The sequence below is a fragment of the Besnoitia besnoiti genome, chromosome VI (genome assembly GCF_002563875.1).
Source record: "Besnoitia besnoiti strain Bb-Ger1 chromosome VI, whole genome shotgun sequence".
Taxonomy (NCBI): Eukaryota; Apicomplexa; class Conoidasida; order Eucoccidiorida; family Sarcocystidae; genus Besnoitia; species Besnoitia besnoiti.
This window is the reverse complement of record NC_042361.1, coordinates 578405-716100: the sequence shown is the minus strand read 5'-3', so window position 1 is coordinate 716100 and position 137696 is coordinate 578405. Positions and strand designations below refer to the sequence as shown.

The following is a 137696-nucleotide window of genomic DNA, read 5'->3' as shown; positions in this document are numbered from 1 at the left end:
TCCTCTCCCTTCTTCACTCGTTGCGCGTGCTGCGTCTCGCCCGCCGGCGTGTCGCCTTCTGCGCCGTCGGAGTTCGCGGCGGCGGCCGCTTCGCGCGTGGCGACCCTGCCTCGCCCCAGCCCCTCCGCAAGACTCTCGAAGGCGCGCTGGCCCGCTCTGAAGACCTGGAAGAGTTCGCTGTGCTGTCTCCGGGCCGCAGCGGCCTCCGCCCCGAGCGCCCGAAACGCGGTCGGCTCTTCTCGCCGCGAGGCCCGCCGCGTCTCTGCCGCGAACGCCCGCAGCAGCAGCGTCTCCTTCTCGCATGCCAGCGCCTCCGCCGCCGCTTCCGCGCCACCAGGCGAGCGCGAGGACGGAGACGCAGCGCCGGCGGAGGCCCGTGAGGGCCTGGAGGCGAACGCCGTCGCCACCGAGAGCAGGGCAGACGAGGCAGGCGGCGTGGTAGACGCGTCGTGCGGCAGCGCGGATGCGAAGACGCCCTCTCCCAGAGTGGAGGAGAGCGAGAAGGACAGCGGATCAAGCGCGAGCGGGCACAAGGACGCCACCGACGCGCTGGGATCCAACGGGAATGCCTCCTCGACGCCGCCTACGCACACACAACGAAAACCCACAACCACGCATGCCTAGCTGGGCACGTATTTGCTGACTACGTCTTACACGGATTCTCCACGCGCAGAAGGACGGAAAAGGTGTCAGCGGCCGGCGCAGTCGCTGCTGCATCCCGCGCCAATTGGTGCACAGCGAAGCAGAGAGGGAAAAGTATCTTCTAATTCACATCTACGTGTTCAGGTGGAGACAGATGAACCTAGATATATGCATGCAGACGTCGGGAACGCCGGCCAGACAGCGGCGGGGCATAGGGACGCCATAACTCGGCAGCCAAGGGTAATCACGGAGCGAGAGTTGAGAGAAATTGGAATGTAAAAGTGCCCTCCATGTGAAGCTCGCCTTCGCACCTCGAAAGGGTTCTGCCTGGAGGAGCGGGACGAACCGCAAAGGAAAATCTTCGCCGCTCGGCCGGCAGCCTAGGGCGGCGCCGCCTTGCGTCAAAGTGCAGCCGCTCGCCATCGTCGCTGCAGCAGGGCAGAGCGCGAAAAACGGCGAGAACTCGGGGCGCTCCTCAGCACCCGCGGTTGGGGCGGGGTCGGCCCCGGCCCGCCCCCACGAGCGAAGCGAAGCGAGGGATACTGAAGGCGGTCGCGACGCAGCCGCAGACGCCGCGGAAGGTGAAGCAGCAGCCTCAGACGGCTGCGGCGGACTGCCGGCGCCGCGAGGCCTGGTCGCCGCTTCGCTTGCTTCGCTTGCCCCGCGAGACGCGCTAATGGACGCATACGGGCTCGACAAGGCGGCTAGCGGGGTAAATACATCGGCGGAAGGACGCGAAGGCGAAGCGCCCTCGCCGTCTCGCCCGCGCGTGCATCCATCCTGGAGGGGCCGCGCCCGAGTGGCGTACTGTGTCGCCTGCGGCGCTGGAGGCTGAGGAAGGTCGTAAGAGGAAAACAGGGGGGCGGCCGAGGTGTACGCCAAATCGCCGCCTTTCTCGGGGTCAAAGAGTGCGGTAGGAGAGGGGTATGTGGGAGCAAGCGAAGAAAGGGACGCAGAGACGCCGGAAGACTGCGTCGGTGCCCCCGGCGCATCGTCCATGTTGGTGAAGAAACAAGGTTGAGAAGGAGACGCGCCTGGTGTCATGCTGCTGATGGGTGCGAAGAAGGAATTCGGGGGAGAAGAAAAGGACGCAGGTGCCGCGAGAGACCGACAAGACAGCAGGAAATCCAGGTCCGCAGCGGCAGCGGAGCTGGACGCTACGGCAGCGGAGCTGGACGCTACGGCAGCGGAGCTGGACGCTACGGCATCGTCGCGGAAGAAGCCGGCACAGAACACAACCGAAAGGGGAAGGAGAAAAAAGCATGCAGAGAATGAGAGAAAAGTCTGTCCGCTAGCGTCAAGTCGTGTTTGGTTCCCTTGAGCGGACTAACGGAAGGACGGTCGGGAATGCTCGTCGCCAGCGGCGGCATGCAAAGTGGACTCCCGATGCGCAGGAACGAGAAAAACGCAGAAAGTTCGCGATCCCGCACTGCACAGGAAACATCTCCCGTGTCGTTCTCACGCGAAAACAGGCGCTGGGTCGTTTATCCTCTCCGCTGGAGCACAGAAGCGTTCGCTTTCCGCGTCGAGCAACGGAGCTTGCAGTCCGTGGTGTGGCTGTGGCCCTTTTGGCTCCGCGTCTCGCTCTGTCGACGAGGACGCGATAATATCCTACACTTTCCAAGAGCGAGCAGTGAGAAAGAAGGCAACAGAGAACAGCTGAAACAGTAGTGGAAGAGGGGAGAAGCAAATTCCAAGCGGAAACCGAAAAGAATTGAATACTCGCAGACGCTCGCGTAAAAAAGCCCGCGCGCGTTGCCTGCTGCATGCGCACGCAGGCGCAGTGTACACACAGCGGAAAAGTTGACGCTCGCCGATGTCTTTCTGCCAACGTCGAAAAACACCTCAGTTTTCTCCCCGCAACAAACCTGAGTTCATCGAGTTTTTGAGGCATGTTTTACAGCTTGTCTTGCCGCTTTCCTCACCCCAGAAGGTTGACACTGATGGCGTTTGCTTCATGCAGTCTGCCATCGCGCCGCACACCGAGTGTTTCAAGGCGGTGACTCGCGCCTCGCCCCGGCTTGCCCCTCTCACTCGGCTTCGCGGCGAGCCGTCGCTGGTCGTTGGTGTGCAAAGGCAAGCACAAACAATTAACTCCTGGCCTGCATGTCCATGTCTCTTTGTCTGTCTGTATACGGCCTAACTCGGCTGTGCACTCCACGCTTCCCCCTTTTCCGTCATGCGAACGCGTACGGTTGGCGTCAGTGCTTCGCGGGGGCCCGCCGAGCAGACCGGAAAGCCCAAACAGCCCCACCGGCGCGCCGAGGCGTGAAAGGTGTGAGGCGCTTACCGTCGCGGCAAAACTCTGCAATTCAGAAACCAAGAGGGTGATGAACACGCAAGGAGCAGAAGCAACAGAACAAACCCTTGAAACAGACGCTGAGTCGCCCGCTTGCGCTGGGTTGCTCCCGGAGGCGCGAAGCGCGTTCGGCTCTGCGTCTGGGATCTGCTCCAGTGATAGCAGCTGCGGTGAGTTCACATCTTTATAATTCCTCTCTCAGGGCACGATATGCCAACAGATAGCTGAAGATAGATCCCCTGGTGCCTCTACAAAGAACACACTAATCGTTGATGCAGTTCAAGCCACGCTGCGGTCGCAGCAGCCATCTCGCCTCACTTCTCACTGGCATCGCCTCTGCCGGACTGCGCTACACGGTGATTTACCAGACCAGAGATTCTTATCGTGATAGCAGTGTGAAGTCTGCAGAATACAATTGGGTCACCACACATCCCCATCATCTGGCTCAGGGGGCCCCAGGGGGCTCGTGCTAAGCCGTTGGTGGAAGAAAGGAGAGCTCGGGCTCGGCTATTCTCAAGCTATTGAAGGCCTCCATTTACCGGGTCGTAGTTTCGCAACTTTCATGGCCACGGCGTTAAGAGCATATATCTGACCCCCTTAAGCTCCCGTCGTTCGTTTCCAAAGCGTCATAGAAGCCGTAGCATCCTGCGTCGTGCCCAGCGCACACGGACACGCACAAGTGGATGAGTATTAAGGGCCTGTGTGTATCGATCTGCCAATATATTTGTATGGAGACATGCTCGAATCCCCAGCTAGTTATCTTCACATGTCTTCACCGCTGAGTGGTGAGAGTGAGTCTTTCCGTTCACGGTCATATGCATTTTGCGTCGCGGGTTCAAGAGAAACGCTTTCATATTTGAACTCTCGTCGCTACCCAGTTGCCTGGCGCGGCTGGTTCCGTATCCGAGGCCGCCGCCCGCAGGCCCCCCTCCCTGCAGCGAGCAGGCGAGTGCCCTGGGCGTTCGCAAGACGACTGCCGATAGAATAATTCGAAACGGAAAACTGTTGAAACGAGGTCTCTTTTCTTGCGACAAAACATTTTTCGATGTCCGGGCCAACGACGTGCTTTGCTCTCGCTGAAGGAGGTAAAAAGTGGTTCCGAGGGGCTGCGTAGAAGGACGGCAAAGTACCGCAGGGAGTGGCCTGATGTCCGAGCCTCAGTGGCGCTTCTTTTTCCCAGCCTCTTGATAGCGATTTTTTCACATATCACCTCGGGTTGTGTAAAGACGAAGTCCCGTCCATGTTCAGGAGAGCAAACCCACGAGTTTTAGGGCTATTATGTTTTCGGAGGCCAGTTCGCATGCACTTACCGAACTAGGTGTACACGAATACTTATACCATTTATGCAGATTACTGCATATATCACATACGCATACATATACCCAGATCGGCCAGCAGGGGTCAGCGTGAACGTGAGACCAGAAGGGCTGCACACCGGTAATCCATTTCGCGGTGTGGTTCATATTCACTTCTTGTAAGGGAAGAGCTCGTTCTGTACCATGGCAGAATTCGTCTCCACGTCTTCGCAAGGCTGGTGTGTTACCTACCGAGGAACTCTCGCGCGACCCCCAGTGCTCGTTTGCGTGCTGAATGCAGTGGGACTCTGCATGCATGCATGTCTCCTGTTTTTTGCCCAGCTGCTCAAGTTGGGGAGCTTTTATTTTGCGTAGGCCTGTCACCATCATTGCAAGTGTCTCTGTGGCCAAATTAGTACACTAGAGGTCCTCTAAGATGCCTCCGGTGTCATTTATCGTTTGTTTCCTCCGCTGACTATCCCGGCGTTTCGCTAGCTCAGCATCGCGCGCAAAAACGCACTGGCAGCGAGTTGTAGTTACACTTGAATCGTTCTCCGTTTTTCTGTTCTTTAGTTCCTTTCATTGTCGGAGGTTTGGGGGGGCCTTTAGCTCACTGTTCAGTTGATGTGCGACGATGGGAGCCTCCGCCTCGTGGCAAGCTCCGAGCGTTCCTCTTCTCTGCTCCTCTTCGTTGTTTGTCTGAGGCCGAGTTCTCGTCGTGAATCGAAGTTACTGCCCGTTGGTTTGGCTGCCATTCCTGAGCGCTGTCATTAGGCGTCCTCCACGGAGGCAACGCATTCGCATTCAACACTGTTCGGCCTCTCACCTGACATCTCCGCATGCAGTCTGCATAGGCGAGGAAAATCTCTGCCGTTGCGGCGTTACCGGCGCGCAAAAAACGCAGAGTCCGCGTATCCTGCGTCGCGCATACCGTGAAGTGCCGATTTCCAACGGGGAAAGGCCTAATTTCAGTCTTCTCAGCGTGTGGCTGCCTGGATTTCTCTGTTCGAGCCCGGCCATTGACTGCATCTTGAACATTGTGTGCCGTCAGATATATATATATATATATATATGTTCTGTATTAACACTGCATTCATTTACTTTATGTTATCTCGCTCGCACGGTCTCTCGCTGGAGCACAGTTTCCACTCGGCTACCCTGTTTTCGGCTCTCCCTTCGAGCAGGTGATGTGTGCGGAAGAGTCGGCGTTACTGGGCACGGCTTTCGTTTTTCGCAGTCTTGAGCTGCCTCCCCTCGATGCACTGCAGCCTCTCCCCGTCATTCTCCTCTTTTCAATTTGCACTCCTCTCTCCGCGTCGTTGTCTCCTCCGTCGATAGAAGGCAAGCTTTCGTCTTTCTCCTCCCTTTTTGCTGCGTGACCGCCCGTCGCTCTCTCGGTCCGGCGCGGTCTGTTCAGCCCTGCAACTTTGGGCTTGTCTGCCGTAATCTCTGCATGTTTTTTTCCCTTTCGACCCGGTTGCGCTGTTCTCTTCTGTCCTTCTTTTTCCTTACTTCTCGTCGCCCCTGTTCCCACTCCGCGTCTTACCCCCCTCCCGCGCGTCGACTCCCTGAGGCCTCCGCGGCTGCAGTTCTCGCTGTCTTCTCTTTTTTTTGGCGTTGCCTACATGGCGCCCACGTTGCCGTCGACCGGCCTCGCGTCCCTCCCGCCGACAGTCGACTACGAGGCGCGGCGCGCGGGCTTCAAGAAGACGCCTTTCTTCTCCGACCGGCCCCAAACCGAGCACGAGTGGCGCGAGGGGCTGCTGCATGCGCAGCGAAGCAGCTGGCGCGTCGAGCGCCTGGAGGCCCTCCGCGCCCAGTCCCTCCGCGAGCTCTGCAGACTTACAGAGGACAGCGACGAGGGGCCTGCGGCGCCGCCGGAGGAGGCGCACGAGGAGGCACATGACGCCGCGCAGCCGGACTACAGCGCGCGAGGCGAGAGCGAGGCCGCTCTCGATGCGGGCGCGGGCTCTCGGAGCGACTCCAGATGCGCCAGCGCGGACGCCGAAGAGGCGCTGCGGGCCGCCGGGCTGCCCGCGGGCTTCGCTGGACGCGACGGGGGGCGCGAACGGAAAGGGACGGGCGCGTGGTGGCGAAATAAAACGCGCCGAAATCGAGTGGATCGCCGCGCAGCTTCTCAGCAAGTCCCCGACGACGTGGCCGTCGAGGCGAGCATGGACGCCGAGGCGTCGCCTTCTGCCGGCCGCCTGCACCACCCAGAGGAGGAGGAAGAAGACGTGGAGGGCGACGCGCAGGCGGAGATGGAGAGCTTCGCGGCAGGACCCGACGCGGCGCAGCGGCGGGGTGGGGGCTCGCGAGGCGGGTGGAACCGCCGCCGCCGAGGCAAGCCGCACGCCGGCAGGCGTGCGGTCTCTTCCTTCGCCGGCATGCTCGCCATTCCGACGCCCATCGTCATTCCGCAGCTCGCGCAGAGCGACGCAGGACTTGCCCTGGAGGCCGAAGCGGACCACGGGGCAGGCGCCGCGACCGCAGACGCGCCGCACGCAGAACGCCCCAGTGTCCTCCTCCCGGGATTCGCCTCTGCTGCAGGTAAGTGAACGAAGCACGCCATCAGCCCAGTCGTACATTCTACGTATAGAAATATATGTACGCGTATGTATGCATATTTGCACAGGTGCGCATGTATACGGTCGTCTGGCTGGGGAGGGAGGCTTGAAGCGGCCTCGCGCGTGGCGCGCGGATTGTGGAACACAGACTCACCTGCTGGGTGTGACGATGCATGATGCGCCATCTGCGCACCTTTCTCACGAAAAGCTCCTGTCTGGAGTGGCTGACAGCCGCTCGCCTCGCGCTGCGGCCGCGGACGCTTCTTCTCTCTGCAGGGGACTTTTCACGTAGACCGTCGCCAGCGCCGTGGCGCGCGCGTGGCTCGGTACATGCGTCTACAGATCTACGCACAAGTGTATATAGAGTGTCTATATGTGCATGTATATATTTCTACATATATATATGTGAATCCGTGTGTGTGTGTAAGGTTTGCATCTACGGCCTTTGGTTTCCAGATGCATGTGTAGGTCGCGTCCCGGAGAGCGGCTTGTTGCATGCGGCAGATCTCATCACCGGAGTCCTGTTCAGTATTCGAGGAACTATAGTGTTTTTCCTTGTTCGATTATTATTCGATTTGAATTGCGTGTGGGTGCGTGTGCGGCCTTGCGCGTGTGTGTCTCAGAGGACTGGTTCGTTTACCTGCGTCCGGAGGGCCGGCGGTGTCTGCTGGTGATGAACGAGGGCATGGGGGCGGTCGTGGACAAGCGCGGCGTCGTGCGGGCACTTCTGCACCCGCAGCCGTTCCACGCGCGCTTCGAGGAAGAGCAGCGCCGCGCGGTCGACGCCTGGCACCGGGAGCGCGCAGCGGAGGGCATGTGGGTCGACGCCGCAGAGGGCGCAAACGCGGCGACGGCCTGCGTGCCCCCCGCGCCAGGGGAGGGGGCGGAGAAGAAGGAGAGGGAGAAGAAGGGGCTGGAGGCGGGAGGGATCTCCGCGAACTCTCTCTTTCGGCAGCCGGCGTGGGCGGCGTGTCCGCGCTGTCTCTCCAGCTGGCTGACCTCCGGCTGGGGCAGCTGCGCGCGCGGCTTCACGGCGCTCGAGTGCGTGTGGGCGAACAGCCACGATCTCCGCTGGCATGACGTGCTCTCCGCTGCTGAGGAGGCGAAGAGCGTTCAGGAGAAGAAGATCTTGGAGGTGTTTTTGGAGCGCCAGCAGCGCGAACGCGAGCATGGCGGCTCCACGGCCTGCGCCTGCTGCTGCTTCTCGCTGCTGTTCGTGACCGACGTACTATGGTGGAACGACTGCATGCTGGGTCAGGCGCAAACGGCCTGTCGGCAGTTCTTCCTGCGAAGCAGGTCAGCCCACACGCTTTGTCTCCCCCGACACAGAAACGCAGCGGACACCCCCGTGGGAGGTCCATGCGGAGAAGTGCTGAAAAACACGGGAAATCCAAGAAAAAGAAAGGGGGGGACGAGTGGGGAGGGGGGGGGCGCCGAAGGGACGCTTCGGCAGAGACACGGAAAGGCGAACTGCGGAGCATAGAGAGAGACAACAGAGGAGAACCGCGTCTGCTGGAGCCCGGATGCTGGCGTGGGTGCACGACGGCCGCCGCGGCACACATGCAGTGAACGCCGGTTTTGTGATTCTGTGGTCTGCCTTGTTCTAGGTTCGAGGAAATGGATGGCGGCGCCTCGCTCGCGCCGCTCCAGCTGCTCCCCTTCGAGGACTGCTCTGTCTCCACGCTGCAAAGTCTCTACTACCAGTCAGTCTAGGCGCCCTCAACGCCGAGCCCGTTAGGCATCGCGCCTCGGCTCACATGCGCAGACTCTGTGGACGCCGTCTCGCGCGTCTGCTCTTTATTTGCGTATTATCTCGTGTGTGCATGCGTTTACATGTATCGAACTATGAAAATAATTCGATAGAAAGAAAGAAAAAGATAGACAGGGGTACATAGACAGGCAATCAGGGGTCGACAGCGCACGTGTGTCTGGTACCTCGCTTGAATACATATATATACATATATATATATATGCATGAGAGGGTTCTGGCTGGGAGCGGAGTCGTACAGGCGGGCGCGTGGTGGTGGCAGCGCGAGTGTTTTTTGGTTATGGCGATCTTTTCATGTTTCACTGCATCTGAATCTAAAAGTAAAGGCGCCTTGCGGGCTGCCGGCAGACACGGCGATGTATTTTTCGATTCTGCGTCGCAGTCCACCCATGCGTGTGCATGCTTCGGAATATTTTTGTATCGCAGCGGGCCCCGCAGCGTTTCTTTGTCATCTGTGTCTCTTCGTCTTCAGGCAGCTGCAGCCGTGGCCTTCGGACTCTCTCATTTTTCTCCATCGCGAAGCGCCTTATGTCGAGGCGCTCAGCGACTTCTGCCTCTCTTGGCGTGACGCGCATTTGTCGTAAGATACTCTGAATGTATAAGAATAAGGAAGTTATAAAGATACCTGTGTATTAGCATGTAAGGCACGCACGTCTTCAGCGATTGAGTGGTTCAGAGAAGATGACGCAGTTCGACACGATCTCTTGTTTGCCTTGCCACGGAAAACAGAGGCAAAGAGCTGTGTGTAAGTTTATGTTTATACATATATCTACATATAGATCTATACTTATTAATATTTTTTATCTATATTCCCACTGTAGAGAGAGATATATATGTGCATATGCCGTGTGGCGGCCAGGGATATGTCCCTATCTAGGTGCGTGTGGTAGGAGGGACGCGTAGAAAGGAGCACAGAGGCATCGATAATAGATGGATAGATAGATTTATGTTTTCCTTGGGTGCATGGGGTGCTTGGCTGTGCAGGCGCTTCCATCTCGATGAGCGTCTGGGGCCTGGTGGGCAGATAAAGAGTGGAGACGCAGAAAAGCAAGTCATTTGTCTGCGCGTCACGAAAGACTTCCAGCTGGCCACCGAAGGTGCGCCTCTGTCCGCCTTCGAGTCTCCCGCGCTTTAAGCGGTCATATTATGTATCTTCAAGTTCGTTCGTGTCTCCACTTATACGCAGAAATATGTATTTGTCTCTGCATGCAATGGCATAGAGAGTTCACACGTGTAAGGAGAGGTGTGGTAGACATAGTTCTTCGGATGTGTCGTCTTCCATGCCCTTGGGGCGATAACAGTCTCGAGGCATTTAGGAGGAGCTCGATGCGTGGGTTCAGTTGGGAGCCATGCCTGCGTCTTCGTTCGCTTTCATGTTTTTTGTGGAGGGATTTAGAGGGTTTACCTGCTGCACGATCCGAATCAGGCGGATACATGTGTGTATAGCGACTTGCATGTATCTATCTATACATCTGCAAATACAGATATGTATATATATGCTTATGGGCTCGTACTGTTTTTTTTCATTGGTTTCTTTGCCAGGTTTCTTTCAGCACAGTTGAGTGTTTCGTTCGTAAAACGGTGTCTATCGGTGTTGCTCGTCGGCGTTTTTCAGATGGAATCGTACTGTCGTCGCCTGAAGACGAGGCGCGGGTTCGCGAGCTCGGCCTGAGGCCGCGAGAGATCGTCAGGTAAATCGAACGTCGAGAAAGGGTGTCTCTCGGCTCTTCTTCTGCAGGAACCAGTTTAAAGCACGCATTCCTCCAGCTTCAGGCTTATACAACCCTCGAGGATTACACAAACATGTGTATCGTTCGCTGTGGTTCCGCTACACGCATGAGGCCGTGAGCTACAGCGTGTAGAGGGTTGTGTTGCTTGTTCATGTTTTTCTCGGCCTTGTGTGGGTTTTTTGTCTTTCTTCTTTTTCTTCTCTTCTCATCTCTCTCTGTGCATGATCGACGCCTTCTTCATGCACCAATTTGTATTTTCTGTCTTTTGAGTTCAGCGCCGGTCTGGCTTCGTTTCGTTCTCGTCGCTGCCTCGCTCGCAGTCGCCCGCTGTCGCAGTCTTCGTGCGGCCTTGCACTTTTCGCCGGGGTGTCTGTCGGGCGCGGGTGTCTCTTGGGCGCGGCGGTGCTCCCTTCTATTTGTCACACCTTCCACTTTATCTTGACTGTCGCGTCTGCCCTCGCGCGTGTTTTTCGTTCTCAGGTGCTCGGTGGACGGCGTCACCTGCGAGGGCGAGACGCGGGCGGTAGAGGGCCTCTGCGTGGTGCGGCGTGTGCGGCTGCATGTGCGACGGCAGGCAGACGCCTTCACGAGAGTGCTAGACCAGTTTTTGAAGCGCCAACTCGCGGGACGCACTCAAGCCCACGCCGGCAGCGGAGAGCCCTTCGCAGCCCTTCTCGTGCTTCTTTTCGGGGCCTCCTGCCAGCCCCGGTACTCTGCCAGAGCGTGGTGAACAGCAGCCGCGAGGGGGGGGGGGTGTAGGAAGGTTGGAAGAAAGGGGCGAGCCCGACGATATCTGGCATTCCAAGGCGACATCGCGGTCACGAGCACGTGTCTCGCGGAAAGGTGTGGAGCAACCCCGGGCAGCGGTTGGAGGTTTAAATGTTTTGATAAAAGGATAAAGAGTTTCAAATAGCTGGGGTGGAGTCGCCGCGCGTCCAGGAAGTCGGCGCGTGGAGGCTGGCGCGGCAGAAGCAGATGCTGACGCCGAAGTGTGTTTTTTTGGCGACTCACCGACTCGTGCGTGTGCGGCTCATGAGCGTTTGAGTTCGTCTTTGTGTAACAACGCAACGCGGCGCGACGAGTCTCTTCTGCGGCCTCAACCATGTCTTCCATCTCTCTTTAATCTAACATATACGTATATATACATATATACATATATGTGGATATGTGTTTCTTGTCCAGAATCGGCATGTGGGCACGTATACATACGAATATTAATATCTATTTGTTTTTTCCGCATGTTGTGGCAAGGTGTTCATCGTGAGCCCATGCGTGTTCGCCGCCCAGCGGGAAGCTGGGTGACTTCGAGCGGTGCCGCTGGACGAAGATCGAAGCGCCGTTTTTACTCAGACTCTCACGCGCTCCGCTCCGAGACCACGCAGCACATGGTTGTTTGAGATCAAGTTACAATTATTTTCCATTGTATAGAAATGGACAAAGATAGACTTACAAAGAATACGGAAACTCGTTGTGGAGTCCCAGCGCCTCGAGGCAAGCCGCCTGCAAATCGAGGCAGCGAGGGAAATTCACAAAATCAACAGAAGGAGAGAACTACATGAGTCCGCCATACTTTCAACCGGCATCGGCACTTTCACACCACGATCGATTCTAGGCGATATTCCGCCTGTTTTAGGCGATGTTTGGCCTTCTCCTCGCCGGTTCCCGGCGGTAGCGCTTCATTAAAGCTCGCCCCCGGCCATGACAGAAAGAGGGCCTCTCCTATGAACGGTTTTTAGCGATTCGGTAGCGAGCGGCGCCGCGTCAGCACCACACAACCCGAGCGAGGCGCTTCGCCCTCACTCAGCAGCGAGTGCGCGAGTGTAAAGAAAGCGAGTCCTTCCTATGGCGGATGCAGAAACAAGACTACGGGGAGGAAGGAAAGGCTTGAACCAACACGCAAATAGAGCAGCGAAGCGCGTCTGGCGTTTCGATTGGGCAGGCAAAGGAGAACAAAGGGCCTCTGCATGCGGTCTTTCGCTTTCTGGTGTACATCTGCCGCTCCGGCGACCTCTGTCTCCCCGCTTTTTTGTACTTTCGTTCCTAGCAAGCCTCGCCTTTCTACGGACTTCTGAAGTCCCTTCTCGCAGTCATTCTGTCCCTGGTCAGACCGGCCGGGCACAGCGAGAAAAAGGCTCTTTTCTCGCGTGTTTCAGGCGTCCCCTCGCGGTTTCGCAAGTTTCGAGGCGTTCTTGCCGCTCTCGGGTTTCTCGAATGTCTTGCGTGCTACGCGTTCTTCTTGTCTCCACTCTCCGCGGCCTGCGCGCTCCGAGACGGCGAGTCCTTCTCTCGATGGAGTAGAAAGACGACCACGAAGAGAACCAGAGCTAAAAGGGCAAGAGCGAGAGAAAGCAAGGGCAGGAAGGGAAGAAAAAAAATGCCAGGCAAGAGACGAAGGGAAGCAGGGTAGAGACGGCACACGCCACCAAACAACAGCCACGCTCAAATCACGTGGAAAGGCGATCTGTGTGCGAAATAAAATTCGACGCCTCTTGGAAATGCTTTCTTCCGAAGCGAATTTGCTCTCTCTTCCAGGTGCTCCCTTCCCGTGGCGCTTGCATGCTCCCCCGCCGCCACGAGAGAGAATTTGCAGGCGGCACGTATGAACAGGTCACAGGTTTGAACCCCGTTATCACTTCTTATTTGCCGCATGTGAGGATAGTTGGGGGACGCGGGAGACTCGTATCAAGTAAACTGAGATATGAATGAGATACTGTTTTTATCCAGAGCTGCGTATTAATTATGATGAAAGCTAACCTATGAGAGTGAGGAGCGAAGTCGCGTAGTAGGGCAGGGCACAGGGCAGGAACCGCGGGAAGTCGTTGCTTTTGAAGTTCCGTAGAGGCGCGAGCGACTCTACAAGAAAACAGCGACCGCCCACAAAGCCCCAGGCAATCCATCAGACATACGGAGCGAGAGCTCGCGGACTTAGGCACAAATCCATCCATATATATGCATATATATGCATATGTAGAAAGATATATTTATATATATATATATATATATGCTCATGTATATATATGTGTATATATGTGTGTAGGGACATATCAAGGAGACACATTACGGTGGACAGCCAAAAAGGAAATATGTAAAATCAAACTGCATTAGATGCAGAGACGATATAGAAACGGCTGCAGTAGATTCTTAGTGTTGTATTTGAAACTGATAGGTGTCGACAGCGAGAGAGAACAGAGACTGACCAGCAGGCAGAGTCGCGTCTCGCGCCTCAGACAGCAACCGGGCAAGCGCGAGCCTGCTCCCCCTTTCCGATCCGCGACTTCCCGCCCTCTGGCGTCCACAGGAATGAAGAAATAGGGACGGCTGTGGCGATGGAGCATGCGACCGGGAAGAAGCTATTCGAACGTGAACTGGCACCGATAGACGCGCATGGATTGAAGGGTAAGGGGTTTAGTCTTAAAGAGAGACGTCCGCACACGCATTACAGCATAGGCCCTTCGAATATCATGCATCCTCATCGCCAGAAAAGAATTTGAGAGCCGCACTACGCAGATGCATGCGGGTATCTGCATGTAGAGCCGCGTGACAAATCGAAAAAACAACTCACCGACGTGCAGGACGGTGTAGCCCAGGCGCCTGTAGTGCAGCACGAACTTGAACACGCCATAACGGTCCGGGGCCTGACACATAAGACGCAGACAAAGAAAAATGCAAAGAGAAGCAAAAGGTGCATGGCCGCGAAAGAGCCGCTCGAGAGACGGCCTCACGCCGCGTCTCTCGGCTAACGGAGTACAAGAAGGGCATGGGAAGGCCCGGAACAAAACGGAAAATCAGCGTGTGGGAGAGAGCGAAGGAAAGGAAAGAGAAAAACTGAAGGGCTTACTTGGAAAATGTGCGAGAAGGTCGGGGACTGGGGAGATGCAGGGGGCTCGAGGAACGAACGAAGGAAAGGCTGGAGCATGACGAATTCAACTTGCACATCGGTAGCGTAGAAGGGCTGCCAGAAGTCTGCACAAGACAGTTAAACTTGTAACAAAAAACGACGTCAAAATGGAACGCCACGCGCGCAGGCGGATCCCACTCCTCTTGCACTCTCACAACTCCGGAAGAAGCGCCGCTGTGAAAACAGTGAACTGTCCCTACTGCCGATAGTCGCGTGGGCGACCCACGTTTACATCCAGTAAATAATTTAATAAGTAAACAAATGGAGAAAAGTGTAAATATAAAAGTAGAAATAAAATTTCAAAAATCAAAAACCTACATTCACAAAGAAATAAATAAAAAACTATCAACCTATCAATGCATAAATCAATAAATAGAGGAGGGAAAAAACGATACGGTACGGCAAAGGGGAAGGCTCACCGTCGACTAGTTGATGGATATCGACAGCAAACGCGATCTCGTCCTTCATGCGGTACATATGGGGCGAGACTGTTTCTCCAGGCTGTGGGAAGGGACAGAGGAATAAAACGCACAGACGAAGGAGATGCGAGTCTGGTCACCTGTCATCTTTTTCGCCTCGCGGATACTGCTGCTGGGGGTCTGCTTGAATGCTCCGTTGGCAGAAACCACAGGCAGCGAGACAGGCTCTCCGCCCGGTCGAATTCCTTTCACTCAGGCCCGCAGACGCCTATTGCATGCAGATACATGGAAATAGAGACAGGTATATATATATATATATATAGGTAGATAGATATAACTAGGTAGATAGCTATACGTAGATAGATATAGGTAGATAGATATAGGTAAATAGATATAGGTAGATGAATAGATATAGATAGATAGATATAGGTAAATAGATATAGGTAGATGAACAGATATAGATAGATAGATATAGATAGATATAGAGCGATAGATAGATCGATAGATAGATCGATATATAGATAGATAGATTGATTGATTGATGGCCCGCCACGCAGACGCATGAAGAGATTATCTTTTTGTATGATTGGTTGAGGCAACGTAAGCAAGGCGTGTATGGCGCCGCGATCAACACTATAAGTATTTCTAGATGGAACTGTACCTTGAAGTGCTTGAGGTTCGACCAGCGGAGAACGCCTCGCCGGTTGAAGGTCCACAGCAGAAGATCCTCGCAGACGCGGAGATTGGCGAATCTCCTCTTCTGAGAAAAAGCGATTCACGAATACAGATCAGCGCCCTAAAAACCTTGGACTCTAGAAGGGCTCGGGTCTCAGAACTCAAATCTGATTCCCAGGCGTCACACGCAAGCATTTCGTCTTGGCTTCGTCGTTTTTCCGTCCGCCTCCAGAGGTCCTTGGGGTGCTCCTGGCGCCCCTGTTCCTCGCAGTGTGGCTTCCTTTGCGTCAGTTTTCCTCTCGTTTTCTACCCGAAAGGACGTCGCTTGCGCGCGTCTGTCTGCCTCCCGCTGGCGCCTTGTCCTCTCTCTTTCCCTCGCTGAGTCGGTCTTTAAATCGTCTCACCTGTGCTCCCCTTTTTTCCTCTTGGTCGGCGACGCGCAGGAGTTCGTCCGCGCAGAACTCCCCGCTGCTCAGGAGGACAGCGCGCCCGCCCGTCGGGGACTGGCGCGCCGAGGCCAGGGCGAGGTCCTCGCCATGTGGTGTCTCCTCGCCGCGCGTCTCCTCGCCCTCTCGCGACACCTTCGAGGCTCCAGGGGCGACGAACGCGGTCGCGGGCGCGCGCAGAACGGCGAAAAACTGATCAAAAATGCGCTCTTTGGCCTCAGCGGGCAACCCGCGCGCAGGCGACGGTGCGGCCGCAGGCAGGTAGTGTGCGCCGCCACGGTACAGGAGAAACTCGTCTGCACACGGAGGCAAAAAACAAACGCGAAAGCGACGTCAGCGGGCGAAGGGCAGAACGCGCGGCGCGGCAGCCGCGTCGCGAGCTCGCCCAGGCGCCACCAGGGCGGAAACAAATGGCAAAAAGTACGAAGGAAAACGGCGGGACTCACTCGCACCGTCGAACCCAAAGAGACGCGAAATCTCCTGAAGCTGAGAGGCAGACTGATCACAAGATGCGTTTCCTCGTCTGTGCATGTCAAGCTTTCAAACGGGCCACGCGACCCACCGGGGCGCGCGTAGGTGCGAGAGGCGCGCTTGTGGTCGCATGCGGAGTGAATTTCAGAGCAAGTCGCAGCGAGAGCGGAGCGAGGCGCACCTGTGCGTCGCCACTGAAGCCGGTTTTCTCGCCCAGTCGCGAGGCGACGGCTCAACAACGAGACGCCCGCGAGCCCCTAACCGCGACCTCCGCCCCCCGCCCTCCTCCCTAGCGTTGTGCGCCTTGAGACCAGGCACTCTCTCCTGCCTTGCTCTGCGCGGCCTCACCTGCCTCCAGCGGCTCGACGACGTGGGGATGGCCGTCGAGAAGCTCGCGGGTCACGAAGAGCTCTCCATCGACTTCGGCTTCTTCGTCGTCTTCGGGCTCGCCCTGCGCGTCCGCCGCCGCGGACTGCGGCCGGCGCACGGCCTCGAAGTAGTCCGCGACGACGCTGCCACCCCGCGCGGGTCCCTCCGCCTCTGGCGCCTGAGGCTCTCCGGCGAAGAGCGACGCCGCGAAGCTGCGCGCGGAGGCGTGCGCCGAGGGCCCGACAGCCAAAAAGAGATTCCGCGCTCGCAGCGCAGGAGGGCAAGTCTCGCTCGCGGCGAGCCCAGACGCCGCCGACGGCGAGGCCGCGGCCCGCGAGCTGGCTGCTTCCGCGGCCTCGAGGTCGTGCTCCACGGAGGTGAAGAAGACTCGAAGCGCCGCCGCCAGCTCCTGACTCAGACCTGAGGCAAAAACGAGACAATGGTCGCCGCGAGGCGCTGCAGCCTGGTTTGCCGCGGCTCGCGGACAGAAGGCTCACCTCTTCCCACGTGGACATAGGTTCAGAGAGAGCCATCAGGATAGAGAGAGTATAAAGGTAGAGATAGATACAGCGATAGAGATACACACAGAATAGAGATTGAAATAGATACAGAGATAGCGATATAGATTGGTACACAAACAGACGTAGAGACCCGTGCAGAGATAGAGATAGAGATATATACGGAGATAAGCAGAGATAGCTCTAGAGGCAGGCACAGCTGCAGGCAGCGCTAAAGAGATGGAGCTGTACAGATATGCAGCAAGCAACGCAACGCGGATAGAGAGGGGCGCCATTCGTGGGTCTCTCGAGGCCCCAATCACCCGCGTCTCTCCCCTTCGACTTCGACGCTTCTCGCGCGGCTCTCTTGCGGCCAGGCGGCGGCTACAGCCTGGCTCTTACGGCGCTGGGCAGTTGCGAGAAGAAGGACGTGAGTGTACAGAGGCTCCCCGTGCTGCGCAAAGAGGAGCGAGGCCTTCTGGTCGCCGCGCAGAGGGAACGAGAGCAGCGAGACCTCGAAGTTCTCTGAGAAAGCGGCAGCAGACGACACGCGAAACGCAGTTCACCCGTCAAGCAGGCGCGTCGCTCGCCAGCCTAAAATGGAGATGCTCTACCTCTACGCAAGAAAGGCTTAGGGCTTCGGGTGCGCAGACGCCGACTCGGACTCAGAAATTGAACGCGACCGAAGAGCGAACAAGACACTTGGAGACGAGACCTCGAAAAGGAAAGACGCGAAGGAGAGAGAGAGTCTGAACACAGCGGAAGCGGTGCGGCACGCGAGGCCACAACATGAAAAATGGGAGCCAGCGTGGAAAACGCGAAACAAAAAAGCCTACAGCTCGCGCGAGAGTGGAGGATGAATCAGCAGAGTGAAAATGCCAAGGTCAGCCATGCGCACCGGCTGCTCGCCATCCCTGAAGATCCGGCAACACGGGAGTGAGCGAGGCCGCGCGCGTTTTCTTCGTCTTCCTGGCCTACCTCGCAAGCGCTGGAAGAGACGAGAAAACTTCTGTTTTGCCTGAGGGTCATCGTGGAGCACGAGAAGCCTCTTGAAGACCTTGCCGCACGCAACCGCGACTGGGCCTGTGGGGCTCGGGCGTAGAGGCGAGGCCGAGGGGACCGGCAGGACAGCGGCTTGGGCGCGAAGGAACGGAGACGCCATCGGGGGCGCCTCGCGCCTCGCGCCTCTCCGCAGGGCATCGCGCTCAGAATCGCGCCGCGAGCCAGGGACGAAGAAGGCCAGCAGAGCGAGAGAGAAAACGAGGAGAAAACGCGCGGAGCTTCGCGGAGAAGAGTTGGTCGGGAGGCGACTGCGGGTCTGCTGCGCTGCAGACGCGGGTGTAACGGAAACCGAAGGCGAAAAGACTTCGGAGTCGGCAGGCGACGGAACGGAAGCGGCGGCGCTGCCGAACGAGCGAAGAACGGGGACGCGGCCCCCATGAAACTGCCCCATGGCAAGCACGCTGCGGAACGGGAGAGAGAAAGAAAGCGGGAACGAGGCAGCGAAGGCGAGAGACGCTACACCGCTCCCAGGTGTGAGGGGCAGGAGACCTCTAGGGGAGGAGGAGAGTGGGGCCGCAGGGGCGGCCAGGGGGCCGGCTCGAAAGGGCGAACGAGACGGAGACGACGCGGTCGCGCCGAGCGACAAGCTTTTCAGTCCCCGAAGTTCGGGTGAAACGCCGCGGAGCCCAAGCAGGACGGCAGAGAAGGGCGAAGCGATTGAGTAGACCCGAAATGCGGGGGCGCGAGCGCGAGTCAATGGAGAAGTGCGGACGACGCACAGGTGTTTCACGAGGGGACTGTCTCCTCCGGACCGCCCCGCTGAGCAGACGCGCAGGAGAGAAGGGGGAGAAGCCAAGCAGGAGGGGGCGAACAGAAAAGGAGGACAAAGAGGAGACGATGAATGACGCGGAGCTGCTCCTCATCTCAATTGGGAGTCCAGGGCGCACACTGCGTCGAACGGATACAGAAAGACCTGCTGCTCGCCTCCCGGCCCCTGCCACACGCAAAAGGCCCTCCATATATAGAGGAGCTAGAATCGAGAGAAGCAGGTAAAAGACAATCAGGAGTGAGAATAGCACACGCGGAGGAAAGGGAGAAAAAGAATTCGCACGCCACGACAAGGCGAAAAGTCGCGCACATGCAGACGCGGGTCACTTGCAGACTTGTGACGCAGCGGGCGGGAATGCGCCGGTGCCCGTGTCAAAAAGTACTTCTTACCTGTCTGCCGCCGGTCGAGAACGAAAAAGCTAGTTCCGCGGAGGAGTCTATCGGTATCAGCTGGTCACTTATGACGCTGTTGCAGGCGGGCGCGCCAGTGTACCGAGGGGCTCTGTCGTGTGCGTTTTCCACGGATGTCTTTGGAATGAAGTTGAGAGGACAGACGAGGAAACCTAAAAGACTGCCTACCGTAGGAGGGTCTCGAGCTATAAGGCGGTTAGGCTCAACGAGCGAGAAACCCGCTCAGCTAAACCGATGCATCTTGAGCGAAGTAGTTTCCGACGATGGGGCGAGCGTCTGCCATCGGCATAGGCGCATGTGTTAACGTAGAAGGATATAGAGCAATATGGATATCGTCGCACCCCGCCTTCGTGACGAGAACTTTGAATCCACGGGTTCGGCGCAAAAGCAGCAGGCACGAGGAGACAGAGACAACGCAGGACTCGTGTTTGTCGATGTGCCAATGCCTAAGTCCAACACCGAAACAACTGGTTCCCGCAAAGCAGCAGTACGAGCAAGGACTATCGACACTTAAAGAGACACCGATGCGTACGAAAGAGCAAGGAATACGGAAACTCGCTCGCACTTCAGCTGTAGGTCGTGGGCGATGATTCTGCTTGGGTAGTTTCCACCCGGGGTGCCGTCTTGGGGTGTTCTCTACCGTCGCGGCGTCTCTTGATGGATTTCCGCTTCTCGTTGGCCATCTGAAACACAGAGTTCAGTTCCTTCTCCACCTCGAGAAAACGCTGGCGTCTCTAGCGCGTGGGAAGGGAGCAGGCGCGTGAGCGGGTCGGCGTCTAGGGATGAGAGCTCGGACTGGAGCAGGCAATCGCAATCGCCAAAGTCAACGCTGTAGTTTTTTTCAGTGGCCCATGGATCAAAATGGAGCCTGCCGCACAAGATTCCAAACTATACAACTTCGAGGTGCCATGCGTCCACCGAGGCGTGATACACCAGGGGCTGCACCGGGTTTTCCACCACCTCAGGCCCTTTGTATCTCCGCGTCCCGAGGTAAGGTCCCGTGGTCCCAGCTGTACGCGAGAATCCGAAGTCTCCCAGAAGCACACTGCCGCTGGACATTACGAACAGGCTTCTCGCTGTCAGGTTTCTGTGGACGATATGGCCCTCCTGGAAGGAAACGGCCACGCGGACGAATTCAGCGGTGAGCTCCAGCAGCACCATACGGCAGATTGTGCGCTCTCGGATTTTGCGGGCTCTGTGCAAGGGCCTGAAGGAGGCGCTGGAGGTCAGCTACAGCCAGCGGAAACAGAAAAAAATTGTTGAGCACCCAGCGCGTTGCCAGTCCTTCGCCTGTTTCCATCCATGCGGGGAGATTTGGCAACTTCGACAACAAAAAGGCAGCCACCACCGTGTAGCGCTCCTGCACTGCAGCCGGCGACTCAGCTTCAAACTCGCCGCCCAAAGGAGCGCCTTCCCTTAGAACCTCTTTGACAATTTCAGGTGAAGGAAGTTCGTCCAACATGAAAACCTTGAGGGCGAACTGGTTCCCAGTGTCGGTGTCACGTACTAGATAGAGGGGACCAGATCCGCCTAAGCCCAGGCACCGTTGTCTCTCCAAGGACACTTGGCACCCTGGCTCGGGGGAAGTAAGCATCAGCACTTCGCCGTCGGGCCAGTGGGTTTTCGACTAGGCCGCCTCGAAAACCTCTTGCATCGGAGGGTCTTGAGGCTGCAGGCTGTCCCATAACGCGGTCATCAGAAGTCTGGGAAAGAATCCGTCGCGGTGGCTGATGCCGGCAGGCGGCCCGGTCGCGACGGCCTCAGCGTTTTGAAGGACCTCACAGAGTTTCGACGCCTCTTGGCCCAGAGCAGCTCGCGGCCTCCGTCGTAGTCGCCTCCACCAGTCCCAGAAGCGGGTTTCCCACGTACTCCAGAGAGCAGGAACGACCACGCGAAAATCTCCTCGTGGCGCCGAAGCATTCAGCGAGCCGATGATGTAACGGCGCCCCCCTTGGCCTCTCCGGAGGCGACTATTCCACAGGAGTGGATGGAGGGCCTCTGGGTCCGACTCGCCGTCCGCTAAGTCCGCTGAGCAAATGCTGGATGCCGGAGGTGCCCCGATTTCCCCTTGCGCGAGGCTATTCGCCTTCGGTCGCATCATCCTCGAGCAAGGAAACCGCGTGCAGGTCTGCCCGCCCAACCTACCCGGCGGACGAATCGCCCCCGGAGCTGCGTGGAGAGACGCACTTGCCCAGGACTTTCAGGAACGGTTCAGATTGGAAGTCAGCGCGTGTGTGAGGGGTGGACTGTAAACGCAACGCACTTGAACGGCGCACATCCTCTCAAACCACCACGGGCAGACACACAGCAGCTAGCTGTAGAGAAGACACCAGCCTCATTGCATTGGTCCTGCCGCGTATGCGCCTGTCGGCGGTGGCGAACTGAAACAGCGCTAAGGCAAACGAGACAAAGGTGCAGGTTTTTTCGCGAACTGCAGTCAGCACTCAATTGGTCCGTTCCGCTGCGGCGAATCACGCCACTTCGTCTCAGTTTCCGCACCGATCAGCACCCCAGGGGCGTTACGCCGTCCATCCTTCTGGGCCGTCCACGGCCGCGTCCCCCGGGACGCCCTTTCAAGATCCGCGTTACCCAACTCTGGCTCACGCGTTCCACATGCGCAGGCCGAAGGCGGTGAGTCGCCCAAGCTGCCGCGCGCGGTTACACTCTTGTCCCACGCACAGCACGAGCAGCCGCGACACAGGAGAAGAAGACGCTCAAGTCTTGCCATCTAGCGGCGAGCGACGGTGCTGCGGCTGTACACCGACGCGCGAATGCCGGCCGGAGCACGGAGTTGGGGTGAGTCATTCTGGATTTGTGCTGCGATATTCGTGCGATGCGCAATGGAAAGCACTTGACCGGCGTCGTTTTCGAGGTCCTCACTCTGCTGCGAACAGGGGCTGGAGGAAGCCGGGCGCTGCACTCTCGCCAGCCGCGTTTGCGGTGTGATGAGGGCGCCGATTGGCTGAGAGCACGTGCGCATGGAGGCGCCTCTGTCTTTGTTCAGCGCCGCTGAAATATCGATGTATAGGTCTGTGGCGCATGCATAGTGTATGGAGCGTGTGTGTAAGGACGGTCCGCGATGAGCGTGGCATGCATTATTCCCCAGGCATTTCGCCATCACTCTTGTGGTGAGGAAACGGCGACTTCCACGTGCTCGCGGTACCTGAGTTCTGAGCGTTTCTGTCGGCTGGGAACTGGTTTTGCCTCGCGGCAGGGGGAATTCGCCGCAGCAAAGAAAAGAAATTAAAATCCAGACTGGGTACCCTCTCGCTATGATGCCCAAGCCTCCGCACACGACACCCATGCAACTACACGATGGACGCGAGCCGTCTGCCGATAGTCCTCTCATTATCTTCTATTCAACAAACAAAACAAGAGATGCGTACCACTCGGTGGCGCCACGTGCCGAGCACCCGCCGCGACTCTTCTCTGGTGTTGCCGAGCAGCGTTTTTCCCATCTCCGTGCTTCCTTCTGCCTGCCTGCGTCTCTGCTCGCCTGCGGGGCTTCTCGTCCCTCTGTCTCCGGCCCTCTCTCCCATCGCAAGTCGTCCCACGCTCTCGAAGTTCCTCGCCGAGTGTGCCAGGTGGCGCACCTTGGGGCGCTCCAGCTACAGTGGAGATGAGAGGACAAGGCACGGATCTGAGCCGGGAGCGGTACACGGGGGCATGGAAGACGGAAAGAGCACGTCCTCCGCCCACCACAATGCATGGACTTTCCGTCAAGCACGAAGAAACACGCATATGCTGCACAGCAGACAGCAGAGGGAGGGACGCGGGAAGAATGTGAAGAAAACTGGAGAACGTGACACAAACGCGGAGCTCCTCGCTACCACTCGTCCTCTTTCTGACTCTCTACGTAGCGACACTGCCTTGCTCCCTGGATGTCTTGGCGGGCAGAGCACCCGCTCTGCGCGTCTCGGCCTAACAAGAAAAAAACGAGGAAAACCTCAGCGGACGAAGAATGCATTCCTGCTGCCGATGATGCAGCTAAACCTCCATTAAACACCCTCACGACCTGACTTCCACGACCCACGCAGGCGCTCGTGGGCGTGGGTGGAACCCTTTGAGAAGATACAACACACTGAGACAGCCGCAGAGTAAGGGAGACACAGGCGCCACGTTGCTGCCTCAGTCTCTCACATTGGCGTGGCCTGTCTCCTCGTTCGAAAGAAAGAACCAGCAGCGACACGAGAAAGCACGCGCTGTGCACCTGACGCGTGAAACGGAGAGACACCCCCAGCAACACGCGAAAACGCGTCGCGACGCAGGGCCAGTGCATCGCCATCCGTCAAGCCCCCTCGTCTCTATGTCACTGCAGTCTCTGTCTCTGCATGGAGACTCCCATGTGCTGCTGCTGCAGCCTTTCGCGTTCATTGTCTGGAGGCGCGAAGGGCGTTGCAAACGAGGCGGGGCTCGCGCCTTGGGTTCCGGCGCCCCCAGCCACGCCTGCGAGTGCGTCGAGGGCGCCTCCACTCTGCGGCATCGCATGGATGGCCTGCTGCACACCGGCAGCCATGTTTTGCTGCAGGAACTGCTGTCTCTGCTGCAGCAGCGCCTGCTGGTGCAGTGCGAACGGTGAGAACGCAGACCCGTCAGGGCTGGCGCCCAAGGCCCGAGCTTCCTCCTCGCCCACCCCACCCATCGCCGCACCGGCGGCTCCGTCCCCGGGAGCCGACGGCCCGGCCGACGGCGCCAGGAGGCCCGCCGGGGCCTTCGCGTTCGCGGCGTTCAGCATGCCTACGGCAGGCGTCGACGGCGACAGACCTCCCGGCCCCGCAGTCCCCAACAAGACTGGAGACGCCACCTGGGCGCCCTCGGCCCCTGCGGCGCCGCCGGGTGCTTCGGGAGCGGCGTGCATGCCCGCAGCCGCCGAGGTGGAGCCGAACGACGAAGGCATGCCCAAGTGCGGACTCTGCGGATACCGACCGCCCTGCATCACGTTCGACCCAAAGGGGGCGGCGCCCGCCGCCGCCGGCGCCATTTGCGGCTGCTGGACAGCCGCCCCCATCGAAGCCGGCGCCTGCGACGCAGGGCCGACGTTCGGCGTCTGCTGCTGCTGGTAGAAGAACGACGGCGCCGGCCCGCTGGCTGAGGCTGCCCCGGGAGCCGTCTGTGGCGGCATCGACGACATCTGGACAGCGAGCTGGTGCTGCTGGTCTTGGATTTTCCTCTGCTCTAAATAGAGCTGCTGAATCTGCAGCTGGAGTTGCTGAACTTGCAGGTTGCGCAGCTGCTGCATCTGCTCCATGTGCTTCTGCGCCTCGGGCGTCCCCTGTCGCCCGCCTGGCCCCGCGCCGCCCTCGCCCTCGCCGGCCTCGCCAGGAGCCGCGGCGCCGTCTGCGCAATCCAGCGGACGCGCCAAGAGTTGCTGAAGCTGCTGGTGCACGTGCTGCAGCTGCTGCTGGTTGTGCAGCCGCTGATTCTGCAGGTGCATCTGCAGGTTCTGCATTTTGAGCAAGTCTGGGAAGTTCATCTGCATGCGCTGCTGCTGCTGGTTGAGCAGTTGCTGCTGTTGCCGCAGAAGGAGCTGCTGCTGGTGAAAGGCTTGCTGCGGGTCGACGCCCACGCCGCCGCTGTCTCCGTCCCGCCTTCGATCCGCCTCATGGCCCCCGACGGCGGCGCCCGGCGCCTGTCCCTCGCCGCCCCAGCCCAGGGGCCCGCCCCCTGCGCGGACGGCGAGGCGACGCCTGGTAGGCCTCCCGACATGGTCGCGTGCGGCGCAGTCGGAGGCAACGAAGCGGTCGCGGCGTTTCCGGCGAAAAAGCCGGGCTGCTGAAGCGCGCCCTGGGCAGGCATGCTCCCCGGATGCTGATTTTGTCCCAGCATATGCGCGTGCGGCGGTCGGTGCTGCTGCGCCATGAGGGGCACGTTAGGAAGCCCCGCGGGCGATGCCGCGGGCTGCGAGAGCGACACTGAGGGCATGAAGAGATTCACGCGCCCCTGCTGGGCCTGCTGCATGCCGGGAAAGGCAGGCGAAGCCGGAGGCGCGACCCCGCCCGAAAACGCTACTGCCGCCCCGCCGGAGAAAGACTGCAGGTGTGCGTGGCTTCCCACGGCCCCTGCTCCCCGCTGCGCCGCGGTCTGCTGCGCCGAGAACGGCGGAGCCGCGCCGGGTGCAGACTGCATCATGGAGGACGGAAGAGGCGCGAGCGAGGACGCGGCCGACGCCTCGGACTTGCCGGGCGAACTCGCCGTTGCCAGGCGAATTTCGTTTTTCTCCAAGAGACTCGCCGCCGTGGAAGCTGTCGTCACGAGGCCCGGCGGCACGTACTCCCGCGCCGCCGCGATCTGCGCGGCGATCTGCTTCGCAGAAGATTTCTCGGTCACTTCTTTCTTCTCCGGGGCGACGGCCGATGCCGGTGAGACCTCCTCCTTCTCGGCCTTCGACATGTCTTCTCCTCCAGAGGGTGCCGCGCCGGAGTCGCCTGCCTCTTTCGCCGCCAGCGCGGCCGTCGCCTCTGCTGGGGTTGCTGCCTTCACTTCCGCCTTGGGCTTCTCCTCGCCCTCCCCCGGCTGCTCGGCCGCGCGCCGACCAGCCCAGCAGAGCGTGTGGAAGAAAGCCAGCACCTGCGAGAGAAGAGAGGAGGGCGACACGGACAGCCGGTGGAATGCCGCAGCCGAGTGGAGTCGCGACGCGCGGCGAAGAGACGCGAGAACGCGTGGAAACCGCACGCACGCGAAGCCCCGGGGCGATGCTAGAGTGAACACCTTGACGGTCAAAAGCTGACACGGTTGGAACGTCTCCGCAGCGGCTCTGGTCCCCATTACGCTCTGGATATATCGAGCTGGTGAAGAGTATCTTGTCGGAGAAAGTGTGTCCGTCTCCATTAAATGATTATGTTCTCGTGAATTAGTATTACGAATTTAAACCAAATGAAAGTCACTTACATCTGCAGCAGTTAGCACAGACTGTCCGAGCGCAGGCAGCGGTCCTCCTGCGGGGAAGCCTCCCTTCTTTTTCTTGAGGCCTTTCGGAGCAAGAGCTTGGGTGCACGCGGACGCGGCCTTCTTCGCGCCGTCCGCCTCCAACTTCCTCTTCTCTTCGTCTTTCTTGGGGTCGCCCTCTCCGTCAACGCTCGTTGCACTCTTGTCGCCAGCCGCGCCTGACTGGTCCTTTTTCTCCGCGTCGGCGCTCTTCTCTTCATCCTTGACCTTCACTTGTTCCTTGCCGTCTTTTCCGCGCGCCGCGGCCTCGTCCGCGCACTCCTTCCTCGCTTCCTCGGACTCTTCTTTCTCTGCAGCTTCGCGGAGGTCCTCGAGGAGTTCGACGTCGTCGCTGATGTTTTTCAGCAGGTGATCTTGGACTGCGAAGCGAATCGACTCGCCGTTCTGCAGATTCCCTCCGCCGCGCTGCCTCTCCGCCGCCGCCGGCCGCTCGGCCTCGCGCTTCTCACGCTCCTCCTCGCCCCCCGCTCCCGCCCGCTCGACGTCGGGCGCGGTCGCTTCTTCGCTTCCGCTGGCGGCGCCCGCCGCCTGCGCGGCGTCGCCCTCTGTCTCCTCGTCTCCGGCGGGCGGCTTCTGCGCCGCGACGGCGACCGGGTAGGTCATGAGCGCGAGATGGAGCGCGGCGTAGACGGCGTTGCCCGCCATGAGCTGCGAGGCGCCCAAGTGCTGGCCGCCTTTGACGCCCCAGAGAGGGGGCAGGGCGTAGGCTGCGCCCTTCTTTGCGCCGCTCTTCGCCTTCTTGTCGCCCGACGATGACGCGCCCGTCCCCTCGGAGTTCTTCTCGTGGCTCGACAGCACGAGATACGGCGAGAGGGCGTGCTGCAGGGAGGAGGTTGAAATCAAAAGAGGACAGTGGGGCAGGATCGGCGCCGCAGTCCCTCCGCCGCTGCCGCCCGCCGCCGCTGCGCCCGCGGCCAGAGCCGCAGCCGCAGCCGCCGCGGCCGCCGGCGTCCCTCCGCCCGAGGAGGCTGCGGCCGACGCCGCTGAGGCGAGAGACGCCGAGAGCGAGTAGGGCGGATGAGCAGATGAAGACGAGGAGACGGCGAACGGCGACGGCGCGGGTGCCGGCAAAAAAGGGAAGCCCGCTGGAGACGCGGCGAGCGGCGCGCCGCCGCCAGTCCCCGCGGCCTGGAAGAATGGCGGCGACGGCGACGCGGCGAACGCGGCCGGCGCTGGCGAAGAGGAGAAAGACGGGTGCGGAGTGCTGTGCGAAGAGCCCGACGCAGAAGAGGAAGACGACGAGGCGGGGTACAGAGAGGAAGAAAAGGGCGACAAAAACAAAGAATTCGAGGGCGGTGCCGGAGACGACGCGGAAGCGTCCAGCGCGGGGAAACTCTCCATCGACGACGAACTGCAGGCTTCCAGCTGTTGCTGAGGAAAAACGCACGAAATCACGCACGCAGAAACCGTGAAAAAAAAGGAAAAGCAAACGATATACACCGAAGCAACACGCGCACACTACAGAGAAAACAGCGGAAAACACGATGCCCAACGGCCACTCGAAAAGAAAGATGGTGAGAAGCAAACACGAGGGCCGAAGAGAAAAAAAGCAGACGGAAGAGTTCCGAGGAGTAGACGCGGAAACAGGGACGTCCAAGACGAGCTCACGACGACAAGACCTCCCCAGCGCACGAGAGAGCGAACGGGAAAGATGAGAAGATCTGTGAGGAAAATACCGCCAGCATGATACCGACAAGTGCCTCACCATTTCGATGCGTTGCGTTCGCGCCTGCAGGCGAGTGCCTCGCTCTCGTGGGCCGCGCAGACGATTCTTCATCATGATACGATACTGCAAACAAGAAAACAAACATTCCGCGCGGGCACGTGAGTCATGAGCCACACCTCAAGAGTTTTCAACGGCTCACGCATGCAGGGAAGCCGAGATATACATACGTCGCCCAAGCGGGTTTGCTGAGGCTTGGAAATGGACGAATATATATATATATATATAAACTCGGGATCTCTCAGTGCAGATGAACGACAATGCTACCTGAAAAGCATGCAGATATCAATGCATGGTGAATGCGTACTCGGCGAAAAAGTGCGGGTTCAGGTTCTCAAGCCCCATCCTGGCCGTGAACCTATTGGCTTGCTGCCTATAGAAGCTGGCTGCATGCATTAGCATCTCGTGGCACGGGTCCAGCCCTGCATGTGGGAGTCATGGGCCGCCAGACACAAATGTGAGTATACACATAAACATGTGTAGAGATGAATATGGATATGTACAGAAGGAAGTGTGTTTACTTAGCGAGCAGGAATGCTTTAAGGTGAGGCTCTCTGCGTACTTCTATCGTGGTCGGCTCGCCGCCCAGCCCCTCCGCCGCAGCGTTGAAGGCATCGTGGAAGGGAGGCGAGGCGTCTGATGAACCTGCGCCCGGGGCCCCGGGGGCCGTCGAGACCGCCAGTCCCGCCCCGGAGGTATCCAGGCCCGCAGCTGTCGCCGCCTCTGAAGAAAAATCGCAAGTAAGCCCACGCACTCGAATGCAACTATCTTATATAGTAGATCAGCTACTATGGTATATCTTACTACCGGATTGGTTCTATGCTTATACGAAATCAACAGGTATAATGACTACAGCTTCCACGCAAACTTGGCTCTCATTCCCTCCCAACACACAAAACTTGCTTGTCTTGTCCACATATGCCGATATATATATATATATATACATACAGGTAGATAGGCAAAAACACATATAGACAGATAATATAGGTAATGTTTTTTATATATACATGTAGATCCAGATAGATGCATGTAGGTGCACGCGGGGATGCAGACAAGCGAGTTCGGGAGACATACGTCGATGCCTGCAGAAGAGAAGAGTAGCTGTTAAAGGCGAAGGACGTCGAAAGCGTGCAAAGGAATCTCCGCTTCTTCAGACGTCCCTCCGGATGCATCAGACGCCGCGTTTGCGCAGAAGTGAGTGCACAACAGCCCTGCGCGGACGAGACACGGCCGCGGGGATGACGGCCGGGAGGAAACTTTAGAAACGGAAAAAGGCTTACGCATACGCAGCTGCAGAGCTTGCTGCCGCTGTTGCTGCTGGCGCTCCTGTTGCTCGCGCAGCAACTGCGTCGCGGCAGCTACGCGGATTTCTTGCGCCTGCTGCAAAAGAAGGCCGATGAGCTCAGTGTCCAGCGTCAGTTGACTCTGCGAAAAAAAGTAACACGTGCAAGTTCACTAAAAATGCACCAGGCGCCCCCTCCTCACTTCATTGCAAGCTCCGCCTACACATACAAATACATGTATACATATATATATATATATATATTCTGTATGGGGAAAATGTGAGCATGTGCAGTCTTGCATTCGTGTGTGTGTCGCGGTCTCGCGGTGGAGCTCTGCCACGCCCTTCAGTGGGGCTGTCTAAAAAAAAACGATGGGGTGGATGAAACACTACGCAAGAGGCGCACCCGCAGGCCTTCAATCACTTCCTGCAGCTGCTGCTCGGTGGACGCGAGGAGCTCGTACGTTCCCTCGCGTTGGTCTTCCTGAAGAAATTTTTTGGAAAAAAAAAAAACCAAATATGTCACAGGGGAATCAGAGACGTCCGCAGAAACGATGGCGAAAAAGAAGCCCCAGACCGCGTCTTCTACCCGCTTAGCGCGGACGCACGCCGACGCGATGGAGGCCGGCGCGTCTTCCTGATATGAGAAAAAAGAGTTAACGGCAAAAAATTCCGATGCACCTTGCCGCATGCGCATGTCAAAGCACCACTCTGTCAGCGGCCATCGCGTGCCCCCCCCCCCTCCCCGCACGTGCGTTACCTTGTAGAATCGGAACCCCGTCAACTGAGGCTCGCGGACGAACCAGAAGACGTAGCCCTCTGCGTCGACGTAGAAGCTCCCATCCCGCAGCTCCTCGAGCTTCTCGTTGCGCAGCCCCTCTGCATCGTGACGCAAAAAGAAAGGGCAGACAGATGCAGATGAAGTTACACAAAAATGCAATCTGGTTGGAGACGGCAGGCGAAGAAGGGAGGGATCTTGCCGGGGGGCGGAGACGCGGTCGCACGACCTCGCCCAAAACGGACACGCCTCAACCGGCCCCGCCGTCTCGGCAGAGGCACGCGCACGTCGACACATGCCCCTCCCCCCCAATCACGCGGTTGCTTGTGCGTTTTGAGAGCAGTAAGAAGGAAGGAGCGCGGTTGCCAAAGAGTTCACTAGCTACGCAGAGAGGGAGACGCGCAGGTCTCAACGTTCACGTCGATTCGCATTCTTATCGTCCACAGCAATCTGTCAAGATTCAGCGAGTTCTCAGACCCTCGTTCGCAGGAGGCGCGGTGAACGCGCGCCTTCTGGCATGCTAGCAAGCCAAAACTTTTTCTAAATAACGAACGGGTCACCTACCGACGAAGTGCTGAATCGCCGTGGACTCGCCAGCCGCGCGGTTAACGAAGAGACGCATGACTCGAAGCCGCTGAGAACAAAGCGGACGGCGCGAGGGCGCAGGAGCGCGTATTTCGAAGAGAGGCGCCGCGACGCCGAGAAACGGGAGACAAAAGCAGGACGGGAGCACGAGTCAAGAGAAAAAAGAAGCTAGCACTGAGAGTCACCCGCCGGCGCTATAGACCATGGACAGCAGGCAGGGACGAGAAGCCCACCGGCGCCGCGCAAGGGCGACAGAGTCGCGGAAGCCCGAAGCGTACCTGGTAGGGGCGGACTTCCTCCCATGTGCGGACAGTGAAGGGGTTGATATCGAGAGGAAAGAGCGCGTTGAAATCAGTTCCATCTCGCTCGTCCAGCATCTTACAGAGGAACCTCACCAAGTTGTTGCCTGCAGGCCCGCCGAAACAAAGACAGCTTTGATGTGCATCGAACGGCCTCCCGCCAAGACGCAGGACGGAAACCCGCCTTGAAGACCAAAAAAAGTCTTCGTTCCCGGCTTGCGCGCTCAAAAACTGCGACAAGCCAAGCAGCGCCCTCAGCAACTCTTATGCAACATCGAACCACCGAGAAGAGGCGCGATCGCATGTCCATAAACCTCCCACGCGTCGCCATCCCCTCGACCTTGCACACGTAGATAGATAAGATACATATAAAAGTCCAGCTGCCCCTACTTTCGTTCCCTTCTGCAGGCGAGTTTGTGAGGGTCGCTGCGAAGCCTTGTTTTTGTTACCTGGAGTGTATCGTCGCCCAAACAGAGCAGAGATGCGAGAGAAAAACCTCGCGCCGAACTCTGTCAGTTCCTGCGGGTACAAGGGCGAAGATGGGGACGCAGCTGTGCGTCTCGCCACTTTTCGCATGCAGAGAAAAACAACCCCAGCGGGTTTTCCAGCATCCGCTGGCCCAGACACACGCGCGCTGAGGTGTGAGTAATCACAGTCTACACACACGTGCAGATGCACTGTCGTGATTTCCCCCACAACCCCCACGTACTAAAATGCACACATCTCCTGGCGGTCGAGAGGAACCGGCTGGTGCTGCAGCGTGCGGTCTCTCACTCCTCAGGTCCAACATACAAAAAATCGTCCCGTAGACTATTTATGGCAACAGCTACTGTACAGAGAGGTCACGTGCACTCAGTCTTGTATGTGCCGTAACTGGACTCACGGTGACGTCCACTGTTCACCGTCATGGATTCAGTGTTTAGGACTGCACCGCGCATCGGAGCCAGAGGGCGCCGGCCGCGCGCGAGCCCAACGGAGCGGGGCTGGGCGAGGGGCTTACCCGCGCCTCAACCATCTCGCGGACTGCTGCGAAAGTCCAGTCCTCCATGCCTATTGTCGCGCCGAAGAAGGAGAGGAAGCGGCAGACAATCACCCAGTGCGGGTTTTCTTCCACTGCACGCACACATCCACGCAGCGACCGGTGAAAAACAGTCTGCGGGCGCCGCCGCTCTGCGGGCGCACCTCTGGCCAGCGAGGGCCTGTCGCCGCGTGCGGGTTCAGGCTCTAGGGTCAGTCAGCAGCTACCCGCGCGGCTCCAGACCCGACTGCCGCACAGAGACCAAAGGCGAGACGCGAGGAGAGCCAGCGGACCACGCAGTGCCCTCGGGTTCGCTGACCAGCCGCTCGCGAACCACGATTGCGTCAACGAGCGCAATCATAACCTTTCGGTGGATCGCCCAGACTCAAAATTTCGGCCTCGCCCCAGGGCCGCAGCACGTTGTTTTGTCAGACGATGACACTCGGGAGGTCGATCGAACCCCCGCGAGGCAAAAAAAAAGAGAAAGGGAGCGAGAGACTCCGTGCGGGCAACAGAGGACAAGGTGCGTGCCAGGTGCGCGGGCGAACGCGGCGACAGCGGCATGCGGTGCTGCCGCGCAGTCACTCGAGAGGAACGAAGCTCTCACCTGGCACAGTCATGTCATCTTTCCGTCGTTGAACTCCATTCGGCATCTGCAATGGCAAGCGGCGTTCTTCCTCCTCCTCCAAACAGGCGTCGTAGGGCTCCAGATGATACTGTGTAACAAAAAGAGGAAAAAGGGGCGAAGCTCCCAGTGAGCGAGAGGCGAGCCGCGCGTCACAAACAACACGCCTCTCTCTGTCCCGCGCCGCAGCAGGCTCTCGGAGGAAAACACGGGTTTAAGGTTAAGACGCGAGCGCCTTTCTCCACGAGCCCGTGTGGCTCACACCAAACGAAGCGACCCGCATCTGTGGCGCCAAGCACGTCCTCTCCGGAGCACTCAGCGCCTGCAGCAACTAAACGCTCTCGTCGTTGCTTCTCCAACCCTCTCCTTTCTTGCGCACTGCGGCATGGTTTCCTCTTCACGCTTATCTCTCATTCTCCCCCCGGCCTACCCTCCCCTGCCTCGCTTCCTCTCCTGCCTTTCTGGCGCGCCCACCTTGGCACCGTCGTCGTCTCTGCCGCCGTCTTCATCTTCTTCCTTCGCGCCGCCTCCTTCTCTGCCTCCTGGCTCGTTCGCTTCACTCGCGTCACCCGCCTGCGAACCTTGATCTTTCTCCTCTTTGCCGCTGCGGCCTTCGGCGTCTCCTTCGCCAGCGCCGTCCACCACGTCGGACTCCAGCTTGGCGCCGGTCGCCTCACCGGCGTCCCCCGCGCCAGGCGTCTCCGCGGCGGATGCGAGGTCTCCGAGGCCAGACTCTGGGCTCGATTCCTCCCAAGAGAACTCGTCTTCAGGTCTCAGCGTACGAAGCAGACGCCGCGGCGGCTCCAGAGTCAGAGTGTTTTCTTTTCGCTTCCTCTGGCGCCCGCCCATCGCCGAGGCCGCGAGCACCCCAGCACTCCCCCCTGGCGGCGGAATCTCCCCGCCCGCTGCGCCACCCGTCTCCTCCGAGGCCCGCTGGACCTCCTTGCGCCACAGATTGTAAGCCAGCTTGTCGCGCTGCAAGCATGAGGACAGAAACCAAGCAATTATGGAGGCGAGAAGATGCGGCGACGGTGCAAAACACGCGACGGCAAAGACGCACGTAGAGCTACAAAACATGCGCATGCATCACTCGAGAGAGTCACGGCAGAGACGCATCTGTGTACAGGAGACACCGCGGGGGGCAAGCAAGAGCAACAGGGCAGCAGCGAAAACCCTTGTGACCGCTTCCAACATCTGCGCACCTGAAGTAAGTACGCGTAGAGTTTTCCATCAGGAGGAAGCACCCATTCCTCCTGAGCATCCAGGGCCCTGAGGCGGAGCCCTTCGCGTCTGCGCGTGGGTCTGGGCTTCCAACTGGGTCCCGTCCCGTGGGCTCCCTCGTCTCCTGGGGCCAACGGGCCCTGCTGCCCCGGTGCGCCGCCGCCCTCGGAGCCTGGGCCCGCGGCGGGCGCTCCTGCCACTTCCGCGGGCGCCGACCCCGGCGCAGCGGAGCCTCCGGGGAAGTCGGTGTTTCTTTGACCCGCAGCCGCGTGGCCGCCCGCGCCCGGGGTGGAGCCGCGCCAGCCGCCGGCGACTCGAGAGCCGGCCGCGCTGGGGTCCAGGGACGCGGAGTGCGACGAGGGTCCCGAAGACCCCAGGGGGCCGGCGTCGCCAGAGATCGAACACGCGTCGGCTGCGTCGGTTTCCGAGGCGCCGTCGCCGCCGCTGCCGGCGTCTAGGCCTTTACGCCGGCAGCTGCGACTCACGTTGCTGTAGGTACGCTTGTAGATGTTTTCCTGGGGCCGCGGGTTCCGCGGAGCCGCAGGTCGTCCGCGCTCCCCCGCGCGCCGCTGCCCGGCCCGCGAAGGCGCCGCCGCCGCGACCGGGGGCGGGGGAGAGGCCTGAGGCGGCGCGGCAGGGGCCGCGCAGACGTCGGTAGCGGCGGGCCCCAGGGGAGGAGGGTAGGTTTGTTGCGGGAGCATCTGGAAAGGCGCCTGCTGCGGTTGCGGCTGCAGAGGCGACGGATGCGGAGCCTGAGAAGGGAAGTGCTGTTGTTGATGCATGGTGGTAGTGCAGTCAGGACGGAAGGCGGCGGGTTTATCTGGCAGGGGCGAGGAGACGAGCGCGCCAGGGAAAGAAGACGCAGAGAACGCGGAGCCGTTGAACAGAGAGGAGATGGAGGAGAAGGGGAGTGGTGTCTGGTAGCTACTATTTTCGCCGCACGCCCCAGACAGACAAGCAGACGGCGCGTCCGCGCCCGAGCTGGTCGCCTCCTGCAGTTGCATGTGCGCGGCCACACGCGGGGGGACTCTGCCTACACGGTCTCCACGCAGAGCTTCGGCGGCAGGGTTCCAAGAACCGCGAGAAACACAGAAAAGGGCGCCAGAGTCCTGTCCCCTTCTCACACCGACACCGAAGGGGGGGAGGGAGCCGCGGCAGGGAACTGTGAAAAAACGGTCGAGGTACTTCCCTTGAACGCAGAAATACATAGAGTCTCGCCCTTCGGCGCGTCAACGGGTGCCCATGCTCCCAGGGTGCCGGGATAGACTTTTAGAGAGGAGGTAGGTTGCTGGCGACGGTGGCGCAGACCTGACCCCCTCCTACGTTCGCGGCACTCCGCACGGTCAGGAAGGGGGCTGTGGAGGAGGGCCTGGGGTAAAAGAAGTTCGCTTGGTCGGAAGATCGGGTCCGCCGCAGCAGAAGACGAAAAGGTAATACAAGACAAGGAGAGGGGATGGCCGCCTAGTCTGCAAACGCAGTTTTTAGCGACGGGAACGATGCAAAACGAACGCGCTGGAATGCCAAAGGGCTGTATCGAGGCCCCCAGCAAAATCGCCGTTTCGCAGGGCCGCGATTTTGGGATGGTACCGCCAGGCCGCGAAAACTTGCCCCGCTAACAGATTCGTCTCGCTCACAGAGGTTTCAAGCAGCCCAGGGAATGAAGACTGCTTTTCTGGTTTAAAAAGCAAGACTTGCGTGGATTCCATGTAGACGACGTCGGACCATGTCTCTCACGAGTTTCGGGGAGGCCTGAAAAGGCTACGAGCGCAGAGACGGAACCAGCGTGAAGGGCGACAATAGCGTCGAGGTCTTGCAGGTGATCAGAAACGGGCCTGACCGTTAAGTAGATGTCGATTTGTCGTCTGCCCCGTGCCCGGTGTGCATGTGGCCAAATCAGGCGGGAGAGAGCGGGACACGTTGCGAGTAAAAAGTCGAGGCGGACCGAACAAGCATGTTCCGCAGAGAAAAGACGCCACAAAGGCATCGAGGGCGCAGCACATCGGGAACGCTTCCAGCAGACGATGCAGAAGTTCTCTAAAAAGCTATAGGCGAGAGACACGGTTCACAAAGAACGCCGCCGCATCTCTCTCGGCCGGGGCGCTTTTCTCGGGTGCTCCTGCTGCCCTCGCAAAATTCCAAACCCCCGCGAATCTGCCGCAGCCACTCCACCACAGGCGCCACAGGCGGAGCCACCGTTTCACTCCGCGGGGAGGGGGGGTGACGGTGCAACACACATCCGCAAACCGGGGGTCGTTGTACTCACCTGCCGCAGGCCCTGTGGTTGTCTCGAATCCTCTGTTCCAAGCTCTCGTTTACACGTTCCCCTCCAAAACGACATTACACGAGGAAGACATCAAGCAAGGTGCTGCGTTCACCAAGTCGGTAACTGCAAATCGTGCAGCCGGCGCTTGCGTTGCCCGGCGCTCGGCAAGAGGGAGGTGGCGGCGCAGCGTCGCCTTCATCAATTCCCCTTTCTCCAGTTAGGGGCCGAAACGCAAGATCGGCTCTAATAACGGGTGTAGCGCGCAGCCTCAGGTGGAACTCTCACTGAGGCGGCAGCCGCTACCATATAAAAATAGAGTACAAGCTACTTACACGGCTCAAAACGGCTGGTACCCCTGAACACAAAAACTCCCCTGTCCGTACAAAATGGAGGGCGACCTCGAGCGGCTTGGGATTTAGTCGATCTCTCAGGCCGTGCCTCGTGTGCCATGGCAGAGCGGGTCCGACGAGACAAGAAAGACACGAACGTGGCGACTGAGTATTCCTCGGCCTATAGGTTGAACTCTTTAAGTCACTACACGGCACAGGGACATACGATTGGCGCCATTCTGAAGCGCGAACAAGCACACGTTATTTGGAGAGGCTTTTACAGACCCACGTTCCCGGGAGCAGTTGTGTGTGTGGCACTGCCATGTATCCGTGCCAGAAAACAGTCACAAATGAAGTGTTCATCAACAACCGATTTAGAACGGGAACCAACATGGCAGCCAGGGCGTAGACTCCACCCATGAAATACAGCACCGGGTTGCCCTACCACGTGGTGAGGAGTGCGGGTGCTGCCACAGGAGTAGGAGGCGCGGAACTCGTAGTGAGAGAGTTCAGCAGCAGATGCGCAAGAAAAGGCAATAAACGCCGGTAGGAGCCGCTGTACTGAGTCGTTCTTAACTCCCCATACACGAGACCGTAGGTTGCTATGAAGGAGAGAGCGCTGGAAACCCAACCGCGACGCCCAGCTGAGGTTGCTCTCAATTTGGGACCCCTTTTGTTCTCTGTACTTGGATTCTCTCCTGTGCTCGTGGAAAGGTTCAAAACCTTGTGATTCCGCGGTGTGCTGTCCAGTACAAAGCAGTAGTGAACGAAGATGGTACCCGCAATACCGTTAAGCAAGCGGTGTTGGATGTTGCCTCGTACATTGATGGTTCATTATCCGCAAGGTTGGCGAGGAGAATAGATATTTCCTATGCCTCGTTAGCATGCCTTCTCCGATACTTGCAGTTAAGATCTACGGGCACTCAACCCTGCCTTCTTTCGCAGAGTGATCACGAGAGCAGACGGAGGGGCATCCATCAGTTGCAAAGGAGCACCACCTGAATTTTTCAGGGCGTGCCGTGGGCGATGACCGTTAGAAGCGCTTGTTGTTGCCCCCCAAGTTAGTGAACCGCTGCGTTGCCGTTTTCAGGACGGTAGCACTCGCGTTTCAACTCAGCAGCACATGCTGCGAGCTTGAGTCCATGCCCTCCGCAAGGCATACCTGCTCCTGTCCGGCGGTATTCGGCCGCGCGCAGCCTTGGAGCGATACTCTGGGCACGACTCCTCAATGTGTTCAGACCACTCGCATTCGATAAAGAAAGCAAAAGAGACCCCAGCCTCAGTTTACCCTCGCTACAACCGTAGCGGTGCACCCTCTGCTCCTTGCTACCTTTCGCGCAAACCTTTCACTTCGTGAGAAAAAACACCGCTGCTGCACTCGTGGAAGCTCCTGTAAACATTAACAGCTTGCGCCAACTCGTACCCCTCGACAGTCTACGGTCTTATGCTATTCATGCCCAAGCATGAGGGCGAACGAAGTATTTTCGTGGATAGACGCTAAGTGTGCACCCGCAGTGGAATGAACGCCATGGAGTGTGACAGCGACGAACACTACGTATGCGACTTGGCTTGCGCAAGGACGGGATCGCAATAAAAGTCCGTCAGCTTCAATTGCCCAAACGGAGGGAGACGACCCGTGATTCTTTCTTAGTCTCTCGGTGCCTGATAGGACCATTTACCAATTGGCAGAGGGAGTCGACGGCTGCACGCAATAACTGTCCCTGCTGCCGCGTAATGAGAGGTAACAACCTCAGCGCACTTTGACTGAGCGGTCTGTGTGTGGCCGAGTTCAGCAGGCGACAGCACTGCAGGTCAACTAGAAAACGTAAGCAGACCAAGCGTGGGAGGGGGGGTCGCGGTAGTGTTGCGCGATGTCCCAGACGGGCCTACCTGTGCCAATATGAATAAGGGACCGTTTCAGCTGATCACTGAATGAATACGTGCCACTACAAATAGCCCTGCTCGGACGACTCATGAGCGGCTCAACACCTGCACGACTCAAGGTGAGGACCAGTTCCACAATGAAGTAGAGAGCTCTTTAGGAGAAACATTCCCAACTACGCTGCATTTCGCATAGAGCAGGCATATATTTTGCCATCATACGTCCGCTGCATGAAATATTGCCACTATCGGGGTCTCGCTGTTGCGGCAACGGCCCGTAACCCGACCGGCTTGCAAACCGAGAAGACACCGCGACCCCCCCGCCTAAAAGTGGAGTGAGTTCGTCGTCCGGACAGTAGTGGCGGAGCTGCTCGCGTAGATATTAGAAAATGAACGTAAGGTGATCCATTGTCGACGTTCCAGTGGCAACTTTAACTCAGGCGTCAAAACCACGCGTTACCGCAGGCCTGTTGGTGTCGGCAGCGCCTTTCGCGCACGGAGCCTCGCAGCGCGGATGGATGGCATCACTCTGTGTGACGGCCGCCGGAGCTGAAGCTGGCGCAACCGCAGAAGACGAACAGTACGTACGAACGCCTAACGCACGACTGCGATTTAATTCACAGACACAGTTGCGTACGTTTCGTCTATTGACTGTCAACAAATATCGCAGGTTAAAGACGCTCAACTTGCGGCCACTACCCGACCAGCTAACCAACACCGCGCGACGAGGTCTGACAAGCCATAGAAAACCGTTGCAGTGTCTTTGACACCTGTAGGTGGATCCATCCGATAGTGATTGTCTTTGAGGCCAAAGTTTTTCTCAGTTTTTTTCTTATCGTCTCTTGTGGTGTGGCAACTTGTCTAGGCGTGTGAAGCTGTGCACGCCCTTCGCGTTCCCGGCGCGCGGTCTCCCGCAACAGCTCCTTCATCAGGGTCCTTCCCAAGCGAAGATGCATTTCGCTTTGGCGTCGCTCGTTTACTCTGCTTCTGTCCTATGCCTTCTCCTGGCGGCAGAGGCGGAGCGTACATTGGCTGTCCGCCTGAACCCGGGACAGAAATATGTCTCTTCGGATGAGGGACCCGTGTCTGCTGCCGTAGCTCGACACGACGAGGAACTCGGAGCGAAGGCCATCCACAAGGCGCAGGAGGATGAAGCAACGGAGGCAGACGACCCCTTGGGAGATGGCCCAAGCGTCGTCACTGGAGAAGAGTTACAAGCCGGGGCAGTTGATGCTTCGGGACTGGCTGATCCCCCTGCACCCATCGGTGTTGAAATTGAAGCTGACAATGCCCAAGACGAAGAATTCAAACAGGAAGAAGGAGGAGCAGAATCCGTTCCCAACCTACTAGCCGGCCCGCCGCAAACCCCTGAAGCTGTGGTCATTCCAGCGGAATCACTACTGGCACCTGTACCTGGTATGGCTACACGGTGCTGAAGCGTCACTCGATTCCGCACCAGCCGGACCTCTGCCAGTGGGATGTCCGTCGAATGGGGTATCTTCTCTTCTGCATACTGCGATTATCAAATCTACCAAATGGTGAACTAGCCTCGGATATATGAAGTAACGGATTATTGACAGCCGCCCCTTGCACAACGGCACCTTGTCAGCGGGGCGCCTCATACTAGTGGCAGGTAGTAGAGGGAACGCTATCCCGATCCTTCTACTCACCTTTTTCGTGTGCAGCACACTGGGGTTACACCCTTGCACGGTGCTGGTAGACGCATATGCCTGAGTATTTACGTTGTCAGCACGCTTTTCATGACCGTTCGGTCGTTCGTGCCTGCGTCACAGATTCACGAATTCACTTGGTCATACGGGTGCCCCTGCAGCTGATATCGAGGATATGATGGGCATTCTGCACATGACGCCCACTGTGGTCCGCTTTGTAGGATTTAATACTCACGGTGTGGTTTGTCGGTTTTTGCATCTGCAGGGGATGTGCAGGCTAGGTCTGCGGCCAACTTGGTGGGAGTGGGCGACGAGCTCCCTTCTGAAAAACAGGCACCCGCGGCTGTTACGGCGCCAGTCCCAGCTTCCACGCCAGGTGAGTCTCTTCCAGATATGGATGCCTAACGTAAAGCTAGGCGTGATGGTCTCTGCACGGGAATGCAGGAGTGATATGCAGCTACCTTGCGAGGAGGTATGGTGGGAGACCCCTCCATACTAGTGTATCAGGACCGCCTGATACACCTTCTTGTTGCCATGTGGGTTCTACGAGTTGGACGTTTTACCAGGAATTTATGTGTTTGCTTCGAGCGGGTTTCATGCATGAAGCGTTACTTGCGTGGATCACAAGACGCGATTATCGTCAAGGATCACATAGATGCCTGCCTGATCAACCGCCAGTCGTAATATGCGCCTTGTCATTTGCCAGGGCCTTCGACGGTGACCGTCAACGTAAGGCACTTCTTTCCGGCAGGTGTGCCAGTCGTTTTTATCCGCCCACCACGTCCCCGTTTTTCGGTGAGGCGCTTTTGAAGAGCAGTGAAACGATGTTCGAGAAGCTGTGCACGGCATAGCTGACGTACCAGACGTTTTCGCGCAGAAGACATCCGGTAGTTTGCAAATGTGGGAGTACAATTCGTAGCTCAGTGCCTCGGATTGGGTCGCCGAAAAGAGACCAGAAGACCCTCGCCGACGGATGTGACTCTGCTGTCTCCCTACTGGAGTCTTGTACCGGCAGCAGCCCCGGCGATCATCAATCCCACAACGCTGCGCAGTACACATCCCGAAGGTGCTTGTGGTGTCTGTTGCAAATCTATTTCTTTAATTGATATAATGCGTTTTGTATCATATCCCTCCGTCATATGTAAGCCAAAAAACCCACAATATGAGTGCTGAGACTCGGCGGCTCGCGCACATCTGCTGCTTGGCGGCTGGGACACTTCAGCTGTAGCTGAAGTAGACAGGTCTAGTCCGTACTGCTGAAATAATCCGTTCTGCATTCCCGCTTGCCCCCCTCGACGCAAGAGCGGAGGTCTAGCAGCTGTGGCCACGCTGGTTTTTACCATCCATAGAGTTCTCGCGCTTGCACGATATCATCCACTGCAACAGCTCCAGTAGCAAGCCATGACAGGCTGTTTTGACACTGGCCCGCCCGGAATATACAGCGTCGCTAGCAAGATGCCAGTCCAGTGGGCGAAGCAACACATAACTATCTCGCTGTACATTTGTTGGATGAATACAGGCAATAAGCATACCGTAAAACTAACCATATATATACCCCTGCCACGTTGTTGAATTGTACTCCCCGCGAGCGGAGCGAGCCAGAACACTCCGATACGTGTCTAGGAGTCAACCATTGTGAAGAATTCGCGTATCACGCCGACTACTCTAGGGCATAACTCCGCAGACAGTTCCACGTACACCGTCGCTGTTGTATTGTATGTTCGCTCCTCGCGGAGCATGCTTACACTCAGCCTGCATTTTGCCTATGCCCGGCAGCCGCTCTTCCGTGAAGTTTTGACATCACTCCATCACGCACACGCTGATTCGCGCTGTGTGTAAGCGTACATAAGAACAGCTCTGCATAGTGACGCGGCCATGAGCTCATCGTCGTGTGCAGCGTATGCAGTAATCGCAAAAGGGGCCTGCAGGATTCCCATGCTTCCTGTGGGTAATCCAATATGCTCAGAGGTCACTTTGCCTGACATCTCTTTTCTAATGTTACATCAAACGAAGCACTTCATACGCACAGTGAACACATCTGTGACATTTTCTCTAGTATCACGACAGACGGCAGCATTCAAATGAAAATGTGGTTTTTACCATCGCCCCCATCACGCTGCTTCGAACAGCCATGCCCTACGGGCATTCGTAGTTGAAAGAGCTCTCCACTGGTGATCCTTTGAGCAGGGGTAGCCCGTCGTTTACCAAAATCACGTGCAGCTCCCGTGCTCATCACAGAGACAGATCACAGAGACAGCGTCATGCCGAAGCACTCGCTCTTCGCACCTCCAAAAGCGTGTCAAGCCCCCGCACCAGGGTCGGTGCTTCCATGAATGTGTTCGCTTTCAGAACCAAACAAATGCCAGGCTTCTCCGAACACGGAAGAACCACACCACCACATACGTGATGAAATATCGTGCATGTTTTCCCCCTCGGAAGGTTATGCTGTGGCACTGCAGAGACCGCGGACGCGCTTGACCACAGCAGGGGCTACCAAAGATTTGCTCCAAAGCCGGCCTCTGTTCGCAGACACCCGAACGGCGATCGCGACTAGTTTCCAGTCGCCGCTCACGCTCACGCACACTCGTTAGCACAGTTCCGGTTTCAGAAACTGAGCTCTCAGGGTCGGCAGAAGTTGCACACTTGCTCTGCTACAATTGCATTTGTGACGTTTGTGTGTCTGAGCCTTCCAAGCAGCCTACTATCGCTGGCTTGTTCATGACTGTTCCTCCCAACTATCTTTGACTCAACAACCAGTGTACTTGTTTTTGGAACATACAAGTAGGCCACTCCGTTTGAGACCAATGAGATTTCTTTTGCTGGCAAAAGACACGCGATTTTTCGTGGTCAGTTTTTCCAAGCAGTTCACGGCAGCCCACCGGTCTCTCACATGCGTCGCAGACGTTTAAAATGAATAAACGCGATGCCACAGAGACGACCAAGTGCCTCGTATTGCCCCACAAAGACACACACTGGGTGAGAAGAAAAATATCTTTTTCTTTCCCTCGCGAGTTGATGCCATCAGGAAGCACCTCTGCTCGAGTACACAGCGTTTGTTCAGTCTTTCTTTCGAGTGTCCGTTTACTCCTGAGCCTTGCCAGCCAACTTGGTCTTGCGACCACCACGCAGCAGACCAGTTCTGCGGGCAGCAATAAGACCGACCTTCTGCCCGGGAGGAGCCATGCGGGATACCGTCGACGGGTGACCGATGTGCTGATGGTTGCCACCACCGTGAGGATGCTCGACGGGGTTCATCGCCACACCTCGCACCTTCGGCCAGCAGTTTCTCTTCACCTTGTACTTGTGGTACGCGTTTCCGGCCTTCAACATGGGCTTGTCGATACGACCACCACCTGCGCACCGCGAGACACAGCATTCCGCCGTGAGCAAACCCCGCGAACCAAACGATCCCGCCAAAACCGCGCCCTGCGTGTACGCAAAAAACATCTCCAACACTGCGGCCAACGCCAATCCCCCTCCCCCCTGCCATCGTGCCCCCCATACACGTACAAGACGACAACCCCTGCACGGGCCCCTACGACCGCGAAGACGAGCCGGCGACGGCCCGAAGGCCTAAACTGGTATACAACATCCGACATCATCCCCAAAACTCACCAGCAACGACGCCAATCATGGCGCGAGCGTGGCCGTTGACGGTCTTTCTGGCGCCAGAGGGCAGGCGGATACGGGTCTTGGAGCCGTCATCGCTCTGACCGACGACGGTCGCGTAGGTGCCACTCGTGCGGGCGAGGGTACCGCGATCGCCGGCCTTCTCCTCGACGTTGGACACAACGGTACCTTCTGGCATCTTATTCAAGGGCAGGACGTTGCCGATGGTCAGAGCCGCTGGGGACAACGAGCACAGAGACGTGAATGCCAAAACTAAACCTTAGAGAACGCAGACCCGCGGCCGACGGACACGGAAAAACAAACTCCGCTCGCCGCCAGCTGTTGACACATAACTAATTATAGGATACTGGAGAAACTGGTGACGCTCCTGCCCTCCACCAAACTTCTGTCCCGAGAGCTCCCCGACAGAAGGGAGACTTCATGACGTTATGACGGATCGAGGAGGCACCCCTACGTGGGCACAGAGAAGCCGACGCGTTCCACTCGATTGAAAAGTGAGGGATGCAACTGATGCGAGCGCCGAGAGGACTTTTGGAGCGTTCAGGCGGCCTCCTACTAGAAAGACTTTGCGTGCGTACCATTCTTGCCGCAGTAGATGAACTGTCCCGTATACATCCCCTCAACGGCGATCATGCGCTCCTTGTTCAGCTTGTAGCGGTAGGCATCACGGAAAGCCACTTCCGCAAGGGGAGCACCACGGCCGGGATCGTGGATGATGTCCTTCACCAGACCCTTGATGTAGCCACGGCGTTCTGCGAAGTCCAACGGGCGGAGCTTCGCCGCTCCCTTGCGCTTGTGGGTGTGGGCGCGGAAGACGCTGCCGCGCCCCTTACGCTGAGCTGAGTAGACACAACACCACACACACAGGAACGCGCACCAACATAAAGGCGTGGACGTCGGTAACGCGAAACACCCTGGATTCCCAGGGCGCGCCCTTTTTCACCGCGCCAACGCCCCAGTTGTACCACGCTGGAGCGGAGATGCACGCGCCACAGTAGAGATCCTGGGGGATTAGACAGGACGAAAACCGCGTTGTACCGTCCGGAGGCGTCCGCCCCAAACGATTACTCGAGTTCGTTGGCGGAGAATCGCTTGTAGCAACATGGAAACCTCAACTTTCTTCTTCCATCGGCGCATCATGCATCCCTCCAACACTTTCTACGGTCCTTCAAAGGTAGCATGCGCGAGGGAGTTTGTGAACTCCAGCGCCGGCCGCCCCGAAAACGTAAGGCAGTGTGCATGCAGGCGTGTGCAGACAAAAGGGAAACATCACATCCACAAACGAGTTGCCTCACAAGCGTAGATTTAAGCCTTCACAGATCATCGTTCGGGCATGCATCGCGAGGCGTTCGAACGACGGAGCCGCTCCCCCCACAGTGTCTCTTCACACAACTGCCCCGAAAATAGTTCAAACTATGGAAGATTAGAAGGAACAGAACGCAAGAAAATGCGACATCCAATATCCAAGCGAGCCCCATGGCCCTGAGGAGGAAGAAAAACTACGTTCCGCTTGAAATACATGGGCGGCGACTCACCTCTGATGACGCGCCCCATTTTGGATATGCGTTCTTCGGTGCGAAAGGAAGACGAATTCGACTTAGAAACACCGAAAAAAGCTGAATAGAAAATTTCAGCCCGCGATAAAAAGGCGATGGGGTCTGACCAGAACTCGCGGAATTCCCAAGTTCTCCACAAAAAGCCCCCACGACTCTCTGGGTTCTTCCCCCTAGTGGTGGGGCACGCCAACGCCAGTACTGTATACGCCGGGGGAAAAAGAACCGCGAAGTAACCACGTTGGGCTCTGTCGCATGCATGCGAACAGGGTAGGACCATGCCTCTCATGACGCGGGGGACAGCGAAGCAGCGCTTTTTTCCTTTTAAGACGACACATGCAGACGAACGAGATACGACGCGGAGGGCACTGAGACAGGCAAACAGTCACGTTGCCGACGGTCGTCAGCAACAACAGCTGACACAGTGCCTCGCAGCCAATGTGCGTTTTGTGCCCCCTTTCGAAGTGACTGTAATTCTTTTTTCCATGTAAAGCATTGATGTACTTCCGTTCAGAGCATAGTTTTTTCCCCTGCCTTTGCGGGTGCTGACAGTGTCCTTCTTCGACGCTGTCACAGCGCCAAGCCTGCCGCGACTTCACCGCAGTTGACCGCGCAGCAGTCCGCCCCGCGCCGCGTTCAAGCGGAAAGACAAAGAAGTCCTGCGCCTTGCTGAAAACAGCCTTTTTGCTCGCTCGTTTAGGAGAAAGAGAACTCACTAGCGAGTCGTTAAGCACCCCCTGCCGCGCGGGCTTCCATTCGTTGAGCGTGGCTCGACGACTGCGCCTCATCCGAGAGCTTCATCAACGTTCGTTGGGGATCTTTCTCCCCTGTTGCCCCAATTACGATTTTCACCCGATGTCTAACTGTATCCGACATTTTATGCGTGTTCAGCTTCTCTTCGCTTGCAGCTGTGTATGTGTGTTGAGGCGCACTGGTCACACGAATGCCTTTCCCGAGCCCGCGGCGCACCGGGTTGGAGACAGCTCCGGGCACCTAGTCCGACGTCGGGGCAAACAAAACAGTCCTGAGCTTTCTGAAGGATAGCGATATCTTATTCATCTTGCTGTCATCTTTGATGCCTGCAGTTAGAGTCTTGCGTGCACGTCGGACACATTTTTTACTGCACTGCGAACATACGGAGTACGCAGTCCTATGTCCTGTCTGGACGCCGGATTGCTCGTCACTTGTCCGCTGGCACAGGGAGCGGGCGCTTACGTGGAAACTCGGTGTGGAATCAGCAGACTCCCTCGTAGAGCCATCCCGCAGCATAGTCACTCAAGCGTGACGTGAGGCAGAGCGATCAAGACAGTCTTTAGACTGAGACTAAGATGTGGTGTACCGCGGCTCCTCCTCTCATGCTGCGCGCCGAAACTGTGGCGACAAGAGAGACGGTAAAGCTACGTTCGGCCGGTTGCCAAGCTACGGCATCCTGTACCTCTGCAGCGTGCATCACTCCGTTTTCAGCGTCTCTTCTTCAAAGGGCCAGGCCCCTCTCCGCCAGTTATGGAGCGGACGCGTTTTCCAGCGGGGGCGCTTCACCGCTGGCCCTGGCCGCCACACTTGAGGTTCTGCTGCAAGCGGCTCTGAACGTGCGCACGCGTCTCTGCCGGCGGATGGCGGAGCGGCTGCGCCGCTGCTACGATTACCACTTCCTTGTGGGCAACCAATCTGGAGGCCTTCCAACATTGAGTCTTGCGTATAATTCTTTCCCAGCAACGCGGGCACTCAACGGGGTACATGGTCGGGACTTAACACGGACCACGACACTGCTTCCATTCCTGAGGAAGGCTGTCTGTCCCTGCGTTTTCGTCCTTCCGAATAGTGGGTCGACAGACACTACGAAGGCATTCTCGAGGAAAAATATTTCTCCCCGGGGGGCTCAACGGTAGTTGTCACGAAAATAGTCGGGCTACGCACGCAGGCAACCTTGCATCGCCTACATCCGTAACTCGCCGTTGAAACATAGAGCAGAGCCAGCCTGACGAGAGGGAAAGTGCGCACGGGAGCAGCGAATGCACCAGAAACGGTTTTGCACGTTGGACTGCCGGACCGAACGCCATTCGCTAAACCGGTTTTGAGGAATGCAGCGGAGCCATTGATCCATCGTGACAGGCCCAGTGCAGGTCACAACCTACGCTATCAGCAGAGCACTGGTGGGGAAAACGCCGAAACCGTAGAATTAATAATGGTGAGGACCTCGCTGACCCATTAATACACGATGCCTTCGTTTGATGAAACAGCAGGGGTACACAGGAACGGTGTAGATCGGATCACACAAATGAGAGACGGGGCGAGCTACAGCAGGAATCTGTGGCAGCCTACGTCGCACATAACTTGATGCTCGCTGCGTTGAGCCACATTTCGGTCCCTTCTTAGACACCACCTAGGTGGGTGCAAGGCCGTTCCCCGTCTCCATGCTTACGAGAGCCGCACAAGTGAGAGGCGCTCGTGAAGACGTAAGAGTGGCGGCGTAAGCGGAAATGCCACTACGGTCGACCCGAATATTTATTCAGCAGTGGCTGTTTTAGTCGTTCGTTCGTAGAAATCCTTCTCATGGCTTAGCCGTCCATGCCTGCAACGGATATATCGCTGACGTTTCTGTCCTTCGAGCTAAAAGCCACACGATGATCATGCCGCCACGCCGCACATAGACACGAAACTATAGCATTGCACGGCTTATGGGATCTTCTTACCTGTGCTAGACGCTTGAAGATGACCTGCCCCTTCTGCCTCCACGGGTGTGCTGCTGTCGCTGTACCCGGGGGCCCCTCTTGCTTTTCGTTGAGGTCTCAGCGACGGACGATTCGGAACTCGATGCCAACGGAATAGGCTCCAGCTCAGCGGGGGGAGCGACAGTCTCGGTGTGAGTAGTCACTGTGGCAGCGAAGACGTACGCCCACACGAACGATGTTAACTATCCACTCGGTTTCGGGAATAAGCTGCTACGAGAGCGACGCCAGGTGAGCATACACATGTTTTCGAAGTTTAGACGACGCAGAGCTGCCACAGCGTAGGCGATCCACACTCTCTCACGCCAATCGAGCTTCCACACCGCTTGGGGCCGTGACAGCAAGCTACCGTTACGGGCACCGGTGAGAAATGCAGAATGTAGCAACGCAGACGCTTGCATGCAAACATAGACAGTGGCGGTATCCTCGAGTGCCCTTGCATAACAGAGCTTGACATGGGGTCACAGTTGAATTCAACAACACGGACAAACAGCATAAACTCCAGCGAGCCGTAAGACTTGCTCATCCATATTGTCGGCGGGAGTAAACAGCGCCCAAATGAACAGTAGTGCGTACCTGATGGCATCTGTGCTTCCTGGTACTCGGGTTTGTAGCTACGACGGCCGCTATGGCGCTTCATTTCCACCATGTGCATATCTGGAAGAGGCCGAGGCGTCGCTTCGACTAGATGCGAGATTGACAGCGTACAAAAGGTAAAATTACGTCATCCGAGCATTACTTTGAATACCCGCAAAGAAGCTGGTGTGCAATCGAGAAGTTTGAAACTTAAAAGCAGCACACACTGGCCAAAATTCATCACTGAGACTAAGGGACTGCGAAGCAAGAGATGCTCGGGATTTCACAAAAAATGACAAGACTTACTAATGGTCTCGACTTGCGGTTGACCAGGTCCCGATTGCGAGGAGCCTGCACAGGAGGTGGGCCACGAGTCTGACAGCCGCGGTAACAGAATCCGCCACTCAGGGAATTTTCCGGGAGAGTATATACCTACACTCTTATGCGTACAGAAGACTGCCTATTTAAGTAAACACCGCATCTATCAAAACGACGTTTTCACTCGTGAGGACACCACACAGATTTTGTTTCGTATCTCTGGGGGATTCTCAGTTTCTTGACGTGGCATCCGTTCTTCAATAAGGCGCGGACCCAGAGATCAGCTCCTGTCGAGTACAGCTTGGTCGCGCTCTCGACAATCTCTGCTCATTCCGCCTACTGTATCGTGTACGCCAGCCTGACATGATGCAACGCTGTCCGGAGTTCAGCATCAGCACCTGAAAGACCTTTCGCTATAACATGTTATGCTCATGCAATCTCTCCGCTGTCCGAAGGCTTGAACTGGAGCCAAAACAACCGTGTTTCTGCTCCTTTCACATGCAGAACTCGTATGGAGGAGCTGCTTTTTGCGGTATCGAACCACGAACTGTGTGAAAACACGACACGCCACAGCTGTGTCCGCTTATATGGGTGACGCCGGACGGCACAAGTATGCGTGTGCGTACCAAGACCCTCAAAGAAGAACGGAATACAACAAAAAAGACTTTACTGTACCCACCAGTTCTGCCGCCTGCTCACTGGTGTCTCCCATATTTGGTTCGCTCGCACGACAGTGCAAAATCTTCGTCTCTTTGCAGCGAGACGTCGCATCGGAGACTTACTTGTACTGGGGCGCCTCCTTTTCTGGCCAACAAGGAGGGCGGAGGTCTCCGTCTCCCGTGAGAGAGAGAGAAATAGAAGCAGAAGGAGAAATAATGCTAGCAAGACCGGTGGCCGCCTTCGCCCGAAAGTTCTCTGTGCACACTCCATCATTCGCGGGACATGGTCGTCGGAACACTGGAGCCTTCACCCCCTCTTTGGTTGTCGCCACGCAGACAAAGAAGGCGCCCTCGATATTGGACAAAGAAAAGAGAGCTCCTTTCGGCGTTCCTTTTTTAGGAAGGCGCTCGCTCCCGAGAGAGGATGAAGCGGCTCGCGACACGGTTTCTGAGCAGGGCCCCACTCTCGGGCGAGTTTGTTATTTTTTCTTATGAGGAAGGACAGGAAAAGAGAAAGACGGTCTGGAAATTTACTTTCCTTGAGGAAGGCATGTGCACGGCCCTGGCCTGTAGGATGGGCTTGTAGAAAAGAGATTTAAACCCCATTTTGCAACGGCGACATCAGTGCTGCTCGCGCGTGTCTTGCAGCAGAGCCGCGGCTGCCTAGCTAACGGCCTGTCGCGCCGCAGGCTTGACCGCCTGGTGCAATTCGCTTGCCATTCTCTTAATGTGCTGCAGAGAAGTGTTTGCCTTTTTTAACTAGCAACTCATCTTGAGCGTATGGCTGTGCATGATCTTCGTAGTTGCTCCCTCGATAGATTCCGACAGCTGAAAGGTCTCGCATGGTGCTGGATGCCATACGTCCCAGCAATTGCAGCCTCATTGAGGATGAGGCGCGCGCGGAAAAGACACATGCATCCGCGTAATTTAATTTTCGGGGTCCCCCAGTTTCTGAAGCCAGCTGAGAGTTGTAGGGGACAGGGGGTTGATCCTTGCGTTGCTTCTTCCTTTCTGGAACAATAGTCCGTCCGCGACTCTGTTTCAAAGCGAATTTCAGGAATGAAGGGAAGACACTCCTCCGGCGAGCGATAACAACGACAACAGGTACCCGTAAAAGCCGCGAAGTGAAGAGCCGACCCGCCCTTCAGGTACACCCTTAAATTTGCTAAAAGGTCTACCACATCTAACAGCATGTTTTCCGTCAGCGGTCGTATTTAATTCTGCGTTCATCGTTCATCTTGCGTATTCACTACAGGTAAACGTGTGGTTAAAAAGAAACCAGCACGATGTCAGTCCAGATAATGGGAATTGATATACGCTAGTCCGTCAACGAAAGTGATTAGGTTACAATAAGATATAGCATTCATTTCAGGAGGGTCGCTCGCTTTCCTACAAACTCTCTTGTGTTCCACAATACACACACGATGCCAATGCCACGTACGCGTCGGGAATCGCATTTGTGGCAACGAGCTCTGCGAAGAGCCAGGGGTCTCGGCAGCAGAGCCGCTGAAACTCGCGCTATTTGCGTGTTGGAACACCGCAATTGGAAGCTTTACACTTAGATGGTTGTAGTGACCTCGCAGGTATTGATTCCGTACTTGAAGTAGCCTTCTATCCCCATATACTAATGACGGATGCTAAATGTCTATCCGACTTAGTTGGTATAATATTCTTACAACCGGCAATGCATGCATCCTTGGGAGTTTCGGAATTCTGCTTGGAAATGTCCCTATCCCGTAGAGACCCGTCAAAAAAACGGGGAGTTCATGGGCTCACAGGGCATGATGCTCAGGCAGAAGACGATTCTCCTGCGCCTGAAAGAGGCTCGCAGCCAAAAGCGAGCCACCCCTGACGCCTTGATGGAAACAAGTGGGCTGCCGCATCTGCATTCTTGATCGCCAGTTTAGTCAAAACTACCGAAGTAGTACAGTGTATCCATACATAGCGATCTCCTGCGGTCAGCTCCCTCACGCCACGTTTCCTCCTTACACTGGCAACAGGAAAATGAGACTATCGGTCGCCAGTAGACTGTGGACCTCATGCTTGCGAACACAAAGGTTTCCCTCGAGGGAGACGCGGCAGCTACCAATGAAGTCCGAAAGTCAACGAACGGAACTAAAAGCCCCACTCAGCGTCTACTTCAAAATTTGAAAAACGACATGAAACCACGCCAAACAGGCCTCGGCACAGTCTCCGTTCCAGCCTGTAGTGAGTTTCCGATTCCCCATGATCCCTGACCGCTTTCCGCTCGCGTGGAGATCTGTGACTTTGATTAACGATGCTGAAAGACACCTGTTTCCGCTTTCTTCCAAAATTCAAAGGACTCAAAAACGAAGGAATCAGCGCCTCACAGCAAGCCTAGCGAGATCTTCCACGCACAGCCAGTAAGCATAGAAAACAAATACAGAAGGCCACCCCACCTACCCCCCACCCCCTGTCGACGTTCTGTTCCGCTCCATCGTGATGCCTCCCTTGCTAGTTCGAGCAGATGCAACGATGCCGAAGGAGCGCCACGCGACGATCTACGTAGCCGTCGTTTTGTTCACTCCTGCTGTCCTCCTTCCCGCTCGTACACCTCGCCGAATTCTGAGCCCGGTTGTCCCTTCATGCGCCGTCCGCAGGACCCACGACGACCCACTCGCACCACTCATGCGACAGGGCGATCTCACCCCGCCAGTGCGACCGACTGGCGACCGCCGAATTCTCCCTCTGCAGCTACCAGCGTGCGTCCGGTCTTCTCGCTAGGCAATGGCCTCCAGCCTAGTTTGGCGTTTGCGGTCGGAAGCCCCGTTCTACAGATGCGCCTCCGAGGGCGGTGGGCATCACGACCCCGGGGCCGCTCGCGCCCATGGAGGCTGACTCAACGACGCGATCCACGGCATGGCCTAGGGAGAAGCGCGTCCCGAAGATCCCTTGCGAATCCGCCGCCCCTCCGACTGGCAGCGGGCCTCCGCCCGCCCCTGGCTGCGCCGGGGCCGCCGCGCCATGCTCCCCTTTCCTGGCCTCTTGGTCTTCCAGGGCCGCGGACTCGAGACCCGCGCGCAAAGTTGCTGACAAGGACGACGGCTGCGACAGCGCCATGACTGCATCCGACGACGCCGCGGGGGCCGGCCCATGAACCGCCGAGAGAGACGAATAGAAGTAGAAGAGAAAGGAAACAACAGCGAAGACGAGCAGCAGAAGCAAACACCGCCTGAAAAACACCAGAAAATACACAGGGGCGCCCACAAAAAAAAAACACTTGCACCGCATCCCACGCGCTACCACACCGATCCCCGATTCACGTCAATCGCGCCAATCATATCGAACCGCGTGAGGCAGGAGTTCGAGCCATTCGTGTACGCGCCGCTTCTCGACTTGGAGCGTTCTACTTTCTCCGATGTTTCCGTTCACAACTTTCGTTAGATCCCTTCCGCGGCGGCGATCCCACGAGCCGGCACCACCTGCTGAATGCTCCTACCTCTGCCGAGAGCGCCTGTGCATTTGGTGGGCCTTATAAAGCTCCGACGCTGCGCCTCTGCGAAGTTGACACACCACAAACACGCTCGGATGATGCTTCCCGCGAACGCTGAAGAAGGGAGCATAGCAAGACGCGCGCCGCCCGCGGAGCGGCACCGGCTCACTGAGCGGCCCCCCTCTTCGACGTGGACTGCAGCGTCCGCCCCCTCGGCGGAGGCGCCAGGATGAGCTGGGCTGCGCCGAAAGGGCACCGCACCCCCCGAAAACAGACGAACGAGGCCGCGCTGAAGAAGCACAAATCTCGACACGCCTTAGCGCGCCCCTGGACACGTCACTCACTTAATCTGATTATGCGCAGACTGCATTTGCGTCTCAATGCTCTCGATGCCCGTATCCTGCTGGAGAACCAACTGCGCCAGATCCTTGAAGATTTGATTCGCCTGCAAAGGAAAGCGCCCAGGGGCACATTTAAGCGCGCGCGGAACTGCAGCGCTGCTGCCGTGTTCAGGAAGCAGTCGCATGTCATCAGAAGGCCTACCCGCGGACTCAGTCCATTGCCCCTCCACGATCATTCCCTGCACATGAGCTCGTACGCGTCCTTCTGCGTGCGGCGGCTTGGTCCCAGCGCCCGCCCGCCGCTCCCGGCGCACAGCGAGTGGAAAAGAGACTTTCTGAGCAAGCGCCCACAACGCTCTGCACGCGTACCGCACGACCCGGGCGCCACCGGGCAGCTCTGAACGACCTCCAGACGCGTCTAACCCTAAACCATTTCTCAGGCCCCCTTTTCTTCGGAGGTCCCACTGGGAGCGAGCCCACACACAACCCCGCACACACGGCACGACCAGGCCCTGTACCCTTGAAAACCCTAAACTGCGCGACGTCCAGGGGAACTCACCTGCTTCACTTGTCCGTGGATGCGTTGCAAGCCTTGAAAACGCTCCTCCGCCACTGTTCGCTGAACACGAGACACGCAGCGCGGGTGCAGAGGGGAACGAAGCGCGGGGGACCGACCTTGCGAGCCTCGCGCGGCGCTGCAGCACGCGCTGACGCGCCCTATCTCCCGGCAGCTGCCTCGATTTCTGTTTGTCGCCTGCGGATGTCCGCTGTTTGCGCGACTGGAGCCGCCGCAGTTTCCCCACTATGCGCTGCGCGACGTACCTGAAGAAGGCTTTCATGCTCCGCCACGTCCTCCAGCTCACTGAGACAGAGAGAGTAAACCCACACGCCGCAGACGGTCAGGCCCCCGCATGTCGGGCCGGGACTAGCAGGAACGCGCAATCTGCGCAGCAGAATCACTTCATACGTTTCCATTTCAGACTCGAACCGACATCTTCACGTAGAAAAAGCGAATACCAACCCCACCTCTTTTCTACAAATATCTTCGGGCACAGGAACGGGGAAGAGACACCACACACGCGCGCCGTACTCTACATCGAAGTCCATCGGGCCTCGGAGTCTCCTCGGCTCGGTGTGCCTTGACGAGGGCCCCAACTCGCACGAGAGACCAGTTCTGCCCCACGCGCGCGGAGCGGTCGGGGCGGCTTCGCTTCTGCTGACGTCAACGTACTTGCACATTTCCTGCTCGTCGTCGCCTATGAAAAACTCGTCCCTCTCGTCTTCCCCCATGAGTGCGACGTTTTCGAGGTCCAACACGACTCCGTTACTGCTGTTTGCGTTTCCCCTTCCCGGTTTCTTCGCCAGCTCCGTGGAGGGCCCACCGTGGCTGGCGTGCGCGGCAGCCGCAGTCATATGGAGCCCGGACCGCTCGCCTCTCTCCTCTCGCCAGCGCCGACTCGCACCAGCCGGCGGCGCTGGAGACACCGCCGTCGCCGTAGCCGGCCGCGCAAAGTCGGCCGCGTCCGTGTGGCCTGCTGCGGTGTAGCCTCCGGTCTCCGACGGCAGCGACGAGGCCCCGCTGTCAGCCACGCGCTCTGCGGCTTCTCGCACGCGCTCCGAAATCGCTTGCACCTTCTTTATCTTAAAAACACACGAACGGAGAGCAGACAAGAGCAACGCAACGCGGCGATGACCAGCTTCCCCCTCGAGCAGCGAACAACGAAACGCGGGAAGGCGACGGGAGAAAAGACGCCTCCGGCGCGATCTACCGACGCATACAAGCGCATCGCCCCGAAATCGCAGGAAAACCGCTGTAAGGAAACGCCTCGAAACGGAAAATACGCAAAAAATGATGCCTGATCCTGTGATGCTGAGCTCGCTCTCCTAAAGATGACTCGACGAACACTGGGGACGAGTGAACGAAGCCGTGGACCGAAAGTGGGTCCTCGCTCCTCTCTACCTCTCCTTGCGCACACATTCTGACTTGTAGACTCGCCTGCTTCAAAAGAAGCGACTGGCAGAAGTCCATACGACCGCTTTGAACGCTGACAACATGCGTAGGTCTATCTGCCCACGCGTGGAGAGGAACCGCTTACTTCCTCTTGGAAATGCGCCGAGAGCTTCTCGTACAAAAATCGCCGGCGCTGGCGTTCAAGCGCGTCGATCGCCTGCTCCTGCTGCTCCGCTTGCCACCTATACAAACACCCACAACACACGGCGCTCGGCATTTATCCACCCTGGCCCGTCCACTCCACCTCCGTGTCAGGCGCCATAACGACCTACGTCGGCTGGCAGATTCCTCTGGGATTTCCTCCCAGGAGGGTGCTAGCCAGGGTCGACTCGACACGCCCTTTGTATGCGTGTAACTATCACATCTGGTAAGTTGGCGTGCAAGTCGCGGCAAATCCTGGTGAGCACCTTCGGCAGCCTGACTGCCTATTGCCGCGCAGCGCGCTCTGCCTTAACCGCCTTCCAGCTGGTGTGTGACGCAGCCGCGACCCGGCGAAAAGTCAAGCTAAACTATCGGTGAGTACGTCTGACATATACATGTATATACATATTTTGTAGCCCTGGTGTCGGGTGGACGGGTAGGGGGCTGAGCCGGCTTCGCAGACGCTAGGTGTCTCCTTACGCTTTGAAGAGACGTTCTGTGGCGAGAACGATATCGTAGGTCTCGCGCAGCCTGTCGTGGAGACTCTCGACGATGCGACGAGACACGAAGCGTCTGTTCAGATTCCCGAGCTGAGCAAAAACGCGCGCACGCCGATATATAGAAAAAAAAAGCTCTTGGAGCAACACAAAACATACAGGCGGGCTCCTGGATCTTCCGCTCCGGCGCGGGACCGTGCAGCGCAGAATTGATCGACGCCGCGTCAAAATGCCGATGTGACACCGCCGTTCTCGCTGCAGGCGCCCTTACGAAACTGGACGCCTACGCCCTGCGCTCCATGCCCATCTCAGCATCTACAGATCCATGCCGCGAAAAATCCAAGGGGGCGGATCTCGCAATCATGCGAGCGACGCGCGACACGCGTTTTCTGTGCTGACTGAACTGACTCCATATATATATATATATATGCATACACGTACACCTATACACATGCAGCTGCGTAGGCGCCTGTTCCGTGGGCGTATCCGCGCGAGTTGCCCCTGCCACGCGAGCAGCGCGCTGCAAACATACGTTTTCTTCGATGGCCATGAGATTCGTTCGTATCGTCTGGATGTTGGTGCGAATCTGCCGGTCAAAGGGCGACTCTGCACCAGCGAGGCCGCCCAGCGGCGCTGCGCGCCCGTTCGCGTCTGTCGCACCGACCGCGTGCCCCCCTGAGGAGACACAGGAGCACACAGCCAGCCAAAGGGCGCGAAGAGGGGAATGACGCGAGAGGAAGCGCGGGGAAAACAAGCTGAAACGCGACGAGACGCCGAAAGGCGAACCCCAAACGCATACACTCAAGAGTGACCACAAGAGAAACGCGCACTCGCGTCTACAAGTGCGAGGACGACGGCGGAGACAAGAAAAAGGACGTGTGCACAGCCTGACGTCGCCCGGGAAGGTCCCCATGACGTAGGGCGGCGAAGCGACGACAACGCGGCGTCCCATCCCGCCTACTGCTCGCTGATAAGCCGGAACAATACATGATTCGACACCGCCCCCCCTCTTTGTTGCCTCTGTTCTCTCCTTCGTTCACGCCTTGCGCCCGCCTTGCCCCCTCTTTCCAGAGAGATGGATTCCCGGCAAAGCCTTCTTTCCAGCCACAGCACGGAGAGGCCTTTCTGTCTCCGCCTGGTCTTACTCTCAAAGGCGGAGAGTCCCGAGGCGCCGCTGGGATGACCGGGCACGCCGTAGGGCAGCGCCAGGCCCTCGACGTGCGGCGGAGCCTGTTGGAAAGACATCTCCCGTCGCCGCCTCCTGGCGTCGGTAGCTGCCGCTCAGTCTGCAATCCGCGTGAGTCCCCTCTCTGGAAGCTGTGCGCGGCGGCCTTTCCGCGAGCTGAGAAATCGAAACAACGAAGACAGAGGCTCGGCGACGCCGAGCACGGGCGCACAGTCTGTTTGCCCGCCCGAAAGCACGCGGGCGAATCGAGGACAGCCGCGCAAGACGAACCCCGAAAAAGGCCGTAAGAGGACGGCGGCAAACCGAGTGGTTGAAGAGAAAGGATTTCTGAGCGAAAAAGCCTTTTCCGCTGCTACAACGCCCGTTTGCGACAGGGGACCAGGGGAGGCCTCACGCATGACCCGCCAACGGAGGATCTACACTTGCGGAAAACACAAGCGTCGCCAAGAGCACGGGACAGAATGCCGAGAAGAAATGGCAAAAACATGCTGACGCTGCTCGCGTGCCGCTGTCCGGAAACGAAGCGGAAAAACCAAGGGAGAGAGCGAGCGGTACCAGGCAGCAGCGAGGACAAAGTTGGGGCTCGCATGACAGAGGATGTGCCAGCAGAGAAAAGAAAGAAACGAAACACAGAAACTGACGGCGTTCACGCAGCGAACACGAACACGACCAGATACATGCAGAAGATAGATTCCAGTTTAGAGAGCAAGAAAGCAAAACAGCGGCAACGTGGAATGGGTCGGTACGTGCTGTTGCTCTTGAAGGATTTAGGCGAGGAACGATCTCCAGCCAGTGACAGCGAACTCGCTCATCTAAGGTGACCAGCAAAAACTGCGTGAACAGAGTCAGACATGCTGGTTTGCTCGAGAAAAGTATGCGGAAAGGCGGCGGCGTCTGGCCAGACAGGTGGGATTGAAAACGAGTTCGCCACGCGACGCGACAGCCGAGAAAACAGACAGAAGACAACACGCCGAAGGCAGGGGGCATACACGGGAAAACGAAGAGAAAGCCCGCCAGGAACTTGGCTCTGAATCACCCGCCTTCTCGCCGATGGCGTAGATACACTTTCGAGCAACAGCAGCCTGCAGCAACGGTAACCATCGGGCCGGGCGGTAAAAAAGGGAACATTACTCGGTTTCTAGAAAAAAGATCAGTTTAGCCCTACACCATGATCAAGAGAAATACGGAAAATGAACAAAGGAAAACATCGTCAACGATATCTTAGGCTTTTGACATCCTTTACATGCGCCACGGCCCGTGTCTCGCCACTGAAGTTCCGCTCGCAGACACCGTAGCAGACCACGTATTGTTTCTCCAGTCGCGCGTCGTAACTCCATGAGCAACAGCGGTGAGGCGGTTCACTGTATGCCTCACACAGGCGAAGACGACGAGGCGGAATAGAATAAATGGGGACCACCAGGAAGGACGAAAAACTTTCGTGTCCAGATAACATCTAACCCCGCCACGGTACCGCCCAAGCACTCCTCGCCCCCAGACCGTCAACAGACCCCCTCTACGGGGTCACTTAGCTGCCGGTCCCTTGTTTGCTTGTCCGGGCAGACCACACTACGCTTAAGACCCAGCCACAAAAAATGGATGCGCTCGAGAGCGAGCAGATGGCGGAACATGGCACAAAATCACCTCTTTGAGTGGGGCTTGTGTTGCGAGCTCCCCCCTGCGCTCTTAGCGCGCAGCATGCTGCCCGGTTGACGGCAACATAGGAAGCACAGGCATCGAGGATAAACACCATTAGCAGAACACTCCGACATCAGTGCACTCCGAAGCCCACTCTGCACCTAAAAGAGTGGGTTGTCTGACATCTTGGCCGGCCCTCTCTGAGGAGTGATCGCGGTACAGGGGCGCGCTCCATGGAACGACGTCGCGGCTGAGGACTCACACGACCGCAGCGAGCCATCTGAAAATGAATCCACGTGTAAGAAAAGAAGCATCTTCGCCAGTGAGGGGCTACTCGACTCCGTTTATTGCCCCCTGTTTGTATCGGCGGGGGAGCGAGCCAAAACAACACCCGCAGTACGGCTCGCTGGGGTGAAGAAAACGATAGTTTCCTTTCACCTTTCGCGGTAAGCAACTCACACCGCTGTTCAACCAAACCTCTTAACCCTTAACGATAGGGAAAGCAATTGATACAGGAAGTGCGGCTGAAATCACGATGGAAGCGTTGCCAGCCAGCGACTGACTTGCATCTGGCGTCGATTGCAGGAATTCTTTTGTACCCTCCGGGCGGCTCCAATTCGGCTATAGCTTTTCTCGATGTCTCCTCAGGAAGAGGCTCTGTGTTTTCTCGCCGTCTTGGCGGATTGTCTCCCCCCCCTCCTCGTGTGCCGCCTGCTCATCAACATCCTGTCTATCCATCTAGTGTTACGCGGTCAAGGAAAGAGATCATTTCCGCTTCGTGTGGCACTTCGACGCGTATCGCATTGTGTTACCTAAATTGTCGTCCTGCCGGCATACATAGACAACCTCAAGGGATATCAGTGTGCATTGACGTGATACGCCCACGCATATCCCCGCCCCCGCCCCCTCCCGCTCGCGATATACATTCTTACCGGGCGTCCCTTGCGGGAAAAAATGATCGATGTGCACTCCCATCTGACATCAGAAGACTCCCTGTGACTCGACGGAACTCGTGTCTGTCTTGGCTCTCTGTTTCGTGCTGCCCCAGATAAAAGGGGAGGAAGGGGGGCCGGAAGAAAGTTTGCCGTGTGCCTCTGGCTTGCGAACGGCAGCTGGTGGCACGGGCTGCCGCGAATAGCGTTGTGAACCTCGACAGCGGCTTCGGTTCGCTTGCAGTGCGGACACAAGCACCATTGGCTTGACGGCCGCTTCACAAAACGTGGACGACACAATAAAAAGGACACACTTCGTCCTCCCCTTCCCTGCTCACCTCTGTGTCTAATCCCAGGCTTTTTTTTTTCGTTTGCATACCTGCGGGGTAGCCCGCCATTCGCCGGGTTGGTGTTACTGGTTTTGTTCCAGTCGAAACAGGGCCACACGCAAGAAACATATCAGGGAGATGAAAGAGCGAAAGAATCGCAGGAATACCCAAATGACGGGGAGGAAACCACGTGCACGTAGGATCGTTTGGTCGCTCACATAGAACCTGAGGAGGCGTGTGACACGCATAGTAGCCCCCCAATTCAAAAGGGATCGCTCACACGAGGAGGGGAAAGAAAGAACGAACAGAAGTGAACACACCCGCCGATTCCAGAAAAAAAAAATGAGGACGACCTCTACGACCACCGCCTCGAGATGACACCATTTTCTCAGTCATGCTGACTCCAAGCGACGAGGTTGACGAGGTTGGCCACTTTTATATTCGCTCCTGTAATCCGTTTACTCTTTCAACTGCCGTCTACGAGAAACCTCAAAGGGAAAGCACCGCGTGAGGGCATTCACGCCGGAGCTCATATCGCTGGGCGGTCTCTCGTCTTACGTGAACCGCTGCACATAGGTGTTCCTTTCCCCCGCCTAAGAGTGTTATTGAAGGCGCATAGGCGAGGTTAGACGGGACTTCTGACCAGCATCCGCGGACTTAACTTCGGGAGCGAAACACGTGGGATAGCCTTTCGCGTAGGTTGCGGCAGAAACAATGCCTGTTACAGCCTGTCGTGGATGCCCGGAATGTGTTCCCTCACCTGCACTACAAATGAGTGACGGTTCCGGGGCTGTTGGCGTCGGGGTCTGAAGATTGCCAAGGTTTCCACGGCCTGGTGCCCTATCACCCGCCCGCCTATGGTGCTACGCGACGTGCTTGCCAGATCACTCTCCCGCTGAGCGACTACACCTGAAGTGTTCACTGTGCAGGGTAGTCACGGCACTGGGGACACACGCGTTGACGCCATGAACGCATTCTACGAAAGGAAGGCTCCATCGATGTCCAACCCACCTACTTAACCCGAACGTAGTTTCTGGAGGAAATGCTGCGACAGAGGATCATCTAGGTAGGGAATTTTATACCCAAGACATCCACTCATCACCATCCTCATCGTACGACGGGAAGGGTGTGTCGGAACCGGGGGGGGGCGGTTTAGTGCAGCCTCACCACCCGCGCTTCTGTCCATGTCCTAGTGACATCTCGCCCCTCCCCCCAGTTCCCTCCCCCTCACGCAGAACGCCGGCGGATTTTGGCATATGGCTTTTACTCCGGTTTCGAATGCCTACCAATATGAGATGCCACGGATGCGGAATCGAAGACGAGAGCATCATTCGTGCTGCCCACGTGTAAGTGTCTCTGTCACGACCCCCAGCGTCACTAGATCGGACTCAATCATGACTGAGCACGATAGGGTTTCGCGTGTTATTCGTCATTGACGGAGGCTGTCCGCGCCGAGAAGAAGAGCTCCACAAAAACCATACCGCGCCCATACGCGTGCTACAAACGGACGCCTGTGCACCAAGGCCCCGCCCATCAATGCAGTAGTGCAACATAGGCGATTACGCCACGCGTAATCGCCTAGTGCGGTTTATCTGTGAATCGGGAATGCAGTGTGCACATCGTCGACTGAATAGGCCCGTTTCGTGCGTCTGAGATGAACATACGAGTGAACGCCACGACAAAATAATTCCCTGAGGCAGGTTTGCTCAGATGGCCTCATATGGTAGTTTTGTGCTTTGCAATGTACTGATAGTAGCAGAATCTGTCTTGCCTGACGAAAGGCATGCTCGTATTGCCACTGATTGAATTTCTGCGAAAGCAAGCCCTGACCTGACAGTGTGACACAAATACGAGTGCAACTTTCTTGGGACGAACCATTGTTGCCCTGCGCACTCAGCGCTTGCTAGCGTACGAATGCTGAAAACCTCCTCTGAGTATCGAGCGCCGCATGCTTGTAGGTACAAAAACGCGACCGGCATTACTCAGCGCAATCCCCTGCGGGCGTGTGGTCACGGCTCAGCTGTGCCACTGACTCTGGGCCGGCTACACTCTGGAGCCTGCTCCCGCAGTCTTGCATTTCGCAGCCGGTGCCTCAAGCCACCGCCCCGTTCAATTTAGGCTCTCTTCCTTTGTTCCCCCTTCCTGAGTTTCCTGCACCATATTCGTGGGCGAGAGCAGTTTCATGGGTGCCCTCGGTCGTGAGGGCAAACGAACTCTAACAACTCCCATCCGCGACACCCATGATGAGAGCCACTCGTCAAGTGTCTTAGTCCACAATGCATGATCTATGCGGAACAGTGGGTGAAGAAGGTGACGCAGTTCAGAACCAACTACCAGCGAGGTAGGAAGGCCCCCCAACCTCGAGTAGCCAGCCATATGTGCAGTGGTGACCATACGCGACATCGTGCGCGTGACAAGAACGCAGAAGCTGTCACTCTGAGGGTCCAATTGACACCAAACACAATTAGAGTTATTGAACTGGGGAGGTGTCGCCGCCTGTCAGCAGGGGGTGAGAGGCCGTATCACAGCACTGCGCTCAATATCCCTGATGGCTTTGGATTAGCGTGTTTGGTGCACGATATTGCGCCGAACTACTCTTGAAGATGTGTCTTTGTGTGCACGGGGGACGGGTCGCGTGAGCCGTCAATGTCATGAGATTCATACACAGTTCTTGTGCATCCCAGGCCGTTCCGGAAGCCAGGTCAGTGGTTATCAATTTTAGGTGATTCATGAACATTATCATAAACAGGGGCCTACCGAGCAAGCGCTTCAGCGAAGCAGGAAAGACGCCACATCGTGCCCACAGAAACGAAAGCTGTGCTTGCGGTTCTGACGGCTGCCGTTCACGGCAGCAAAGGCAGCACCGTCGACAACAGCGGAGTCGACAGGGGGATGTAGGGAGGGCGGGGGGGTGCTAGGTGTAGGTGCAAAGTAAAAAATCAAGATAAGTTAACCCGGCATAACAGTTGTCAAGTTTCTTCCCAGCTGGAGACAACGCGGGGCCTGATGAGAGACGCCCCCGGACATGCGTCTCTAGACGTTCTTAACCCAGCTCATGTATTACATCTGACGGTGAACTAGCGTTCCTAACTGAATCTTTTTCACTAACAAGGGAGTAATGATCCGACATGGTGGTGCTGATACAATCCGAGGATTAGAACTCCCAATATTATCTGACCTGCTCTCTCCGGCGTACCTTAAGACCGCTGTATGATTTAGAGGTAGAATGTAACGTGGATTGATATCCACATGGTTTCTACAAAGGTTCTCAATCTAAATTCATCGTATAACTTTGCTTTCTTAGTTGCACTTACCTTTGTACTCCAGATAATTTACAGGTATCACTTTAGCGTTCCGATATACTTCTGAAGCATGTTGTGCATTCGCTAGTGTTCAACATCTAGTTTGAGAGGTCGCAGCAGGATTGGAATTTAGGATGCTGCACGCAGGAACTGCTTCTTTCGTCTTCTTGTGTATCTTAATCCACATGTATCGAGGTATGTATAACTCCAGCGACCTGCAGGGTTACTAAAACCATTTAAATGTAACTAAAAGGTGTGTAATACAATTAGAATGCAACCTACAAAAGGTCATATAAAGTGCAATACAAAGAACCGTTTTAATGTTACATCAGATGCATATGCACGTAAACACTGAATTTTAGGTATTAGGTATTCTGGTGATAGTGTGCTTTACCAACATCTGTTCTGGTTGTTCGGACATCCAGAGCGTGCTTCAGAAGTATATCGGAACGCTAAAGTGATACCTGTAATTATTTGATGTACAAAGGTAATTGCAACTAAGAAACCGAAGTTATAAGATGAATTTAGATTGAGAGCACACGATCCACGTTCTATTGTGCTTTTCATGACCATCATGTTAAGTGCATTAAGTATAGTAGTATCCAGCGTATATTTAAAACACGGCATCCAGTGAAAAGTTTGAACGTAATCCAGCTTTACCTTCTATGTTGTTATGTTGATCAAATAAGTTTCACCGTTGTTGATATTCCATTGACATGGTGAGCTTCCGCATGGTAATTGCACACACGAGAATACAACAATTGTTACGCAATGGCACACTGAAAACGAAGGGCACTTGCAATCGCGATTGGAATTGATACCGCATTAAGCTAACGTCACCAGCGGTCTTCGCTACCCCGAACCACCCAAAAACACTGCGAGGGGCCTCCAGTCATCGATAAGAGAAGAGCACCTCAACTTTCTCTACTGTAATCCCTTCGCCAATTCTATGCTTTCCGACACCTTCACCTTCAAATATTTTCGACGGTTCGCTCCGATGGCATGTTGCGTCTCCGTTTCCTCCACGTTTTCATCGGCAACCCCAGTTTGGCGCAGCGAGTCACAACCGATAAAAGTAGATCCCTACCTTCGTGGAACGAATTTCAGGTAGAGACTAACTGCTTCTCATGAGCACGATTCAGTCAAAGGGAGTAAGACACAGGAAGACTGGATAATGGAGGAAAAAGGGGAACGGGGCGCGCAGGGAGAGGAAATTCAGATAACGGGAGGCTTGAGAAGAGTCACACAGCGCAGGGCGAGCTATGGAATAACGGGGCATGCAAAACAGCGGAGAAGTCAGAGTCTTCATCTCCGTCTTAATTTTTTTCCAGCTTGCTGTTGCGGTTATCCGCCGCGGAATCCAGCGTTCGAGTAACCACCAGAGGCGAATGATCGCGTAATGACGGAAACGAATCGCCAGGGGATAAGGGGAGACACGCAGGGTACGGGGGAGGGTAAACTCTCGAACTCACGCGCGAAGTAGGATCTTCAACATAATAGTGATGACGAGGAACCGTGAAACGCGGCAGGGTGCCCGAATTTTGGCCTTTCCTTCTTCCACTTCACTGGTCTCTCGGACGCTAGCGAAGGAGGCGTTATGCGCATTCTGTTGGAACCCGAATCTGTGCTTCGGGTTCGGCATTCGCCTTCAGCTGCCTATGTTTTTCGTAGTTTCCCGACCTTCCGATGTGCTGCATGTCTACCTCGCCCTGACTCTTTCCACCCACTAATTTCCGATTCTCCTAGCGCGCGGCAACCGCTGACGTGGAGCAGAAGCAGAGAAGAGCACCGACGTTCGCGAAAAGTGCCTGGGGAGGAGAAGGAACTTTAGGGCGGCGACCAATGGTTAGAAAGCCGGCATGAGGGTGCTCACGCAGCGCCAGCGGGAACAAAGAAGTAGGGCAAATTGCACACTGCGAACATGTACAGACGAAGGGGCTAGCGGAGATGCCGTATGCAGGAGAGAGGACGACGTGACCAGACCCCGAGCGAAGAGAAGGCGGAACGGAAGAAAGAGGAGAGGGCATGTGATAAAAGCAGACACAGACAGAGAGTCAAATGGCGGGAACAACGTTTGATACATATGCGCGTAGCGGCAGCGAAGGGACGCCTCTCTGCCGGCAAGGACGCCATGCTTTCTGTTTGGCCTCATACGACTCATCCCCGCCGACGTCGTACGCCAAGATGATCTGTAAGTGAAAGAGGAGTGATGACGGGGAACCGTAAAACGCCACAAGGTGCACACACTTTTCCGTTTCCTCTTTTTTTTGCTTGCGAATCTTGTCCTCCCTCACTCGGCGATTTGCCGAATACAGTCTCGCCTTTTCATGTGTGGTTTCACGCCGCTTGCTGGCAACCTGCTTTTCTTTGTCTCTTTTTCGTGGGATAGAAAAAGCAGCCTTTTCAGGGGATATCATCTCTGGGCGCTTCTCAGGTGATATCGTCTCCGGGCGCCTCTGTCGCCATCCTATCGTATTCAGACGGCGCAGGAACACGACTCTCGTGCGCGGGGGACTTTGTGATTGCGTGGGTCCTCGTAACCTCAAACAGCTCCATTTCCTCCCAGCTTGTCCATCTCTTTCGGCATTTCCTTGGTTTGCCACGCAGACGAGGAACAGAACGTTCGCTACTTCATTCTGCGCTCGCGTCTGCTGTACAACATCGACGTAGCCATGAAATACAGCATGTGGGCGACTCGCCCATACAACGACGCAACTCTTGGTTCTGCGCTGCAGGTGAGGATGCGCAGATGCAGAGCGCTGACGAGGCCGGAAGGGAACACGAGAAAGGCGCGGCAGTCTGTCAACTGTCGTGTGGCTTCCCGAGCCGTGGTTGTTCTCTTCCCGGAGGTGCGCCGCAAATCGAATTTGGCGATTCACAGGCTCTTCTGCAAACAGCATTGCACTTAGCTGTTCCGCAGGCAGGTTGTGCTCATGGATTCAGTGTCCAGGACAACCTGAAGAGTAGAGATTTGCGCAGCCTTGGGCAGTGCTTCAGCAGAAAAAAAGACGAACGCGACCGCTGCAGTGTGGAGCCGCATCAGATGCAGGGAATTCTCGACAAAACTGAACAGTTTAAGGACATTGGATATTCTGACGGACTGGCACGCGGAGCCGCTGCAGTGGATGTGGGTGTGCCGTGCTTGTGTGTCGTGTTCGCGTTTGCTCTGCTCAGTCATGCAAGCATGTAGTTCTTTTCTTCAGCGTCAACAACACGCACTACTTTTGCGGCTGGGCTATCATGCGCTCCCTTCCAGGTCACTGTGCCCTAAAGAGTGACCTGTTTAAGGCAGCCGAGGATCCGTGGGGCTCCACCCAATCCCACTTCGAAGGCAAGACCTTTGATCTTGAGTGGATTAGAAAGTAAGATTGGCTCGGATGCTGGCGGGAGCGCATGAAACCGTCTTCATCTGCATACACGCGCGCCTAGCGTGCTTCGGTGTCATCCATGTGGTAGTGATGCGCCTGGATACAGCACAGAGCTTTGCCAAAGGATGGAGGCTCGACAGATCTACGACAGGGTTAAGAGAATGCTCTTCTCTATTTTCCGTGGATTTGTGTACCGTGATTCCTCATTTCTGTATTATTGTCTCCTTGCCCAGAGCGAGCCGCTGGTCGTGGCTTTTCGTTCCCGTGCATGCTAGCACCGACGCACATGTTTCCGCACCGCTGCGTGACCAGGCTGCCACCTGTCGCAACAATTAACGATCTGGTTCACTTCTTTCTGTGTGATTTGCCACCAGAGTGCCGCTGGACTTCAAGCACTGCGAGGGGTTGCTGAACCCACTGAATCAAAACCTTCCGGTGTACCGAGCTCGCGACGGCCAGGTGGGTTCGACAGTCGCTTTGCTTGTCCTTTCTTGTCGCTTCGTACCGTTAGCGAACGGAGGACTCTGTATTGAAAGCGAAACAAACTGGATCACAGAACCTCCGTTAAACTAGTAGAAATGTATAACAGATGACGTGCGAACTGCCTCTGCGGGATGCTACTGATGTGACGGTTCCGACGGAGTCGTGAGGGCCCGGACAGTCACTGTGACGAGGCACACGTGCCACGCCCCGTGCACGCTCTTCTGGGAGGCCTGTCTGTTAACTCAGCCATGTGAGTCTCACGGGGATTTGATGTCATACATGTTGCTGTCCTCTGGGTAAGTGTACGTGCTCAGGCACTGCGCGCGTGTTTGTTCACCTCTATTGAAGATTCACGTGTTTGTGTGTACATGTATATGAATGTGGCGCGTGTTTATATGCGGAGACGTCGGCCCGCGCGGAATCACAATCGTGTGATAATTGTTTTGTATTTTTCTGCTGTTGCACAGGAGGTTGCGCCTAGCGTCGGCCGCTCCATCTGTGCGCTTTTCGAGGCCCAGTGGCAAAAGTGTTTGTCCACGTCGACCTCGAGCCCCAGCCCGCCTCCGGTCCCGCATGCCCCCTCGTCGGCGCCGTATGAGCCTTCCAAGCGTGGCCGCATCGACGCACAGAACAGCAGGCCGTTATCCTCTGCTGGCTTCCCGAAACGAAGAGAGGATGAGGGACAAATGCATCCAATTCTGCGCAGCAGCCGAGCGTGTGAAGACAGTGTTGGCGACTCGTCAAGGTCTACGGGGCCTGTAGCTCCACACCCAGCAAGCGAAGGAGGTAAATGTCGAAGCAGATAACAGTATCAGGCTCCTGTCAGGCAAGGCAGGAGTATGAACATTGAGAATGAGAGAACAGGATGTCCGCGGGATGGCCGCCGCGAGTTCACCACAGGTACTCGAATAAGAGAGAGACAACATAGCGGTGTGGAGGATAGCGGGAAATGGCTGTACTGGAAAACGAGGCGTAGCAAGATCCATCCGAAGGAGAAAGCGCAGGGCAACGTAGAAACCAAGTTCAGAATCCCAGGTTGGGCTTTGAATAGCCACAGGATCGCGCGTCTCCATGGTGCTGCTTGCGGGGCGGTGGCGCTGCCTGACAGAACAACCACCCGGCTTCCAGCAGACTGTTCAATCACCTACGTCTCGCCAGCCTTCGGCTTGCCATGATGAGCTATACTATTGCGTATTTCGGCGGCGTTTGCAGCTAACAGCGTCCACATCGAACCAGACAGCGCCGCTGGGCGCCGCATAGTCAACCCTGCAATCCAGATCTATCCGGTCGACCTCACGGGCTTGGTGGGTCTCTAAACACTCGTGGAAAGAGAGCTGGTACAGAGTGATGGGAGATAGCAGAAATATCATGGGACGGAGCCCTCAGAGGAAAAGTTGAGAGCAGATGAGTGTGGCAAATAGAAGGGCCGTAGCCCTCAAGAGTGTTGGGCGGGGGGGGGGGGGGGGGGGGGGGGGGGGGGGGGGACAGGAGCAACACTAGCCTGGGCACGTGTGTGGTAGGAAAAAGGGAGGAAGGTGAAGAAGCGACGGCAGAGTAGAGGCCAGGAGGTGCAGGACTGGTGTTTAGTGTACCGAAGGAAACTTGCGGCGACCAAGAGGCGTTTGGCTGTTCAATGGCTCTGTCGAAGTACATAAGAGTCTGAACGAGGGAGACGAAGAATGCCTGCATGCCGCCAGGGCCCGAGGCATACTTTCCAGAGAGAATTGCGTGTAGAAAGAGAGAGACCTAACGATGGTAACTCGCACACATGCTACGCTTTTTTGTTTTTTTTCTTGCACAGACGTATGATGGATACATCCGTGCATATCAAGCATCCAGAGCGTACTGGAGGCGCCGGCTGGTGGCGGCACGCTGTGAGGAAGGACGAGCCGAGGGAAGTGAGGTGGTGCGCGAGAGCAAAAAGAGGTTGACGGTTGCGGGCAGCTTGCCTGGATCGAGGAGTGATGTAACACGGACAGAGATTGACGCAACATGCTGCACAGGGGAGCGAGAGCAGGCAAAAGGAGAGAGAGAGACGGCCGATAGTCCTGACCTGTACGGCCATGAGGAGCCCACGACCTCGACGAGTCAGCCAGATCAAGGCCGCGGTAGAGGTGACGCCGATATTAGAAAGGGAGGGAGATATCACACAGACGAGACCGATAAGCTATCTGAAGGGGACCAGCTTTCGGCTGAGGAAACGATTCTAGACGAAGGGTAGCTGGGGGAAGAGGAGGAGGGGAAGAAACTGCACCAAACATGATATGTAAACGACGGCTATGAAATAACCAGAAAGAGACGGCCGAAATGGGGTAACGGGTTGAACTGTGTAAGGACCATTGTGATATGGTTCTATCGCAAACCATTGGGATTACGAAGTTATGGTTTTGGGCTCGTGAGTATATCTCAATAACTAGCTGAGTAAGGACTCCTTAACTTAAACTGAGGAGTCAAGTAGGTACAAACCGTACAAGGATTAATTATGTCCATCTTTGCATCTAAGTTGAGACTATCGGGAACTATCTCCACGAAGGGATTGGAAGAGTGAAGCTACCATCCGGTGGGCAGGAAGCAGGCTGACCCTACCACAGGACTGAATGCGAGCGTGGTCCACTCTCCCCGGGACGCTGTTGGCATCAACCGAGCTTCTCTGAGCCGCACGCGAACTCAACGCTGGACGGAACACGAGACAGAAGTACTCAGTCTGCTGGAAAGCTTGCGATGCGGAACGGCTGCTACGTGAACAACTCCTCAGGGTGCCGTGACTTTAATCTGTTTGTTGCATTCCACCACATCGACCGACGCCACGCGGCTGGCTTGGTAATAAGAAGGGGGTGAACTATGTCGAACATGTCGCCTTAATGGCTTTACTGCGCATTACTGAACGACAGCACTGGGTACTCTCGAGCCACATACTTGGATACAGGGATGATGCAGGAAATGATCTAGACATGTTCGATGATAGAGCCTACTGCAATGAGGAACATGCGTTCTGTTGTCAGTTGTTTCGTTGGCTTTGCACGGCCGAATTCGTAAGAACCCTCACATGAAGCCTGGGGACCGAAAGCATTTGCATGCACTTCCGGTCTTCAGATGGATGGTCCCACGACAACCTTCTCTACAACGTATGTAAAAGCCACTTCGTAGACCCCAGCGTGTCAGCATGTGGGGAGTTGCCAGGCGCGAACGAGGCGCCTGCTCCAGAGGCTCAGACTGACTACAGACAAGCATCATCACGCACCTCACGGTGCTTAAGAGTGTGGGAACACCCTATTGAGTTTGAAGCAGTATAGCCGCCCTGTATGCAACTGACAAGGCACATCAGACAAGGATGAGGGAATTTTGTTGACGTGCGGAAAACAGCTGCCCTCTCTGCTACCGCCAGAAACAACAGCAGCGCATTATTTGAAATGACGGGTGCGGGCGGCACAGCGACCCTGTGCGTTGATCCGGGGATGCAACGCTGTCGAATGGATTTCCCCGCGCCACAGTTCATGAGGGGGTGCCAAGCCAGCATGAAGCTCTTCTGAGAACTTGCGCCTGGGAGGCATCGGAAACTGGCAGATGCCGGAGCTGGAGAATGAATTAGCCGAGCAAGTGGCTTGTCTTCATACGTGTGAGGCTGGGGTGCGGGCTTATACGCGTTGCATTTTCCTGCGGAGGATCGACTGTACTCTCCTGTTCATTTCGTATGGGTGCGACCTGCCGACACTGCAATTCCCCATCATTCCTAGATCAGTAAACGAGATATGACGTGATACCGCGGCTGTGCCTACACTCATTGGGAGCTAGTATTTCCCCATCCAATACCAGGTTTGTTCTGGTGTCTCTCTTGCCTTGGATATTACGCCGTCGCCCAGGCTGATAGAGACACGTTCCGAGGGAAGACAAAACGATGTCAAGCAATACAGGTGGATACACAAGTACCAGCTGAGGCAAATGATGTGGGGACAGCTACCAAACCTCCTGCACGTTTGCTCCCTCGTTCTCCGTTGTTCAGCCTCTGACTCCTTTACGTGAATTGTCCTAAGCCGCGTTGTTTGTTGGCTCCATTCGTCTGGTCTCCCCCGTTGGTGTTGATGCGTGCCTGGACGATAAAATGCGTTGTGATGTCTCGACATATCGTTGCGCTGCACTCTGCGTTCTAGGCGCTTCGCCACCCAACCACGCCCCTCGCCCCGGCCCTCCGCTTCCTAGTGTTACCAGTAGCGCCCTACCCCATTTGGTACTGTCGCCTCTCGGCGTCTCGCTGTATTACCGCCGGCACCATTGGTTTCTGTAATGTCCGTGGTCGCGCGCTTGTCAGCCACCTTCATGAGTAATTGTGGCTACGCGGAGGGCATCCCTGCCGGGAGAGAGGATTGTGAAGAGACAGGAGGATAGAACCACAGGACACAGTAAAAAATACGAAGGATCATGATGTATCCAGAAGCGGAGTTCAGCGCTATTCGGGAACAATTTAGTTCAAAAAAAAACTACACACATGCACGTGGAATGGCGTGTCGTATTGGTGCTGCAAGGCGTAGGTGATGACAGAAACACGAGAGGCGAATATCTGCATCGGCCGATGATACTGCGAACCTATTTTGGTACGACAAGGGACAAGGAGATGTGAATCCTAATCCAGGAGTGCTGGCTGATTCATCAAGGTAGCGTAGACACTGTGTCAGCTGTCATTGATCGCGTGAGGGCAAGCCCGTCTCAAGACATCGACTACCTCACAACGGTAGAGGTCTCTTCCTCAAGTTTTCTATCCATGGTCTACACCTGTTTAGCAGATTAGACAACGCACTGGAGAACGGCGGTGTTTCCAGCCTCTGTTGGAGGGCCAGAATGATACTGACGAGGAAATGATACCTAGACACGACCAGTCGCGCGGCACAGTTGAAAAGGGTATAGAAGAAGGAACTGTCTGGTTGCGCGTGCATAACACAGTCATGGAGTTGCAACAAACCATGATGCAGCGATCAACGAAGAAATCGAAACAAAAAACCATGAGCGCGCGTCACTTCGTGCCACTTAGCGGAGAACCGGAGGCAAATGCGAAGAGAAGTCTGCTGTCGGCAAACTCACTTCACGCCATCACCGTGGTCAAGAAGGGGGGGGGACGCTGTCGAAGTCGCTTCATCAGCAAATAATATCCCACCGGCTCCATTGACAATAAATGCGTTGCACGACGCCACCAGCTCAAACTCACTGCAGGCCGCTGCTCTTTCTCTAAGCACATACGCCACACTGCTCCCACATTAATCCTGCCATGGAGGCGGAGCAGGGGCGCACCTTCCAGGGGTTCCTGACGATGACACGAGGTGCCAACCGACAGCGCGTCACACCGAAGATAAACCAGGAAGTAGAAGTGCGGATTTTTCAGGTGACACTGCCAGTTAGTAGTCACGTGCTACAGGCTCGTGGCCGACTGGTACGTTTCAAGATAGCAACCGTCTTGTCAGTTACTATAATGCGAGCGCCGAGAGTATCTCACCACCTACTTGATTGATATAGAAAGGTGTGTCATCGTGCCTTTGACAAGGCTCTCACTGACGAAACATGCTCGGTCACTCCTACTGTCATGAATAATGGAGACCTCAGCAGTATGTGCGGTTTATAATACTCGTGAGCATGCTCCTCGATTCTCTGCACCCCAGGCTTCTGGCCTTGAACCGTACCGTCCTGAAGAACTAATTGTATCATCGATATGTAGCCTAGTTGGGAAACTAGGCTACTACCCTCCCAACTCACTGCATTGGAGCGCGAGAGTATAGTTATTTGGTGGAGCATCTAGAGCCTGTTTGGAGGCCCCCCTCCGTGGCTGGAAGGCGGCGTCGGAAGCTGCGCCACGGTACGTTAACGCTTCTGACACCAAATCAATCGTCGTGTCTGTCCTGACTGAGCCTGATACCTTGGCGACGCCGTGGCTTGGTTGGTCCTGTGAGCCGCGACCTGCACATGGAACGGCATGTGTTACGAACGCGCCCCCGCCGAACTTCGCGGCGACGAAAGCTCTCCGCACTTTCAGCCGCAGCATAGAACAAATATGGAGTTTAATGACGGCACGAAAAGCCATTCTCTTGCCCACAGGCCTACCACCCGGGCGGCGGGGGGGTTTGCTTTATATGCCTGTCGTTCTCTTAGAGTCGACCACTTTTCAGTGTGTAGCGATCGGCCATGAAAATAATCGAACAGGCACACAGTGCAGATGTAGTTCGATTCTGAGATGAAGCACGTCTCCGTTCGTCAGCGTTCTGCAGGTCTTTGCTTTAAATGCATTCAACGGCACTGTTCTCACCGTGGGAGAGGTTGATGAATCCTCCGTCTGCCACTTTTTTTATCGGTCGAAAAGTGGTGCGTGCGACGCGATGGTTGCCACGCCACCCAAAGATAGTGAAGTGTGCCGCCTGGCGTATACAGTGGTCAATGCGCGCGCCTGACTTTGAGATGGAACTTGTGTTTGAAGCATAAAACGGAGAGCCCGAAGATAGCGCCAGCGCCCCCCACCTTCACACAAGCTGTGTGTACCAATGTAGATGTTTCGGTACTGGTTCAGAGTCGGCTGCAAATCGTGGCCCGCAGGAACGGTAGCTACCGCTATGTTTTCAGCCATGTTCTATGCGGCGACCGCTTGACCGCTTGATTTAGAATTCATTGGAGTCTCGTCCCATATGGCTTACTTCCAGATTTGTCGCCAGTGGGGATCTCTTCTACACCCGCACAAACGTATTTAGAAAGAACAACTGGTGGCTGAACAGCTGGTGCCTGCTGGATGGCCTCGGGATGCTTAGATTATTGAGATGAGTGTCATGGTGCTTGCGTGACGAGGCAGGAGATGTGCTGACGAAGTGGCGTCCTGTGGATCTTGCTGAGCAATACACACACAGCCCGCTAACCCAGAAGTTGTCAGGAGAGTCATGTTTGACATTACAATCAACTCTCGGCTCTCGAAGAGGGGAGTGGGCTTTGGCGGCTGCCGGACGTTCAGCGCTCAAGCTGCTACGGAGCAGCGATGTTTCAGCACAGGCGTCGCCGGAAAAAGTGTAACAGATTGGGGCGCAAAAAGGCAAGTTCCAAACCCAAGCTCATGCCGGCGGGCCGTCTCTCCGGTAACGCAAACACTCTCCAGTTATGGAAGGGTGAGTCGGTGGCAGACCCGTGAGAACCTACACTCAGTGGCACCGCACCAGCTGGGGCAACTGTATGTTACGAAAGTCAAGCTGTCGCAAGCGAGTGAGCTCGCCCTGCCTCCGGGGGGGAAGCTCCGTGCTGCCGTGCTAATCCTCTATGTATACGCCTGAATCCTGAAGACCCCTGGAATCGGTGATTTTGTCCAGAGCAGGGGCCATTGTGATTTTTCAGCGGAAAAGGTACATGCGTCGTTCCGTTGAAGCGTCTGCAGATGTCGCGCCTTTCCAGAAATCACACACGGAGCTCGCTGCCCTCCGCCTGGTTATGCTGTTCTCAAATGACCCTGCTCCAGTTTTGGCCAGCCGCTATAAGTGTAGGGTTCAGCGGGTTGCCGTAGTTCCCCGTTCCATGTCCCGGCTGTCATGGTATCGGCGTCCGGGAAGTGCGTCAGCTGCATGTTCAGTTGTTACCATGCACCATCCCAGCCAAGAGCCACACGCACGCTGGCGTGAGGCAGGTGCATGCATCACGCACGCAGGTATTTACTAAAGTACTCCTGAAAGTGTGATCAGGAAGATGCATCTCGGAGCATGTCATCGGTCACTGACCACAAATTTCTGACGTAGTGAAATGGCAAAAAGTTGCAAGCCTTGTGGAACCGGCTCGTCACCATCACGTGGGTCGCGTGTAGAGATTTCCAGCCTTCAGAACTTGTCTTCCAATGCTACGTTCACTGTGGGTGCGAGTAGGGCCCAAGTTCTCCGGCAGCTCAGTCCGTGGCGAGCACACACAACAGGGTAGCATAAACACAGACACAAACTGGTCAGACGAAAAAGCCCGCGTTGAATGGCACAGCCGCTAGCGCGAGTTGGTTTGAGGGGCGCCGGCATGATAGAGGCAACTTTTACTCTAACACATGAGGCTTCTTTACGACTTGGCGCTTGATACGTCTGAATCTCACGCGGTGGCGGAGCACATACCCTGCTTTAGAGGACCATGTGAGATAATGCACCAACAGAGGTCCAGGTTTGAACTAAAGAAGCAAAGAGCTGGCTCATGCCTGCATACCCGGTTTGTGAGTGTGTGCAGGCGCGTGGCCGTTGTCATGTCGTAAATTTTCAGGATTACAACAGTTTTGGTTTCGTTTTACTGCCATAGCGTGCTTGCGCTTGTTCTGGCCCTCTGGTGACCAATGTGCCAACTCGCAAAGAGGCTGCTCCTGGTTGACAAGGGGACATGGCACGGCAGGGAGGCAGCGCCGCGCTCATGTCGTAGCGACAAGCATCCACTAAATAATAGAGATAATTATGGAAGGAGATGAAGAAAACAACCTAGGGTAATCTGTGGGGGAGGAAAGGCATAAATAAGGACGCCGAAGTTTTCTTCGTCCACACGCGTACCTCCGGGGCGGGTCTCCGTAAGGCGGCTACCGATGAAGGGTGGAGATACAACGAAGATGTATTTTTCTGCCCCTTCGGCGGGCAAGCAACGAAGCCCTGCAAACGACTGGTTATTCATCACCGTGAAATGTGTCTGCAAGAGTAACAGAGCGACGTGGATGCAGAAGGAGCCGGCAGGTGGCCAAGCGAGAAGACCCCGACGCCACCGCGCGTATTTGGTAAATTCAACATGTTGGTGTTTGCAATGCAGCTTGGAGGCTGTCCCTTTTTTGGGGAGTTCTTGGGTACGCACCTATCACTGTGATCTGAAAAGAACCGCATGTGAAGCGAGAAGCAAGAAATTGCAAGGGTATACGCCGGGCGACGAGACCCTGATAACCCGACCGAGGGAACAGAGGGGAGAGGCGACTGTAAAGGAAGACAAAACTGGGGGGTGTTTTTTGGATGGAGGAAATGGTTGTCGAGTGGTATCTGACGCGTGGTTACGGAGGAGGCATCCTGGTAGCACCGTGTCGTTTACTCGCCCGTCGATGATAGTCTGCTTGTTGGCGTCGCTCGCGCCACACTATCGTTTGAGACTTTCCGTCGCAATGCAAAAGATGGAGGTAGTACGCCACATGCTGCGATCGCTTTGCGAATTCTCGTTGACATCTCTTCGGCTCACTGCATGACTCAAACAGATATCTTTCCCGAGCTTGCGACGGGGAAACTCTAAAGGAGGTACGCGACTCTCAGCAACTAAGGCGAGTGCTCTATACTTTACGGCTCGACAGATTATCGAGCATACTGTTGGGGAGTTCCCACTTCTGTCTGTTCTGCTTCAACAAGAGGGTAAAAAAAACTCGTCACTCGTCTTTTACCACATCTCTTGTTTTTCGCTCGTGCTTTTCAGCTGCGTGGTTTGTCTCTTCTTATCATCTAGAGCGGACGCGGCGGCAACGCGGCACACGCGTCCGCTTCGCGACTTGACAAGCGATCGATGAAGAAGCACGAAACGGTGCCTCTTCTGCTTGCCGCTCTGTCATTTGTTCCGTTTGGAGCCCCTTCCTGCCGCTCACCTCCGTTTCTTTCCAGCTTCGGCTGGTGTATGTTTGGGCTCTTCTTTTGGTGCCCTACATCTTTGCCGCGCGTGAAAGCGGCAAGACGTGAACGACTCTGCGGGTCGAATCACATTGTGGAAAGAAAATCGCGCGCAGGGCCTCAGGGGAACTCTCTCCTTTTCTTCCGCTTTCTCAGCAGGTCTGAAGAATCAGACCGTGTTCATGCTGCAGTGGATGGAAAATCCAGGCGTGTATGTTCGCTCGAGGTGCCGGACGGGGAACCGATTCACAAACGAAGGGGGTTTCCTCGCTTCTTGCATCTTGACATGTCTCGGGTCTGCGTTGTCGCTCACATGAGCCGGTGCTTCTCTGCAAAGGTTCGGTGCTTTCAGATTTTCCGTGGGCTTTTATCCCCGCGTGCGTGTTTTAAGAATGTCTGAGTGACGAAAGGTTTCACCCGTTGGAGAACGTTGCGCCGGCCTGTTTGTCTCCTCAGGTCTCCCGGGGCCCTCGACAATTTTGCGTCCTTGTCTTGCTCTTGCGCTGCTTTTTTTTCTTTTGTTTTTGTTTTGGGGATTCACACCGGCAGAGGAATGGATGGTAAAACACGCAGAGAGAGAGGAAGAAGAGAAGGGAACGTGCTCCTCCTTCGCTCTCTTCTGCTTCTCGAATCTCACTCTGTGGACCCTCGTGTCGTGTTTTCTCTCCATTCTCTTGGATATCTGTCGTCCGCTGCGGAGGTGCTTGCCAACCCTTCCTCTTCACCTCCTCATCCTTCGTCTCTCTCTTGTTCAGCTTCTCCTCGTTCTCTGTCATCTCTATGGAGTGTGCCACCGGCGAGCTCGCGCCTGCGCGGCGCGTGCTTGGAGTCGGTTCGCCGTCTCCTTGCGACTGAACGGACGAAGGAGACAGCGGCGCTGGCGGCTTTAGCCACGTATGATCTTCCGGCCTCTAGCAGCAGGAAGCCGCCCGCTCACTGGGGCTGGTCCGCGGAGAATCTCCTCGATGATTTCGGCCTCGAAGACGGCGACTCCAACGTCGTCTTTGCTTCAGACTCCACGGCTAGCGACCCTGAGGAGGCGTCCCGGGGGAGTCACGGTTTGCGCGGGGGGGGAAGGCAGAAGGGTCGTCTAGCGGCGCAACAGACGGAGCAGGAAGCTGCGCACAAGCCCAACGCACGTCGCCGCATACGTCCGCTGGTCGCGCGCGCGTTCCAGACGACCACAGCGTTGGGACTTTAGACGCGTGCGCCTGCGACCAGGGGCGAGACTCACCCAGCGGCAACTCAGAGCCGTGTGTCCTTCTCGCGTCTGTCTACGTCACGACCGCCTCCAAGAAAGGACGCGGTCGGAAGAAGAAGCCGAGCGTTGTTGGGATCGATTTCGAGGCGCGCCTCGTGCCTCTGCACCACAGGTAGGCAGGCGGGGACTCGAGAGTCTTGGTGTTTGACGTCCCGATTGACTCGGCGCTTTGGCCTCTTCCCTTCTCCAGTCGTTGCGTGTGTGCACTCAAGAGTCACGGCGCATCGGCGGCCATGTGCGTCCTCCGCACGTTCCGCTGCGTGCCTTTGCGTAGCGCGGACTCGAACACCTGCTGGATGTCGTCACGCGCAGTTGTTCACACGTCATGCAATCCGCCGACCACCGTGCCTGACTGTGCGCACACGGCTCCTGGCTGTGTATACACATATTATATACATACATATACATGCCTGCTTCAAATACAAAAAATGGGGACATCCCGTTCTGCAGCAAACGTGTGCGTGTCGCGTGCAGCTCCAGGCGGCGTCTCTTGGTTCTTCGCCTGCGACTGTCTGACGTGCAATGCTCTGCGCTGCTGAGCTCTCTCCGAATGTCTTGCTCATGCGTGCTCTTTTTGTTCAGCGCCTCGGGAGGCTTTGCGCATGTCAGCGTCGGGCTCTGCGGCATCAGGGGGCTGCCCCCTTCGTTCTGTCTGCAAGCGCAAGAAGTGATCTCACGCACATCTGCGCTCTTCGCGCCTTTGCCTTTCTCCGCGCTTTGCGCGTACGCGGCTCCAGACGGAGAGCCTGGAAGCCGCCAGCAGCGGGGCGCCGCAGTCACTCAGCAGCGACGTGACGGCGGTGCCCCGCAGCTCGCACGCGAGGCAAGCGCAGCTCAGCGTCCACGCGAGGCGGCGGACAACGTGGGAGACACGAAGCGGAGGACAGGCGAGGGGGGCGAGCCTGATGAGGAGCTGGAGCGCGAAGCGATCTTTGGCGCGAGTCTGGAGATTGTCCAAAAGATCCTGAGAACTGCAGCAGCTGTAGAGACGCTGCTGCTCGCGGGGCACGGCGCGCAGGGGGGGCAGGCCCCCTCAGGCGACACGACCAGCATCGCTCTCGGGGACGCCCCGATCTTGAAGGCGCCCGCGAAGATGACGTTCACCGCCTCTTCATGCGCCTGGTGACCAGGTTTCTCTGTGTGTGGGCAGAGGAGTCCCGCAGGGGTGAAGGCGGCTGCGCGTCGCCACCTGATGAATCCATTTCTCGGGGTGATGCAGGGGGGACAGAGGAACGGGAAGTCTTCGAGGCGAAGGAGAAGAAGAAAGGCCGACACCGCGTCTCTTTTGTAGCCGCTCCAGCGGACGGAGCCAGCGCACCCTCGTCCCTCGGAAGGCGCGCCCCTTCGGGTCCGTCGACTCGGGAGACGAACCGCCAGGCTGAGGGCGAGCGAAACCCATCGCTCGCAAACGCCTCGTCGGCCGCGGGAAGTTCTGGCGCGGAGAAGCGGCAGGGGAAAGCCGAGAACGGAGTCTTTGCGCGCGACTCGCCGCATGAGCTCACACGGGCGGCGAACGGAAGCAATGTGCTCTGGAAGCGAGAGCTGCAGCGAGACTCAGAAGCATGCACGCATTCAGTGGGGGGGAGTGGTGGAGCCGAAAGCGGAAGTATCGAGGACGACCGTACGGCGTCTCCAGGTGCGATAGTCGAAGCGCCCGCTTCTCGTGCGCGGGCGGCATCTGCTGTTGCCTCCCGCTCCGCGTCAGTCCTTTCTTCTTCGCCTGCGCCTCGTGCGCAAAGGCCTCGCCAACCCGCAGCTGGGCTAGGTTCTCAGGCGTTGTCGGGAGACGCGGGCGGGAGCTGCTGGGGCCCTGTCGGAGGGAGCGGGATGCGTCAACAGCTCTCTGGAGCGACAGCGATGGTGCAGGCGAGCCGCGCGTCTACACACACGCCCATGCTGTCTTCGCAGGGAGGAAACGTGTCGCACAAAGCAGTTGAAATGGCGTCTTCTGCTTCCGGTCCAGAGGCGTCGGCGACCAGCCATCAAGGAAGCCTTGCACGCCTGTCTCCGCCTAACCTGTCTGACTCAGGACCTGCGCGACGAGGCGGCGACGGCAGCCATAGTGAAGGCGCTTCCCTATTCGCGGGCCTCGCAGCTCAGCAGCATGGAGTCCCGGTGTCGCCAGCGCATCTTAGTGATTTACGCCAACACCTCGCTGGTCGCGGCGTCTCCGATGCGCCTGTGATAGCAGAGTGGTACGCGGCACGCAGCGATCGGCATGCGCTAGACACGGTGAAGTGCGGGCACAGCGACCTGCAGGAAGTAGGCGACGCTGCAGAGGCGCGCGGCGACAGAGAGGGAAGCGAATCAACGCTGGCCGCCAGAGGACGCCCTGACGTTGCGCATGGAGGCGATAGATATATGCAAGGGCAGTGCGCCGCCGCGGGTGAAACGGAGACTGTGCTGGATATTATTCATGAGGAGGGCGGAGACGAAGACTTACAAGGTGCGAGGGGAGGGACCTGCGAGCGGTCCAGAGAGGGGCGGTGTTGCGAGACCATGCCTTCGCAGAACGAAAGAGACAATGGCGCAGCGCACGCCGAACTCAGAGGGCAGAGCTCGATTCGCGAGTTGCAGGACCCAGCGAATAAGGCCGACGAAGAAAATGGAGAGGGAACTGAAAAGGCGAAGGCAGAGGGCGAGGCGCTGCGTGGACCTGAACCAGGCAGATGTTCAGCCGCCGAAATGCCCCGGCACGGGCGAGGCGCCCGACGCGAGGTCAGAGACGATATTGATACAGCAGAGAAAGGAAAGAGGAAAACAGAGGAGGCGACGGCTAGCCGCTACCAAACTGAGTTTATTGAGCTCCAGCAACTCGGGTCAGGAGGCTTCGGCAGTGTGACGAAGGTAAGCATCGACGCGCGAAATCATTGAAGGGGAGGTGCGGGCCGGGGGGGGGAGGCAGGAAGCGTCTTGACGGGGAGGGACAGGCCGACGGCTGCACTTGGAGTAAGCGAGGCGGAAAGAGCGTCTGCGGTCGAGCAGCGGCGCTCACGAGACTGGTCATGCTGGCATGTAGCCGACGAGACTCTAGACATGCCACCATGCAGCGTCGCTCCGAGTGGCTGTGCCCCGGAGTGATAGGTTGACGCCGGGCGAGCATCTGGGCCGCGCAGAGCTTTGACAGCGTGCGAGGCGCTTCGATACCAAACGAAGGGTGGCACCGGGGAGCTCGAACCGCTCGCGAGAAGATGCGGCAACGTGCCAGAACGTGAAAGTTTCTGGCAGGGAGTCATGCAAAGTTTTTGTCAAACCACGGGGAGTCTGGGATGTGAGAAGGCGCGAGATAACAGGCGAGAGAAATGCGCGTATCAGCCTCTTGAGAGAACGGGCGTGTGCGCGGGAAGAGGACGCGGGTGTGGCTGTGTACAGGTGCCTGATATCCGCCCGCAGGATGGAGCACTGAATAGATTTATGAGTTTTTGGTTCGGAGTGCGGGCCTACAGAGCTAGGTCGAGGGAAGGGGAGCAGCGCATGAGCAGAAGCCTAGAGGCTGAATGCCCTTTGCATGGGTGTGATCGACAGCTGTGTGCATCTGTCTGCGAGTGCTGAGAGTGCATGCGCCCTAGCGTGTAGACGGGCAAGACGGCGAGGTGCCCAAGGCGTTTTTATTCCTCGTGGCGTTTCGAGGATCGGGTTTGAGCGCCGATTTATCTGGGCCTTTAGCGGTGAGCACCTGTCTAGAGCATCCAAACTCCTCGTTCATCTTCCTCTCGAGGGCCTTTTCTCGTAGCCTCAATCCTCCGGATAGTTGAGTCGCGCGCGAATCGGCCACTGCAGCTCGGAGTCTCGAGCTGCGCTACGTTGCTCACAGAGTCACATGCATGCCCGCAGCGTTGCATGCGTGCTCTGGTACTCACGAGCCTCGGTGCAGCCGCGCCGCACGTTTCCACGACTCTCCCCGAAGCGCTTTACTCGTGCACTGGCATTCGCGTGGGACACGCGAGGAGGCTGACTGCCTCCCACGCGACGCGGCCCTGCCTGGCCGCGGCCGCCGATGCAGCGAAAGTCGCGACTCATAGTTTCGTAGACATCTGCATGCATTCCTACCTAGACATGAATACATTTGTATTTCTGTGCACAACGTTGTGGTGGTGAGTTCGGTGTGAGTCGCTGTCGTCTGCGCCTGAGCCGTCCGGATCTCCTCCTCTGGCGGTTGGCGTGAGGGCGAGCTTCTGCCCCGCCACCCAAGCCTGCCGGACGGTCACAAGCGAGTCTCCTTCCTTTCGTTTCCTGGTACTGCGCGCGCGGGCGAGTCGCCGACTCCACAGGCTCGCGGCGTTTTTATGTGACGCGCAGGTGGCCTGCTCGCTTGGGCCTCTTTGCTGGCTGCAGCTTCTTTGGAGGACTCCCTCGGTTGGACGTCGGTGTGCAGGGAGCTGTGCCCGTCCTGTCTGGCGGGTTACATGCGGCTGCTCAGCGTCGGCGGCTGCTCAGCGTCGGCGCCTGCTTGACATGAAGTTTTTTTCCGACGTGTGAATACCACACGAAGCTCCTGATTTCATCGGGCCAAGGCCGCACAGGCGCCACGCCTCGCGTGCGCCACGGCAGAGCCGAAGCCAACTGCGTCGCGTCTTCATGCTTCCTCCAGGCCGTCAAAGGCGGGCACTGACGAGTGCACTCATATTTGTAGGCTTGCATGTAAATGCTAAAGCCGCGGCGGAGAGAGGAAACAGGCGAAGCCTGTTCTGTCGCGCGAGATGGCATAGAGTCGAATTACACGTGGAAGAAAAGGAATTGGGGTAGAGGCATGTCAGCGCGTTGAGGCTACACTGCCTCGCGCGGGTGTCAATTCCTGCTTCTCGTGGCTGTTGGTTCCCCCATATACTGGCGACCTCCTGGGTGCATCAAAATCGCCTCGCCACGTAGAGTGCCGTTGTCTGAATGCTCTGTTCCATCGTGGCGCTAGCTGCAGGACATTCCGGACAAGCAGATGAGCGTTTTCTTGAGGTCGACTCGGTATGTGCATATTTACCACTGTATACTTTTATCTGGGGCGCATGCGTATATGTATATAGATGTATGCATTCGCGCGGGGGCCTCTGCGCGTTGTTGAGCAGAGTCCCGGCATGGTGGTCGGTTGCGTCGGGGACCGCCTGTAAACCTGCATGCGCTTTCTGTGTGGGGGAGAGAGACGGAGTTGAGAAAGGCGGGGCGCGTCCGCAGCTGCTTCGATGCAGCTGCGCAGGGGACTCCCTCCCCTTCGCCCGCCTTGCCAGTATGTGAAGACGGGCGAGTGGAGACAAACGTATGAAACAGCGTGGCGCAGCTCGGCCGCGCGGTACATATCAGATTCAGTGATGGCTCATACTTCTCCGTTTTGCGCTTCTGTCTTGTCTTCTCTCTCTCCCTCTCTCCATCCGCGAATCCCACGTTCCTTGGTCTACGCGTCCCCACTCGGCTCCTCCTCATCGCGCCCGCAACGCCTGCTCGTCGGCCGTCGTTTTTCATCGTCGCGAACTTCGCTGGGCGCCCTGATTTCTGTCTCCTTGTGTGTGGACTGGGATGCTGTCGTTTGGTTTCTTTGTTCTGCGCTCCGTGTTCTCTTGGTTTGTGTTCACTCCTTTCGCGTCCGCCGGCCGGCCTCGCCGCGCATGACGTCTCGTTCCCTTCTGTTCCTTCCTGCTGTGTCTCTCTGTGTTCCTTCCTGCGTGCCCGGGCCGCTTCATCCCTGCAGGTTCGCCAACGTCAAGGCGGAGGCCTTTTTGCGGTCAAGCGCATTCCGCTGCTGGCTGCGCGTCCGCGGCGGCGGCAGCCCTCATTCCCGCTCTCGGCTCCGCGCAGAGAGAGAGGCCTGTCGCCGCTCGACGGCGCCAGGCCCGGCTACGGCCTCACTTTGTCGGGCCGCGGCGGGCGCCGCGAAGACCCGGAGCGCGACCGGGGCGCGGCGCGCAGCTTCTCTGAGCACCGCGGGGAGGACGAGAAGTGTCTGGCGGACTGTCCGATTTCCGGCAGAGACCGGACGCCTGCGCAGCTGGCCCTGTGGGCTGGCGGAGTCCACGCGCAGAAGCGCGACCTCGAGGCGCGGAAGAAACGGGCGGGCATCCGGGCGCGCAGCTCCGACGGTTGTGAAGAGAGGCGAGGCCGCGGCGAGGAGCCGCGAATCAGAAACGAAGTCGAGGGCCTTCCGGGCGCCAGGGGGGCAGGGCGGGGACGCTGCGGATTCGAGGGACGCAGAGACGACGAGGGCTTTGAGGACTCCGACGCAGACACCGCAATATCGTACATGGCAGAAGCGACAGTGCTCGCGAAGCTGAACCACAAGGTAAGGGAGACACAGGTCTTCAAGGCAGTTGCCACTCTCGGCGGCCACTCACCCCGGGCCGCTGAGACTCAGTTAGAATCGGGTTCGCCTTCTCCGAGGGGAGCGGCCGCGTAAGCCGGTTGCGCTCCCCGGGGGCCCCGGTCGGGGACAGCGTTCGACGACAGGCTCATGCACGCCCGCATTCCCTCATTCGGACCGACGTGGCTCCGCGTACTTGTAGGCGGCGTTCGTGTGAGCCTCTGCATGTTTTGTGTGTCGTGTGTTTGCTTGAAAAAGACCGATGTCTGTCTTTCGTTATTCATGCGGGGAGGACGTTGCTGTGCTGATGGGCGCTGTTTTGTGTTTGCCAGCACGTTGTGCGGTACTACGACGCGTGGCTGGAAAGCACGCCCGCACCGCCTGAGGCCTCAGAGGCTTCGGCGGGCAGGCGAGAGGAGGCGTGGAACGGAGAAGACAAGCAGCCGACTACGTGTCTTTTCATTCTGATGGAGTATTGCCCTGGGCGCACCTTGCGCGAGGCGATCGATTCTGGTCTCCTGCAGCTGCCCGCGCGCCGAGAACGGCGCGTTCGCAGAAGGGACAAACCGAAGGCCGGCGAGGGCGGTGCCCCAGTAGCGGCCGCAGAGGAGTCAGAGGTGGGCGACGGAGGCGGACCTGCGTCCCCAGGCGACCCAAGGCGGCCGGGCTCTGCGGCACTGCGTGCGGCTGCCTCGCGGCCCGCGGGCGAGGAAGGCGAGAGTCCAACCGCTGAGCCACCGGCGCACACCGGGCTGGACGACGAGGATTGCGAAGAAGACGACAGCGATGAGGAGGACGAGGAGGCGGAAGAAGCACGCCGACGCGCAGCTGAGATGGGCCTTCACGGACTCAAGTGGAGGCTAACCCGAGACCTGGTCGGGGGCGTCGCGTACATGCACTCGCTCGGCGTCATCCACCGCGACCTCAAACCGAGCAACATCTTCCTCAAGGCCGAACACGGCAGGCTCTGTGTCAAGGTAACTCTCATCAAGGGTGCACACACACCAATCCATATACACACATCTGCAGCGGTGGTCGGCTGCCTTCCACGCCAACATTCATATATATATATATACATAGTTTGGAGTTTAGGTGTATAATTATACATATATATATGCATATGCCTGACGATCAACTGAGGCAGCTGCTAGAAAGTGAAGCTTTCTCCATTGAACGTCGATGGATGCCGTACGCACGACCATGTATTGCGAGTTCTGGTGTGGGATTAGCACAAGCCGCACTACGTCTGAGGGAATCACTCAAGTTCTATTTGCGTGATTCTCGCAACCAGCACGTACACCTTACCCTCACTTGCGTTTGTCATTCGTCCGAGCCACCAAGAGATATAACCCTGTTGCACGTGACCACATGCCATTTCTATTTATGCAATTATAACTATATCTCTCTATTTAGATATATATATATATATATGTATATATATGAACCGTCATGTATGCAGTTGTGGTGTGTGTCGCGTTTTTTGTGCAGATTGGCGACTTCGGGTTGATGACGACTGTCTTAAAGGGCGGACAGTCTTCGTTGAGCGCGGAGCGTGCGCGGTGCTTCTCGTCTTCTCCGTCTCACGGCCGTGGGAGCTCGGAGAATCTTCACCATGCCACCACGCCAACGACGCCACGCTCGCGAACCGCTTCTTCGTTCTCGTCTCACGGCGTCTGCTGCGACGTGAAGCCGGAATTCCAGAATGCGTCGCTTCCGCCTCTGCAGCGCCTGCCGCTCCTGCTCTCAATGGCCTCGCTCCCGGGCTCCCACGTCACAAGCAACACGCCCTCCCTGCGGCTCTCCGCTGGCGTTGGAACAGTCTACTACATGGCGCCTGAGCAAGCGACAGGCTCGCGGTAGGGCAGGAATCAGCATGCGCGAGGTATTTGACCTGCTTGCTACAACCAGCTTTTTATGTATATGAGTACATACGCACATACTCATGTATATATTGGTCCTGGCCGTCGCTGTTCATCGACGTGTTGTGCGTAGGTACGACCAGAAGGCGGATATCTTTTCGCTGGGTGTTGTTCTCTTTGAGCTGTGGGCGCCTCCGTTCACGACGGCGATGGAGCGCGCGTCGGTATTGGGGCAGCTGACCCTGAACCACGAGCAGCAGCTCCACGCGTTGCTGCCGCGTGGAGGGGCTCGCGCGGGTGACGTTCACGCGGTGCCGGCTCCTGGGGACGGAGCTCGAGGCGCCGAAGGCCGCGAGGATGCCGGTGGAAACGCCTTGCCGCCAGCGCCCGCCCTGCGGCCGCGCCAGCAGCGCCGCCGACAGCAGCGCGAACTTGTGCGCCTTCAGCGCACGGAGCAGGGCGAACAGGCCGAGCGAAAGCCGCACGCGCACAAGGCTGAGAGCGCCTCCTCGCCCGCCCAGCCTGCGCGGGGGGCCGGCAAGGCGCCGTGGGCTCCCCCGGCGGTCGCCGCGCCCGCAGCGTCGCCGCCTTTGTCGGTTCCGCCGTTCGACGCCTTGGCCTTTCTGCGGCGCCACGTGCCCGCTGAGGTCGCGCCCCTGATGCTGGCGATGATTCAGCAGGACCCTGACCGCCGGCCGGCGGCAGATGCTTTGCTAGCAGACGACATTCTCCTCCCGCTGGAGCTCAGCCAGGCGCTGCCCTCCGAGGCAGTGAACCAGTGCGAGAGGAACGTCCTGCGCTCCTTCGCCCTCGGGCACGCGGACGCGGACACCGAAGACGATGACCCTCTCCTCGCTGCGCGCCGGGAGCGCCGCCGCGGGAAGGAGGCGACAAGCAGTAAGAAGGCACCGTGTGCCACTCCCGGCGAAGGCAAAGCCGATACGGCAGGCAGCAGGCGAGTCCGGGAGTCGTCGCAGCCTGAGGCGGGCGATGCGGACCCCCGTGCCCGCGGTGCAGACCCGGAGGACGAGGAGGAGGGCGACGCTGAGAAAGGATCCCTGAGGTGGCGGGCGAGGAGCGCTAGCCACGACGGAGACCAAGCAGGTGGCAAGCAGAAACGAAAAGACGGGCGAGGCAGAGGCGGCGGGGGGTTCGACGGTGACGACGGGGACCGTCTTCCTCGTCTCGGCGGAGCGAACGAACGTCACGAGGGAGACTGGCAGCGCGAGAAGGACGCCCGCGGCGGGGCGCGAAAAGGGCTCCATCCGGACGCGGCCTTGAGGGAGGAGACCGATATCGTCAGCGACTGCGTCAGCGCGCCCTCCAGGGGCATCGGACTCCGAGAGGAGCCCAAGGAGAAGAAGAAAGAAAAAAAGAAGAAGCGAGCTGCAGAGCGAGGAGACGAGGTGCGACTCCTCGAGATCGGGAGGACCCGAGGAACTGATGCATCCGAGTCAGGAGACTTTGTTTGCGCGGACGTGGGCGAGTTCGACGTCGGCGACGAGAGGCGCGGAGGAGGGAGGGCGGTGAAAAAGGGAGAAGAAGACCGAAAGGTCGCTTTGAAGACCCTGCCCTCCCAAATGCATCCGTTTAAACTCATCTACGATGTCATTGCCTCTTACCCGTTCTCGAATGAAGCCGTCCAGGTCATGGCCACGCTCTTGAATCGTCACGAGGACGAAGCGGCGCTTCACCAGTTTCTGCTCCTAAAGCGCTCGCTCGCTTCCGAGGTGAGGAGTCTAGGTTCGAGAGTCCTCACGATGTTGCCTCCCCACGGGGGCGGCCGCATGCAAGTCTGCGTCTCAGGTGTGTCAGGCGGCGGAGAGGTTCAGGTTTGGTGTGGCTTTAGCTGCCTCTGTCTCGCAGGGGTGCGTTTTTCCAGTCGGAGGGGGCAGACTTCCTCGACCGTGACCTGGTCTCATCTCCCTCTTCTATAAATATGTGCGTGCACGTCTAATGGTAGGGTGTCAAGCTGCGACTGCTTTTCTGCTTTTCTTCAGCACGTTCTGCTCTACCGAATCCAGCAGTTCACGCGGGGCTTGATTCGGCAGCACTGCGCGACGTGTTTCGAACGTCGTGGGGCGACGCAAATGTCCCTTCCAGTTTTTCTTCCGCTCACGGGCAGACTCGCAGGCAGCCTGAGTTCGATCCGTCGGTTGCTGCGGCACTCCAAATTGATTTTCGACCTGAAGGGAAAGCAGGACGACTTGCAGCGGAAAGCCGACGACGCGCTTCAGAAAAAAAAGGGCCTTCTCGGCAAGCGCCTCCCGGCCGGCGCACTCGACTCCGACGGCAAAGGCGGCGGGCTCGATCTGGCGGGCCCCCCGGAGGGCGCGCAACAGAGTGAGGCAGTGGCTCTCGAGCGCAGCACTCCCGAGCTGAACGCAGGTTCATAGGGCGGTCCCGGTGGGGCGTGTGGATATCACTAGCTCTAGGATGTTGCAGCGGCCACTTTGGCATTCTGTGTAGGCAGTGAGGGCTACACCCATCCATGCGTCTGTCTCTCGGGCCATTCAGAAACAAGATGGAGATTCCGCCGCGGCATGTCCAGAATATATATATATATATATATATATATATATATATATATAAGCCTAAACCCTACATATATATATTTATAGACGAGGCTGCTTACGCCCGACCGGTCCTAATGGGTTAGTTGTTCGCGTTTTTTGCTTTGGTTGTCTGCAGCGTCGAAGCAACGCGCGACCTCGGGCACCACTCCGTCTTCGTCGGGTTATCCCTCGTCTACGCCGTCTGCGTTCTCGTCGTTCTTCTCCTCCTCGTTTTCCTCCGCGGGGCACGCGGCTTCGGCGGCGGCTTCGTATGCGCTCTTGGAGAGTCAGGGCGTGCCGCCGCCGCACTTGTTTGCGACGTCGCTGTTCCGGCCGTTTCTGGTCCCGCCGCAGCCGTTTCTGCCGGCGTTTAGCGCGCCTCAGACCTCGGCGGCGTCCTCGTTTTCTTTTTCGCTCCCCTTCGACTGTCTACCGATCCACACGGCTGTGGCGCCGGCGGCGGCGGGAGTCTGCACGCCCGACGCTGGGGCGGCCGCGGCGGCCGCGACAGTCGAAGAACTGCTGACGGCCGAGCATTTCTCGTCGCCAGGGAAGGGCGTCGTGTTGCTCTTGGATGCCGCAGCCACGCCGCTCATTCTCCCGTTTTCGCTCTTCCACGGCGCCGCCGCCGAGGCCGCCGGTAAGGCTGACCACAATGCACACGGGGGGCTGCCCGTTGTGCAGCGCAGGTGGGCGTTCGGGCCGACCTACATCAAGGCGGACTGCATTGGCGGGCGCCCGTCCCGCCTGCCGCCCGCGCGCGGCCCGCGCGAAGACCGCGAGGGCAACGAGGACGAGGGGCGCGCCGGAGAGAGCCGCAAGTCGAAGAAGAGCGGACGAGAGGTCGACGACGCAGCGGCCGCGTGCGGCGGCGTCGGCATGGCGGGATGCGTGCGCTGCAGGAGGATGAAGATCGGCGCCTCGGGGGACAAAGGCGCGTCGTGCTTCTTCCCGGGCGACGAGAAGCGAAGCAGGCGCGCAGCGCGCGGGCAGGGGAGCAGCGCCCAGCCGTGCAAGGCGGAGGAGGACGCATCCTGGTCGCTCGCCGCTTCCTCGACTTCGTTCGCGCCACACGAAGTCTACGCGGCCCTCTACGACTTGGTTGTCGACCTCGACGCGTTCCGGAACTGGGACGAAGAGTTCGGTGAGTGCTTCGCGGTGTGTGGCGAAGACGCGGTGCCGCCTAGGCGCCGTGGAGAGAAGGACCGCGACCAACTGGAGAGCAAGCATCCCGGCAAGTCGCTCATCCCAGGCGCATTTTTCGACGCCGAAGTCGTCAGCGCAGCCGCGGACGTCCTCGCGCCGCTCGCGATGGTCTCCGCGGCAGACGCAGGGAGTCAGACAGCCGGCACCCGCCTGCTGCTGGTATGGACGCTCGCCGACCTTCTGCCGACGATTCTGCAGCACCTGATCCTGGTGAGCTCCAAGGCAGATTGAAAACACAGACGATCGCCTCGGAGCGGGCGCGCGGTACTGTGAGTTGCTTCCGCCGACTGCCTAGCAGACAGAGTACGACTCTGGCATGGGGGAGGAAGCGAATCCGCGGCCCTAGCGCACGAGGCCGCAGATTGCAGATATTGCCTGCTAGATCTGCGCATGCGGCAAGCGTGCTTGACCGGAGTCGAGCGCCTCTGTCTGTTCGGAGGCTCGCGACTGGGTGCCTTGAAAACGCCTTTTTGTGGTGCTTGTGTCAGATCCCCGAAGACCGGGTGCGCTTCTTCACGAGCTGGCTTCGGGTGCAAGCGAAGAGCGGGACGCTGACGAAGGCGGCTCTCCAGGCGCATCTGCGGGCAGTTTTTCTCTACTCTGACGACAGCGTCGTGGCGGCCGCCGGCGCCGGGGGCGGCTGCAGCGACTTGCTCGCCCCTGCGACCGCTGGGGGCGGCGCGGCCGAGGCGGACGACGGCGCGAGCGCGGGCGTAGAGGAGGGCGAGGGCGGCAGCAGGAGCGCCGAAGACGAGGAACGGATTCTCCTTCAGCTGCTGCAGAAAGAACGAGACGAAAACTTTGTGCGACAACAAGCTGAAGTCCTGTGGACTCTGCTCGGGATCCACGGGTAAGCCGTGCGGCTGAGCGAGCCTGGTGCATTGCGAGGAAGTCGTCGTCCATAGGGCGCAGCTTGATATTGTCTAGCAAGGCGTCGATGCGTGTAGGCTTTCTGCGGAATGCGCTTACGCCTACACGCCGTGTTGGGTGGCGGCGGCGTATAACTCGTTACCTCCGTTTAGATTCCTCGCTCGTCTGCGGCTTTGCATGTACCGTGCACGCGAGCGAGAGCGACATCAAGACGCGTCGCCTTCACGTTTGCCCGCGCGCCGTGGTTGACAGATGTTAACGCCGTCTTCTTCGCCGGGAGCACACGTGGGCGCCTTCGGCACTCCCGTTCGATGTTTGCGATTCTGTTTCCTCCGCAGCGAGACACCGGAAGACACCATCACGAAGCTGGTCGCGTTTGTTCTCTCGATGGACCGCAGCTACGAGGACTCGCTGGCGCTCCTCGCCCAGAGCGACCCGAGTTTGTCTTCGTTTGAGAAGCATCTTGGGCCGTTGGGGGCGTTTTCGCTGGACGGGCGCGGCGAGCTGGACGACGCGCATGCACAGCGGCGGGGTCGCAGCGCTTCCCACGACGCGCCGCTGGTCGCCTCGTTCTCCTCGCTCTCCTCGCCTATCCTACAGCAGCTGCGGCTCCTGCGGGTCCAGCAGCAGCTCCTCTCGCAGATCGAGGGCTTCCCCCCCGAGCAGCAGCGCTTCGACCTGTTCCTGCCGTTTGACACGGCGCAGTACGCCCACGGTCTAGTCTTTTACATCCTCGGGGCTTCGATCGCGCGGGCCGCTTCGACGACTCCTGGCGGCGGAGGCGGCGGAGGCGGAGCCGCCAGTGGCCTCGGCGGTTCCGCGGGGAACCTTGTGAACGCGTCATTTCTGTCGACTTACTCTGCGGGATTTCCGAACGAGAAGACAGCGGCTTTCGCAGGCGCCCGCGATGGTGGGCAGGCCGCGTCCGCTTCCTCGCTCCACGGTGGCGTGCCGAGGGGCGGCAGCGCAAACCTCGACGGCGGGCGCCCAGGGGCCCCGCACGCCACGCTCCACCACGGGCCCTCAACGCGGCACTCTAAAGCCGGAGGGTCGGCTGCGGCCTCGAAGCACGCGGCGTCGCAGCAGGCGTTGCTCGCGCTGCGCTTCGCCTCGCAGCAAATGCGCGAAGTCCTGGCCTGCGGCGGCCGCTACGATGCTCTCCTCGAGGAGGTCAGGATGCAGGGCATCGGCGAGGACGGGGACCGCGCCCGGGGCGGGGCCGACCTGGGGCCTGTCGGGCGCGAAGGCGGCGCTGCCCGCGACAAACGCAGGAGAAACATGTCTGTCTCTGGCGTGGAACTCGCGGCTGAGTGCATAGGAAAGCGGTTGCTTCTCCTGGGGCAGCAGGATCCCACGCGCCTCGTCTTCTCCGACGACGTCCACAGGAGCGCCTCGCTGGCCGCGTCCGCTCTCGGCGTGTCGTCACCAGGGTCTGTTGCGTTCCCCTCGCCTTTTTCGCCCTTTGCCTTCCGGGAAGGCGAGCGAACAGGCGACGCGCGAGCGCAGGCCGCGCTCCTGGAGACTGGGGGCGCCTCGGGGGCGGCGTCACTGGCGACGAAGCACGAGGTGAACTCGCACTTGGCTGGGCATCCCTCGTCCTCCTTCGCCTCTGGCGCCGTATCGGCCGCAGGCGGCCCGGCGGCGCTCGCTGCCGCAGGGGGTGAAGGTGCTTTGCACGCGGGCGCCGGGAGCCCGTACGATTCGTCGACCTTCCGCGGAAATCTGCGTTCTCAATCCCTCGCCGGCCACTTTGCGCTCTCCGGCGCGACGGCGTCGGACCAGCGGGAGGGCAGGGCGTCGCTGAGCGCGACCGGGAGTGGCGGGGCCTTCGCGTGCGCTGCCGGCGGAGGCGGGGACGGTCGCGAACGCGAGGGCCGCGAGTTCGACGGGCGGAGCTTCGGCAACGTGAGTCGCGTGCGCAGCATCTCTGGCGGCCACGAGGAGCGGAAGCTCGCGGGGGTCCTCGAGTCGGCGCGGCGCATAGGAGTCAGCCTCAAGCAGCTTTTCTACGGGGCGCCCAAGTGGTCCAACAAACCGGAAGTCCTCATCTGCGTCGTATGCCAGCCTCACCCGGAGCGCGGACAGCTGCTCCCCTCAGCCAGCAAAGCAGGCGGAGATGCCGAGACCAAACAGAGACGAGACGGGGCCAGGGCGGAGGCCTTCCTCGCCACCAAGGCCTACGAGCTGCGCATGCGGCTGCTGCGCACGGGAGTCACGGTGAGACGGCAGAAACAGAAGCGCGAGCTTTGGCCAGGCGCTCGGCGGAACGAAACGCCGCGGAGGAAAGACGATGTATGGAGGAGGAGGCGGGTTGAGGAGACGAAACGAGTCTCCAGACCCTGAGACGGCCCATGTTACTCCGAGGCAAGCGGATGGTGCAGTGTGTGCCGTGCGGCATCCCACACTGGAGAAGCGCTTCTGTTCTAGCACGCACCTGTATATATATATATATATATATGTTTAAATATCTGCAACAATGTGCGTGACTTTCCGTACTTATTCTGTTTTTCAGTGCGAGATCCGCTGGATATCTTCCGCGGAGCGGCAGCGTCTCAAGCGTCCAGTCCGGCGGCAGGCCTGGAACGCCGCGACGCATCGGCCTTCGTCCGCAGGCGCGGCTTCGTCACCGAACGCGCCGGCGTCCCGAGACCTTCTCCAATGGATTCTGTTCTTAGCGTCGTCGGCGTCGTCTCTGAGCTCCATGGCGCCGTCCGCGTCGGGCGCGGGGACGCGTGCACCCTCTGTTGCGTCGTCGGGCGACGGCGAAGCCCGTGAGCGGCGGGAAGACGCCCAAGCAGCGGTGGCGGACTGCGGAGCGCGCAGCAAGTTGTTCGCGCTTCTGCAGGAGGCTGTGGCGGCGACGGAAGGCCAGCGAATGCCCGCGCCTCGCCCCAGTCGAGCCGAGGATGACGTCCAACTGGTGAACGACCTTGACCTCCACATACACATCGAGCACCTCGCTGGCGACGACGCGAGTCAGGTACGTCGGATGTGTCGCGACTGGCTGCACCGGGCGGGTCTGCCACTTTTTCCGGGGCAAGTCCTTCTGTCCCGCTGCGCATGCAGCCGTAGATCCGGCTGGGCATGTGCAGATGCGGCGGTTTGTGCGGCTGGCTCGTCAACAGGCTCGCGTGGTGTTTCCTGTGGGCGCATGGATCTGCATGCACGTCTTGACTAATGCGCCTGCACGACGGAGAGGAACGGCAGCCAGGGAGTGTTTGTTAAAAATGGGTGAAAATCCGCGTTCAACGTGAGAGCCCTGTTTCACTTTTGTTGTTTTTTTTTTGCAGGACTTGCGCTCCGTGGACGACGCTGTGGCTTCCCTGGCGACGGCCGTCGGCGCCGTCAGGCCTTGCCGAGGCGACGCTGCAGCTTCAAACGAGAAGCTAGGCTGCGCGCGCTTGTAGACGTTTTCCGGTACATGTATATGTATACATATACTTATATATATGTATATAATCATATATAGCTACATATATATATGCATACGTGCATGCATTGTGCCATAGGGTGGGGTGTGCAAGTCCGTCTATGTGCATCCGAGTGTATGTGGAACCAAGGCTGCTTATGGCTGATGAGCCGTGTCCGCAGGCAGCATGTGTGTAAAGACCAGAGTTCGAGATGCTGAGAGAAGGTGTTTGGTCTTTTCTAGTGCGGCGTGTGCTCGAACGCAGAGAAGCGGCGGTGAATCGTTCTACATGAGTTTTGTGGAAGGAGGCGGAACTTAGTCGCCATCTGATTTCCTTGTGAAGCGACCGAACCTTGTCCGCGCGCATGGCGAGTCGTTTTACGATCTCCACTTGCTTTGTTTTTGATGCGGCCGAATGTCGTGTTTCGGCCTGGCGTCGGGGCAAGGCATCGCGATGCGGTTTTGGGTTCGCGCGTTCATTCGGAAAGCGCAATAGAGGAAAGCGAGGGGGAGACACAGGCACCCGGGGGGGGGGGGGCGGGGGACAAGAGGCCGGATCCTGTATTCAAGCAGAGGCTTTGGCGTTTTAAAGGAGGTGAATAGGGGCGCTGCACGTGGACGTGAGGTGGTCGATAAGCAGAGCCGACAAAGCCAAGAGGCATCCCTGCGCGCGGCGCGTCGTTTGAGTTTTTCCCGACACGATTTCTGGTCAGCCACTCCGTGGCGGGGGCCTTTGGCCAGGCGGGAGCGCCTGGCTGCGAAGTCTGATGCAGCGATCGGCAAAAGGAATCTGCCCGTGCAGAGCGTCCTGCGTGTGCGCAGCGGCAGCCGGGATTCCCAGCGGGACGGTTGTTGTCGTGTTGTCTGGCGGGAGATAAAACAGACGAAGGACGGTCTGCAGATCGTCGGTTTCCGTGTATTGTTTCTTCTGTTCGCCCGTGTCTCCCTCTCTGTCGGGGATGCATCGAAACGAGCGAAGGAGAGATCGGGATAGAGAGGGACGTCTCGGGCCGGGTGGTCGCCTTCGTGTTTGTAGGGCTTCGCGAGGCCCGGGGCCTCTGTGGGTTTTGTTTCTAAGGGGAAGACACGCTGTAGACCGGCGCGTCGTGGTTCATCCTGTTGGCTGTTCATGGGGTTGTTGAGGTCCAGGCAGACAAGGGAATGCAGCGGTCAGTGGTCACTGGCGTGTGAACCGGGAGCTGCAGGCGGTGGAAGCCTTACCGCAGATGCAACAGACAACAATCGAAAAGCCGAATAAAGAAATTTCTGCTCTTCGCTCTTCGCCAAGCAGGCAGAGTCCTGAACCGCGGCTGACACTCGTGAAGAGGCACACGGCTCCTCCCCAGAGGAGGAAGGGCTTGCACGCGTGCGCAGCTTATATACCTGTAGGTACATAGCAAGATCCATACACTGACACGCAGGAATTGATAGATAGGCCGTATGACACGCTTCCATACTAACTGTTGAGTTCTATTGGATGCCTCAAGCCGTGCAGGCGACAGATTCAGTCGACCGACTCCACAGTCTGGCGCCCGTCAATCGTCCGCGCTCCAGGGAAGAAACGGATGCCGCCAGAGGCGAACCAGGTCTGTGTGTGGGTGAATGGCAGCTATGTAGGTCGTCATCACTCGTGGTTCGTGTGTAGCAGAAGATAGTATTTCGAGTGCTTCGGGTTTTCTGTCCGCCATTCTGTAGTCTTACGTGACGTCTCGCCTCGCGTTCGATTTCCGTCCGTATCATGCGAGGGTCCCAAACAGTAAGTCTGCGTCAGCAAACTGTCTTCATGAAACGCCTCTGCTTCATCTAGTATCCTAGTAGTAGACGTAATCTCGATGTTTAAAATGGCATTCCTGTCTGGGATTCACATGCGCTACAGTCACACCGTCGGGGCCCATGCGTCCTAGTGTTGCAGCCCCGTCTGGCACGAAGACACCACACATTCCCACGGTAAAATCTCACGCATTCCTCGAGGTTTTCATATCCAATGCAGTGAGCAGAGGCCACTGATGGCTCCCACGTGTACACAGATGTCAACTGTCGGTGCGCGATTTAGAAAGCTACACGCAGTCCCAGAGTATGCACTTGAGGGCGAAGAGGCGCCCGCTTACAGCCACCTCATTCCGAGGGTCTTCGCAGATGCAGGGAAGAGAGTCCCATGCCAACAAACACAAGAGGACATCTGGTCGGTCGAAACTTACAAGGATTCTCCACCACGTCCTGTCCCGGATGCAGTGCGTCGGCAGAAAATGCATATACTCGGTTGGCCTCGCGCCAGCAGCTTAGCGCCAGCTGGCCCAGAAAAGGAACTCTGACGGCCTTTTTCACGTTGCCGCTATCAGTCCTCGCGTAGTGTTTTTTCTGCTCGAGTGTACGTGACAGGATGGGGGCGAAGAGCGCTGGCGACTACACAAGAGAAGGCGTCGCCGCCGTCGTGTGCAAGGTCGTTTTGATGCGTGCCTTACAGCCACGCCGTCGCGGTTTTACCTAAGCGTTTACCAGAGGGGAGTGGCATATATTTTTCTGTTTGTATCTGGCGGAAGGAAACCCGTGTGAAGCGCTCTCGATTTCGCACACCGATTCTTCCGAGTTGCTTCATAATGCTGGGGCATGCGCTAACTCTTCGACGCGTGCATGCATCATCACGCGAAACAAACGCGATACGCAAATGCGATTGGTCAGCGACTCTCAAGTTTCCTCCCGTTTCTGGCGACGGAACTCTTTGTATGAGTCTCGTTCTTTCTTGGCGCCGTGGAATAAGGCTTTCCCTTTTTCACTTCCACCGCCTCCTGGGATCTCCGCTCCTAAAGGGGCACTCTCCAGGTGAATCTGTCTGTATCTTTCTGTTCCAGTCGTACCTCTTCGCTCCAAATGAGAACTTGTAATTCCAAACTATCTCTGCCCTGTGTTTTTTACGCTCGATTCAGCTGTCTGTTGCGTACAGGCCCCCGTTGAGCGGACGCCCTCGTAGTAAGTTTTCTCATCCCCCCTGCGGCCTCGCCTGTCGCGCCAGAAGACGCTTCCGGCGCTCTTTCGTCGCAGGAACCCTTTTTTCTCGGCTTCTTCCCACATGGTGACCGGCATATGAGACGCTCATCATCGCCTCTGCGTCTCAGGCGAGACGTCCTCTTCCTTCCTCTCTCCTCTATGTTCAGTTTCTTCTAAGCCTGTGTTTCCGACGCCCCCTTCCTCGGGGTTTCTCCTCTTTCGGCGTGTTGGCCTTCTTTCGAAACTAAGTTGGGGCGACGCCACCTAGAGAGCTGTCCTGCCCTCGACTATTCTAAGTGACAGGCTGCTGTTGAACGTGCCGCAGCAGTCTTTATCCTTCGCCTACCCGAGCCTCAGCGTCTCTTCTCGGCGGCGCTATGCTGCCGCATCAGCTCAAGCGCGCCGTCGCGGAGGCACAGGCCCATGCGGCGGCTCAGCGGGACAGCGGTGAGGCCACAGGCGAGACCTTGAGTGCGGGAGAGGCCGACAGGCTTCGCCAACTTCAAAAAGACCGCGCACAACTTCAGCTGCGGAAACTGCAGGTACGCAACCACGGAGTCTGAGATAACACTATGTGCAGTCGACGCGCATGTCCTTGCACAAATGGAGGGAGGAATATCTTTTTGACATTTAGACAGAGAATGGTGCTCCCCGCATACAAGCCGTGTGGCCCAGGTGTAGGTACAGCAACGCAGCGATACGCGTTCGGTGTGTGTCGCCTCATGCAAGCATCCGTTTTTGCGGGTGTTTGAGGCCCGTGCGTGGTTTTTCGGTTTTATGGTTTTATTGCCTTCTGTCGAGCCCGTGTATCTTCTTCGTGGGCGGGAGAGCGGTTTTCTATGCGGCGTCATCTCCTTTCATCGGGGCGGTACCCGTCTGTGGTTCCAGGCGGATGCAGGGTTGATTTCCAAGCAGGCGGCGGTGGTCGCCGCGGCGGGCCTGGAGTGGCTCTATGACGACCCTAAGGGCAAAGAGGTGCAGGAGGCCCAGCGCGAGGCGTATCTGCTGGGCAAGCCGATCGAGGCGCCCTCCGCGCCGTCCGCCGCGAGCTCGCGCGCCGAGCAGATCGCGGCGGGGGGTGCGGGTTCGCAGGCGCGAGGAAGGGGCGACGTGAGCTCGGCCTCGTTGTTTCTGCCTGAGAAGTCTCTTCTGCGCGCGAGCGACGACACGCTTCGGAAGCTGCGGGAAGACCCCTTGTTCCTCATAAAGCAGGCTGAAATCACGCAGAAGAAACTCAAGGAAGCGAACCCCCTGTGGCGCCAGCGAGAGGAGGAGCGACGCGACCGCGAGCGGCGCCACGAAGAGGAGAAACAGAGGAAGCGCCAGCGCAAACGCGAAAAGAAAGATACCAAAAAGAAGAGAAAACTCTTGCGGAAGGAGGAGAAGGGAAGCCGCCTCGAGGAGGAGGAGCGGTGGAGAGAGAGGGGGCGGAGACACCGAGCAGACGACGGAGACCAGGACAGGTTTAGACGCGAGAGAGAAAGAAGCCGGTACGATGAGGAGGGAAACGGAGACTACAGAGGGGGCAGGGACCCGCGGACGCGGGTGCGAAGTGTCGAGAGACGAAGCAGACGCGACGCGGCCGCATCCAGAGAGCGACCCGAGTGGAGAGTCACGCGAGACCGCTCCAGGGGTCGACGCGAGAGGCAGGATGGCCGCTACGCCTCGCGGACGGCACGGGAGAGATCCTGGAGCGAGGAAAGGAGACTGTCGCGGGGAGAGGGGCGAGGACGACCCACAAGAGGCTCCTCCGCCTCGTCAAGAGACTCCAACCTCGCCGGTGACGAAAGACGCAAGCGAATCAGACGCGCTCACCGCAGAGATGGTCGCTCCTTCTCGTCCTTCTCTTCGTCCTCGTCTTCGTCCTCGTCCTCGTCTTCCCCGTCACCAGAGCGGTCGCGACGGCCACCGACGCCTCCAGAGGCTCCGGTGGACGTGAAGCACGAAGCTGGGGCTGCGAGCGCGGAACCGTGTCTAAGTCAAGTTAAACGGGAGCGAGCATCCCTATCTGGAAGCCCGCCTGTGGCAGCCTCGAGTCCGTCCTTTTCGTCTGCAGCAGGGCGTTCCGCGCCCGACAGGGACGGGGTGAAGCAGGAACCTCGGCGCGTGTACGGGCCCGCGAGGCCCCAGGTCGAGGCCGTGCAGGCCGAGGCGTTCGGCGTAACCGACGACATCGCGCCTCCCGACGCCATCCAGGAGAAGGCCAGAAAGATTCAGGAGCAGAAAGAGGCGCAACAGGCAGCGTAAGCGGTGAACGGGGCAGGCGAAAGACGTAGTGAGGACCCCGAAACGCAGGGTGCCCCCCTTGAGGATGCGGATGCGGCGCCGGTCGATCTCTTTTGATTTGTGGCTGCACATTCTTGCTCTCCGACGGACGTCACCGCGTCCCACTGCCCGGCATGCGGCTCGGTTGGCGCACTCGCGCCGGTGGTGCTTCGTGCATTGTTTTTGGCGCATGGGCTTAAGAGCAGGCTCCTGCGATGAGGCAAAAAGCGCCTCTCTCGCCGGAGGCGGGAGAGTCGCAGAGCAGTTCACTGTGAGCCTGTCTTTCCAAATTTGCGTGTGCCTCGGTTTTGAAGCGCCTCGTCACTGGGCTTCGGATGGTGTGCGACTGCGTGATGCAGGGCCCTGGCAGCTCGTAACGTGGCGATCGACCAAGCCGTCAAAGAGCGACGCGAGAGAGAAGAGAGAAAGAAGAGGGAGGGAGGAGAACAGGGCCAAAGCGGCCGGCCGGACGAAGGCGACAAGCTCGAGCAAATGAGGGAAGAAGGCAGACGGTGAGGAGTTTCAGAGGAAGACTGAGAACGAAGCAAACACTGACATGGGGATGGGACACGAGGATCGCGAAGGTACAAATCCAGAGTTGTCGAGCGGAAGAGAATGTAGAAAGCAGGGCAGAATCGAGTGGCGCGTGGAGAGTGGTACCACCGCGTGTAGGGTGTAGTGTGCGAATGCTGCGTGACCGTGGTTTTGGGAGAGTGTATGTTTGGGTTTAGATTTTTCATATATAGGCGTACTGAAATATGCGCGTGTTGGTGTTAGTGGAAGATGCAACGCGACCGTGTCCACAGTTGCTGCGGGCCGGTAGGGTGAGGGCCCAAGTACGCGTCGACGGCTTGCGGGGTTTAGATTTAGCCAGGAGGCCTCTCAGAGGGGCCTCTCTCAGAGAAGGACGTGAATACAGATTTTTCATGTTTATTTTCATGCGGGCGCCTCGTTCGCAGTCACGAGATGAACAAGGCGCGGAAGCACGAGCTGCTGGCGATGAAGGACGCGTTTCAGGCTCAGTTGGAAGAAACGTGGCGAGTCAACACCGAGGTGAGGACTGTAACTCAAAGACTCGTGCTTTTCCTGCTTTCCTTGCCCGGCACGTGGCGTATTCTATTCTGTGGTCGCGTGTGGAGGAAGCGTGCGGAGGATGAGATGGCTCCAGGATTTGCGCGAATCTCAACTTTTGTGCGTTCTGTGCCCTCGGTGCTGATTGCAGGGCGGGGACTTCTTCAACTCAATTCAGCGACAAGCGTTCGTGAGCGAAGGACGGACCGTGGAGGACTTCCTACAAAGGCGCCGAGCGCGAAGAAGAAAAGGCGCAAACGATGATGATATTCTCGCGACGAATGTGGAGCAACGCTGAGAGAAAATCTTGACCATTGGCGTTTCGTTGTCGGGTCAAAGCAGAGTTTTTTCGGTTTATTATTCACTCACGATGCTGTGTCCTCTCTCATTCCTTGCTAGGGTTCTACAAGTAACTTGTGGGTTGCAGGGTGCCCAGGGCGCGCGGCAGTTGAACGCAGTCGATCGCGTCAGGTCGAATCCGGCCGAAAACTTTAGAGTCGCAAATACGCAAAAATTAAAACACGCCGACGCAGGGGTGTTTCTCACGCTTCCTTTGTGAATGGCAGTGATGCAGAAGTGTGGCATGCGGGGGAGCAGAGGCTGGCTGCTCTGGATTTCTGGGGAAGCGGACGACACGAGACGACGTGGAACTGAAGCGATCATTTAGGATTCACGCCACAGGTTCCCCTGATAGGGAGTCGCGCGTAATCACCAAACGAATGCTTACCGCAGACCGTCTTCTGTAGTTTTGCTCAGTTCCTCGTTGTCTCCTGTAGCGGGCGCAGCTCAGGGGACCGCGTAGTAGCGAGTTCCGAAACTCATCTCTCAAGTGAATGACAGAATTCACTCGCTGTTGCAGCTCCGCACCGGAAATCCTGTCGCTTGTGCAAACATCCAGTTTCGCGTATAAATGGCGAATGTGCACCATTCTCGTCTGTTTTGTAGCCGTCACGCGTCCAACACCCCGCAGTCCCTGGAATACGCTTCGGCTGTTTGAGCGCTAGGATACTGATTTTGTAACCTTACTAGACGAGTACCATCGTGCGTCACCGATACTGTGCATCCAGAAAAACACGACCACAGCTGTTTAGCGACACTCTGCCACTTGTATCATGGAGGAGTCAATGTTCTTGGTTAGAGCGCCCAGACCTCTGCGCGTCTGATCTCGAGTACTTTAAGCTGGTGTATACCAGCAAACTCGCCCTGGGTCTCATCTGGCGGCACGCACGTGAAATGGACCGTTACGAAAAGCCGTTTAAAGTTGTTTTTCCGCATCTCTCCCTGTGCAATTAGGGAAAATTACTTTGGTTCGCCGACTGCATTTTTTCCGCTTACCAATGCTAGCCGTTTGGGCGCGCCGTGTAAGCAACCCGCGATTCCCCTGGGATTCCCACTCCCGCCTTCGCTGCAAACTGCGAAGCCCATGAAACGTTTGTAACTGCATATGTGCAGCTTTATACGGCTGTGGCAGCAGTTGTAGCTAAAGCAGACGGTCGTTGCTTGACCTTCCGCCTTTCCGGGTTTTCTGTTCCACTGTAATACTACGAGACTGGCTGCCGTTGGTGTGGGCTGCCAGACTCTGACTAGTAAACAGCGTATGCTACGCCGCGTCGCAACCTGTGTGGACACATTTTCTCCTCGCTCATTCTGTGGCGGCTGCAGATCACGACGCCACCGTCAGCACGCAGGAAGACCTCTCAAAATCGATTATCGTTATGGGGTGTCGCTGGGCAAAGAAAGCAAATCGCCACCGACTGGGGGGCGTCTCTGTTCATAAGGCCACCGTAAACCCTAAAGTGTTGCCCGCTGCATCGACCACGAAACGTTCTGAGACGCGGCTGAGAGCGACTTGGCATTCTGTGTTGGCCAGCTGACGCATCGGTCAATCTCGATGCTCTTGTACTTCTAGCAGTATTTTGGAGTCCCAGCGAATGCAAGTGTACCGGGGTGCCATGCGGTAGATTTGGTGGTCGCCTATTCCAGCTGAGAACCCTTGTAGCTGATAGTGCCTCTTCGAAACGCCCTTTGGCTTTTGTGTCAGCAACAGCTCGAACGCCATGGGTGCACAGTGAAAGCTTGATCATTTTTCTGACGGGATCGTTAGCTTCACATGGTGTCAATCGTGTCGAATTTGAGAGCAGCGAGCAGCAGCTGCTTTCCGACGTGGCGATGGTCATCTCCCCCTAGGATCTATCGTCAAGTAACACTTTGTGTTTCTGTTTTGTACGCAAGTATGTATTTTTCCGGGAAATTTTTTCTAGTCCGCGGCCGGTGTTGGTTCGTCTGACGCTTAAGGGAGTCGCAGCTGCTCTGACAATTTCTTGCAAGTGTTAGGACTTCGGGCACTTCAAAAAAGGTCGTCGCAAATTCTGTAGGCAAGATGGTGATCGGGTGGAGTGTTAGAGTTCGACGCTTCACTGAAAACTCGGCTTGTCCGGTTCTTCATAGGTACTCTACTTATCTGCCTTCGAAAATGTGTAATGCGCCTGAGGGTGAGGCGCGTCCTCTGCGCTTACGCTGTTTCCTATGGAGCCCGTTAATGTGGGCGTCGTTGATGTTCGCTATATCATGTCATTTTGAACATTTTAGCAGTGCCTTACCTAGTAGGGAAAGCGTTCTCCGGGATGGAGCTCCGCGTTCATTTCTAGAATCAGTCAGCAACCCAGAATGGGCGGATCCGCTGAGTGAAGCGAGGCACCGCCCGTCTGACGGGTCGTCCCTTTCCTTCCGCCCGGCGCTGACTTTAGTGCGTTCTTCCGCGTCAATACAACGCCATGCCTTCAACGCTCGTGACCCGCATGTAGCCAATCAAGCCGCTGGCGGCGTATTGGATTCTGCCGACGAGCGGACGACTTTCCGTGAAGGTGCAGGGCAAGGCATCATTGCGAGTGATCTACCTGCCGTCGACGGTAGCGGGCACCCTTTAGAAGAAAGCGAAAATGCAGCAGAACGAACTACTCATGGTTCAGGCAGTGGCTCCCTGGCTGAGATTCAAATGGTATGTCTCGCAGTAGTTTTGAGCTCGCTTGTATCTCTCCTTACTATTCCTGCTTTGGTAGATCGCTGGCCTGTGACCGCCGAGATTCAAGGGGACTGTCAGGCCGGGAAGTGTGTGTATGCACATACAAGAAAGTGCTTTCGTCGGCACGGATTCCTAACTGATGGTCACGGGGGGCAAAAAGTGCAGGTTCTTCTGTGGTCCAAGCACTAACTTGAAGACCATTGTCGTGATCCTGGGTTAGGGGAGACAACGTGCGCGTGCAAAGTCTTGACGGAGTTCATATAGCTCAAGTTCAAAGTCCCCTTAACCTTCCGTGTTGAATGTGTAACTGCTGTAGTCGTTGCCGTTGGTCTAAATTCCCGTATCCCTTACAGTCCAACACTAAGAATTTGTCTGCTTTTGCTTTTCCAGGGGTCTGGAGCGACGGATGATGATTTTGATTTTCTCCTTAGCGATGGCAACGAGCCCACAAAAAAACGCCACAGTGGTGATTCAACCCGCGGCAAAAGCGTAGGTGACACTGACAAAGGGTCAAAGACAGGACCGTCGAAGGCGGGGCTAGCCGGAGGAGTCTCCGCAACAGGGGGTGCCACAAAGAAGCAAGCTCGTAGCGCTAATGGCCGGAGCAAAGCAAAGACTCTCGGAAAGGCTCTGAAGGATGAGATGGTACCCAAATCGAAGGGAACACGAGATAAGTTAACGGCGGGTACCGACTCAGATAAACAAAACGTGAAGAGCGAAAGTAGGAGACCGGAAAAGAACTCGTCAGGCGATGCGTCATCGCTAGACATTTGGGATGATACATCCGAGGACAGTCTTAACAACAACAGGGGGGATGCCGTCGATTCATCGAAATCGTCGTTTGATTTCAGAATTCCGCCAGCCTCCGGCGGCTCTTCCTTATCATCAGCTATCTACCCTCTTTCTGTGGATGATGGCACGAACTCACAGCTCGCAAATCCGCTAGCTGATGCACTGGGGGGGTTCGGTCTCAATGATCCTTCTCCACCGGCGTCAGCGGCTCGAGCAGCGGAGTGGGCCAAAGATACTGCTCGGGAATTTGAGCAAAAGATGCAGGACAAGATGCAAGGTAAGAACTGAATAGACGCAAATCACCATGTGTCGGCATCGGAGCCTCAGGGTGTGGGCGTCGATGGAGGTCCTGCGTCGTATCGGCACCGGGAGTTGTGTGCGTGGGTGTGCGGCCTGCCAAGCCGTCACGAGAGTCGTTGAGGCCCTCGCCGTGTAGGTCTCGTTGGTGCTGCACTCAAACCGTGCGATGGGTCACACGTAGGTGGCGATCTTTATATGCTTCAGACGTATGGATACCACCAGGTTCGCAAAGTGTGCTCAAGCTGACTATCCTTCACGAGGGTTAACCATCTGCCACATCGACTGCATGGGAAGTGCGGTTTGGCGCCTCTGTCATGTGTTTGTCCTGGACCCGCCGTATTCAGATTGGTAAGATGAAGCCTGTAGTTCGCCCACAGCAGTAATGAGTCCCAGCCATCGTCCAGTGTATGGTGTTTTTTTTTCTGACAATGTGTTTGCTTTTCGTTGCAGATGGTCCGAACCCGGAGAGCTGGCACAGACAAGATGTTTCGAGCGACGCTGTGGCAGCCCTCAACAGAGATCGAGAGAGGAGGCTCGCCGCGGCTTTGAGAGAGGCCACGCCGGCGCCGCTGTCGATCGTGTATTCCAGAGCAACGCAGACCGTCCCTGCCATCAGTGAGACAATTGTATAAAGTGTTTGACGAAACGCCCATGCTATGTACGGGAGAAGGGGAGACGACAAGGCTTTCAACCGCGACGCCTGTTTCCTTATGGCCTGCACTTGCCTTAGCTGTCAGGTCTTCATAAGCTGCTTCCGTTTTTGTATGTCGCGCCGTTCAAGTTTGTGACGTGTCTTGTTATACATGCTTGAATGTTCATCTGCGTCAGTCGGCAACCATGTTGCGAACGTGTGTGTTTTCTTCAGATTACGTCGGTGTGGGGTATGACAGCATCAAAGGGAACCCCATAGGCGATCCCAACTCGATGGGAGACCCTGGACTTCGAGCGCCCATCATTCGCTTTTCCTACGCTCAAAACGAGGATGGAGTCTCAAATGACTTGACTGTGCTGCAGCCTATTGGTGGCTATGTTAGGCCATATGTTGCGTGTAAACAAAGCGAGACTGTAACCGAATTGTCAACCCTCAGCGATTACCAGAAAGAGCTTTCCGTTGACGGGTCCTTACAAGGAGGGGATCCCATAGGGATGAATAGTTTTTCTGCCTCGGCGGGGTACCGTCAGTTTGCTAAAGAAGTGGCGAAGAGGGATACCAGGACGTACATGCTGAAAACGTATTGCATGCGCTATGAAGCCGGCATCGCACAGACTGACCAGTTCAAGTGGTAAGGCCGGAGCACATTAGAGGGGTGGGAGCGTACTTCTGTGGTTAAGCAGTGGGCCCTGGTTCTGGAAGACAGCACCGGACAGGTTGTTGGACAGAGGAGCACAGGGTATCTTAAAATAGTGTACGCGTGTGCCATTAGCCGCCACCGTGTGATCAAGTGAAGCATCAGTGTGCAACTTCAGAGGGTTGGACAGCAAAACGGAGGGTTGTAGCCGCTGTCTTGAGGGAAACAGAGGTGAGACGGCTTACGTTTGTCGCTTAATAGTTCGCTCCCGTTCATTGCTGTAAGTGTTTTTGCGCTGTGGTGTTTTTAGGAACGTAACAATGGCATTCGATGCTGCCGTCAATCAGCTCCCGACGACGTTCGATGGTCACGACCCTGCGTGCGACTGCACACCGGAGCAGTGGCGTCAAGATCAGAATAGTGACATATGCAGCACAACGAACATTCCGAATTGGATAAGCTTTATAGAGCAATTCGGCACTCACTATCTTGTCCGATTGTTTGCGGGTAAGTCGGCAGAGAGTCTGCTCAAGAGGTCTACCGCTCCTCAGATAATATCTAGCTTCGTCTCTCATGGCTCGAACTTGAGCGCACGCATATGTACGCCAAATTGCCTTTCCTATGCCACACTCATATTCTTATCCACGATATTTCCTTGTCACCTTGAACTGCATTTTGTTTACTCTGTAGGTGGCAAAATGACATACCAGGTTACCATGAAGCGGTCGCAAGTTGACTCGATGAAGAAAAAGGGAATTGACGTTCAAGCGCAGCTGAAGGTGGAGCTTATTGGCGTTGGAGTAGGGGGGTCGCAGGCCACCTCGGGCAAGAGAACTAAAAGCAAATCTGAATTCGAGCTCAGCGCCAGCAAAGAGACGCTCGTAATTGGCGGGCGCCCACCGGGGGACGTCTCTGATCCGGCCGCACTTGGGGTTTGGGCTGATACAGTCGAGCAATTACCTATGCCTGTAAGTCTTTCTTTCCGTCGATTTCGCGTGTCGCTGCCGACGTGTGCATACGTGTAATAATGTGTTCCAACTCATATGTCCGAAAAAATGTTCACGCACTCCCCTTAGTCGGCACAATTCCCACTGCGGGTTCGAGCGTGCTTGGTTCCACGCATGTATGTGATTACGCTTTCCATGGTAGTCGGGCACGTGTGGTAGGGGCAGATTTGTATCCCGCATTCGGCTACTGATTTACTTTTCAGGCTGTAGTCTATGTCTGTTGATCGGGTGCCGATGGGTTGTCGTAATCTGTGGGAATGGTTTTTTCGTGCTTGCTTCTGTCTTGTTTCCTTGTCGGATTCGACGGCTAGGGTTGCATCCACCATAGCAGCCTGAACCAAAATGAGTAGTTTATTCTGTGTTTTTCTTCCGGAACGTCGTAGGTGAAATTTGAGGTCCAGCCGCTACAATACATGCTCCCGGCGGACAAACAGGATGCATTTCAGAGTGCTGTCACGTTCTACTCTAAGGCTGTCGGCATGACACCACAAGATCTGAGCGCGCTAACAGGTGTTGTTCGAAGCATACCGAAAGAAGTGAGCTAACTAGAATGGAAAGCCTGTGTTGCCGTGTGTTTTGGTTGAGGTGGTTCGAGCACCATTTGCCATACAATTGTTTTACGCATTTCTGTGGGGGGGGATGACATTGGCGCGTTGACAATACGGGAGAGCACACGGCTGAGCCTGAAGATGCCACGAAGAAAAGAGTCTAGTTAGTCGAGCCACCATAGCTCGAAGAGGGGGAATAGCTTTTTTTGTCGCACTAGTACGTGGTTGCCTTCAAGGCTTCATTGAGGTTTCGTGTAGCGTGTGGATGTGCTTGCGGCTGCCTATTTACTGAAGCTGAGTGACCGCTGTGCGTGTTCTCTAAATCTTACTCGCGTACCATGTTCATTAATAACTTTCCGTTCCACTCTTTACAGCTAACTGAAGCAACTCAGGTCGCCTGGGCGGGGCCACCACCCGGATTCGCCAAGTGTCCGGAGGGCAAAGTCGTCATTCTCGGCTTCGCAATGCACCTTAACTTCAGCGACGGGAGCCCCGATGTGTTTCGCATCGTCGCATGCCCTCCTGGACGGTAAGCCGCATTTCCTGAGAGGTGATGTGTCGGTCGCTTACTTCCTCATAGCTGCGGTCGCGTGGCGGGTATTAAAAGGAGTGCGCTATATCTGTACCGCAGAACAAAGAGTGAACTTCCTTGTTGTTTCAGTTTTTTGAATCTTCAAGTACCCGGGGAATAGGAGACAGCGGAGTGTTTGTTAACCACGGTACGTCATGGGCTGGGCATGTACACGCGCTACGTCTGTATCAAGTATCGGCATATCTCAGGCATGGGAAGCTTGACATACTTGTGGCGAGTGAAGTCGCAAATGTATATTTGTCTCTGTTTTGCCCATGTTTTTTTTTTTCGTATTACTTCTGTGTCGCCGTACAGGGCGCCTTACGACAGTGGCGTTTTCTACGTTCGCAGGGCGCAGGAGGCTGAACATTTGGGGCGTATATGGCTGTGGTACACAGTCGGCTTCTGTGTATGATGAGCAGAGAGAAGTGCGATGGAATCGGTACGGCCAGGAGCCAAAGCGATGAAGAACGTATTTACATACTCTGCGCGGATGAGCATATCAACGAGATTCAACAAGTCGCGGTCGAGTCCACTATTGGCACCGGTGTACGTCCTATGCTAGAGCGTATTGTCGCAGAGCTGCGTCACTACATCATGAAATTAACGAGACATCTGTCGCGCACTAACACCCGAATTGGGAGATAGTCAGGAGCCAACAGGAACGGAGGCTCGGGCTTAATACACCCTCCGGATCAGCAGCCAAGGGGTGCTCGGCGTGTGTTCCTGCCGATCTTGTTTCTCCGTAGTAGATTCCTAATGGACGTAGATTCGTTCGAGTAACACAGAGTGTCTGTGACTCGAAGACGCGTCATTCCGTAGGGAATGAGAAGGCGTCTCAGTGCCGGTTCTGTATTTCCTCGGGTTCGTGGCCCACAGCACAGGCTGGGTTCACGTCTGCTTGTACGCGCCTTTCTGTGTGTGTCTGTTTCTCATTTTAGTAAATAGCCGTGCTCAGTACACAGTTAGCAGAATGCATGCCGTTATGTGTGTCACGGGTGTCCGCAGGCGGTGACGCTAGAGGCTATATGCCCTGACGAAACGGTCATCGCAGGAGGTTTCGCACTGTCACTCCAAAGTGGCCGGGAAGGTCTCGAGACTTTCTCGATTGAATCGTGCACTACCGGTGCGTCGGCACAGTGCTCTTGATCAGCTTCCTCATGCGAATGAGCGGCTGCGACGATTCGTCCGTATTATTCCACGAAGTGTGGCAGCTCAATCCACAAGCATCCGTACGCAATCGGGGAGGATCTTCAATGAGTTAAGAGCATGATAGCACGACAGAATGCATGAGGAGGCATGATACTACGCGTTTGCTGTTCCTTCTTGTTTGGCGGTATTTGTGCAAACGGAGGGCCGGATCGGCGATCCTACAGATCGTCGCCTGTGTTCTTCAAGTTGCGTTTCCCCTACCGTATTTGGTTGTATGTATGTCTTGCCTGGACTCCTCAGAGTTGGTGCATAGTGCTTAAGCAGGTTTCCTTGGTCTTAGCTTGTCTGCCCATTCAGGTCAGACAACATGTACCAAGTCGCCAACACCAGGGACGCAGAAGAATTTGATATGGATGGCATGCATTGACAAACAATATCCGGGAATTCGTGTAAGCCATACGTAGCCGTTACAACAGGAGTCAAAACTTCGTCTTATCTGCAACAGTAGCAGGTGGAAGACGCATGGGAGTCGATCAATAAAATTCACACGGACGGAACCATCTCTCCGGGAAAGCCTCATGTCGAACAGTTTGTTCCAGCGTGTTGCTGGCGTGGTCGCTCCATATACATCAAGCAATATCGTGATTTTTATATTCGTGCTGTGCCTGATTAGCTCTGGTAGATGGGTGATGTGGTATCGGTTGCTCTGATCGCGTGTACTAGCATATGCATTTTTGCATTGCATACCTCGATGGTCTAGCTCTGCCTTTTCGTTATTTATGTATCCTTTGTATAGATGATGCTGAGAGGGCTTGCAGCCCATTTGTGCTGCTGCATGGGACATCGTTTTCCCAGGAATTGACATGTTCATCATTGAACTCTTTCGGTGATAATAACGTGAGCCCGACGGGCAACCCGTTTTTCATGCTTGAAAAACACTGATTCGGATTAGTCGTAATGTATGTGGTGGGATCTGGAACTCCACCTTTTTTAGCTGTCGTCAGCAGTGCGTGGGTGGTGATGCATTTCAAACACAAGCAGCACAACTTTGAATTTATATGTTCAATCACCGCGAATACATGTGCGTGTCGTTCCTTCAGGAACTGGTAAACGTGGCCGCCGTCGGCGATGTGGGGAAAGCAAACAAAAATGTTCCAGATAGAGATGGGTCTGTGAGCGTGGCATGCCCGGAGAATACCTCCATTGTTCTTGGTAAGTGCTGCGTTCCTTTGCCGAGACATCGGTGTGCCTGTGCAACGACATTCAACGGGTGAAATTGTGATGACGGGATTCACGGCAGTCATCATGGCTAGTGGGGTTTTACGCAGTCAGTGGTCGACTGTTCGCTATAGACAACTCAGGGGCAAGCGCCGGAGACGAAACGTTCGTTTACGCACGATTTTAAACGGCTTACGGGCGGTGTCATTTCCTGTGACCTGCAGGATATACCATGGAGGCACACACAAGCATGCAGCTGGTGCGAGACAAGTTTGTTCACTGCCCAGAAAACGCTGCGAAGTGCGAAATGTCAGGGAAAGGCGTGGACAAGGGTATTCTCTGGGTGTATGACCGACACGCGCTTTTTGGATGGCTAATATGCAAAAGCACGGCAGAGCCTGCTAGTCATGTAGCAACAGACGTGAAAGCTACAGAGGATACGAAGAAGAAAAAGAAGGCGAAGAAGTCGGAGGGATTATTCGACAAGTTGAACAGTGTCAAAGATGACCAAGGGCAGACAGATATTGTGCCCCCGTTGCCACTACCAGGCTCCGAACTTATGCCGTCACCAGAACCTATGACCACGCCTCAGCTCCCCGGCGTTGACCCCGCAGACCTATAGAGCAGTTCAGCGTGAATGTCGCCTTCGTATCCGGCTTCAACAGCTTGAAACTCTGTAGAGGTTTCTGAGGTCTTCAGAATGCGACCCTCGGGTGTGAGGAGAGATGGAGGTTAGTTGCAGTTTAGGGTTTAGGGTTTTGAGTTGAAGAGTGGGAAAGTGTCGCAGCCCGTTCGCTGCGCTATTCAAGGAACATAGAGTGGAACCGCCTGCAAGTTAGACGTCTTGCCGTGGCGCAACCCTTATTCCACATTTGAATAGTAAGCTTGAATCTGTCCACATCGTTGCAGGAGATGAAACATTGCCTAAATCGGGTTGCCGAATTTGCCGAACATAGCGAGGCGTCGAACTTCGGTTTTGGTGTTTGTTTAAGGGAAGTGAATGCCACTGCAGAGGGTCCGGTGCATAACAGAATCTGGTATGAATTCTCACGTGTTCACACGCAGCCTGAAACCAATGCAGATGTCGCTATATATGTGGCGTACGGGTTCGGCTGGTTGGATCGGGGGCGTAGTCACGGACTGGGCTGCACGCGTCGTCAGACGGGGCCATCCAGGATACACCCCTAGTGTCTAACTCGTTTCAGGCAAAGTGTGGAATGCCTCGCCAGCCCCCGGCGTGCTATCGCTTCCACCGAGACGCTCCTTGTTGAATTGAATTGCCCCTGTTTGGCGTCGTTCGTTTTCTTTCGTTATGTTGGTGTGAGCCCCATGGCGTACTGACAACAGTGAGACTCGCACATGTGGCATACTAAACGCAGAAATTCCGGTGCCTCTTAACTGCATGCTACTTGCGCAAGTCCCGGAGTGGGGGAGCACTGATGAGCAAACATACCCCAGCTTTCCCGGTTGCCGCTTCCATGTCTAATGTTAGGCACAGCATGGAAGCAAGTTGCACCATGGAGTCGCGACGGGGCGTGGAGGGCAGCTGGACTAGTCATCATTGAAATGCTCCTCTTAATTCATATATATATATGAATAAGGCAACGTGACTTTCACAAATATATATATATATATATATATATATATATATATATATATATATATATATATATATATATATATATATATATATATATATATATATATATATATATATATATATAATCGTGAACGTACGTTGCCTTATTTCATCGCGAAAGCTTATACTGTATTGCACGATGCGCCCGTCGCGATCGTGGCCTATGCGAACTTTTAGTCGTGCCGTACAGCAAACAAAAATACGTTGTTCGTATTGAAAGCTGAAAGATGGTGTTTGTATAGCCCCTTCAGCAATGGGGTTCACATGGCGCGTCAAAGCTGTACTCTCTGGCTTGGATGACGACGATAGCGGAACTTCGTCTTCCTTTGGTGTTCACAACATGCTATGAAGCTCAACGGGCTGAATGGTATCTTAGACAACAAAACACTGACAACACAGTCCGTCCGGTGTCATGGTTAGCCGAACCACATTGAATGCGAGAGAGCGAAGATCGAGCTTCAAATCGTAGCTCGTTCTGTTCGGAGAGCCATTGCACTCCTGTTTATTCTTTGAGTTCTCAAAGACTTCCATACGCGAGCTCGAGAAGAGCTCCGCTGTTATTCGGATGTTGGAATCTGTGCATTTCATTTGTGTTGCTCGCTCTGCCACAGCTGCTGTTACCTATGCAAGACTTGGTGGCGGCGTCCGGGGGGCATCGCGGAGTGTTGGTGTGCAGTGATGGGGTCAAAGCAGATTCTCCTCCTGGACCTTAAAATCTCAGTTTATTCTATATTACAAGATACTTTTATAGTTAGAAGCGATAAGGGCCTGTGCGTTACAGCATCCTTCATTAGTCAGGTGTGTATATGCGCCCGCCTCAGCGCAGAAAAATCTCCCAACCTCACTAGTTGTGTATGGTGTCTCGACTTTTCGTGGTGTGAGCCAACTTGCTATTTCACGGGTTTGTCGAAACAGGGAGACTACCTACCTTTCATTTGCACGGTCAAATGCGCTTCGGCGGGTCTCCAACCTTCGCACCGGACAGACAAGCACTGACGATCGCTAGGCAAGCCGTATCACAGCTTGATTAGTCGTCCCGTGGAACAGCAAACTTGTGAACACCCGCGCTGCCCGGGGCATTGCTACTGGGGAGCTTGCGCATGCGCCGTCTTGTTTGCGTCGATGTTTTCTTTCGAAAACCAGCACCACTCAAGTCTTCCACGTTTCCGCCCATCTTATCTGCTCTTTCTGAACCGCAAAAAATTTCACTTGCCTCCTTCTTGAAAACTGGCTCAAGCGGCATATTAACTTGCAGGACTGAGCCGAGCACGGCCATGGGCTGCAGCAGGCCTTTTTTGCACGTTGTCTTGCGGCGAGAGACAGCAGCGCTCACGTGTGACGGGGTGTTGAGTTCACTTTCTCTGTCGCCATTTGCAATATAGCTTTCTTTTTTTTATTAGTATTATGCGGATGAAACCTTATTGTGAGCTGAAGGCTCCTTGATTCACTGCGAGATTTGCCTTACCCGTGTGACATCTGTTTTTTACCCCAAGAGGCGTGTGATTCGTCCCGCGTTTGGATGTGATTGTCTTTGTTGTGGACGATTTGATTCTAGCTCCGCAAGCCACATCTGCCCGCTACTTCGCACAGATCTCATGCTGGTCGTCACGGGTTCGTTCTTGCCTGATTGCTTCACCATGCAGGACGGCCAGTGGCGAGCCGTGGTGTTTCGGTGTTTGGTGGGCGGTGCTTCTCGCCGCCCGCCTTGTGTCCCATACAGCTGCTTCTGAGCAGTTCTCTCAGCTCGGTTTTTCTGCCTGCCAGTAATTCTCCTCACTAGGCAGGACGGTGTCCGCACGCGGTGCAGCCGGTCTTCTCGTTGAAACCTTCGGAGTCTGAGCTGCTCGCTTTGGCTTCTTCTGCCGACGCAGCTGGAGGGTTCTGCCTGGGTTTCTGTTTTTACCGTATGAGCGGACATCTCGAGCGAATGTGTTTTTTTATCTTTTCTAGTCTCTAAACGTTGTGCACTTTTTGGAGCATGCAGTTTCTCGCGCTGACACCACCTCTGTAGGCCTTCGAAGGCCGTCCCACCCACTCCCACCCCTCCCTACCCCCCCCCCCCCTTGGGGTGTTCGCGTCGTCGTTTTCTCCTCTTGTGCTCGGGGATAGAGGAGTCTGCGGCGGTCGTGGGTCACGATGTCTCTCGAGCTTCAGTTCAAACACCCGAGCCTTGCGTGTTGGCTTCCCGTAAACCATCCTAGGCTTCCGCCTGGACTGCGCTGCCCTGTCGCATCTTCCAGGGGCATTCGCGACAGAGGCCCTACGCAGGATCTTTTTGACGCGTTTCGCTTCGGGGCCACTCAACTCGTTGGGGAGCTCGGCGTCGCGGGAAGCAAGGCGTCACCACCAGAGCCGGCCGACGGCCATTCCAGTCACGATCTTCAACGAGGCGGCGCAGAGAGCGACCGAGACAGGAAGAGCCCGACTCCGTCGCAGAGTGCGAAGGGCCGCTGTTCCTGCTCGCTCTTGCCTCTGCAGGAAACGGTCCGCGAGCCGTTCATCGATCTTCTGCGTCTTGCGCCGAACGAACAAATCGTGTTTGGTCGGAAACCCGGTCTCGACGCTTCCTCGTCTCTCCCGGCGCGGCCCTGCGCGGCCCCTCTATCAAGTTCTCAGGCTGCCTCGGCGGGCTGTCCTGCGTCAAGGTCCTTCACCTCGGCGTCATGTTTGTCTGCTTTCCGCTTCGGCTGCGCGCCTCAAGTCCGCTCACCGGACTCGGGAGAGCGGGGCGAAGGCGCGACCTGGTGCAGGGACGAGAGGCCATCTTCTGGTCTGCGGGCGGCACAGGCGCCCGTCTCTTCGGCCGAGGGGCCCGGCTCCTCTGCCGCGTGGGCGGGTCGCCTGTCGGACAGCTCGCGCGGGTCTTCTGTGCCCTCGGCATCGAAGCGCTGCTCGTTCTCTCCGCCGCGTGCGTCGTCGCGACCCTCCACCGGGTCGTCAGACTTCGACTTGCCTCCGACACAGCTCCTCGCGCTGTTTGACGACCGGAAGTCCATTACTCAGCGCTCGCAGCGCCGGTCGAGGCCTTCGGCGACTTGTTCCTCGCGCGAGAGGAGCTGCAGTGAAGAACCGCGGCCCTGCCTGAAGTCGCCCTCGGCAGGCTCGTTTCCTTCCTTTTCCTCTCTGGAGTCCCGAAGCGGAGAGGACCCAACGCCTCGAGAGGCCGAGCGACGCGAGCAGCCGCCCCTCCTGCGCGCCGCGTCCGACAGCGTACATACAGTCTATCTTCCCAGCCTCGATCCTCTGCTGTCTCGCCGGCACTTTTGCATCACTCGGCTTGAGTCCGGGCCGTCAATTTCGCAGCGCCTCTCCGGAGACGCGGCGCAGACGCCGTGCTTCGTTCTAACGAGCAAAGCGGGTTCGCGAAAGGCCAGAGGGGCGAGCCAGAACGGGCCGCGTGGAGCCCGAGAGCACCCCGGCGCCGATCTGACGAAGGCCTTTGACAACGGGCTCCAGGGCCTCATTCTTGTCAACTCATCGTCTTCGCGCTCTGCGCCGCTTGACCTCCGGCCCCGAGTGAATCTCCTTGCGCCAGCCGTCCGGGCTGCTGTGAAGGCCGCCATCGCTGCGGCTGGCGAGTCCGAAGAGAGCCCGTCGTCGCTATCGCTCTCGCCTCAGGAGGCCTCTGTCGGGTCTCCGACACACTTAGAGTCTACCACAGAGGTTAGTACGGGCGGACCGCGCCGGACTACACCAGAGTTTACGTACACTCACTTTGTGTATCAGCCACACATTCTGCAGGACGGCGACCAGATTTACATCCCCGTCGACGACTCCTTTGTCAAGAGAGTGGGCAAGGGCGACAGCATGGACGCGTTTTTGCGGAAGGAAAACTGCTGCCCTCCCTCGAATTCTGCGGCGAAACCGGCGAGCGGCAGGCAGACAGCTTCGGAGGACATCTTCCCGGCGGCGGCCTCCAGAGGGGCGCAGAGCCTGAAAACGAGCAGCTGTCGATCATGCGGGCAGGAAACGCCTTTGTTTTGCTTTCGGTACGTGTTTCGCGCGCCCGCGTCTCCGCCTCCTGCGTCATCACGTGTTTTGCCGACCTGTCCTGCTGCCGCTTTGTCCGCTCCCGACTCCTCGTCTTCCTTGTCTTCACCTGGCGCGTCATCCCCTCCTTCACTGCCGGGCGCGACTCTGGCGCCCTCTCGTCCGCAGCTTCGACCCTGCGTCTCCGATCCGCCCCCGGCTTGCTCCTCTCAAGCTGCCTCCCCGTCCTCCGCCTTTCCCGGTCTGTCCCTCTCGTGTCCTTCTTCGCTCGTCAAGCGCGTCCGCTTTTCGTTCGGCTCTCCTAAGGCCCCGGCGGCGGCGTGGCGCCCCCTGCTCAGGGCCCAGGATGGGGGGGAGACTCTGCAGGGCTTCTGGGGCGGGGACGCGGTCGCGTCTGCGCCGCCAGAGCCGCACTGGCTCGGCCTCGCAGAGAAAGGAGGTGGTGCAGAATGTTGCAAGAAGGAAGGAGACGCCAAACAGCGCCCGAGGGGGGGAAAAGAGGAGCGACCGCTCTCCACGGCGGGTCAGGGCGCTTGCGCGTCAGGCGCTTCGCTGCGCTCGTTTCTGTTCTCCATGAGAGAGACGTGGCAGGAGGAGACGGTGTCTTCAGATAGAGATATCGTTGCGGGCGCAGACGAGCCGCTGTGGCGGCCGAAACAGCGAGGAGAGGAGGGCGAGCTTGACGCGACACGCTGGGGGAAGTCGGCGACGAGCTCGGGCGAGGAGGAGCCTGAAAGAGCGAACGTCAGGTTCCCCGGCGCCTGTAGAAAGCGGCGGAGGCGCGTCATCGACGACGAAGGGCCAGAGGAGGACGGGGGTCCCCTGCCGAAGCAAGAGGGGAAAGGGATCGTAGGCATTGAAGACTCCTACCAGTTCTCCGCCGCCGCCACGCGCCGCGAGGCAGACGAAGAACGGGATGCGTGTGTGATGCTAGAGGCGATGCATGCGCCGCAGCGCGCGCAGAAGGCCACGTTTCGCGCTCATCCGTCGTCTCCGCTGGCGCACGTTGTCGCGAGCGCTCGAGGGAGCGAGAGAGACGTGGAAGACTACCTGAGGTTTCTGCCTGAGGCCTGCAGCGCGTCGCCGAGTCGCCAGGGCGAGCAAGAAAACCAGCCCCTCCTGAAGGGAGCCACATACGATGGAGAACGAGAGAACTGCCTCCCCCAAGTTGTGTACAGCACCGGGACTGTGCTGGCGGCGCATGGCGCGGAGGTGGGGGGGGCGGCTCAGGGGGACGACGACCTGGAAGAGCTGAAAGAGCTGCTGTTCGACTCTGGAGACGAAGGCGCAGGCCCAGAGGAAGGGCGTGGAGGAATTCGTGACGCCACGAGATGCAACAACGAGATCGACGAAATCACACTGCTATCTGGCGAGGACGGAGAGGCGTCCTCATCCGGCAGCGAGAGACGCTGCGGATTATCTACGCGCTTCAGGGGGGGAGGCGCATGCGACGTGAGCGATGCTGCACAGGAGAGCAGCGAGGCGGACGACTTCGAGCCTCGCGCGCGGCAGTCGGCGCCCTCTCGTCTGCGCGGATGCCTGGAGAGGCGCGCGAGCCTCAGCCACGCAGCGGAAGAAGACGAAGGGGGGGAGATGGGATTTTTCGGCTCTGGAAGGATACTGCGCCGCCGCAGCACTTCCGCCAGAGGCCCAGACCTCGGAGTCGAGCCAGTCGAGAGCGGCTGCCAATATGGAAGCGCGCAAGCGGAGGCGCGGCCGCAACGCGAAGAGCTCAGTCGCGTCGGGAGCGAAGAGGTGCGCGGAGCCCGCGACAGCGGCGGCGGCGGCTGCGTGGGAGACGAGGACGCTGTAGACCGTGGAGCGGCGCGGCCGGCTGACAACGCGCAGCGGGAGACGCGAAGGACCAGCCGAAATTCTGAAGAAGACGTGCATGCTGCACGGGCAGGGGGACGCAGGTCTACGGCGATGAACCTGGCTGACGAGATCGACGACATTCTCAACACGGTGAGTATGAGCACTGCATGGTTGCCTCGCAGAGAGCTGGATACGCTTTGCCCTGGGCCTGAAGCGGCGGCGGGGGCTGGGCTCATCGTGTCTTCTCAGCACGAAACGTGTGGATTCGTTTGAGCAAATTTCCTCTGCTTTCGAGTTGTACGCACAGAGGCTGCGGCACGCAGGATGGCGAATGGTCGGCGTGTACGCGCCCACGTGGAGGTCTACAGTGGCAGGTGTGTGCGACTCCGCAGACATACTTGGCTTGTAGACTGGCCCGTGTCTATACAGCTGCACAGCGCCTCCACGGCTGTCGCGTTTGGGTGTGAGCGAGAGGGAGAGTGGGAGGCGCGCGGCGCTTTGCCTTTTCTGCTCTCTGCAGGATTTCACCACAGTTGAAGAGACAGACCTCGGGGGCAGGGAGGACTGGACCCCGCCTGCGCTTCCTCTGGCCGCTCGCCATCCGACCCGAGGCGCCGGCGCCCGGTCTCCGTTTCCAAGTCGCGCGGCGCACGCGACGCCTGAAGCATCTCCCATCTCTTCACGGCTGTCTCCCTCGTCGTCGCGTCTCTCTCTCCGCCTGGGATCGCCCTCGCCTGCGGCCGTCGCCTCCGCGGCTGCAGTAGCGCCGCTGTGCAGCTCGCCGAGCGTGGCGGCCGCGGCGTCTCTCTTTTCCGCGCCGTCCTCGTCGCCGCCTGCGCTTGGCTCGGCGGCTGCGGCCGCCCCGCCCAAGGCCGGAGAGGCGGAGGGCCTTTTCTGCGCTGCAGGCGACATCTGCGCCATCTGCACCGAGGAGCTTTTCCAGCGAGACGAAATCGGCACGCTGCCCTCGTGCCCCCACCAGTTCTGCTTCACGTGCATCTCCCGGTACGCGACGCCGCGGCTCTGCGAGGGCAGCCCTCCATCACTGCGTTCGGGAGCTTGGCGCACGGGGGCGCGAGAGCGAGGCGCCCGTCGAGAGAGAGGCTACGAGACGAGGGGCGGGGGGGGGAGGAGAGGGGGAGGAACCGAGGGGCGGCGGTCGGCTACACGTACGTAGACTGTGTAGACTCGTCAAGAAATTGTTTTTCTCGGGTTCTGGTCCTGCGGCGTCAGTGTCGATCTGTGTGCCGGCGTGTGGCGTTCAGCTGGGGCGGCATCCGCAATCACTGCCCTCTCTGCAAGCAGGAGTTCACTCGAATTCTGCGGCACCATTTTGCGGTTCCTCCGCGTCGTCGGTCCTCGTCAAGTCATCGACCTTCCGCGTCCTCGTGCGGGTCGTCTCCCTCCTCGCAGCGCGCGGTCGCCGCGTCTTCCGGCCTCGTCGTCGCGCCTTCCTCTGCGCGTCGCTCGGTATCCTCGCCCTTGCCGTCGACTGCGTCTCCGCACCGCGTGCGTCTAGTCTTAGACGGCGTCGTGCGAGTGGTTCGCCGCGTGTCCGCGGGGCACGGGCAGGCGGAGGTGGAGGCGAACGACGCGGTGGTGGCGCTGCTGGTCACCGAGGAGGAGGGGACTCTGGAGGGTGCCTCTTCGCGGATTGAAGTGTTTCCGGCCCCCGGGGGATGCCAAGTATGCGGCCGAGACACCGACTGGGATAACTTGCTGCTGTGCGACGGCTGCGAGGACGGATACCACCTCTACTGCCTCACGCCCCGGTTCCTCGCCGTCCCCGAGGGCGCCTGGTACTGCCTCAGGTGCCGCGAAGTCTCCTCGACCGCGGAGGCGACCACGCGCGAGACGATTGCCCGCGAGCGCACGCGCCTCTTGTCCGCGGCGTCGATGTCCTACTTCCTCAACGACGACGACGCCGATGTCGACCTGCCGCAAGACGAGCCTGCGGGAGGGGGCGAAGAAAGGCGAAGAAGTGAGAGGACAAGACGCCCCGCCTCCCCGTCCGTGGCGGCCTTCTCGTCGCCCTCGAACTTCGCCTCGTCCTCCTCAGCGGGAGCCCTCCGCCCGCGCCTTCGCGGGCTCTCTCTTCCGGCCTCCGCTGCCGTCGCTCGCGAGGCGACGGCTGAAGGAGACGAAGAGGGCTCGCGGAGGGTATTCGCGCTTTTCAGAGGCCGCCAGAGGCGCCGAGGCGCGAGTAGGCGTCTGCGCCCCTCGAGGAGCCCGACGGGACTGTCTGCGTCCCCCAGCCCCGCCACGGACGAGCGGCGGGGAGCCGCAGCTGCACCGTCTGCGCGCGTGGCCCCATACAACGCGTTTGCTTTCGCAAGGTTTCGAACCCCCACCGAGACGCTGGCGAGCCACGAGCGACGCCGGCGCCTCCCGTCTCCTTTTCGGAATTCAGTCAACCGTCTCCCTACGGTCAACGAGCGCTGCACCTCATGTGGATCCGAGGCTTCCCGCGGGGCCTCGCCCCAGCAAGCACCGGAGACCTCGCGCCTCGCAGTCAGGGCGATCATCAGAGGAAGCGACGCGGAAGGTGCCGCTCAAGAGGACGGCCGACTGGGGGTCCTGCGGCGGAGGGCCGAAGAGCGACAGCGCCGCTGGCGGGAAGTCGTCCCGTCGTCAGACGAAGATTCAGAGAGCGGCGGGTGGCGACGGTGCCCTGCGCCGCTGGCGCAGCCGTCAAGGCCCGTGCCGGCCAGTCGGCAGGCGTCGCTGGAGCCCAGCGCGGTCGGGGGCGGGGCAGTCTCGGAGGCGTCGGCGCGCCAGTGGCTCGAGGGCCGGTCGCGGAGTCGCCGTGGCGTGACCCGCCGCAGGGCGCGCGAGGCGGACTTCGACGACGACGAGGAAGACGAAAGCGACGACCTGGACGGGTTTGTAGTGAAAGACGACGAGGTTGACTACAGCAGCGCAGATAGCTCGTCAGAGGAGGAGGCGAGCTGCGGAGAGAGCTCGAGCTGCAGCGACAGCGACCGCGATGAGGAGCTGCTGCGGCGCCGGCGCCGTCGCTCGCGGCGGAGACTGAGCAGGGCGCCGAGGCGCAGCCGAAAGCAGTCTCCCTGCGCCCAGGCCGCTCGGTCTTCGTCAGCCTACGGCCCCGAACGTGTGGGGGATGCCGCCAGGCACCCCACCCCCGAGGGTGCGAACCGACCGGCAGCGCGGGAGGCGGAGGCGAGGCGAAGCGAAGGCAACCGGAGGACGAAAAGGCCACAGGGCAGGCCGGCGCCCGCGGTTCGTCCGGATCAGAGAGGCACGGGGGAGGCAGGGCCCGGCCGGGGGGATGCCCGGAGGACGCCGACAGCCGAGCAGAGGACCCTGTCGCACTACTTTTCCTCGGGGGGGGGGGCGACGGCGGGCGGGCTGGGAGGCGGGCGAGGCGCCGCGTCGGGGGCACCAAAACCTTTGAAGAGCCGAGCAGAGGCCGCTGAAAAGGAGGGGGGCCTGGGAACCGAAGAGGCACAAGCAAACAGGCGTCGCTGCTCAGTCCAGCGAAGGCCGCCACGACTACGGTAGTGCTTGAAGGAGGGCAGCCATGCGGCGCATCATATGCCACGGGGTGGCGCTTGCACACGGTAGCGGTGTCTCTGGTCTGTGGGGGTATCGCGTCGACGCAGGCGTCGTCGGGCCGCGCGCCTGTCTGCCTCCCGGAGCCTCGAGACCCTGAACCTTGGGGACTTTTCATGCGGCGCTCTGTCATCTGCCGGAGAGATGGGGGGCCCGACAGGCGGACAGGTTTCTAGAAGTGTGCGCCGGTAGACGCTGGGAGTGCCCGGGGGCCCAAGTCTCGCGCATGCAAGTCTGTATGAAAAGACGCCGATTCTAACGAAGTGTATCTGTGCCACTCTGCTTTTTTCGGTTTGTCAAACGCTGCGACGGGTCACCGCCTTAGAATATCTGCGTGTCGATCTGTGCACGCGTCTGCATGCGTATCAGTACGAACTTTAAAAGATTAAGCGGGAATACCGACCTAAACTCTCTTCTGAGAACAGAGGATGCGTTTCGCCCGCTTTCGAAGCGAATCGAAAATAGCGACATGTAGAAAACCCAGCCGGAGCGCGTGGTGGCGGGCCTCTCAGCGCACTCAAAATACGAAGTGCCTATGCGGCTGTGGAAGTCGCCTTCTCATTCCATCCCGAGAAACCCGAGTGACGGTTTCCGCTTGTCGAGTGCGGCTTCGGTGAGGATGATCAGGCGCGGGTGTGCGGTAGGCTGTATGCCGGCACTGTTCGTCGAAATCAAACAGCAGGCACAAACCTCGATGTAACGCTGGCAGGCGAGTTCAAGCACCTGGATGGAGACACACGATGAGCGGGCGTGCGCGGCGGCTGCAGATGCGGCCTGAAAAACAAGGCTTGGGCCCCGTTGCTTCTTCAGCGTACTAGGCGGTCCGCGTGGGAGACTCCGAGAAGACCCTCAGACGTGTATAGAGGTGAGATTAGCTGAGCAAGCTTTTATTCGTTCTGCTTCAAAGAAAGCAGGCAAGCATCCAACCGACGCGACAGCCGGCCCCTATCATCCGGCGCTGGCTTCACGCGCAAAGAGGGCACCTTGCGTACCCGTAATTCGAAAAGATCGGCTGACAGCGAACTCTGCGGCTATGCGTCAGGTACCGGGGAAATCAGAATGCCTACAACTCAGGTGGAAAGTGACGTATGCTTGCGGGAAGTCTCCTGTACCCTGAATCATTGCAGAGGTGCAACAACGCGTGATTCGTCCTTGTAGAGGCATCCTCATTATCGCATCGTGAAAGAGAAGAAAGTGAAACGGATACCCAAAGGCAGATTCTTCTGGAAGCTCAACGAGCTCACAATCTGAAGGAATGCCTTCAAAAAAGATTCCTTTTGCGACCCCTTTGTTTCTACACTTTCCCACGCTCTCCCGCTGACGTCACTGCGGCGCACCAGCGCCCGTTCCTAGCAAGAGGTAGAGACGCTGGAGTATGCCTGAGCTTTCTTCCTCTTCTCTCGGGCCGAGCATTCGTGCAACAAACCGCATACCACGCAACTGTCAAAAATTTGGCGACGATACGACCACACTACCACGCCTAATCTGTGCGATAGGCCTACAGCAGGGCAACGCCCGAAGCTGCGCAGTCCCACGCAGCTTACAGCAATTGCATATTTCACCGCTTGTTCCTCTGCCGCTCGCGGAATGCCGGTCCTGGACAATCCCAAGGAGTCTGTGACTGAACCATCCACCCTCCTCAACTTTTGGTGTGGCTCCTCACCACGATGCAGCAACAAAACAGCACACGGGCAAGCGCAGCCACGCCTCCAGGCTCGCGTCCCGACATGGTAACTGAATCGAGATTCGCATTGCGACTTCGGACAGGTTTGGAACTCTAATAAAATTCGTGAGCCTCGCTCGGAAATCCTGTGAGCACTTCTGTGCTGAGACGAGGAACTCCCTGCGTGTCTCTGTGCAAGGAAATCTGGCATCAATCGGCGCACACGCACAGTGTGCGGCGACTGGTAGGCACCCATTTCGTGTCTGGCCTCGATTTCCACGTTGCATCTACGGCTTCACGACAGAAAAAGCGAATTGCGTTGTTTTGACTGAGTGTGAGCCCTTTTGTGTCTTTGCAACTGCTGACCGAGCTCTTTACGTCGTTGTGTAACTTGCGGAAAACGCAGAGGCTCCGCCCGGCCGCTGGCAGCGCGTAGACCGCAGGTAGGCGCCCTGAGTCCTACAAATTCCATTACAGGCGTTATTAAGTTTTTTGTCTGTAAGGTACGAGGAGTTATGACTTTGCGCTAGCGAAAAAAAATCGTGAAAACGAAGGACCCCATCCGGAGTCCCTCGAGAGCTGCTGCGCTGTGTGTGTTGGGTACGACGACGGGCACGGCGCCCCGCCGCGGTGTTTGTAGTCTACACGTTCCCACAGTCGTTTCTGTGAGAAAAATCCATCACGCACGCTCTCGTTCTCGCAGTTTTCAACTGTCGCATAGGCCCATCCAGAGGGCGAGGGCGGCCTTAAACCCCGACACGGCAGTTTGCCCGTGGCGTCCGCGTAGAACGCGCCGTTGGGGTAGTCGCCAAGAAGCGGCACACGACTCTTTTCATATGGGTAATCTAGTCTAGGCGGGCGGTGCTTCGCGGAGGCTTAGCGCCAGCGGAAATCGAGTAGCGAAGTCGGCGCCTGTTCGGGGCGCCCCGTGAAAATTTCTCGCTGGAGAGATCCAGAAGAAGCAAAGAAAAAGGAATTTCAGGCAAAATCGACGCTGCGCGTCACAGAGAACCGACGCCGCAGGAGGGCAGCACCGGCCGCGGGCAACAACGCACAATACAGGGAAGGGAGGAGGAGGGAGGACCTCGCGGGCGAGGGCGAGGAGAAATCATCGGGGCGTCTTTACCGCTTCTGTTTCTTGCAGCTTCCTTTAATTTTTCTCTACATGCTCCTTTCTTCTTGCGGCGCGTGTGTTGGGCTGTCTGGCTCACGTCGCGTCACCGTCCTCGCCTCGTCATCTTTCCAGGGTACTCGTCCACAACTCCTTTCAGCCCCGTTACTCTGTTTGTTTTTCGTCACTTTCACGACTCGCTCCCCTCAGCGACTTCTCATTCCGTATGTCGCCTCGGCGCGCTCCTCCTCTGTCTTTCCAACTCGTTTCGGGCTTCGTTCCCCTCTCGACCGACGACTCTTCGCGGCCCGTCCACGAAGGAAACTGAGCGAGTGTGGCGTCACTGTTTTTGTTTTTCTCGACACAAGCCGTGAGGCAGAGCTTCGGGCGTGCGTTCACAGCTTCTCTTTGGGGTCGAAGACGTCTCCCTGTCGTTCTTTTCGCGTTTTCGGCGATTTCCCGTGTGCGTTTTCTTGCTTTTCGCTGTGGCGTTGTCTCCTCTCACCCTTGGCGCTCCTGACCAGGGCTGAAAGAAAGTCTGGCCTCTGTCCTTTCCACGCTTTGCTCTCTCCGCGGAGCTGCCGCCAGGGAGGTCGTTGCTGCAGCAAGCAGGCCTTCCGCGTCACACCGCCGTCGCGGGCCGGGTCCGTTTTCTCCCCAAACGAGGGCACGTTTTTTGCCGAAAGGCGCGCCCAACCGCCTCCTCTTTTCCGGCTTTCTTCTGTCTCACCCTCGGGAAAATTATTTCGTGAAATTTCGAGGCCACGGGACGTGCCCCACCTGCTGCTCGTCCGCGCATGCAGTTCGGCGAAGGCGGCGGAACTCGCCGTTCATCGAACGAAAGCCAAGTTGCCTTCCAACAGAGCTTCTCTTTTTCCACACACTCTCTCTGTCGCATTCAGTTGCCGCGTGCGGTCTTGTACGATTTTCTGGCGGGGTAAAAGCCTCCGCAGACATTGATGCAGCGCAGTGGAAGGGCGATAGACATACCTTCGCGTTGTGCTTCACTTTATCTCAGTCATCCTTCGTCAAGCTCTCCAATGAAAACCTCAAACAGATTCACGTGCGCTGGTGCATAGGTCCGGCCGCTAGCGAATTTTCTTCCGCGCTCGTCTCGCGTCTTTACCTCACGTCGTTCGCCGCCTTCTTGGCTACACTGGGGCATCTCGTTCTGTGACTCTCCTCTCCCCTGCCTCCCCGTCCCCCGTTCCCCATCCGTAACTCCAAAAGGAGTTCTCGCGGGTGTTTGCTGATATCATCGCCGTGTAGGGCTGCTTTGTCGCCCAGGGACTCGAGAAGAAGGCTGTCCGAACAGAGGAATAAGTCTTCTCTCAAAGACACTACACATCGAAGCATCGCCTTTTTTTGCAGGAGCTCCGGCGGAGCTGCTGACAAGGTGTCTATACACCCGACCTTTGCTGGAGATCTCGGTGCGTTGCGAGTGCTGCGGCGCGGCACGCCGTGGCAGATTCATCGGATCTGACTGAACGAGCTTCCCCTTCCTACAGGGTCGTGTGGAAACATTTCCTTGCAGGTGGCAATCGCCTTTCCGCATCCTTGTTTGGGTTAGACTTTCTTGCTCAGGTGTCGCAGTGACCGTTCGAGCCCGGTGTATATGTGCTGCGTCACGTTCTTCTTGCCGTGAGTTCATTTTTCAAGTCTTCGTCAAAGGTTCGACAAGGCATCTTCGCTTTTCCGTCCGAGGCCTTCCTCCCGCGCTCTGCATCCTCTCACTCGTCTTTTTCGCGGCAGATACACGCCGATCTGCGCCTCCTTCCAGTTGCCTGCGCAGCGAGAGATCCGTTTCCAATTCTGTGGAGCGCGCAGCCCCGTCAATTTTTTCCTTTGCGTATCCTGTTTCGACGCGTGCGGCGCAACTTTTGCCTGTCTCTGGAGGGCGATTTGAGGAAGCAAGCTCACAGGACGTGGGGCATTGACGGTTCCTGTGTTCGTATCTGTTTGTGCGCAGAGGGGGTCTGTTGGTCCTTTTTCGCAGGCAGCCTTTTCCGCGTCCCTGTAGCGCAGCCATATTTGCGCATATACGTGCACGCTTTCGCGCATGTTTAGCTGTGCATGTATCTTTTTCCACCGGGTTCTCCTCCACTGTACGATTTTAAAACGTCAACGTCTTGGACTCCTCTCTGCAGAGTCGCGAATTTTCTTGTTCAAAGCCGGGTGTGTAGATCGACGGCCCTGGAGCCGTCGCCGGTCGTCCTCGATTCAAATTCTTCTGCGGCGGGCTGCTGCAGACCTTGCGGTTCTCCTGTATCGCATTACGGGAGCTCTTCGCACCAGGAGAGACGTCGGCCCACTCGCTCGCCTCTCTCAAATTCGCTTCTCTCGGGCGTCGCTGCGGCCACTTTCGTTCACGTCTCCAAGAGAAACTGTCGGGTTTTCTCTGTGAACGTTTCCGTGACACATCCTTGTTTCCCGTTCTTCTGGGGTGTACGTACACTCGGCGTTCGCCCGTCCAGAGGTGTGTGCATGCGCCTCGGCTCGTTGCGAATTTGCTGCAGTTTTCGTTCTCGCGTTCGTCCCTCTGGGGCCGTGACTTTCCGTTCTTCGGCGGCACTCTGCTGTCTGTGTGGGGTTTGCTGCATCGCGCGTCGGGTTTCCTCAGTTGCTCGCCCTGCGCGTCTACCTCACACACCCCCACCCACCCCCTCCGCCTCCTCCGACGCCCCCCTCTCTGCCCTCTCGGGTTTGTGTCTCGCGATGGATCAGCCAGTCGCAGAAAGTGGGGGCGCCGCGAGGGGCAGTTTGCCTGGGGGCGGAAAGGCGGTGGGGGTTTCTTCTGCGGGCGAGGAGAGGTTGTGCGCGAAGAGTGCCTGTACATTTCTCGTTCAGGAGAAGCGCGGCCTGCGCTTTTTCCAGGTGCTAACGGCGCCCTCGCCCGACAGCAAGAAGGGAAAGAAGAAGCTGGTCGAGCTGTTCCACCGCACGGGGATGCAGCAGGCAACGTGGAGCCCCTGCGGCCGGCGGCTTGCAATCGTCTCGCAGGAACAGGGCCTTCTTGTCTTCCAACACCCCACCTGGGCCGTCGAGGACGTCGCGGCGCTCTGGAACAGGCCCGCCGCGCCCTCCTCGTACTGCAGCGAAAGGGGCGCCGCAGCGAAGGCCGCGAAGGGGGGGGCGGGTGGCGTAGGGAGCGGAGTAGAGGCCGAGGAGGACGAGGAGGCGAAGCGGGAAGAAATCAGCCAGGCGCTGATCAGCGAGATTGAGCAGTTGGCACTGCGGCTGCCCGAGGGCTCACTGGCCGCCAGCAGCCAGAGCCCGCCCAAGTACCTGCAGTGGTCACCGCTCGGCACATACCTCGTCGCGTTCTACAACGTGGAAAATCAGCGGAAAGCCATGGGCGACGACGAGGTCGGAAGCCAAGATCACAACGTCTTCGTCTGGAACGTCGGCACGAAAGCGATCGTTGCCTCCTTCTACGTCCGCAGACTCGTTGGATCTCAGTGGCCGCTCCTCAAGTGGAGAGACGACGAACTCTTCTGCTGCATCGCCTCCCGAAACTGCATCCAGGTGCGACACCATACTCTATGCAAAACTGTAGAATTGCGCTGCGAATAAGAATCTGCATGTAGCGGAGGCGTTGAGGCCTGCCGGGAAAACCGATGTGACGCGCACGCGAGCGCGACAGTGGATGGATTCAGATGCCTAAAGATAGCCCGCAGCCGGGCCCGAGTGTGCGTGCGCATCTCATTTTATCTACCATATATGCATTGATACATATTAGAATGGCTATGTGGAGTGCATGTGAGGCTGTGGGTATTCTGAATTTTATTGACATTTTCCGCGTTCACACGAGGGGTGGCCGCCAGGATTCGCGCGCGTCTGTGGCGGTGTCAGGGCGATAGGCGTGGGGCGGCATCTCCCAGCTTCGTCTCGCTTCGTCCTTTGATTTTGTTTTGTTTACGTGTGTCGGCTGTTGTCTGTGTCGGTTTTTTTGTACCAGGTGTTTGCGGGTCATGATCTGAAGAAGATGCTTTTGCGGTTCGCGGTGCCGCGCGTGTTCAACATCGAGCTCGCGCCATGCTTCTCGCCCGAGTTGGAGCAGGAGCTGATGATTGGCGCCTTCTGTCCAGCGGCCTCTCCGCCGGGGCCGACGCTCTCGAGTGTTGCGTCGCAGGGCTTGAGCACGCCGAATCCGCAGACTGCGCAGTTTTACGTCTTCCAGATCCCAAGCGTCGCAGCCGCCGCGGCGGAGGCTGCGGCTTCGCGAAGCTGCGACGTCGACTGGACGCTGAACCCGCAGACTGCGCTGCAGGACCTGCTGCAGGCGCAGCGCCCGAACTTCGAGAAGACTGAGAGCGCGCTCAAGTCCGCGGCCGCCCTCGTGTCCGACCCCAACGCCGGCCTGGTGGGGGGGGGGAAGGCGGAGAAGAAGAAGGCCGCGCAGAGCGACAGCGAGACAGAGGCCGACGCCAAGCGTGACGTCGCCGGCAAGCAGCTCGTCTTCCACACTGTCGACGAGGAAGAAGTAAAGGGCGCCCTCGCCGCAGCCAGCACCGACGTTGAGGCCTTCGAACGCGCCCTCGTGCGGTGCGTCGTCAGGCAGGTTGTCGCCGTCGCGGACTCGGCTGAACTCGCCTGGAGTCCCTCGGGCACCGGACTCATCGTCATGGCCAACACCACGGTCGACGCGGCGGGTAAGGAAACATACGTCGACCGACGGCATGAGCCGCCCTCTGCGAGAAGCTGAACTGTTCTTCTCGTGTGCAGACTGGGCGGCAGGAGATACCTTTGCGCCCCTCTGGGGCGTCCCCGGTGTTGAAGGCCTCTAGCGTTGCGCGCGGTGTCGAGTTGATGCTGCGTCCTCGCTGCACCGCATGCGTCTTCTTGCTGCGGGTCGTGCTGCCTTGTGTGCGGCTGCGGCTCCGCTATGTGTCTTTTCCGCGTCTCGTTGTGCTTCCGTTCGCGCCCAGTCCTGTCTCTCGGTCCTTCTCTCTCTGTGCCGACGAGGATATAGGAAACCGAAGGGCTTTCAGGATCGCTCACATATTTCTTTCTTTCCTTTTTTTGCAGGGGAGAACTACGGCGGCGTGGGCGACTGCTGGTACTTCTGCCGCGAGCCGCCGCTGGACGAGGTAGCCAGACTTCAGCAGATGCGCGCGGAGATGGAGAGTCTTTTGTCTTCCTGCGGGAGCTCGTCGCCTCACTTCCGCGCGATTCAGGCGGCCGCAGCGTCGGTCCACCGGTTCGCGGACGCGATTCAGAACCTAACCAGCTTCGTCAAAAAGCTGAGCAAAAAAGTCGCGCAAGATGCAAAGTGGAGTCCGACGCGAGACGAGTTTGTCCTCATTGAAGGGAAATCGCCTTCAGGTGAGGAATCGCAAACACGCGTGGACAGGTCTTCCCGATTCATGGGCCTGCGGCGGAGGAGTGTGGGCCGGTACGAACTTGTCGGAGATAGCGTAGCGAAAAAAAAAACTTTCCGCATGCGCGTGGGTTTCGAATTGTGCAACTCGAACATTGGCGTGCGAGCCGATTCCCAACACGGCGGGTGCGTTTTTTGGCGGCGCCGGAGATCGCCCCGGTGTCGGGGGCATTCGTGCAGGAATTGCTTGCGCGTAGAGCCCCAGCTCCCGCGTGTGCGCCTGGACGCCTGCGTATTCACATATATATATATATATATATATATATATATATATATATATAAAACCCTAAACCCTATATATATATATATATATATATATATATATATATATATATATATAACCCTAAACCCTATATATATATATATATATATATATATATATATATGTTTGGACGCATATACGTGTGGGAGCAGAGGATCACGCGCTTTGAGGTGGCTCGATTTTCTTTTCAGATATCTACTTGCTGGACAAGCACTGCCACATTCGATTTTCATTCCCGCCGAAGTACCGCAACACCATCAACTGGGGTCCCTTTGGGCAGATGGTCGCCATCGGCGGCTTTGGCAACCTCGCAGGTGAGTTTTTTTTTTTACTTCGCTTCTGCGAGAGAGCTTCTCGGCCGCGGCGTGTGAGCAGTCTTCAGTGCACCGGCGATACTGGCGGTTCGGAAGTCGTCTTCCCAAGAACCGACGCGATCTCCTACAGGCTGGTGGTACCGTTAGTGAACTCTTTTGGTCGGAACCTAAGTACTCAGTGAGCCAACTAGATACATGGATCTAGCATTAATAGATGTATATACATTCCCTAGGACGCTGCGTTTGGTGGAGATGTTGCTGCGATCTGAGGGGGCTGGCGATTGCGATGCGCGGCGTGTGCGGGCGCTTTTTCGTCTTCAGGCGAGCTCAGCTTCTGGTACCGCGACAGCAACGTGCGAGGCATGTCGCTGATCACCGAGTGGCGCGCGGCCTGCACCGTGCAGAGTCTCTGGGCCCCCAGCGGCGACTTGTTTCTGACGGCCTCCACCTATCCTCGCATGAAGGTCGATAACGTTTTCCGCGTATTCGATTACGAAGGTGAGCCTCGCGAATCCTTCTTCATGAGGGCAGGAGCTGCAGGGCAGGACGGGCGCCGGCGGAGTCTCCCTGCAGGCATTCCTGAGAGAGTCGAATGTCGTTTGTGTCCGCGGTGTGCTTTTCGCTGCAGGGGAGGAAATCGCATCGGTCAAGTTCGAGGAGTTGTATAAAGTTGCGTGGAAGCCCGAGTCAGATCTGTGAGTCCCCAGTCCCGCATTCCACAAAGAGACACGCTCAGCTAGCATACGCGTCGCCGGTTGCGACCTCGGAGACAAAATCCCCGCTTTGTGGAGCCGCCTCTGGCGTCTATATGAGCACGAACTGTGTGTCCGCTATGCATCACTACCTACCTATTCATATATATATATATATATATATATATATATATACGGTTTTTCTGGTGGACACGGCAGGCGCGAGTGTTACCATGATGTGTGCCTTTCTGTATCTGCTGTTGTGTGTTGGTTTTTTTTTTATGCTTTAAGGGCGCCGCCACCCGCGCCGCAGCGCAACGAACTTGCCCTGGAGCAGACGAGCAAGGGATTCTATCGCCCCAAGAATGCGCAGGGCATTCTGGCGAGGGTCATGAGAGGTAAGCCTAACGGCCTCGCGCATGCAGCGCACACATGCGTGTGCATCTGGTTCATGCCGCACGCCGAGAATAGGCTTTCAGGATCGCCCAGTGTCTCTGTGTCGCCCTTCTTTGTTTTCAACAGGTGAGCTAGACGAGAGTGCACTCCCGGAGGAACTCCGCAGGAAGCCAGAGGATGCGAAGAAGAAGCGCGGGGCCGCGGGGACCCCAGGGACTGCCGGCGCGTCCGGTGCCGCGCCGATCGCGGCCGACGGCTCCACCGCGCCGGCAGGCACTAGCAAGAAGGCGGAGAGAGACTGGGGCGGACTGCTTGACTGGAGACTTCATGGTGAGAACCGAGTGAAGCCAGAAAAACCCGCGAGGCCTCCAAAAAACCCGGAAAGAGCGATGAAGGGGGGACGTTGACTTCAGGGACGGCGAAGGCGCTTGAGCAAGAGAAACAGTCTACCGCCTCTGCTTGCTGCTTTGCTGGCGGAGATGCAGCAGCTCGAGCTCTGCTTTCTTTAGCAGTTTTTGCTACATTCGGTGTCGGTTCCTGTGAAGACAGCAGCCCTGGACCGGGACGGCAGCTGAGTTTTCTCCATCCTCTACTGGTCTGCGGTTTTGTTCTGTTTTCAGCGAAAGAGGAGAGTCGCGCGGCTGCGGCTGCCGCGGCGGCGGGGTCGGGGCCGGAGGCGTCGTCGGAGGAAGGGACAACTGCGTCGTCGAAGGGGACAGCTGCAGACGCAGTTGCGGGTGCGGGGCGAGCCCGGGGTCGTACGAAGAGTGGAGCTGGAGCCCAGAGTCCGGCGCCGGCGGAGGCGGCGGCCCGGGGGGTGAGTGGAGGGGCGGCCGCGACCCGCGGCGGAGCCGGGGCCAGTCAGGGGGGCAAGGGCACTTCGCTGTCATCGGCGTCTTCGACGTTCTCCACCGAACAGAGTCGCCGGTCTTCTCGTTCGCCAGTGCCCTCTGAAGGCGCGAAGGCCCCTGGAGACCGCGAAGAGGACAAGGAGAAACCGGCGTCGGTGTCCAGCCTCAGCTCGCCGCGGGGCGAGTCTGCCGGCGCGCAGGCGAGCCTCAGTCGGTCGCGAGGCGCTGCGGATGGCGACAACCACAGCCAGGAGCGGAAGCGCGACGGAAAAGGAAAGGGAGGAAAAAGTGCAAACAGCGAACGCCTGGACGCAGGTGGCACGGAGGGAGGGAAGCAAGAGATTCAACAAGGCATCGCCTGCCACGAAGAAGAAGCGGAAACGTCGTCCTCGGTGGCAGGCACCTTGCCTGAGGAGGCCGGCGCGCGCGCCGCGCGTGCTCAGGAAGCGCTTTCCACTGCTCAGCAGCGCGTGCTCCACGGGCATGGCAGCGTGTCGTTCCTCCAGGCGTTGACATCTTCAAACTCTTCATCTCTCTTCCGACCGTCTCCCCCCTCGTCTCTTTCCTCAGGAGCTGCGGGTCCTTCACCGCTCTCGTCTTCGTATCCGGGAGTCATAGGGCCTTCTTCAGCTTCTTCGAGGTCGTCGTCTTCCGACCCCGCCCCGCCGTCCGCCGCCTCGTCCGGGGCCTTCCCGTCCACCGCCTCGCCGCCGGGCGCCGCGGCGCCGGGGCGGTCGGGGACAGTCCCCGTCGGCGGGGGGGCCGGCCCCTCGGGTTTCAACAAGGCTCCGGGCCCTTCCGCATCGCACACCAATGCCCCACCACACTACGAAGAGCTGCTGCGCGCCTTCCGCAACATCGTGCCGCCGGGCGCGCTGCACGTGCTTCAGCACCAGGAGGGCCGCGGGCAGCAACTCTCCTCGCTGGGGGGTGTCTCCGCGGACGGCCGCGGAGGCCCGGGCGCGCAGGGCTCTGGGCCCGGCGGGGCGGCCGGCGGCTTCGGGCAAGCCCACGGGGCCGACTCGAATGCGGCGGCCGTCGCCAACGCCCAGGCAGCGTTGGGCGCAGTCCTCGCGCGCCTGCAGCAGCAGAGCAAAGCGGGCAGCGGAGGCGCGGGGGACGGGCGAGCAGGGAGCGCGTCTGTGCCTGGACACTTCCGGGCTGCGCCTGGCGGCGCGGGCCAAGGGGGATCTTCTGCGTCAAACGCGGCAGCCTTCTGCGCCGAACTCGCGTCGCGAGTTCAGCAACAGAGAGGGATGGCAGGAGGCGCAGGCGCCTCGTCGGTGGCGTCTTCTCAGCTGCTGAAGCAGCAGCTTCTTCAGCAGTTTGCGCGGCAGCAGGGCCAGCTTAGCGGCGAGGGCCTCGCGGCCTTCATGGCTCGCAGCGGGTCGCTTGGCGAGGGGGGCGGGCTGGCGGGCGCCGCCTCGGAGGGACGGGGCCCGAGCGGGCCTGGCGCAGGCAGCGCAGCCAGCTCGATCACGCACGCGCAAGAGGTGATGCAGCTGCTAGAGCACTTGCGTCGAGGCAACACGGCGGAGGCTGTCCAGTTCGCCCAGGGCAGTCGAGCTGTGTGGGCGCTCCTCCAGGCCGCGGCGCAGAAACAGAAACTCCCAATGCAGACCCAGGCGCACCCGAAGGACATGCAGCAGCATTTCCAGGGGCAGGGCCTGAACCTCGGCGCGAGGAAGGGCGGCAACGTCAACAGTCCGCGGAGCGTGGAGACAGCGGCCATGGGGATGCGCGGCAGCGGCTCCGGGGCAGCAGGAAGTGGCCTGGGGTCGTTTTCGAACTCGAGTTACCAGGGGGGCCTCCCGCCGCCTTTCCTTTCTTCGTCCTTCTCCGGGGAGTCGCTCTTGAGCGGCGGCGAGGGCCGGGTGGGGTGCGGCGCCTCCTCCGCCCTTCACCCGCAGAGCGACGCGGGTTTCCTTGCGGACTTCATGACGCTTCAGCTTCGTCGCAAGGCAGCGGAGGCCGCGGGCGCTCAGCAGGCATCGGTGGGTGATACGCGTCAAGGGGCCTTTTCTGCGTCTTTCCCCGGGATGGCGAGCACTCCCGGCGCGTCCACCGCGTCTTCGGGAGTCTCGCAGCCTCGCGGTGCGCCCCAGGAGACGAGGAGCCCGAGCTCGCTCGCCGCGGTGACGGCCGCTGCAGTCGAGGCCCTCACGCAGCAGTACCCGCAGCTGACGAAGGAGCAAGCGGTCCTGCTGTTGCAGAAGCTGCGTCTGAGCAACTCGGGGCTGGCTTCCTCGCAGAACAGCGCGCACTACAGCAGCGGCGACCACCACTTGAGCGGCTCCTCGTCGTCCTCCAGCGGCGGGGGCCCGACAGGCATGGTGTCCGCGGCGCCGTCGCAGGGGTCGATTGTAGCGGAGGGCCTCGGGCTGGCGCCGGGCGGCGGCGCCTTCGGATCGGGGTCCTTTTCCTCCTTCGCATCTGCACGCAGTGCGGCCTCGGAGGGCGGCCGCGGCGGGGCGGGCCGCCAGCAGCTCATGGGCGCCTCAGGGTCGTTCGAGGGCATGGGCGAGGAGCGCAGCAAGGCGGCTGGAGCCTTCCGCACCGCAGCGTCTGCTGCGCAGCGGGAGTCTGAGCTGCTGGGCAATTCGCGGAACTCGGCCGTGAGCAAGGGCGCGGCGTCGGCGGGATTCGGGCCCGCGGCGCTGAGCGCGGGCGGCGAGGCGGTGCTGCGCGGCTGGTCTGCAGGAGGAGGCGCGAACGGCGCGCTGCCTGGGTCGCTCTCTTCAGCCGCGGCGGCCGGCGCCGGAGGCTTTTCGGGCGAGGGGCCCGGGTTCTCCAGTGGGCCGGCGCCGCAGTACCTTCAGGACCCGAGCCGGATGCCGCTCGGCGGCGGCGACAGGGCCAGAGACGCCTTCGGCGGCGGCGACGAGCGCAGAGACGCCTTCGGCGCGGGGGCCTTCCCGCAAGAAGGCCGGGGCTACTTCCTCCCTCGAGGGGGAGCCCAAGCGCAGACAAGCAGCGGGGAACGCGAGGGACGCGGCGCGTGCCCCGAAGGCGACACAGGGAGTGGGCAGCCATGGGGCCCCGCGGGCGCGAGCGGCGCCGCAGCCGCTCAGGGCCCAGGCGCCGGCGCTGCGAGCGCAGGCGGCGAGAGAGGCGGAAAAAGGCCCGACGCCATGAAGGACAAGTGCTGGCAATATGTCGACCCGAAAGGAAACATTCAGGTACCCTAAACCCTAATTTAAACGGCACGATTTCAAATAAACAAAAGCGTGCTATCAGAGGTTCATAGATGTCTAGTTGTGTACATGCAGACGTCGGTATCGCCTTCGTGACCCCACGTATCATGCTTGCGCGTTTGGGAGTTGATCCAGTTTCTTCTGAGGGGGAGTCGCTTGGCTAAGTGAAATTTCAGAGTTTGCGCCCCTTCCCAGGTTCCTTAGGCGTGTGTTCCCAGTCTTCATTTACAGATTTACGTGTATATATATATATATTTGTACTGTGTATGTATAAGACGTATATATATATATATATATATATATATATATATATATATATATATATATATATATATATATATATATATATATACATTTATCTGGCATCGTTGACGGGGGTCAGTGCGGAGTGTTCATGCAGAATGAGCTGTGCGTGTGTTTTTTTTTTCAGGGGCCGTTTCACCGCGAAGAAATGGCGATGTGGAATGCAATGGGGTACTTCGACCCCGCTTTGCCGGTGCGGTGCTGCGGCGCCGATCGCTTCATTCCGCTGAACAAGCTGTACCCGCCGCCTCAGCAGCCGTTCTCGACGACGCCCAAGCCCCAGCCCATGCACATATAGTGACTGAGCTCCGCCGGCGAGCGCTGCAGACCTCCCGCTGCATGCGCGTGGCAATGGCATAGCTCTGTCTGTACGCATTCGGCCTACATGCGTATATATATATATATATATATATATATATATATATATATATATATATATATATATATATATATATATGAATAGAGAGAGAGAGTGCATGGCTGTGTGGGCCTCGCTTGTGTTGGGGTGGCCCTGGGGGCGTGTGTGCACGTGCATGTATTTGTATGTAAATTTGTGTATGCATATGTACTATATATGTATACATATTTGCGATTTTGGCCGGGCGAGGCGGCAGCGCCGAGCGCCCGTGTAGCGGGATATGCAGGAGAGAGGGAGTGAGGGAGCATGTGCGCCGGTGTCCTCCGTGTCCACGAATGCATGTGATGAGTATGTGACATCTGTGCAGGCGGACAATGGGTGTGGTATCCGCGGGGCACATGGAAGATGTGTGGATGTCGGATGCGTGTATTGATCGGATGGGAGGGGAGCCTCTGCGGTCGGAGTTTTGAAGCATGGGACTAGTGTTGGCGCAACGCCGAGCGCGCGCTGGCATCCCGCTGTCCCCGTGCCGTGGCGCCTCGGGCGTGCCTCAGCTGTGATACCATAAAGGAACTCTTTGTTGGTGTGAAGGAAGACGCGAAGAAGACAGAGGCATCAAACACTGTCCTCCGCGTTACGAGACGTCACGGCTGTAGAGAGAAAACACAACCTGACGCTCTTACTCGATACCCAACACCGGGGACGAGTCACACCCTTGCCGGTGGCCCTCCAAGCGTTGCGCGCATGCGGCGTCGGGCACGCTCCCCACCCCCCCACGCCATGCTCTCCCCGTTTCCAGCGATTGAATTCAGAGTAGGCTTTTCGTACCCAGCGACGGACGCAGATTTTACAGTGTGGCTAAATGGCTTACAGCGCCACAAGGCAGACACGTGGAGACTTTGAAATCTGCGTATATATATATATATATATATATATATATATATATGTATATATATATATATACGTATATGTATACTTTTACAGATGTAGATGTGGATGCGAACGTCACGCTTCGCCAGTTGTTCGGTCCTGTCTGTCAGGCTATAGAGTCAACCCGCGTGCTTGTCCGGGGGCGCGTCGGGCGTGCGAGGGGCATCTTTCTGGGTTTTCCTCTGCAGATTGTATGAAGCAAGTCTCTGTCCAGCTAGCTAATTAGGTGAGCGTAACATGGAGTCTAGCATTATGTTCTTTTTCGCGGCCGTTCCTTCCCCTAATTTCCTTTTACCAGATGCTGCCTCAGACGTTCCTGCATTCGTGTCGTTTGTTTAGTCTATCTGATTGGTATTGCATGCCGTTGCCCTGCGCGGGGAAGCATCCACACTCTCTCCCGCGGTACAAACGCGTTCAAGGCAGCATTAGGGCGCGTGACTGTGGGCTTCAGCTCGTACCCTCGCTGAGTTTTTGCTGACTTACTATCCCAGGTTCAACATGACCATACCCAGACTTTAGGGTCCTGTGCTGGCGTGTGCGACGTGTCGCCTACGCGTGTTTCATCTCTTCGCCGCATGCGCCAGCAGGGTTCAGCTGCCGCAGACAGGAGTCTGGACAGGGGGAGACTCGTGCGACAGTTTCAAAAGGGCGTTGACAAAGAAAAAGAACAAACGGCGAGACACGCAGCGCCCGACTGTCGCTGAGTATCGAGCCAAGTCCAGAGAGACAGAGGAGCATCGATGATCCCAGCGGGCAACCGTTTCCGCTCCATACCTGTCGTCCGCCCTGCCTGTGTGCGACATCCTGCGCAGGGGGAGAACTCCAGTGACATACCGCATAGCCGCCGCTGCAAAGGAAGTTGCATTGTCATACTTTTTGCTGT

General features: G+C 57.7%; 16 protein-coding genes across 16 annotated transcripts in view; 8 read left to right on the top strand and 8 right to left on the bottom strand.

Moving 5' to 3' along the window:
- The window catches only part of BESB_065280 (Myb family DNA-binding domain-containing protein), a gene marked incomplete at both ends in the record, with an annotated part of 11707 nt that extends 10066 nt beyond the window's left edge, over positions 1-1641 (bottom strand). The window contains 2 exons of the mRNA XM_029364922.1: positions 1-583; positions 954-1641. The exon at positions 1-583 is cut by the window's left edge and continues 263 nt beyond it. Coding sequence (XP_029218505.1) covers positions 1-583; positions 954-1641 — 1271 coding nt within the window. The remainder of the gene's footprint in view (positions 584-953) is intronic.
- Positions 1642-5861: 4220 nt separating this feature from the next.
- On the top strand, positions 5862-11031 carry BESB_065270 (uncharacterized protein; the record flags this gene model as incomplete). The annotated part of the gene is made up of 7 exons (XM_029364921.1): positions 5862-6786; positions 7427-8099; positions 8411-8506; positions 9044-9151; positions 9556-9668; positions 10187-10262; positions 10782-11031. 7 exons carry the CDS (start codon positions 5862-5864, stop codon positions 11029-11031), a joined length of 2241 nt encoding a protein of 746 aa, XP_029218504.1.
- A 1493-nt stretch (positions 11032-12524) lies between these two features.
- On the bottom strand, positions 12525-18529 carry BESB_065260 (dolichyl-diphosphooligosaccharide--protein glycosyltransferase; the record flags this gene model as incomplete). The annotated part of the gene is made up of 10 exons (XM_029364920.1): positions 12525-12625; positions 13056-13154; positions 13864-13936; positions 14140-14264; positions 14619-14700; positions 15280-15375; positions 15698-16035; positions 16559-16999; positions 17479-17601; positions 18055-18529. The coding sequence occupies 10 exons, from the start codon at positions 18527-18529 to the stop codon at positions 12525-12527; spliced, it is 1953 nt and encodes a 650-aa protein (XP_029218503.1).
- A 1676-nt stretch (positions 18530-20205) lies between these two features.
- Positions 20206-20478, bottom strand: BESB_065250 (rhoptry kinase family protein (incomplete catalytic triad); the record flags this gene model as incomplete). Its single annotated transcript, XM_029364919.1, has 1 exon — positions 20206-20478. The coding sequence occupies one exon, from the start codon at positions 20476-20478 to the stop codon at positions 20206-20208; it is 273 nt and encodes a 90-aa protein (XP_029218502.1).
- A 466-nt stretch (positions 20479-20944) lies between these two features.
- BESB_065240 (uncharacterized protein) lies at positions 20945-21418 on the bottom strand (the record flags this gene model as incomplete). Its single annotated transcript, XM_029364918.1, has 1 exon — positions 20945-21418. One exon carries the CDS (start codon positions 21416-21418, stop codon positions 20945-20947), a length of 474 nt encoding a protein of 157 aa, XP_029218501.1.
- A 2208-nt stretch (positions 21419-23626) lies between these two features.
- BESB_065230 (uncharacterized protein) lies at positions 23627-24766 on the bottom strand (the record flags this gene model as incomplete). Its single annotated transcript, XM_029364917.1, has 1 exon — positions 23627-24766. The coding sequence occupies one exon, from the start codon at positions 24764-24766 to the stop codon at positions 23627-23629; it is 1140 nt and encodes a 379-aa protein (XP_029218500.1).
- Positions 24767-24786: 20 nt separating this feature from the next.
- BESB_065220 (uncharacterized protein) lies at positions 24787-34797 on the bottom strand (the record flags this gene model as incomplete). Its single annotated transcript, XM_029364916.1, has 14 exons — positions 24787-25884; positions 26206-27633; positions 27968-28051; positions 28548-28708; positions 29266-29410; positions 29674-29751; positions 30028-30146; positions 30610-30679; positions 30909-31036; positions 31379-31448; positions 31930-32042; positions 32555-32663; positions 33047-33547; positions 33775-34797. The coding sequence occupies 14 exons, from the start codon at positions 34795-34797 to the stop codon at positions 24787-24789; spliced, it is 5127 nt and encodes a 1708-aa protein (XP_029218499.1).
- A 3987-nt stretch (positions 34798-38784) lies between these two features.
- Positions 38785-40341, top strand: BESB_065210 (rhoptry protein ROP12; the record flags this gene model as incomplete). Its single annotated transcript, XM_029364915.1, has 3 exons — positions 38785-38846; positions 39132-39682; positions 40202-40341. The coding sequence occupies 3 exons, from the start codon at positions 38785-38787 to the stop codon at positions 40339-40341; spliced, it is 753 nt and encodes a 250-aa protein (XP_029218498.1).
- Positions 40342-43017: 2676 nt separating this feature from the next.
- Positions 43018-45120, bottom strand: BESB_065200 (ribosomal protein RPL8; the record flags this gene model as incomplete). The annotated part of the gene is made up of 4 exons (XM_029364914.1): positions 43018-43289; positions 43552-43782; positions 44145-44480; positions 45102-45120. The coding sequence occupies 4 exons, from the start codon at positions 45118-45120 to the stop codon at positions 43018-43020; spliced, it is 858 nt and encodes a 285-aa protein (XP_029218497.1).
- A 7041-nt stretch (positions 45121-52161) lies between these two features.
- On the bottom strand, positions 52162-57090 carry BESB_065190 (SNARE domain-containing protein; the record flags this gene model as incomplete). The annotated part of the gene is made up of 10 exons (XM_029364913.1): positions 52162-52594; positions 52862-52918; positions 53200-53300; positions 53756-53815; positions 54019-54058; positions 54428-54837; positions 55293-55389; positions 55829-55938; positions 56378-56496; positions 56991-57090. The coding sequence occupies 10 exons, from the start codon at positions 57088-57090 to the stop codon at positions 52162-52164; spliced, it is 1527 nt and encodes a 508-aa protein (XP_029218496.1).
- An 8197-nt stretch (positions 57091-65287) lies between these two features.
- On the top strand, positions 65288-69301 carry BESB_065180 (YT521-B family protein; the record flags this gene model as incomplete). The annotated part of the gene is made up of 7 exons (XM_029364912.1): positions 65288-65420; positions 65837-65964; positions 66404-66591; positions 66972-67056; positions 67548-67866; positions 68293-68384; positions 68882-69301. The coding sequence occupies 7 exons, from the start codon at positions 65288-65290 to the stop codon at positions 69299-69301; spliced, it is 1365 nt and encodes a 454-aa protein (XP_029218495.1).
- A 7931-nt stretch (positions 69302-77232) lies between these two features.
- Positions 77233-94120, top strand: BESB_065160 (uncharacterized protein; the record flags this gene model as incomplete). Its single annotated transcript, XM_029364911.1, has 14 exons — positions 77233-77731; positions 77857-78052; positions 78523-79038; positions 79104-80787; positions 83618-84205; positions 84556-85200; positions 85712-86079; positions 86216-87812; positions 88083-88470; positions 88774-90053; positions 90332-90693; positions 91052-92930; positions 93226-93693; positions 94004-94120. The coding sequence occupies 14 exons, from the start codon at positions 77233-77235 to the stop codon at positions 94118-94120; spliced, it is 10587 nt and encodes a 3528-aa protein (XP_029218494.1).
- Positions 94121-97484: 3364 nt separating this feature from the next.
- BESB_065150 (uncharacterized protein) lies at positions 97485-100741 on the top strand (the record flags this gene model as incomplete). Its single annotated transcript, XM_029364910.1, has 5 exons — positions 97485-97649; positions 97996-99350; positions 99732-99884; positions 100332-100425; positions 100595-100741. The coding sequence occupies 5 exons, from the start codon at positions 97485-97487 to the stop codon at positions 100739-100741; spliced, it is 1914 nt and encodes a 637-aa protein (XP_029218493.1).
- A 2697-nt stretch (positions 100742-103438) lies between these two features.
- Positions 103439-110964, top strand: BESB_065140 (perforin-like protein PLP1; the record flags this gene model as incomplete). The annotated part of the gene is made up of 13 exons (XM_029364909.1): positions 103439-103441; positions 103856-104534; positions 105008-105172; positions 105423-105840; positions 106157-106353; positions 106537-106814; positions 107237-107389; positions 107776-107930; positions 108395-108521; positions 108981-109098; positions 109482-109573; positions 110225-110336; positions 110567-110964. The coding sequence occupies 13 exons, from the start codon at positions 103439-103441 to the stop codon at positions 110962-110964; spliced, it is 2895 nt and encodes a 964-aa protein (XP_029218492.1).
- A 3153-nt stretch (positions 110965-114117) lies between these two features.
- On the top strand, positions 114118-121308 carry BESB_065130 (uncharacterized protein; the record flags this gene model as incomplete). The annotated part of the gene is made up of 3 exons (XM_029364908.1): positions 114118-117936; positions 118307-118791; positions 119052-121308. The coding sequence occupies 3 exons, from the start codon at positions 114118-114120 to the stop codon at positions 121306-121308; spliced, it is 6561 nt and encodes a 2186-aa protein (XP_029218491.1).
- Positions 121309-126848: 5540 nt separating this feature from the next.
- BESB_065120 (GYF domain-containing protein) lies at positions 126849-135823 on the top strand (the record flags this gene model as incomplete). Its single annotated transcript, XM_029364907.1, has 10 exons — positions 126849-127658; positions 128092-128785; positions 129162-129458; positions 129967-130089; positions 130411-130587; positions 130718-130784; positions 131073-131179; positions 131304-131507; positions 131798-135207; positions 135653-135823. 10 exons carry the CDS (start codon positions 126849-126851, stop codon positions 135821-135823), a joined length of 6060 nt encoding a protein of 2019 aa, XP_029218490.1.
- Positions 135824-137696: the final 1873 nt, after the last annotated feature.